The sequence below is a fragment of the Atractosteus spatula genome, chromosome 22 (genome assembly GCF_055471065.1).
Source record: "Atractosteus spatula isolate fAtrSpa1 chromosome 22, fAtrSpa1.hap1, whole genome shotgun sequence".
In the NCBI taxonomy this organism is placed as follows: domain Eukaryota; kingdom Metazoa; phylum Chordata; class Actinopteri; order Semionotiformes; family Lepisosteidae; genus Atractosteus; species Atractosteus spatula.
Genome location: NC_142727.1, coordinates 4396363 through 4526117, shown reverse-complemented (window position 1 = coordinate 4526117; position 129755 = coordinate 4396363). Strand labels below are relative to the sequence as shown.

The 129755-nt window shown below is 52.1% G+C and overlaps 10 protein-coding genes and 1 long non-coding RNA gene across 15 annotated transcripts; 5 read left to right on the top strand and 6 right to left on the bottom strand.

Moving 5' to 3' along the window:
- Positions 1-4746: 4746 nt before the first annotated feature.
- Positions 4747-6466, top strand: LOC148816673 (uncharacterized). Its single transcript, XR_016094662.1, has 4 exons — positions 4747-4786; positions 5505-5562; positions 6082-6102; positions 6440-6466. It is a non-coding gene; the product is annotated as an uncharacterized LOC148816673 (long non-coding RNA).
- Positions 6467-12666: 6200 nt separating this feature from the next.
- Positions 12667-18903, bottom strand: LOC148816672 (uncharacterized). Of its 2 annotated transcripts, XM_088939755.1 has the most exons (3): positions 18724-18903; positions 16572-16914; positions 12667-16187 (listed from the first exon to the last, which is right to left on the bottom strand). In XM_088939755.1, the coding sequence occupies exons 2-3, from the start codon at positions 16861-16863 to the stop codon at positions 15073-15075; spliced, it is 1407 nt and encodes a 468-aa protein (XP_088795881.1). In that variant the 5' UTR covers positions 16864-16914; positions 18724-18903; the 3' UTR covers positions 12667-15072. The 2 variants fall into 2 exon arrangements, with proteins under 2 accessions (XP_088795881.1, XP_088795882.1); XM_088939756.1 differs by lacking the exon at positions 18724-18903 and having other exon boundaries at positions 16572-16945.
- A 1948-nt stretch (positions 18904-20851) lies between these two features.
- On the top strand, positions 20852-29042 carry LOC148816671 (uncharacterized). Of its 2 annotated transcripts, none has more exons than XM_088940164.1 (4): positions 20852-20929; positions 21517-21968; positions 24375-25064; positions 25974-29042. In XM_088940164.1, the coding sequence occupies exons 2-4, from the start codon at positions 21545-21547 to the stop codon at positions 26978-26980; spliced, it is 2121 nt and encodes a 706-aa protein (XP_088796290.1). In that variant the 5' UTR covers positions 20852-20929; positions 21517-21544; the 3' UTR covers positions 26981-29042. The 2 variants fall into 2 exon arrangements, with proteins under 2 accessions (XP_088796290.1, XP_088796289.1); XM_088940163.1 differs by having other exon boundaries at positions 20857-21000.
- A 1210-nt stretch (positions 29043-30252) lies between these two features.
- On the top strand, positions 30253-40778 carry il4i1 (interleukin 4 induced 1). The gene is made up of 8 exons (XM_088940181.1): positions 30253-30327; positions 30464-30546; positions 33945-34159; positions 34884-34993; positions 35599-35800; positions 36764-36838; positions 38278-38414; positions 38991-40778. The coding sequence occupies exons 2-8, from the start codon at positions 30525-30527 to the stop codon at positions 39751-39753; spliced, it is 1524 nt and encodes a 507-aa protein (XP_088796307.1). The 5' UTR covers positions 30253-30327; positions 30464-30524; the 3' UTR covers positions 39754-40778.
- Positions 40779-42741: 1963 nt separating this feature from the next.
- On the bottom strand, positions 42742-47086 carry gig2o (grass carp reovirus (GCRV)-induced gene 2o). The gene is made up of 2 exons (XM_088939851.1): positions 47052-47086; positions 42742-44336 (listed from the first exon to the last, which is right to left on the bottom strand). Exon 2 carries the CDS (start codon positions 44327-44329, stop codon positions 43682-43684), a length of 648 nt encoding a protein of 215 aa, XP_088795977.1. The 5' UTR covers positions 44330-44336; positions 47052-47086; the 3' UTR covers positions 42742-43681.
- Positions 47087-48009: 923 nt separating this feature from the next.
- On the bottom strand, positions 48010-50527 carry timm8b (translocase of inner mitochondrial membrane 8 homolog B (yeast)). The gene is made up of 2 exons (XM_088939607.1): positions 50307-50527; positions 48010-49441 (listed from the first exon to the last, which is right to left on the bottom strand). Exons 1-2 carry the CDS (start codon positions 50424-50426, stop codon positions 49274-49276), a joined length of 288 nt encoding a protein of 95 aa, XP_088795733.1. The 5' UTR covers positions 50427-50527; the 3' UTR covers positions 48010-49273.
- Positions 50528-51005: 478 nt separating this feature from the next.
- On the top strand, positions 51006-59518 carry LOC148816667 (succinate dehydrogenase [ubiquinone] cytochrome b small subunit B, mitochondrial-like). 2 transcript variants are annotated; one of them, XM_088940180.1, is made up of 4 exons: positions 51006-51081; positions 51788-51898; positions 52814-52958; positions 57993-59518. In XM_088940180.1, exons 1-4 carry the CDS (start codon positions 51033-51035, stop codon positions 58156-58158), a joined length of 471 nt encoding a protein of 156 aa, XP_088796306.1. In that variant the 5' UTR covers positions 51006-51032; the 3' UTR covers positions 58159-59518. The 2 variants fall into 2 exon arrangements, with proteins under 2 accessions (XP_088796306.1, XP_088796305.1); XM_088940179.1 differs by having other exon boundaries at positions 52811-52958.
- A 2355-nt stretch (positions 59519-61873) lies between these two features.
- On the bottom strand, positions 61874-74688 carry LOC148816666 (interleukin-18-like). The gene is made up of 6 exons (XM_088940177.1): positions 74670-74688; positions 73368-73449; positions 71292-71303; positions 68799-68936; positions 63101-63234; positions 61874-62727 (listed from the first exon to the last, which is right to left on the bottom strand). The coding sequence occupies exons 2-6, from the start codon at positions 73438-73440 to the stop codon at positions 62500-62502; spliced, it is 585 nt and encodes a 194-aa protein (XP_088796303.1). The 5' UTR covers positions 73441-73449; positions 74670-74688; the 3' UTR covers positions 61874-62499.
- A 2688-nt stretch (positions 74689-77376) lies between these two features.
- LOC148816665 (interleukin-18-like) lies at positions 77377-89773 on the bottom strand. 2 transcript variants are annotated; one of them, XM_088940175.1, is made up of 7 exons: positions 89691-89773; positions 85510-85659; positions 81120-81220; positions 79674-79685; positions 79076-79207; positions 78274-78413; positions 77377-77875 (listed from the first exon to the last, which is right to left on the bottom strand). In XM_088940175.1, the coding sequence occupies exons 2-7, from the start codon at positions 85518-85520 to the stop codon at positions 77660-77662; spliced, it is 612 nt and encodes a 203-aa protein (XP_088796301.1). In that variant the 5' UTR covers positions 85521-85659; positions 89691-89773; the 3' UTR covers positions 77377-77659. The 2 variants fall into 2 exon arrangements, with proteins under 2 accessions (XP_088796301.1, XP_088796302.1); XM_088940176.1 differs by having other exon boundaries at positions 81120-81217; positions 89691-89769.
- A 7802-nt stretch (positions 89774-97575) lies between these two features.
- On the top strand, positions 97576-115136 carry LOC148816664 (carotenoid-cleaving dioxygenase, mitochondrial-like). Its single transcript, XM_088940174.1, has 12 exons — positions 97576-97768; positions 99676-99883; positions 100928-101139; positions 101881-101996; positions 104143-104245; positions 106068-106196; positions 107274-107434; positions 110277-110444; positions 110753-110890; positions 111367-111549; positions 111900-112010; positions 113843-115136. Exons 1-12 carry the CDS (start codon positions 97750-97752, stop codon positions 113978-113980), a joined length of 1686 nt encoding a protein of 561 aa, XP_088796300.1. The 5' UTR covers positions 97576-97749; the 3' UTR covers positions 113981-115136.
- A 2203-nt stretch (positions 115137-117339) lies between these two features.
- Positions 117340-122774, bottom strand: LOC148816663 (otoancorin-like). The gene is made up of 6 exons (XM_088939310.1): positions 122631-122774; positions 122186-122331; positions 121089-121225; positions 119883-119980; positions 119088-119226; positions 117340-117492 (listed from the first exon to the last, which is right to left on the bottom strand). Exons 1-6 carry the CDS (start codon positions 122685-122687, stop codon positions 117410-117412), a joined length of 660 nt encoding a protein of 219 aa, XP_088795436.1. The 5' UTR covers positions 122688-122774; the 3' UTR covers positions 117340-117409.
- Between the last annotated feature and the right edge of the window lie 6981 nt (positions 122775-129755).

The window sequence follows — 129755 nt, the reverse complement described above, 5'->3', positions numbered from 1 at the left end:
AAGAGAGACACACCAGAATACAAGCCAGAGCTAAAGAGCTAAATCACCTGTCCATTTGATCCAGACGCTCTAAAGTAAATGGGGAATTTAATCTACAGTACCTGTTCTAAAAAGTGCTTCACTAAACTTTAGTCTGTGGATTCCTCATAAAGAAATCTGCTTCCTGAAGTAACAGAACAGCCATTTCTCTCAAACAAGGTCCCGATATGAAGTCCTAGGTTGATTTGAACAATTTCCTCGCATCTGGCACATTTCTATTCTTCTCTCTGTCTTTCTCCGTTCTTTTTTTCCTTTCCTTCTTTCTATCCTCCATGTCTGCCTACCTGTCTTTTATCCTGTGTTTCTGGGCTGTTGATGGCTCTTTAGTGATTGACCAAGGAGTGAGCCAGAAGACTGGTTTTGATCATTGCCCCTCAGACCACCTACAGCTCTCTCAGTAACAGCTCAGCTCCTACTCGTTGCCTTGCAGGCCCAAGAACTGCAAATGTTGACGCTTCAATAGCTGTAACTTTATTATAGGTAAACTAATCCACCGGTTATTCTCGGTTACATTTTAAATGAAGTTCCAGCAGTGTCTTGATTTTTTCACGGGGAATCAGTTTGGTCAAAATGCTGAAATACTTTGGATATTATTTGACCTTTTCACACACATTCATTCATTAGAAAATATATTTTGATGGTAGTAATGAAGTATCGCACACCTGGAAAACCTTTTCTCCTGAATAAAATTCACTTTTGATACCAGGAGTCCAAAACCAAACTTCTGCGTCGGCATGCAAATATACTGTAGGTTCTGCTAACCTTGTAAAATAGGGGAGGGTGATGATAAAGGACAGAACAGGATGAGTTCATCTCCCTAGCCAAATGAGGTTTCCACAGTATCATGATGTGTATTTTGAAGGGGCATTGTGAGTTGTGACAGTCCTGTCATTATAGTTTAAATGTTAAAGCGTGGCATCATCATTTTGAGGGTGGCACAGTGGATAACATGGCTGTCTCTCAGTGCTGGGGGCCTCAGCTCAATTCGGACCTGGGGTGCTGTCTGCGTTTGCATGATTTCCCCATATTCCTCTGGGAGCTCTGGTTTCCTCCCAGAGCCCAGAGAAAAACTGGTAAGTTAATGATCATTGGTTTGTGTCTGTATCAACCCTGCAATGGACGGGCATCCCATCTAAGTGGGTATAGATCGTCACCGACCCCTTTCACAATTGGTACCTTTTGTTGTATGTTACTCTGAAATAGAAAAACAAATTAGCCTTGTTCCATTTTTATTTGCACCCAGTAACCCATATTAGCCAAGTGAAAATAAAATTCTGAAACAATCTGAAAATTAATATTACAACAGTAAAATACCTTATTTATTCATTAGATGACCCCCACCCCCCTTACAACTGCACGTGTAAACTTGCTCAGGTATAACCAATCACTTTGCAGATCACACAGCAAACTAATTGGCTCCCATCTGTGATCAATTGTGGTGATTTTGATTAGTTCAGAATAAAAGTAGCTGTTTCTAGAGGATTCCACTGCTTGGAAGTGCATTTCAAATGAAGAAATTCACTATGAGCAGAAAGGTGCTTTCAAAAGAACTTTGAGATGAAGTTGTGGAAAGGCACAAGTCAGGAGATGGGTATAAAAAGACTTCAAAGGCTTTAAGTATCTCATGGAACACAGTCAAGACCGTCATTAAGAAGTGGAAGGCGTGTGGCACCACCCAGACCTTGCCTAGATCAGGCCGTCCCTCCAAACTGGATGACCGAGCAAGAAGGAGACTGATCAGAGGCTACCAAGAGGCCGATGGCAAAGGAGCTACAGGCCTTTATGGCAAAGACTGGTCATTGTGTGCATGTGACAACAATATTCCAAGTGCTCCACAAAACTGGCTGTAGGGGAGGATGGCAAGAAAAAGGCCACTCCTTCAAAAAACAAGTTGCATCTAGTCTTGTTTATGTTTTGCTAAAAAGCACCTTAAAGATTCTGTTGCCAAGTGGCAAAAGGTGCAGTGGTCAGATGAGACCAAAATCGAACCTTTTGGCCAGACTGCAAAACGGTACGTCTGGTAAAAACCCAATACATCTTACCATCCAAAGAATGCCATTCCTACAGTAACGCATGGTGGTGGCAGCATCCTGTTGTGGGGCTGTTTCTCTTCAGCTGGGGCTGGGGCACTTGTCAGGATAGAAGGGAAGATGGATGGAGCAAAATACAGGCGAAACCTGCAGCCCTCAGCCAGGAAGTTGAAAATGGGAAGCTGGTTCACCTTTCAACATGATAATGACCCAAAGCAGCCGTACAGCGGCTGAAGGACAGGAAGGTGGATGTCCTTGAGTGGCCTAGTCAGAGCTCCGACCTCAATCCCATCGAAAATCTTTGGCATGACTTGAAGAGGGCAGTCCATCAACGGCCACCACGCAGTTTGACTGAGCTTGAACAATTCTGTATGGAGGGATGGACAAATCTTCCTCCTTCTAAGTGTGCAAAGTTGATAGATAAGTATCCAAACAGACTTAAGGCTGTAATTCAAGAGGTGTTCTCTTATTCAACCCAGTTATTCTACTTTTTTTCAGAAATTTTGCTTTCTTTTTTCACTTGGATATTGCAAGGTACAATTTGTAAATAAACAAAATCAGACTTTTTCCAGTTTTGGCGTCTTTTTGGGCTTTAGGGCAACAAAAGGTGAACATTTTGAAAAGGGGTGGTGACTTTCTATACCCACTATATACTCTGCCTTGTCCATTGCAAGTCAGGATAGGCTCCAGTTCCTCCAGGACCCTAAACTGGATGAAGTGGTTAGAAAACGGATACACCGGTATTCAGCCACCTTATTCAGCAGATGGCAGAAGCTGTTTTGGCAGCAAATACTGCTGTTTATATTTCTGAATAAGTCTCTATCAATGTTATACAGTGGAATGTGATTATGAGCAAAAAAATATGATCCTGACAAAAATTGCTCCAGTTCTGCCAGATCAAGAACATAGAGATTACAAACAAAATATGGCCATCTGGTCCATTTTGTAGTTAAAAATTAACCCAAGGATCTCCTCTAGCTGTTTCTGGAGTAAGCCAGGGTACCGGCTTCAATGACCTGACTGAGTAGCTTGTTCCAGACTCATACACAGCTCTGTGTAAAGGTGGATATCTGGATTAAGAGAACCTGGGTGATGCGATATTCTCAATTTTAAATGCAATTCTACATATTTTCCAGAGTTGAACTGCAATTAAGTCTCAGCAGTTTTCTATAGGATTCAAGTCAAAGATTCAGCTGGGCCCCTCAAGGACATTCTTCTCATCAGATCTCCTCAGTGTGGCTTAGGTCTTGTGCTTCCAATCGTTATCCCTGTAGGAATGTTGGATCTCAAGCTGATTTTCCTCATGGATTCACTTGGACTTTTCTCCTTCATGTCTTCCTGCAATACGGTGCTGACACCACCATGCATGACAGCTGACTTATAATAATAATAATAATAATCTTTATTTTATATAGCGCCTTTAAAGGTGGCTTCTCAAAGTGCTTTACAGAATGACAACAGCAATAAATGAGAATAATACACAAGATAAAACACAATTACAATATAGAGAGGAGACCGTGGATGGTGGTAGTAAGAGAAGCAGAGGGGTGAAGAATGGAACCAGTTCAGTAAAGGCTCTTCTGAAGAAGAGGGTTTTGAGTCTGGATTTGAAGGAGTTTAGAGAAGGTGACTCTCTGATATCCTTGGGGAGAGAGTTCCAGATCTTGGGGGCGCAGCAGGAGAAGGCCCTGTCACCCATACAGTGTAGACGGGCTTGGGGGACAGTAAGGAGACCAGAGTTAGAAGAGTGAAGGTTGCGAGGTGGGGAGTAGGGCGATAATAGTTCAGACAGGTACTGAGGTGTCAAGCCATGCAGAGCCTTGTAGGTGAGCATGAGGATTTTAAAGTCTACACGGAATTTGACAGGAATGAGTCGTGTTGGTCTTGTGCTTGAAGGAACACTTTGCATTTAGACTAAAAAGGTTGATGTTGGGCTTGTCTAGTCATAATGCCTTCAGCCAAAAGTCTGCAGTTCATCTCATCCAAGTTTTAAGATGCGTGTCTCTCAATAAAGGTGTCTTTCCTGTCCCTCACCCTTGCAGGCAGGATATTCTGCACATTCCACTTCTTAATGCTGGACTTCAGAGGGATAAAAACTGTAGCCTGATCTCCACTGTTTAGCCACTTCATCCTCGACTCATTTTCAAAGCTTCTTGGTCTTCGTGGTCAATTTGTTGTATCACTGTGTGAGTTAGGGCTTCATCATCTAACAAGAAACCCCAAGCCTGTAAGCTTAGGCAGCGACAAAATGGGAGAACTTGGCTGGAGGTGACTTTTGCAATCTCTGTATCTGTGCAGCACTCTTTCAATTCCTTAGAATGAAAAATAAGAGGAAAATTTCTTTCACAACCTTGGGAACTCTGGAAAGGTTATTGACGACCATCAGTACAGAAATCGCCTTTTGTTCAGTAAATGAGGTTGGGGCTAGTGCACTTTGTATTTACATTTTGCGCTTTTCCAAATGTCAAAGATCACATTTAAATATAAAAGTGACAATTACTCCTTTCTCTTCACAATTATCTATTGGTGTGAACACGGGTACTACCCATGTGTAATATGAAAATTAACTTGCATGTTGCAGCAAGGAATTTCATTGGCTTTCCTCACTCCTGTCCTGATATGGAGTATTGTATAAAAGGGCCCCACAGATTCAATTTCAGCTCAGAGACTTTCGCACATCTCACAACAACTCACCAGTGACTGCTTTACACTATCAGGTAAGAATTCAGCTTCTTCCTTCCAGGCCTCAAGTTGTACAGCAAGTAAATTTGAAATATACAACATTTGGTGTTGACAACGGGGCTCTCGTTCTTGAAATATAATTCATTTTACATTCTTTACATTGGTCAGATCATCTTGAAACTGCATTTGTTGAGCCTCGTCAATTTTTAGATATTGTACAGTTGAAAATGTTGAAATTGCTTGCCTCTCACTGCATCCACTGTGCAGCATTGCTAGTTTACAGCCATTATTTTTCATTAAGAACCGAATATGGATGCTACTCCATTAACGGAACTATTCACTGTTTCAGTCAGAGCACATATTTGAGTCCTGTGGCTGGGTGTAGTATGAACCCAGGTTGTGCCATGTCTTGTAAATAGGTGTTCCACAACTGAAACAACTACCCCAGTTACTGTTAACTACCCCAGCAACACTCTCCCTAGGCACCATACAGCATGTAAAAAGATGGATAGTTCCAATAGGATATTGTGTTGGACCCTGTTCTCCTGGTGGTTGAACAGAAGATACCTAAGAAAGCAGAGCCTTGAATGATTGGTGATTCCAACATACGTGGATATATACTGTAATATATTTTTAATGTGTTTAATAAAATATCCTCAATTAGAATTCAAAACGGTCCATGAAATCTGTATCGCAGACGAAGGATTGGAAAACGTCCCTTTCTCTTGTTAAGCTGTCTCTTTCTCTTGTTAGCACAAAATGAAGGCTGCCCTTGTTCTCCTGCTGGCGGGGATGGTCATATTTGCTGTTGGTAAGACTGACCACTTCTAGCTACTGTGGGTGATAGTGAGGTAGAGTGAGGTGTAAAACGTCCTTAAGCTGTGGTTCTGAGTTACCGTAGCTAAACTGAAATGTGCTTTAAAGATCATTCTGGAATTATAATCCTCATATAATTATTCCTTACACTTTTCTGGACACTCCACTCAGAGCTCTTTACAGGTCATGGGGATCCCCTCCACCCCCACCAGTGTGCAGCCCCACCTGGATGATGCTCCAGTCCTCTCCCCACACACCAGCTCTCAGTGGGGAGGAGAGCAGAGTGATGAAGCCAGTTCAGAGATGGGGGTTATTAGGAGGCCAGGATTGGGGAAGGCCAGGGGGAAATTCAATATACATACTGTAGCAGCTGGTACAGCACTATCATAATGAATCCATCATGCATTGTAGTATTACAATACATTTCGATATTAAACTGGCAATTTCAACAGATCAAACTATTAATCTAAGATCCAGGATTAATTTAAAAATGTGCCTTTTCTTTTAATTTTAGATCGAGTAGCGCCTCAACCAGGTAACTTTGTTTGTTCTTTATCAAGAGTTTTTTTTGGAAATAGTGACCATTTCATGGAATGTATCCTGTTGTCTCATTAAAAATATCTTTTGCTGTTTTACTTATATAATAAAAATGTGACATTAACCTACTTATATCTAAATGTATAGTACCAATGTTCCTAATCATACTACACAGTAGGGTGTTTTGACAGTAATTTAGACAAGAAATTTCTGTTTTGTGACATGGCCCTTGGGCAATTTCAATCTAGAAAAATCCAAAAGCAACTCCTCTACAGGCTGAAAGTGTGGAAATGGATTTTAACCAGTTGTATCTAATTTTATGTCATTTATTTCAGAGCCTTTTCGAACGAATGCCCAATTAGGTAAATATTTGCTTCATCGCAATTTATCAGAAAAAGGTGTAGGGTTTTTATATGATTTTATGGAAGACACAATTAGTAATTCAGATGTGATTATGTTCCTTTATAGACAAAATTCAATGTAAAAATGATTTTAATGATTTTTAGGTACAATCAGTAAACAAGTTTTGATCAGGTCAAGGAGGTTAACAAGAAGGTGCACATTTATGAAATGATATAATGTTGCTATTTATTTCTTCTTTAAGAGAGCATAAAGAAATACCTGATTAATTCTGACATTAGAAATAACTGCAGCAACGGTTTGATGCTCTTGGGTGACTCCATTTTAGAGAACTTGCATATTTAGGGGTTTTGTGAATTTACTGGGACAATTTATTAATTGTAGCAGCAATCATGAGGTGATTCGCTATGGCCATTAGAAAATCAATCGATTGATCAGCGACACACACACACGGATTCAATAAATGAGATACATTTATTAATACATAAATTGTGCATATAAAACATATAACAGCCTGCCTGGATACAGATGGCAGATCTTACTGTAAGGGTTATCAAAGTGCAAGGTATATAAAGAAGAGATGCAAAACACAAAGAGATACAAACAATGAATATGCTTCAGTAGGCCGTTCGGCTATACTATCGTTACTCAGTCTACATTAGTTCCTCAGAAGTAAATACATTACTCATATGAATAGAATTGATATCAACTAGTGTTGAGGTAACAGCTGAATTCTCCAGATGCAATGTAGAACATTGGGTTTACTTATCCAGATATAGATTCATATTTCCCGGCACGGACACCAAAGACCAGCTAGCAGCTGCATCCAATCGCTGTGGCGTTCAATAGGCATCGTCCCGGTGTCCTCAGGGTCCTGACCAACCAGTCGGGGTGCAGCTCTGAGTCGGACGAATTAGGAGGAGATATTTCTGCTGTGGCAATGCGCCCGACAGTGTCTCTCTCCGGGACCTACTGGTAGTCTGGCTGACTAGTAGAAAGTCTCTACGTACAGAGGGCGACTGCGGGTCAGAGCAAGTCACTCTTTAGGGGGAAGAAACTCGGTTTGCTTCTGGTGTAGCACTGCTGCTGAATAAAAACTTATTCAGGTTGTCGACAACAGTCCAAACATATACTCCGGTGATCAAGCGAAACGTCCACGTTGGCATTGGCTATCCATTATTGTACAGGCATTTCCCGGGCCGACACTTTGCTGAAACAGGGGCCCAGTCCCTGTACAGACAACAGCTGCCGTCACGTGATTGTCTAAGGGTGTGAAAATGGCCAGAGAAGCAAAGGTTCTGTCTTTTAAACCAGAACCAAGACAGGTGATTGGTCGAAAGTTTAGCAGGCAATTCAGACCACCCTGCGGGTTCCTGATTGGTTGGTGAAGGTGACAGATGAGTCACAATGACCTCTGACATCTAGGACAGCAATCCAGATGTTCCCAAGAATCACACAGACAGATTCTGTAGGTGCCAGGACTGGCCTTGGTCATGATAGCCAAGCATGGCTGGGCGCATCCCCATTTGGAAGCTGCTCCTTATCTGAGAGAAAACACTTTCAATCACAACTGCATGAATAGCTTCTCTGTGGCTGCACCACAGAGATGAGAAAGAGAGATGAGGCCTCATTTAGGAAAGCACAGCAACACTTAATTCTGACTTATTAATAAGCATTGCCGCTACACATACAAGACATTTTTCTTTAAATTTAGTTTATTACAGTGTATCCGATTGTCTTATTTTGTAGAAGTTTTAAAAGTTCCTAATACATTTGTTAGGGTCAAAAGTTGGAGCATACCTGCAGGGGTACAGATGTATATGGAAAGCTTATTTTTCAAGTGACAGTATTGAGTCTTGTCTTAGTTAATCAAAGTAGACATGTTTATTGTATAGTTAAAAGGGTCAAGATCTGCCACTTAATTCCAAAACTAAAATTTCCTGGCTTCCTGCACAAGTGTCTCTCCAGCCCATGAAACACCAGGCTGTTTACCCATATAGACTGAAGGGGTGTATATGAAAAGCCTCAAGCTTTGTTTTCAGTGCGTGAAAAGCTTTCTTGTTTTATCATTTTAGTAATTTGACAAAGTGCTAAAACACCTTTGCAGGTGAGCCTGCATCACTAATGTACTACTGTACTTGACTTTTCTTCTCAAATTGTGCCAATTAGTATTTTATATTTTCTTTCTTTCTTTTTTTAGCGGACGGTCGTGGTAAGTATTATAACTTTCTTCAGCATGTATTCCTGTTCACAGTGAAAACTTAATTTCTTTGCAGTTTGTTTGGCCATTTGGTCTTTCATCATGAGAGTATTCTGTTTTAATTAAACTTTCACTGTAATAAAATGTGCATACACTTATAATTCAACACAAGGGGGTGAATAATTGTACAGTGCAGTGTAGGCATATCTCTTGGTTTCAGTATACTACAGACTAAGGTAAACTATAGACTGAGGTACAGTACATTTTTTCAGTACCTTTATGTCCCTAAGACATAGGTACAGAATCCAGTACCGTCTTGTGATCAATATCATTTGCATAATCTTATATTCCTTAAGTTCCAGTTTCTTTCTTGCAGGTGTCTGTTTATCTGTCATTTGTACTTTGTGATTTGCTTCAATATGTTTATTCTTTCCATCCCCCAAACCAATTTATGTAAATTGTGAAGATAGGTTTGTCCGCAGAGAGAAAATTAGTGCTGCCCAGAACGTTTCTCCAGATTTGTTTTATCTTCCTCTGAAAAACAGGCCAGGGCATCATTGTAAGTCACGCAACACAAGTGCCTGCATGACTGAATTTGTACATTTATTTTTACAGTTAAATTTGACTGCACCAAACAACCACATTTTCAATGTGTGAAAGACATAGCAAGCTGTCCAGAAAAATATCTACATGCTCCACTTGGTACAGACTGCCCATCTTCAAGAAAAGTGTAAATGTCAATATTTTTTTACATATTCAAGTTTTATAATTCTGAGAAAACACGGTTTCTTCAAAATTAGAGCTGAATATCTTAAACTCGTAAAAGAATTCCATCTACAACTTTGTGAATAGCACGTCTGTAATTTATTCTCTGAAGTAGTTCGAGTAGGTAGCTGCGTCAGCATGTGTAGACAGCAAAGGAACAACTTTTCGGCTGTGGAGCCTTCTTCAGGTGTTCCTCAAACCCGAAGAAGGCTCCATAGCCAAAACATTGTTTCCTTTCTTCTCTTTTCAGCGCGGAATAAACCTATTACTTCTACCTATGTATCCTCTGAGCACAGTAATATAAATATATACAGAATACTAACATTTGATATGCAAAAAAATAAGGCCAACATTGGAATTGACAAAACGTTACATCTGTATTTCCATTTATAGAGCAGGTTTCTATCAAGACGGGGGTCTGTTTTTGCTCCATTAAACGATTTTCTGTTTTGAGTTAGTCATTGAAAACAATTCAACAATAGTACATTCTAGTATAGCTGACGGTTTAATATTCAGTTTTGAACAAATGTGAATAAAACTGTCAGTGAAATAGATGAGTGTTACATATGATAAACCTTGAATTGTGTTTTTGTTACAGATGCTGTCTGCAAGTAGCAGCAAAGTAAAAAATGGAGGAACTGATGTCTCCTTGACCTGATCTGCTTGCTGTGCCATTTCACAATAATCATTGCTTCTTCACGTCTCTCTGCACTGATCCCTAATTTTCTTTAAGCTTAAATTTTCTTTAAGATGCAATAAAATACAAGCCATTGCAAAGCACATTCTGTTTGAAGATGTTTCTTTCTCACTTTATTTCTAAACAAATTTCAGTGAACTGCAAATATAACCAAAAGTCCTAAGATACGATTTCTTTTTAAAAGCCTACCTGCTCTCAGGACGGTTGTATAGAGATGATCCCACTGGCAGATTGAGTTTTAAGACCATTAATGGAGGCATCTATTCATTGGAAAAAGACCACCCCAACCCTAGTATGCCTGCAGACAATAGCTCTTCATTATAATGTGTTACACTATCAAAGCAAGAATGATAGAAAAAATAACTGTTGTTAGGAACATTGAACTAAATCTTTGCCACTTTACATCAGTTTGTTTCGTGGGTTTCCAATTTATTTAAAAGCAAAAGTGCATTTTCTGTAAACTCCTTGAAAGCAAAAAAAATGGACTATTTTGTTTCAGAGATCTCATGAACTTTTGTACACTTTTGTGCATCCTGCAGCATATAAGGAAGCGAGACAGCGCTCGCCCTCATATTTATTTAACCTGCAGCCCAAAGAAGGTGTTCAATACTTTATTCTCTTTTTTCGAAAATGAGAACTTTTGAAAGCAACGGCAAAAACGTTAAGTGTGCAAGAGAAACATGCTTTCTCTCAAGAAGACGCAGAACTCAGGAAGGAAGCACAGAGCAGGGCAAAGGAACAGTGCAGGGAGAAATGCTCTGGGAGATTCTAGGTCAGTAAGGTAGGGTATTAAATCCATGGCCAGCACACACACAAGAGTAAGAGTAGTACTGTTCCATTGTTAAATGGCATGGATGGACAACAGCTGGTAAATTATTTAAATGTGTGTTTCACCTGTTTAAAAGGAAACCCACAATCACCCCAACTTTTAGCACTGACCTCCCAGTATCTGGTAAGACTATTCAAGTTGATTCAGCAGAGGTGGCTAAGCAGTTTAACAAAACTAAAGTGAGAAAGAGCTCAAGGCAAGATAGTGTCAATAATAATAAGATAATTGCCAGCAGCCTTATCACCCTGCAGCTCCCAGCTGGCAGCCCCACTGGAGCTCAGCAGGTGTGAGCCTGGCCAGTACCTGGATGGGAGACTCCTGGGAAAGCTGAGGCTGCTGCTGGGAGAGGTGTTAGTGGGGCCAGTAGGGGGCGCTCACCCTGCAGTCTGTGTGGGTCCTAATGCCACAGTACAGTGACAGGGACACTAGACTGTAAAAAGGTGCTGTCCTTCAGACGTAAAACCAAGGTCCTGACCGAAAAGAGTAGGGGTGTTTTACACTGAGAACATTTTTAAGGCAGCAAGTCAGAAGCTGTTTTGAATCCAAAGACTCAGGAACTTTAATGTTAGTCAAAATGTCCTAGAGATGGCATATAAAAGCCTTGTTGAGAGCATCTTGACATTTAACATAATAATAATAATAATAATAATAATAATTCCTCACACTTACATAGCACTTTTCTGGACACTCCACTCAAAGCACTTTACAGGTCATGGGGATCCCCTCCACCACCACCAGTGTGCAGCCCCACCCAGATGATGCTCCAGTACTCTCCCCACACACCAGCTCTCGGTGGGGAGGAGAGCAGAGTGATGAAGCCAGTTCAGAGATGAGGATTATTAGGAGGCCATGACTGGTAAAGGCCAGGGGGAAATTTGGCCAGGACACTGGGGTAACACCCCCACTCTTTTCGAGAAACACCCTGGGGTTTTTAATGACCACAGAGAGTCAGGACCTGGGTTTTACGTCTCATCCAAAGAACGGCACCTTTTACAGTGTAGTGTCCCCGTCACTATACTGGGGCATTAAGACCCACACAGACCGCAGGGTGAGCGCCCTCTACTGGCCCCACTAACACCTCTTCCAGCAGCAGCCTCAGCTTTCCCAGGAGTCTCCCATCCAGGTACTGGCCAGGCTCACACCTGCTGAGCTCCAGAGGGGCTGCCAGCTGGGAGCTGCAGGGTGACATGGCTGCTGGCCATAGACCCCCATCTATTGCTAACCTGGCACAGACCCTCACACCACCACCCTTGTGGTGAGAACACCTCCACCCAGACAGACGGACCCCGGGCAGGTCTGACCCCACTGACGTCACCGCAGGACCTTCCCTCCTGCAGCCAGATCCAGCCGAACCGTCAATCCTCTCCAGCTGGAGTGAGAGAAAACCTCGCTAAGACATTTGGGTAGGTAGCTGCAGCAGCAGCACACCTCAAGAGGGCTCCAAAGCCAAACCGTTGTGTTTCTTTCTTCTCTTTTCAGCATGGAGTAAACCTTTACTTGTTCCTCTTTAAGACACGGAGAAGATGTGATACATCTGGATTTGCACAGTGGGACTCATTGTGAAAACGAGGCACAAATGTGTCTTAACACCATTTCACAATACTTCAGGTCAGCCCAGTGAGTACAGTAGTAATGACAACATATGGATGATGACTCTTTAAAACCCCAAATAATTTAAAGCTCACAGCCCTGTGCAATAACACACATCCAATACGACAGCAATGTTTTATTTGGTGATTTAAAAACACAGTATTAAACATATTGGAAAGGGAAACACAGCAGCTCACACATCCACAATAACGGGCTTTAAAGCAACCACTTCAAATATTCCTTTCCAATTTTTCTATTTAAATAGTAAGGCCTTGTAATATAAAATACCTTCACCCACAATTGTCTCTCTTTATTGATGGATTACAAGTGAAATGAAGAGTCTAACTGAATCTGAACTGATACTGTATTATTGATTTGGTACTTTGTGCTACAAGGAGAGCAGTCTGGGTTCAAACCCCTGTAACTTTATCTGCAGTCCACTGGGGTCCAGCTATGCTGAGTCTCTATCTCTTATTGCTGTGATTACGCTATTATTGGTGGTCAAATGCGGACCTGCCCAGAGCTGATTAGTTGCAGCTGTTTTCAGTTTTGTCCGTGTATGAACAGGTAGAGAGCAAACACACAGCTGTGCTTCGTTTGAGACTCTTCTCCTGCAGGTGTGTGAGAGCTGAGCTGCTGCTGTGGGAAACCATGAAGATTCAATCGAGGCATTTAAGAGCAACAGAAGAGCAAGAAGAAGATGATGAAGGGTAGAGCTGTAGCCTGGAGGTCCAATGATAAAACTGCTGCTCAGCGGCTGGGCTTTCAGTTCTTTAACACGGGCCTGGGGAGGGTCAGCCCACTGGCTGTTCACACAGGACCAGCAGGGTGAGTCTTTTTTAGGACAGTGAGAGTCAGCTGTTCCTGTTTTCTTTTCCAGTTTCTGGAACTGGTTCAGGAACTGTAGTGTAGAACTGTGGGTAAATAAACACGAGTCTCGGCTCACGACTCCAACATGAGCAAACCAAAGTTCTTTCTCAATGAGCCAACCAGGCAATAGCACACTTTGTGTGTTTTCTGCTACTTGAATCCCTTCACTCAAATGCTGTAGTGTAAGTGTAGTGCTGGAAATCTGACCTCACAGCTGCTGGAAGTGACTTGTCCTCTACAGCTGTGAATTGATGAAGTCAACCCTGGTTTGACCTTCAGTGACTGGCCTCTCCAAAAGCTCTGTAACACTGCCTGCAGCCACAAGAGCACCTTCTATAGCTCTAAGGAGGGTTGTCATGTGTCTGTTTTAATGCCCAACTCTGTTCTACTGTGATTTCATTTGAATCTGGGTGTGACAGTCCTTTTTTCTATCCGCAGTGTTAATTGAACTGGCTGTTCACCCAGGACCGGCAGGGTGAGTCTTTTTTAGGACAGTGAGAGTTAGATGTTCCTGTTTTCTTTTCCAGTTTCTGGAAATGGTTCAGGAACTGTAGTGTAGAACTGTGGGTAAATAAACAGGAGTGTCGGCTCACGACTCCAACGTGAGCAAACCAAAGCTCTTTCTCAACTAGCCAACCAGGCAATACCAGGCTCTGTGTGATTTATGCTACTTGAATCCATTTACTTTAAATGCTGTAGTGTATTTTCCAGCCGTGTGTGGATGCAGCAGGGGGAATCATCCTGCAGCTGTGCAATTTCAGTCTTTCAAAGCTGTGGAACTGCACACAAGAGTCTATGAAGTTAGCCCTGGTTTGACCTCAATGGCTAGTCTCTCCAAAAGCCCTCCGTGTAACACAGGCTGGATGGCTTCCCTGGCTGGTACATCCTCTCACCGAACGACATGTTTAAACCCACGTCTCTGCCCTGTGGTGGAAACCAGCTGCTGGATGGATAAAGTCTTTGATAAGCATGACAGGTGATGGACCAGGCCATTCTCTGGTTATATGACCCAATAAACAGGACTGTGTGCCATCTGAGCAATGGGCTGTGGGTGACTGTTGATCTAGTTTTTTTTTCAAGCCTTGTTCACGTTAGTGTTAGAGCTATGCAAATGCAAAGTGACAAATGTGATCTTAAAGTTAGAGCATGTCTTGGTATATAACTAAGTAGCACATTGTGTGTAAAAAGGATCTGTTCACCTGAAAGGGGGCTTCTACAGGAAGAGAGCCCTTCCCAAGCTAGGAAAGTCTCCACATTCACACATGCATTTGAAATAACGCAGGATAAGAGTCATACGCTGAGAGCAATATACAGATATCTGATCTTGTGGAGCATCAGTTTATAAAGGAATTGTCAGTCTCATACAATCATCTCCTATCTGTAAATTCATCTATAGATGTTCTTGAAGTCCTTCTGACGGGGAATAATGGCTTATTGAAAATCTTTATCTGAATTGACTTTGCAGAGACCAGGGGAGGGTGATTTGGCACAGAGAGCAGGACCTCGGTTTGAAGCTTCCTCAGGATGGAGCGCGGGAGGGGGCTAAATGCCTGCTCGCTGTGACGGAGTGAATCCGTGGCACAGCCTGAGGATTCGAACCAGCAACCCCCTCGTCTCGCAAGTCGCTGCTTTTCCACAGCCACCGGCCTGGCCGCCATCAGCTGTCGCCCTTGTGGGTGCGCTGGTGCGTCTTCAGGTTGCCCATCTGGCTGAAGCTCTTCCCGCAGTCGGGGCAGGGGTAGGGCGTCTCCCCCGTGTGGACCAGCTGGTGGCGCTTCAGCTTCCCCGAGTCCTTGAAGCCCCTCCCGCAGTGGGCGCAGACGTAGGGCGCCTCGCCCGTGTGCGTGCGCTGGTGCGTCTTCAGGTTGCCCGACTGGCTGAAGCTGCGGCCGCACTCCCCGCAGACGTAGGGCGCCTCGCCCGTGTGGGTGCGCAGGTGGGCCTTCAGGTTGCCCGACTGGTTGAAGCTCTTGCCGCAGTGCGGGCAGGCGAACGGGCTCTGCCCTGAGTGCACCTGCTGGTGCTTCTTCAGGTTCTGCACCTGGTTGAAGCTCCGGCCGCACTGGGCGCAGCTGTAGGGGCTCTCGCCCGTGTGGATGCGCTGGTGCTTCTTCAGGTTGCCCAGCAGGCTGAAGCTGCGGCCGCACTGGCCGCAGGCGAAGGGCGTCTCCCCGCTGTGGCTCCGCCCGTGCTGCTTCAGCGACTCCAGGTAGCGGAAGCTCTTGGGGCACTGCGCGCAGCGGTAGGGCCGCTCGCCCGTGTGGATGCGCCCGTGGATCTTCAGGTTCCCCAGCTGGCTGAAGCCCTTGCCGCAGTCCGCGCAGCGGTAGGGCGTCTCCCCCGAGTGGGTCCGCCGGTGCGTCTCCAGCTTCTCCGAGTCCCGGAATGATTTCCCGCACTGGCCGCAGCTGTGCGGCCCCGCCCCCAGTCCTGCTATTTCCCCTGGCCCCGCCCCTTGCCCAGTTCCTGGCCCCGCCCCTGACTCCGCCCCTGGCCCCGCCCCCGCCGTGTGTCCCCGCTCGTGCCGCCTCAGGCTGTCCAGCCGGTCGAAGCTCTGCCAGCACACGCCGCAGTGGTGCGAGACCGCCGCCGCGGGGGCGCCCAGGGGGGCTCGGGGAGGCGGCGGTGGCGCTCGCGCTTGCGAGGACGCGTTCTTCATGGCGGAGGAGCGCAGGGCCTTCAGGTACTCCTCCCTGTGCTTGTTCTTCACGTGGCCCTGCAGGTACTGCTCCCCGGTGAAGGAGACCTCGCAGTACGGACAGGGGAAGGACACTTTAGGGGGGGAGAGAGAGAGAGAGAGAGAGAGAGAGAGAGAGAGAGAGAGAGAGAGAGAGAGAGAGAGAGAGAGAGAGAGAGAGAGAGAGATGGGTCACTGAGGTTGAGAACATCCTAAACTACCCACCACAACCTGCAAGGAACAGTGCTGCCCTGCTGATGCTGACCAATCTATTGTTAAAAGACTTTCAGAAGTAGCTGGTAAAAACTGACATTGCTGACTGCTGAAAACGGACTGCTTTCAGGGTGAAAGGTCACCACGCGAGGATCTAGACAGAAGTTTGTACACCTTTAGAAAATCAGATGTAAAAGCATCAGTGCATGGTTGTTTTGCAAACCACTGCTAACTTTTTTTTTTGGCACACCAAGATCGGTACTCACAAGTCCTGCCTGCAGCCGGGGTGGTCTTGGCAGCGAGGGGGCTGCGCTGCCAGTCAGGTCCATCCTCGATGATCTGGACCGAGCCCAGTTCCGAGATGCTGCTTGCGATGCTGTCGAGCTCTGGGTGAAGGGGTTCCTCTTTCACGGGGATGGGCCCACCTGGAGGGGTGTTCTGCGCCTGCAGACTTGGGCTCTGCTCTGATACACCTGCAGACGGGAGCTTGGTTTCCCCTGCTGCCGTGATGGAACATTCCAATTCCGTGGCCTCCTCTTTGATGTGAACGGTTTCCATCCTCAGCGCCTCAGCAGGAGCATCTGGGCATTCTGCAACACCTGCACAATACTGACCAGTACAGCACAGACTGAACCACCTGTACAGCACAGACTCAGCCACCTGCACAACACTGACCAGTACAGCACAGACTGAGCCACCTGTACAGCACATTGTGTGTAAAAAGGATCTGTTCACCTGAAAGGGGGCTTCTACAGGAAGAGAGCCCTTCCCAAGCTAGGAAAGTCTCCACATTCACACATGCATTTGAAATAACGCAGGATAAGAGTCATACGCTGAGAGCAATATACAGATATCTGATCTTGTGGAGCATCAGTTTATAAAGGAATTGTCAGTCTCATACAATCATCTCCTATCTGTAAATTCATCTATAGATGTTCTTGAAGTCCTTCTGACGGGGAATAATGGCTTATTGAAAATCTTTATCTGAATTGACTTTGCAGAGACCAGGGGAGGGTGATTTGGCACAGAGAGCAGGACCTCGGTTTGAAGCTTCCTCAGGATGGAGCGCGGGAGGGGGCTCAATGCCTGCTCGCTGTGACGGAGTGAATCCGTGGCACAGCCTGAGGATTTGAACCAGCAACCCCCTCGTCTTGCAAGTCGCTGCTTTTCCACAGCCACCGGCCTTGACTCAGCCACCTGCACAACACTGACCAGTACAGCACAGACTCAGCCACCTGCACAACACTGACCAGTACAGCACAGACTGAGCCACCTGTACAGCACAGACTCAGCCACCTGCACAACACTGACCAGTACAGCACAGACTGAGCCACCTTACAACACTGACCAATACAGCACAAACTGAGCCACCTGTACAGCACAGACTCAGCCACCTGCACAACACTGACCAGTACAGCACAGACTGAGCCACCTGTACAGCACAGACTCAGCCACCTGCACAACACTGACCAGTACAGCACAGACTGAGCCACCTTACAACACTGACCAATACAGCACAAACTGAGCCACCTGTACAGCACAGACTCAGCCACCTGCACAACACTGACCAGTACAGCACAGACTCAGCCACCTGCACAACACTGACCAGTACAGCACAGACTGAGCCACCTGTACAGCACAGACTCAGCCACCTGCACAACACTGACCAGTACAGCACAGACTGAGCCACCTGCACAACTGACCAGTACAGCACAGGTTCAGGCAGCTGCACAACACTGACCAGTACAGTGCAAATTGAGCCACCTCGACCAGTATACATGCTTTTGAAACGACCTTCTGCAATATAACGTGCACTCTAACTCCTGGGGTTATAGCAGTTTAATCTTGCTGAAATAAACGCATGTATCAATATTTCTGCAACAGACACGGGCAAGCATCTTACCCGAGTACTGTTAATATATCCCTGTAGTGATGCGACGGACAATGGGCTTCAGAAGAGCACACGGGTTCAGAAGTAACCCCTAGGTTTCTAAGTTCCGTCGAGAATTTAATTATTAATCTTTTCATACTGCACCGTTGTTCTTCCACATTTTCCCGTCACTGCTCCTGGTGAACATTTTGCAATGACTAACCATAGCAGTTGTTTTCGACAATGCATTTTATCAGCGATAAACGCTCATTTTAAAACCAAGCCCTTTCAGGAAAAAAAAAGGTTTCGTTCCTACTGCACGTCAGAGCTGCAGAATAAATACTTTTCCACAGCTCTTCGTATCTGTGTTCTGGCTAAGCGTCTGTTGTGTTACTGTTGCCAGATGCTCGGAGTAGTGTTTGCTTCACGTTGCTTTCACGCCATTTGTTTTACATGTGTGCAAGTTAGGATGCATGTAAACGATTACTGTAACTGTACACTACATTCCCAACGTTTACGGTCTTGGTTTCCGGCGGAACTCCTGTTACCTTCAGCTCCTCAACCTCCTACATTCACGCAGGTTGAACCACGCATTGGCCCCATACTGGTTCAAAAAATGAAAAAAAAACCCACAAACTATAAGGTAGGAGATATACAGTACCCGTGGCACGGTCGAGCTGTTTACGAGCTAATTTTCTATAGGTATTTTCTTGACAAAACAGATGTGCAGGCTCACGACTGCCCCCAGCCTCGTTAGAGCCAATCAGAACCCAGACCTTCGTCACGTGTACTAGGCCCCGTGAAGACCGTGAGAGACGCTGAGCCAATAGCGTCACGACAACCCAGCTTTCGCCTCCTGCGATTGGCCGCCCGCCACACCTCGCCGGGCAATCCGACCAATCGGAGCCGCGCTTGATTGAAGGCGTTGCGGTGACGGAGGAGGTTGTGTGAGGGACCGCTCTGGCTGTGCGGTGTGAAGTTGTTGTGGAGATGCTGCCTTCAATCAACACTGAATCGCATTCGACAGCAGCACTGGCACCTGGCCGGATCTCGGAAGATACGCAACGTTGGTCCTGGTCTGGGTCGGATCCGGGGGCTGGCGTGTTCACAGGTTTTCATTACAGTTCGGCTCTTAATCTAAACGAGCCCGTTCCTGTCTTAACTGGACTGATTGAACTACGTCAATTGCTGGAACTTGACTTGAAAACCTGCAGACAAGACTGACCCTCCAGGACCAGGGCTGGTCACCCGTGGTCCTGTCAATACTGGGAGACCTGTAAAGAGAACCAGCTTGCTGCAAGTAGTTAGTATAGACCAGTGGGGGGCGCTCTATCCTCTGCATTGCAGTTTTGTAATTCAGCGCACCAGCATTGATCCCACGTCAGTTTGTAAGAGCTGGGGGGTTTTAACCCCGGTGTCCTGGCTAAATTCCACACTGGGCTTGGATGGCCTGATGTTGAGGGGGGCTAAAGGTCCTCTTTGATCCAAATGGCCAGTGAGTTTCCCTCCCCTCCTAAAACACTTACACGTGTGTAGCTGTAACTCCTAATCCCGCTGCAGCTCTCAAAAGAGTTAGATCCGAGTCCAGCTGAAGTGACCAGTCCAGAAACCGAAAGGGCACGAAGTTAAACGCGGTTCAAAAACATCCCCATCAGGTGAAGTTCTCTCTTTTGCTTTAATGTTGCTGAAACGGCAACTTTTCTGGTGAAAGTACGACATCGGAGACAAATTTAATTTTACCGCCCACTCAAACACACAGAAAATCTTAGTATTAAATGCACAAGCTCCCGAGACGAGCAGAGAAACGAAACTGTAAACATCGTTATCCCAGATTCCAGTAATTCGGTGCCTGAACTTCCCAGTGCGTCGTACATGATCACGTGATTTCGCCCCAAAAATAAGGATCTGTATCTTGGCAACGAAAGCAGCTCCGGAGCTCCTTTCAAACGGCACAAAGCGACACGAACGCAGCACTAACAGTTCAGACCGGTTTGGGTCTCCAGCGTCGTTGTAGGGGGGGCATCACACCCCCGGGAAACTAAGGCGCTATATCTCGGGAATGAAAGCGGCACAAACGCTATTTTCAACAGCACACACGATGAAGCCCACCGCATTCGTTAGTGCTGTTTGTGGGAGGTCAACTTCACGGGGCTAGGAGACTCCGTAGGGAAAAAGGGGGGTAGTATCCTCTCTTTTAGACAACCAGACGCTAAATGTTATTATTTGAACATTTCCTGTCTGGTATTAGTTTTCACTAGCCTGTAGTAAGTAAAAGACATGTTTACTCATTCTGGCTTGGGCCTCTGTCCTCTCTTTCAAAACCCAGAGAAGAGAAATTGACCTTTTATCGTATAAAGGTAAAAAAAATGCAATTTCAGCCCCCAAAATGTATTTAGCGTTCTTTAAAAGGCTAGACTGAGAAAATCTGAGCTCACTTCACCAGCCCTGCAGGATCGGGGCTGGACAGCTCGGGTCAACTACTACAATGGTGTAGTAAGAGAGAGGAGGTTGGTCACCATGTGTGTGCCTTGCTAGAAGATAATCGTATCCGTATCACTGTACCGCATACTGGGGCTGCATCGGAGTGGAGAACATTGGTCGCTTTGAAAAAAATCACCATGCAATAAGACCTCCACTTCCACTAGGGGCCGCTGTAGAAGAGATGACGAGCGACGGTGAGCCTCTTCTTTGAAACTCCAGCGTGTTGCGCTGGGGGCAGCGAGGAAAAATGTCCAGTTTTATCCTGTGGTGGAGGTAACGGCGGCGAGTGGGTCCGAGTTTGCGATATTTGGACTCTGGGTTAAAAACGGGCTGTCAAGCAACCGGTGGGTATTGGGTGGAAGATGACCTACGTAGCTGCGGGTGTGTGGCGTTAAACCGTTGTTCTGGCATTTCAGCAGGAGGGTCATCGGCGAACCGTGGGCTCATAACGCAGCCTGCGAGCACGCATGAGTTTTTTTTTTTTTAAAGTTTCAGGGTTAACCGAGTCGTGCCAGCCGAGCATGCTGGCAATGCTTTCGTTTCCCTGGCGTGCGGAGAAGCTCTTCGGCAGCCGTGTGGGTTGGGGGGAGAGACGGAGCTTTTGTCTGCACGCCGGAAACCCGACGGTCTTTACTCTGTAACACATGAGCTGGCTGCTGCGGTGCCAGGGCTCTGTATGCAACTCGCCCGGCTCGGCTGGAATCGGTCTTAGTCGCGGGAATAAACCGATTAAAGGCCGAGTTAGGACGTGAGCTTAAACGGACCCGGGTAGTTCCAGCCTTTTCTGTTTTAGTAAGCATGCGATAAGGGCCCGTCCGTCTCTGAAAGCGCCGTTTCTGCCCCCCCCCCCCCCCCGGCAGCCGGACGGGCTGACCCTTCGACCCGAAGATGGACACCGGGGGCCCCGAGGCGACCCTGGAGGACGAGCTGGCCCTGGCCGTGCAGCGCGCCTTGAGGTCCGCCGTCGACGCCCTGGTGGCCGACATCTCCCGCCTGGTGCGCCGCCGGCTGTCCGAGCGAGAGCGTGAGATCGAGCAGCTGCGGGAGCAGCTGGACGCCTCGGCCGGCCGGCTCAAGGCCCTCGAGGGGGCGGCCCTGCGGAGGGGCCCCGGGGCCTCTCCCCGCGGCGCGGCCGGCCGGCCCACGGGAGACCCGATGCAGGAAATCCACAAGAAGTTCCAGTGCCCGCTGGTCCTGGTGCCCGAGGAGGTGGCCCGCGACCACGAAGAGCTGTTCTTCCGCCTGAGCGACAGCGTGAGCAGCGACACCTCCTGCATCTGCGGCCTGGAGAGGATGGACGCCGTGGTGGAGGGTGAGGAGTTTGGTGTTCGTGTCCTGCTGGGTTGAAACCGATGCAGTCGGAATAATAGATAAAAGATAATCCTGGTGCCCTAGGATTAAGGAGGGCATTCTTCTGTTTTTTTTTATATATACAGTTTCTTTAAAGAAGGAGAGAGAAAGGGGACATGGTCTTTTTTTTTGGAAAAGTGTCTTTTTAAAACGAGTCTTGTCAAAGGCAATAAGGAGATCAGTCAAAGGCTTTCTACTTTGACGTTTCAGTGTGAAAGATGCTGAAAAGGAACAAGGAGAGGTTTATTCCATGGTGAAAAGAGACAACGTTTCGGCTGTGGAGCCTTCTTCAGCAGGGAATAAACCTTTACTTGTTCCTTTGCAGGCTGTACAGCCCCCTGCTGTGTTAGAGCGATACTGCACCTGCTGTATTAATGGCTGGGTGGCTCGGGCGTGATGTCCCCGTTTCCCAAGGCGAGATCTCCAGCTGTCGGGGGTCGGCGTGGTCTGGAGATTCCCGCCGGGTGCGGCTCTTCTGACACTAAGCTGGTGCCGGGTTGTCTCGCCTCTAGCGGTAGCCCAGGCTGTATCTGGTTTGCCTCACGCGGTGGAGCTTGGTGTGATGTCACCAGCGTCCCGCCAGCTTGAAGGGGCACGCGTGCCAGGTTACCCCCCCCCCCCACCCCTCTGGCGCATGCTATAAAAGATCCCCTTGACGTAATCCCACCGAAAAAGGGGAAGAAAAACTTCCTGTCAGTGCTGCTTCTTTTAATGGAATCTGTCACTTGCTCGGATTCTGTTTACAGACGTTCCGGCTTTGTATCTAAAGCACAAGCTTCTTGACTGTCAAGCACGTTCTTGACGGTTCGCTCGTTGAAAGGCATTTAAGCCCCTGCGATGGCCGGATTTTAATGCCAGATCAGTCAGTTTCTATTTATTGCATATCCACACGTATAGCAGTTTTGGGCTCCCCAGCTGTCTGCCTTTGAACCGATTTCTGGCTTTCTCGGGACAAGGCATTCGAGAGAGAGCAAAATAAATGTGCTCTCCTGTGGCATAAGGAAGCTTTAGGTATTTAATTCTGCGCTGTGCCTGGGGTTTCCAGTGCTTCTGTAAGGTCTCTCTTAAGAGCTCGGTTTGGTCTCCATACCAGGGAAGGGAAATTCTCTCTCGCACAGAGCTCAGAGCAGAGCGAGTAAGTTTACTGGGAGGGGCTGTTGTGCACTGGCAGGTTAAAGGAACCTGGTCTGGACCAGAGGCAGTGCACGAGGAGCGTGCTGAAGGTCATCCCAGGGGACTTTTGCACTCGGTAGTGAAACGAGGATATGGGATCCGATTCAGGAGCTCAGAGGGAAATTCGTGTAGGACTGAGAATAGGGAACCCTTCGTCGAGCAATGCTACGGGGATCAAGCAGGTCTCCCAAGCAGGTGGCTGGGGCTCTGAATCTGGGCTCCTTCAAGAAGCTGTAGATCCGTTGACCTGCTGCCCTGCTGAGTGAGAACGCCGAGTCAAGCAGGCTCCCCTATTTTTGTTGCCCTTCCTGTTCTGCGAGGCTGGATCTTGTGAGTCTCTCGTGTTTCATCTTTTCTGGGGACGGGAAGGTATTGCAATGCAAGGCTACAGGAAATGATGCAGTTCAGGTGGGGGGGCTGCGTCAGCAGGCGTAGGCTGCAAAGGAACAAGTAAGAGGTTTATTCCAGGCTGAAGAGAGAAAACGCAACGTTTCGGCTGTGGAGCCTTCTTCAGGCGCGAGAGAGACAGGGCAGGCAGCGAAGATTGAAGAGAGGCAGAGAGGCCGCTCAGGGAGTGCAAAGGGGAGAGGGGTGTTGAATTTTAGGCGAAATCCTTTAGGAATGATATTATAACGACGGGATCTGTGAAGGAGTGGGAGGTGGTGAGAGAGCCTGGTGTTTGGGCAGATCGGAGTGAAGAGACGGAATGCTGGTTTAGTGAGAGAGGGGGGGCAAGTGGCCCAGGGAGGAGGAGGAGGAGGAGGAACGACGAAGAGATCTAGAAAAAGATTTAGAGGAAGGGACAGTGGGTCGCAGCAGAAGTAGGTAGAAGTAGTTCAGGTGGGGAGCTGCATCGGCATGCGTAGTCTGCAAAGGAACCTCTCCACTTCGCGCTTCCTGAGTGGCCTCCCCCCCCTCTCCCAGCTTCTGTTCTTCTGTGCTGTTTAATCTTCGCTGCCTGCCCTGTCTGTCTCACACTTGAAGAAGGCTCCACAGCCGAAACGTTGTGTTTTCTCTCTTCTCTTGCCAGCACGGAATAAAACCTATTGCTTGTCCTATTGAAAAGTACGATGCTGACGCTGAGCTCTCGTGTCGGACGTGGGGGGCAGGGTGTAGGAGGGCAGTGCGGCTCGAGTGCTATGCGCACGTGAATGAGACTGAATGGTGACTTTCTGCCTTTCTCGCTGTACCCCAGGCGCAGAAAAGGCGAGGCCTGATCATCTTCACGACCGTGCCCAGGTGGCGATCTCGCCGGCGCTGCAGGACCCCCCTGGGGCGTCCTCGTCGAGGGGTGCGGCCGACCACACGGCTGTTCGCCCGGAGCCTGCGCTGCCGGGAGAAGGCTGTCGCCAGGCTAAGGGGGCGCGCGCCGATTCCGATCCGGCCCGCGTCAAGCAGGAGGATCCGGAGCTGGCCGTGACGCTCTTCCTGCAGGGTCCGGACGGAGCCGGGCAAGACGGGCTCAAGCTGGAGAGCCTGGACGTGGACATCACCGAGCTCCATTCGGTCAGCTTCGTCAGGGTGCTCCCCCAGCAGGCGGGCGCTGTGCAGGTCAAAGAGGAGGAGCCCGCGGGGCCCGGGCAGGAGAAGGGCGACGGCAGGCCCGCGGGGGGGGCGCGGCACCCGCCCCCAGGCGGCGCAGGCGGGCAGGATGGGACCGCGGCGCAGGAGCCGCCTGGACAGCCGGACGGAGGTCTCCCGCCTGAAGGCCAGGCGCAGGAGGGGACGGCGGAGGCTGGGGACCTGCAGGAGCAGGGAGGGGGCGCCCCGGGCGAGCAGCAGCAGGACGCGCCGGAGGCCTCCCGCCGTGGGACGGCGGCGAAGGGCAGGCGGCGGAGGAAGAGGCAGGAGAGGAAGCAACCAAGACAGAACGCGAGGAGAAGCTGTAAGTCCGCGGAGCTCCCTGCTGGGAATCCGACACTCGCCGGGTTTTCTATGTGCGGAAGGCTGGCCAATAATAATAATAATAATAATTGCTTACACTTATATAGCGCTTTTCTGGACACTCCACTCAAAGCGCTTTACAGGTAATGGGGATCCCCTCCACCCCCACCAGTGTGCAGCCCCACCTGGATGATGCTCCAGTCCTCTCCCCACACACCAGCTCTCAGTGGGGAGGAGAGCAGAGTGATGAAGCCAGTTCAGAGAGGGGGGTTATTAGGAGGCCATGATTGGTAAGGGCCAATCATGGCCAGGACACTGGGGTAACACCCCTACTCTTTTCGAGAAACGCCCTGGGATTTTTAATGACCACAGAGAGTCAGGACCTCAGTTTTACGTCTCATCCGAAGGACGGCGCCTTTTTACAGTGTAGTGTCCCCGTCACTATACTGGGGCATTAGGACCCACACAGGGTGAGCGCCCCCTGCTGGCCCCACTAACACCTCTTCCAGCAGCAGCCTCAGCTTTCCCAGGAGTCTCCCATCCAGGTACTGGCCAGGCTCACACCTGCTGAGCTCCAGTGGGGCTGCCAGCTGGGAGCTGCAGGGTGACATGGCTGCTGGCCATACCAGTAAGGCACTGGTAACGCACTAGACGAGTGAGATGGCTTAGTTTCGTGGGTAGCTATTCCTGACTGCTCAGCTATTGGCTTGATAGAGTTTCAAACGAGGCGTGTTTTCAACTAGCGAGTCAAATTCCAGCCCCACACAGGTGTAGTCCCTCCGGTCAATGGCACTGCATTGCACGCGCATCTGAAACATCCCACCAGGGGATAACCACACAGGCGAAATGATCCGGTCGCGTCTTGGTCTAGGGGCTTCGGAGGTAAATCTTGGCTTGTTTCTCCCGGCAGCGACAGCGACAGCGGCGGCGGCGAGGAAGAAGGGGGGCGGCCCGCGCGCCGGCGGCGGCGGGGGGGCGCCCGCGGGCGGTCCGAGCGGCGACAGGAGGGGGAGGCAGGAGCAGAGGCCCGAGAGCCGCGAGGCTGCCGCGCGTCCGGCTGCCTCCCCGCCGGCGGCCGCCGGGGCCGCGTCCTCCTCCTCCCCCCCCCCCGCCCCGCCGCCGCCGCCCGCGGCCGGCGGCCAGGCCGGGCCCGGGCCCCCCCCGGCCAGCTTCAGCTGCGAGGTCTGCGGGAAGAGCTTCGCCCGGAAGCAGTACCTCACCTGCCACCGGCAGGCCCACTCCGAGGAGACCCCCTTCGAGTGTCGGCGCTGCCGCAAGCGCTTCAAGCAGCTGTCCCACCTGCGCACCCACCAGCGCATGCACAGGTCCCAGGGCACCTTCAGCTGCCTGGAGTGCGGGAGCGCGTTCGGCGTCGCGGCCGACCTGCGGGCCCACATGGCCCAGCACGAGGCGAAGAACTACACCTGCAGGCACTGCGGCAAGTCCTTCGCCCTGCAGCACTTCCTCAAGGTGCACAAGTGCACCCGCCAGGAGCAGAAGGCCTTCCTGTGCACCCAGTGCGGCAAGAGCTTCACACGCCGGGGCAGCCTGATCGTGCACCAGCGCCTGCACACCGGCGAGCGGCCCTTCCAGTGCGGCGAGTGCGGGAAGACCTTCATGGCCCGGGGGGCGCTGCGCACGCACGCGCAGGTGCACACGGGGGAGACCCCCTACAGCTGCAGCGAGTGCGGGCGGCGCTTCGGGCACGTCAACTCCCTGAAGGTCCACCAGCGCATCCACACGGGCATCAAGCCCTACCACTGCAACGAGTGCGGCAAGGACTTCAAGGAGTGCGGGGGGCTGCAGATCCACATGCGCCTGCACACGGGGGTCACCCCTTTCGTCTGCACCGTCTGCGGGAAGAAGTTCACCCAGGGCTGGGGCCTGCGCAAGCACATGCACTGCCACAGCGCTTAGCGCCTCCGCAAGGCTGTGTGTCTGTGTGTCTGTGTGTCTGTGTGTCTGTGTGTCTGTGTGTCTGTGTGTCTGTGTGTCTGTGTGTCTGTGTGTGTCTGTGTGTCTGCAATGCACTTTGCATAAATTCCTCGAGCTCAACAAGAATTCACACCGAGGATTTGCTTTAGCTACAGTAGTTCAGCTCTGGAGCTGAGATCTCTCCATACCACAAGTCTTGGGGTCCGGGTTCAACTAAAAACCCCTTCAGGTACCCCCTTTCAACCTCTCCCCGGGTCTCGCCATACCGGGGGTTCAACCGGACGTAGGGTGTCACGTCGGGAATTTCACCAGACTTGGGAAATAACGTGGTTTATATCCGGCGCAACTGTTTTTAACCTCCCAAAGGCCCCGTATTGAAATTATCAATCCTAAAAAGTTTCTGTTCAGCACACAACGAACATGTACTGAACCCTCCGTCTCACTTTCTCGCAACAATCCGTGTCTTTTAATTACTGAGCAGCACATTCATTCATTTTCTAAAGGTAACTCTCTGTGCAACGTTTCGTTTACTGGACCGTGTGTTTTTAGTGCAGCGTCTGGCGGTCATTCGGAGGGGAGAACGGCCCTTCGGGAGATGAGTAAATGAAAACGTCCGACTGAACGAGAAAGTGTTAAAACCGTCTCGTTGCGTTCACGCCATGGCTGCGAAGACGTCGCTTCAGACCTGGTGGGGGAATCGGGATTCTGTAAAGACTTGCGGACGTTGGGGATTGGTTCGGGCTTTGAGAACGGATGGGATTTCGGCCCCTTCCCCCGCCCCCCGCGGAGGGTCGCGGATCGGGACAGTCCAACGGCAGGTTTCGGTACCTCTCAGATCACGATGGACGCCTGCTGTCACTGCCCGTCTTCCCCGGGTCACCTCTCCCTATGTCCCTGGGGAAATAGGGAACGATCTGAGACCAGTGTACCGTTCCTGGGGCTTCTGCTGCACTTCCAAAGAGCAGAGCGGTTTTTCTTGGATTTCATTTTAAAGAATAAATAGAAATGTGAAAGCGCGTTTTTATTTATGTCAAGCGTGACTGATCTGTGCACTGATTTTACGGTGACCTATAATGTTTTGAGATTTTTCTTTTTAAGACGTGTGCATTGTTCAATCTATATTCGGCGCTTTTCCGTGTTTTTTTGTTCAGATTTCAATGGACGTGGAAGGCAAGGGTATATAAGCATTGTTTACAAACGTGATGGTACAAGTTAGCTAGCTCTAGCTAGCGTCATAATTTTTAGTGTTAATTTGCTAATGCATGAATTTTTTTTTTTTCTAAGTGATGATTTAGTGCTTCAACTTCATCAGCTTCCCCCTTCATATTTGAAAACATGTAGGTGATGAAACCTGTCGTGTTAATGCAGGACAGCATTGCTCTGATTCTCGCATAGGAATGCTGTGCTTGGAAAAGGGCTCATTCTGTTTGTCTTACGTGTAGGAAAGGAAGTACAGGTATGTTTGGAATTCGTGGCGACAAAGACGCAGAATGACTTCTTTTGCGATAGGAGAATACTGATAAATGTTTTTTTAGGCAGGGTGTCCCATTCTTAGGCTCGACACCTGCGTGCTTTTAAGATGGCAGGGCCTGAGGGGGTATGTAACTCGTGAGAGCTGCCGGACCAGTCAGGCAGCCCATTCCTGGGTTCTGATCCACCTTCTCGGAAACTCTGGAATTGCCCTTCCTGTCGGGCCTGTGGTTCTCTCGGGCCTGTGATTCTGCTCGACGTGAGGCCAGGACAGCAGCGTCCAGGCGGGTGAAATGGAGTGGGTGGACTTGGGTGGCAGTTTCAAGGAAATGCGTGTGTCTGCTAGGAATGCTATTCCTGTGTGCAGCTTTCGCGTTAAAAGCAGTATCCCTTCTGTAAACTGTTGAGTGTGCTCCTGACACTTTTACTCCTTGAATTTAGAGCTGAAAGTGAGTGAAGGTTTAGGATGGTGAGTTTCCTGGGAATGAAGGACACTGCTGTTTTTTGTTTGGCATAGGACCTTGTTTTTAAATAGAAGAACAACTGAAATCAATAAAATTATAATGTAACTCAACTGTTGTCAGTGTTTATTTTTTTCCCTTTGTTTCTGATAAGTCTGCAAATAGACGCTAGAAATCCGACGACGGCCGAGCATCTGAAGTGTTCTTTTTTTTTTTTTATGTCACGCAGCGGGTTTTAAAATCACTCCGTTTTTAAAAGCCCCCTTTGTTGCTCAGGCCGTGACCCCGAGATGACGAAGCTGTTCGGCGCTGGCCCCGAAGGACCGTCTCAAGCAAAGGAGCTCTGCGTTCTCAGGCTTGACCATACCGACCCACCAAGCGACGTGACGCGGTCTTTTTCTGGTTTGTGAAACTTTGGAAGTCGATTTTTGCTCTCCCAGGACCGCGCTGACGGACGTGTTGCCCACAGTGGAATTCGGTGGGGTGTTACAAGGCGCCCAATCTGTTCCTGCCAATAGTTTGGGGGTTTTTGCAGGGGGGGGGGGGGGGGAAAGGTGCTGCTTGTTCTTGCCTAGCTTGTGTACAGTGAGGAATGGCAGCAGCCTGGATGGGACTTCCAAAAAGCCGAAAAGAGGATCTGGGGATTTTCCTCGTCCTTTTGTTTTTTTTCTGGCCGGTGAGTCACCTTCACGTGAACGCCAGGAGGGAGGTTCTCTCCCCTCCAGCTGTGGACTCAGGCGCTGTGCTGTGGTTACGTGCGCTATGTGCAGGGTAGGAGCGAGCTCAGCCGTTCTCCTCTTACAAACTTGTCATTCAGACGCCTTTCAGATTAAAACGCCAATTTCCTCTTGGAGCTTGAATATGGAGAAACCGAAGACAAATGAGTGATTTGTCCAGGTGGGGCTGCACATTGGTGGTGACAGTGGGATTCCCCATGACCTGTAAAGAGCTCTGAGTGGAGTGTCCAGAAAAGCGCTATATAAGTGCAAGCAATTATTATTATTATTGTTTATACAAGAAGAAAATACTGAGCCATTCACCATTGAGTACTTGAAAATGTGTTGTGTGATCTACAGGGGCTATTAAAGTAGTGCACATGATTTATAGTACTTTACAACGTGTAATAAATGCTAGGCTTGCAAACAAGACGTATACTATAGACTCATAGATAAACACGCAAGCACGTACTGTACGACGGTTCTCTTCTAGCCTAGAAGGCTCCACACCCGAAACGTTGTCTTTCCTTTGTTCTTTGACTTGTTTTTCTCCTACAGTACATCCTATTTCTTTCGGAAAGCCCAAGTGGGAACATTTCTCCAGCACAAAGAACTCGAGCCTCTCTTCCGTGTGATGAATCCCGTGACGATCCGATTACACTATCCACGCAGCGCGGTGCAGGTTTGGGGGAATACCGTGGTCTTACTAGAAGCCCTAAACCAATCCCTTTTATAAAATTCCACTTGCTTGTCTGCTACACCAGCCTTGGTTTCGAGATGGCTGTCGTAACTTTCGGTTTCCTTTCCACCCTCTCCAGGCTATAAATGATCAGCTTCTGAGACGCGCAGTACCACAACCGTCTCAAGAGCTGGGAGGAGATGCTCGGGAGCAGAACGATCTGTGAGTGAAAGATGTCTTGATCCGTAGATATCGCCTCTATCTTCCTGTTTCGGATACTGGACTAAGTGAAGTGGGGCTGAATGACGTTTGTATGAAGGGGGTTGTCGTAGAAGACTTTTGTCTGAAAATATTTGTAACGTTAAGAATGCCGGAATGAATCCACGTGAATCTGTGATAAAAATCCGTCTTTCCGTTTGAGTCACTCTGATCTCAGACAGCACCGGCCAATTGCATTGAACTATAAACTAAAAAAAAAAACACTTTAATATAAACTTTAATGACGTTTTGATAAATGTTCTTTTTTCCATGCTGCGTTCCAGTCCTCCTGGCTGTAGATGCACCGTTTCTAAAGCAGCGCAACTAAGTCTAAGACGTCTAACCCGGCGCCTCTACGGACATTGAGCAGCCGTTGGGCGGGTGTATTCGGGCTAATACTTGATTCATCGATACAATCAGGGCTGAACTCTCGGGAGTTTTTTACGTGGGAAAACAAAATGACGGGTAATTGTTTTGCTCTGGAAGCCACACAGCGGCTTTTTACGGCCAAACCGCCCGGTGACTGACCGGTGACTGGCCGGGGTGGACAGCGAGCCCCTGCTGGCCAACAGGTCTCAGCTCATGGTGGTGGTGGTGGTGGTGGTGGGGGGGGGGGTGGCAGCAGGAGCGCCCGGAGCCAGGTGCGCTCAGGTGCGCCGGGAGCCCGTCGAGCTGTTTCCCGCTCAGGCGGCCGAATGCTTTTTTTTATATATATATATAGAAGAACAACTTTTTAAAAGCGGTAGCCAGTGTTAGTAACTCGACAGGCTGAGACAATCCTTTAATTGGAACCAGGCTTGTAAGATGTCTCAGACAGGTCTGTGTTACTCCAGGAAAGGACTGGGGATTTTTTTTTTTATTGATGCCCGTGCGTGTGAACCAGAATACCTACTGTACGTTGTCGGGTTTGACGAGCTGTCAAAGAAAAGAGATAGAGGCCCGTCAGAATTTCTCTGACGAAAATCACTAGTTACCGGGTTTGTGCGTTTAATTCAATTAACAAGATAGGGTTTCTCCGAACTGGCTCTTTGTGGCACGGGGGATGTATGTAATCAGATTCTATTTATAATAATCAGAGGCCGATCGCGTTTCAAATCAGATTGAGGGTTGTTTTTTTTAAGTTTGAATAATATACTTCGCCTTTTTAAAGCACTTTCCTACGTCATTTCACGGCGTGGGTAAAGAGCTTCAAACGGTCCGTGTTCTCCGGGGACTGTTTGAAATAGTTTTTTTCTAGTTAAGGCGGATGCCGTTTATGTACCCAATCCCCGAAACCGTTCCGTTTAAAAGAAGGAAAATATTAATCACGCGGTGGAACAGATTCGGGTTTGTGATTTTAGTTTTTACAAAGCAGCGGACCCTTAACCTGCTGTTCGGAGGCGAACGGAGCCCTTTTCCTGTTTGAGAGAAGGGGAACCGACGACGTCCGACGATGTAGAAGACGCTCTCTTGTGTCTTTCCCCTTCTGTCTTTGTTTTCCTTTGAGAGTGTCATTTGTGCCTTTCATTAAGAGAGTGTGTCTATGTGTGTGGGGGGGCGTTCGGCCCGTGTAGCCCGTCTGGCTGGTAGAGGCTAGTTGATCCCAGGGTCTCCTCCAGTCCTTTCCCGAAGGAAACCCGCTTCAGCCGCACAGCTGGGTGTAGCTTGCTTGTTCCTCCCGTTCTCGCTTTTAAACGCGCTTCCGCCTGTGTCCCCTGGTTTCTGTTTCGCTGTTCATTCAGAAGACGTCCGCTGGGCTGACTGGCAGTGTTGTGAGCCCTCTGTCTACCCCTTCGATCTCCGTTCGAGACTCAAGAGGGTCAGTTCTTTCAGCCCATAATGAGTCGGGGATTCCTTAAACCCTGGAATCGATCTGCTTCCTCTTCTCTGGACTCGTTCCAGAGCAGCGCTGTATAGAGCAGGACAGAGGCCACTGTCCTGAGCAGGTTAGAGGTCAGAATACCGACCAGGACAGAGGCCACTGTCCTGAGCGGGTTAGAGGTCAGAATACCGACCGGGACAGAGGCCACTGTCCTGAGCGGGTTAGAGGTCAGAATACCGACCGGGACAGAGGCCACTGTCCTGAGCGGGTTAGAGGTCAGAATACCGACCGGGACAGAGGCCACTGTCCTGAGCGGGTTAGAGGTCAGAATACCGACCGGGACAGAGGCCACTGTCCTGAGCGGGTTAGAGGTCAGAATACCGACCGGGACAGAGGCCACTGTCCTGAGCGGGTTAGAGGTCAGAATACCGACCGGGACAGAGGCCACTGTCCTGAGCGGGTTAGAGGTCAGAATACCGACCGGGACAGAGGCCACTGTCCTGAGCGGGTTAGAGGTCAGAATACCGACCGGGACAGAGGCCACTGTCCTGAGCGGGTTAGAGGTCAGAATACCGACCGGGACAGAGGCCACTGTCCTGAGCGGGTTAGAGGTCAGAATACCGACCGGGACAGAGGCCACTGTCCTGAGCGGGTTAGAGGTCAGAATACCGACCGGGACAGAGGCCACTGTCCTGAGCAGGTTAGAGGTCAGAATACCGACCGGGACAGAGGCCACTGTCCTGAGCGGGTTAGAGGTCAGAATACCGACCGGGACAGAGGCCACTGTCCTGAGCAGGTTAGAGGTCAGAATACCGACCGGGACAGAGGCCACTGTCCTGAGCAGGTTAGAGGTCAGAATACCGACCGGGACAGAGGCCACTGTCCTGAGCAGGTTAGAGGTCAGAATACTGACCGGGACAGAGTGAGATATTTTCTATCATACAATAAAATTTGTACTCCGGATGAGACTTTACTAGACTTACTACACAATTTTGACATAACCTCCCTTGATTTAAATACCACCCCTTTAACTGCAATATATATCCTGGCCTTTTATTTCTTTTTAGTTGATTCCCCACGTTTTCTCGAAGAAACGACAGGTCGACGTCAAGTCGTTTTCATAAGTAGCCTCTCCTAGCTCAGCCTTTCCCATTTTGGATTTAGAATTTCCATTTTTATGACCTGCGTGCAATGGCTCACCCGGGTCTACATTCAGACATCATCTGCCGGGAGTTTGCCCAGCAGGGGATGTGACCCACGCCTTGCTGCTGAATTTCACGTGCTGCTCCTAGAGTGTTTGCTCACTGATCTGAACTTGCTGTCATCTGCAGAACGGACTGGTTTCCAAGCTGTTCTGGAGTCCAGATCAGTGATGTAAATTAGGAAGAGTAGTGGTCCTAGTACAGATCCCTGGGGTACTCCACTACTCGCATTACCCCAGAGCGAGCCTTCACTCCTTTCCTGTGGCCCCTGCTTCCTGACGGAGGAACATGAGCTCTTTGTCCAGTTCCTGGACTGGACGTGCGGTGACCGCCTGCTCCGTGTGTCCTCGTGTCCGCAGGGCTGCTAGCCGCCTGCGCGGCCCTGACTGGCGCGCTCCAGCACAACGATGGCGACCCGCTCGTCAAGTGCCTGCAGGACAGCGACTACGAGGAGCTGCTGGACATCGTCCACAGGGGGCTGCCCCGGGCACGCACCCCGCGCCACATCGCCGTCGTCGGCGCAGGCATGGCCGGACTGACCGCCGCCAAGTTTCTGGAAGACGCAGGACACAAGGTGAGGTGGCCGCCACCCTTCGGCGTGGGCGTGAGTCTCTGACGACCGGATAGCCATGTATATAGGAGTCGTGTGTAATAATAAAAAAACTTTATTTTATTTATTAAAAGGCGGCTTCTCAAAGCGCTTTGCAGAACGACAACAATAACAATAAAAAATGCACAATACATGCACGGTAAAAATACACAGTGAAAGGAGACAGTAGTTGGAGGTACCGAATACAGTAGGAGCAGAGGGGTATAAACAGAACCAGTTCAGTAAAGGCTCTTCTAAAGAAGAAGGTTTTGAGTCTGGATTTGAAGGAGTTTAGAGAAGGTGACTCTGAAATCCTTAGGGAGAGAGTTCCAGAGCTTTGGGGTGCAGCAGGAGAAGGCCCTGTCACCCACAGAGTGTAGACTGGCTTGGGGGACAGACAGGAGACCAGAGTTAGAAGAGCGAAGGCTGCGAGGAGGGGAGGATTTTGAAGTCGACACAAAACCTGATAGGAAGCCAGTGCAGGGACTCCAGGACAGGAGTAATGTGATCACTTGCACAAGACCTGGGCAGGATTCTAGCTGCCGAATTTTGGACATACTGGAGTTTGTTCAAGGCGGGTAGAGCGCGTACTAGTGACCTCAGCATGCACACACGGAGCCATGGCTCTGTCCTTCCTGATCCATCGCCCTTGCTCAAAGCTCGTCTAGCACCGCTGCCTGGGTATTAACCCTTTGTCTGCCGCCAACAGGTGACAATAATCGAAGCAAGCAACCGCATCGGGGGCAGAGTGGAGACGTACAGGGACAAGAGTGGGTGGTATGCTGAACTGGGGGCCATGAGGATACCCAGCTTTCACAGGTAGGGCCCCACATCACTGTACTGTCCAGGGCAGAGGTCACTGTCCTGACCAGGTTAGAGGTCAGAATACTGACCAGGACAGAGGTCACTGTCCTGACCAGGTTAGAGGTCAGAATACTGACCGGGACAGAGGCCACTGTCCTGAGCAGGTTAGAGGTCAGAATACTGACCAGGACAGAGGCCACTGTCCTGAGCAGGTTAGAGGTCAGAATACTGACCGGGACAGAGGCCACTGTCCTGAGCAGGTTAGAGGTCAGAATACTGACCAGAGACCACTGAGCTGGGCAGGGCAGAAGTCCTAGAGTGTTTTACTCCACAGTACTAAAATGTATGTTTCTGCGTCAGCAGTATAATCTGTGCAGGAGCTGAAAATGGAAAATAGAACTTTATTTCATCCTCAGGTTCTGCCACGCCTGTAGGATTCTGGTGCCAGTTCTGATCGTGTGGTTCTTTAAAGCAGCAGGAGCTAGCTTTTTATAAAGTCAGAAATGAGCAGATAGCCACGAGAGCACAACAGTGATTCAACGTCAAATAATTCAGAAGACATTGTTCTTCAAAACATTGAGAATGGCAGCTAAGCTGCAGAGATCTCCGTCTTCCGGCAGGATTCTCCTGGCGATAATTGAGAAACTGGGCGTGCAAGTCAACAAGTTCTTCCAGGACGACATCAACACCTACTACTATGTCAACGGGGTGAAGAGCAAGACGTACACAGTGGAGAACGACCCCGATGTGCTGAGGTACCCCGTGAGTGCGCGGGAGAGGGGCAGGAGCGCCGCCCAGCTGTTCGACATGGCCCTCTGGAAGGTGAGGGGGGGGGGGTCAGCACCGAGGGGCACCCCGTTCTTCCCCTGGGTAATAAACGGGATTCATCCAGCCCTCGCAGGAGACCAGGCCGGAACCTACCGGCTCATCTGTTACTTCATCGATTAGAGCATTAACTTAATGCACGAATCTTAGTACTTATTAATACCAATTACGATTAGTGCACAATCGTATTACCTATTCATGCCGATTACGATTAGTGCCCAATCGTATTACCTATTAATGCCGATTACAATTAGTGCACAATCTTATTACTTATTAATACCGATTACGATTAGTGCACAATCTTATTGCTTATTAATGCCGATTACGATTAGTGCACAATCTTATTACTTATTAATACTGATTACGATTAGTGCACAATCGTATTACCTATTAATGCCGATTACGATTAGTGCACAATCTTATTGCTTATTAATGCCGATTACGATTAGTGCACAATCTTAGTACTTATTAATGCCGATTACGATTAGTTCCCAATCTTATTACTTATTAATACCGATTACGATTAGTGCACAATCTTATTACTTATTAATACTGATTACAATTAGTGCACAATCTTATTACTTATTAATACTGATTACGATTAGTGCCCAATCTTATTACTTATTAATACCGATTACGATTAGTGCACAATCTTATTGCTTATTAATGCTGATTATGATTAGTGCACAATCTTATTGCTTATTAATGCTGATTACGATTAGTGCACAACAGACTTAACTTAAGTAGTTCAGGAAGAAGGCTCCACAGCCGAAACGTTGTGTTTTCTTTCTTCTCTTTTCAGCCTGGAATAAACCTATTACTTGTTCCTTTGCACACTTAACTTAATGCTCATCGTATTGTATCAGACTTACGTCTCACATCCTCACTGCTTTTCTTAATCATCGCTTTGACGCGGGCTGTTATCTTCGCCTGCAAACTCTCTTTTTGTTGTTGTTGCAGATCAGGGATGACTTGAAGAAGAGCCACTATGACTGTAAGAAGATTATGGAGAAGTACGACGCCTATTCTGTGAAAGTAAGAGCTGATTCAGTTCAGCAGCAGCAGTGTCGTGTATGAAAGTCGTAGACTCTCACTCCTGCCGTGACTGAGGCATTCTGGAAACTATTCTGTTTTGCTTTCTTATATTTTCCAAACTCTTGCCAGGATTGGGCAAGGGTTGGTATTCAGAGCTGCTCACAGTTCTTTAAAAAAAAAGATATATATTTTAGAGAAACAGACAACACAATTTTAAATACAGATGACATTACACATCAATCCTTTTATAATACAAATCTACCACTGTACATCACACAGGAAAATTTAGTCTACTCTTATCTGTTCTCTTAATATTTTACAATTATTTGACTTCTAAACAGGACTATATACATTCACAATATGGAAGATATATACATGTTTTATGACTTATGAAGAGGGGAAAATTATGTTGATATACATTCTTAATTCTAGTTTCAGGTATTCTGTATCTCTGCAAATTCAGACCTCAGAGGCTTAATGTACTTAATCCAACTTGCCAAAATATAGAACCTCGAATATAAAGGGTACATTTCTTTCACTATGTTTTCCAACGCCCCATGTACAGTAAATCCATCCAGAAAGGCCTTATTTTAGGACACTCCCAGAACATACGCCAAAGATTATCTTCCTGGGTTCCACACTGTCTCCAACATTTAGAATTTTCCCCAATATGATGTGCCTTCTGCTACAGAGTAATAAAGAATCTAATAATATTTTTTCCAGCAAAACTCTCTCTCCATAAATGGGAATTAGTACCTCTCCATTGAAATTCGCAGATTTTACACCACGCTTCACGTGAAATCCTATCTTTATTTTCTTGCTCGCAGTTTTTAATGCAGGTTCCTGCTTTGTTTTCTGTGCTACTTCCAGCGACCAGGAATGCATGAAGCAAGTAAATAAGGTTCTGTGATTATGAACCAGAGATAGGTTCAAATTCTTCAAATTCTCCGCTCTTCAAATTCTGCCCTCCTTACTGTCCCCCAAGCCCGTCTACATTGTATGGGCGACAGGGCCTTCTCCTGCTGTGCCCCCAAGCTCTGGAACTCTTTGCCCAAGGATATTAGAGAGTCACCTTCTCTAAACTCCTTCAAATCCAGACTCAAAACCTTCTTCTTCAGAAAAGCCTTTACTTAACTGGTTCCATTCTTCACCCCTCTGCTCTTCTTAATACCACCTTCCACGGTCTCCTCTATTATTATTGTTGTATTGTTGTAATTATAATTGTCTCCTATCTTGTGAAATCTTCTTATTTATTGTTGTAGTCTTCTTATTTATTGTTATTGTCATCCTGTAAAGCGCTTTGAGAAGCCACCTTTAAAGGCGCTATATAAAATAAAGTTTATTATTATTATTATTATAGGCTGCTTCCTCTGGGTTTTTCTGCAATGGATAACCGGGGTAGTAAACAGGGCTGATTGAACTCTCCTCGTTTCCTGCAGGAATATCTGGAGCGGGAGGGAAACCTGAGTCAGGGAGCACTGCAGATGATTGGGGACATTCTGAATGTGGAGAGCTTCTTCTACATGGCGCTGATCGAGACGCTGAGGATACAGGCCGACATTAACGACAACAGCACGTGCGTCCCCCTGCCATCACAACAGTGGAGGGATGAGGGATGGGGGGGGGGGTTCACCGGCAGAGCGACCGGCGCGACGTGCTGGACGCCCGCGGGCCTGCCGCGATCTCGCCGGCAGAGCGACCGGTGCGACGTGCTGGACGCCCGCGGGCCTGCCACGATCTCGCCGGCAGAGCGACCGGTGCGACGTGCTGGACGCCCGCGGGCCTGCCGCGATCTCGCCGGCAGAGCGACCGGTGCGACGTGCTGGACGCCTGCGGGCCTGCTGTGATCTCTTTTTAAATTTTAATTCAGATCTTGAATTTTAGCTGCATCAAGCAGGGTGTGATCTGGGCTTGCTAATCGATCAAACGTGAGCTCTGCTAACAGAAGCTTGTGGGTAGCTTCCAGGACTGGCCTGTTGCAGCTTTCCACACCGACTTCGCAGAAGCAGCGATGCTATCACACTTAAACGCCTACTCTCTGCCTGTCAGTGTCTTTCTCCAAACAGAGGTGTACCGAGATCCGATGAGCAGCTGAACGCACTGTCCTTCTTGACCGCGGCTGAGATCTGGTCTCCTCTCCCTCGTGTTCTAGGTATTCCGAGATCAGCGGCGGCTTTGACCACCTGCCGAACGCCTTCTACCGAGTCCTCAACTGCACCATCCTCCTGCAGTCCAAGGTGACGCGCGTCCGGCAGAACCGGCGCGGCGTGACGGTCTTCTTCGAGGACAGGAGGAACCCCGCGGTCCAGACGAACATCACCGCCGACTACGTCCTGATGACCGCCACGGCCAAGGCCACCCTGTTCGTGGACTTCCAGCCGCCGCTGTCGGCCCCGAAGATGGCAGCCCTGCGCCAGGTGCACTACTCCGGCTCCACCAAGGTCATCCTGGCCTTCAGCAAGAGGTTCTGGGAGGACGACCACATCCGGGGAGGGAAGACCATCACGGACCTCCCCTCTCGGTTCATCTACTACCCCAGCCACGGCTTCAACGGCACCTCGGGCGGCGCGATCCTGGCGTCCTACACCTGCTCGGACGAGGCGGCGCGCTTCGAGGGGATGAGCGAGAAGGACCTGCTGGCCATGGCCCTCGGCGACTTGGCGGAAATCCACGGCGACTTCATCCGGCCCCTCTGCACCGGCGGGAAGGTGAAGAAGTGGGCCTCGGACCCCTACAGCCTGGGGGCGTTCGCCATCTTCACCCCCTACCAGCAGACGGACTTCGCCTCCCTGCTGTTCCAGAGCGAGAGGAGGGTGCACTTCGCCGGAGAGCACACCGCCACCCCGCACGCCTGGATCGAGACCGCCATGAAGTCGGCCCTCAGAGCCGCCAGGAACATCAACAGCCAGCAGTAACGGGAGCCGCCCCCCTGGAGTCTTTGCACTTGAACCCGGACTTTGTCAACGTGCGCGCTGGCCGAATCTTCACGCAAGAACTTCAGTAATTCCTCGGGCCCTGTTGCTGTCGGCCGCAAGGGCTTAGCTCTTCGGTACCCCTCTGTGGCGGAGTCGGCGCGCCACAGCTCTTGGGTGGCTGTATCCACCGTGATGGTTTGACAAGGACCAGTGGCGAAGGGCTGCACACTGGTGGGGGTGGAGGGGATCCCCATTACCTGTAGAGAGCTTTGAGTGGAGTGTCCAGAAAGGTGCTAAAGAAGTATAAGGAATTATTATTAAGATCCTTTGCTGCAGAATCTGCTGATCTGAGATCTGACCTGCAGAGGTCAGGAGTTCCTCTTCTCGTCTGTATATTTTTCACATTGACATAATGTCCCATCGGTGTTTGAGAGCACATGTGTCTGAGGACCAGGGCTGTCCTGGAAGCTGAGACTGGGCGGGAGTTTTTTTTTCACACAGCACAGTGACCACGTGCATTTTGACAACCTTAGACCAGCATTTATAGTTTTAAAAACATAAAATGAGCCGGAACTGCCTCAAACAACAACGACAATGCACTATATTCAATGTTGTTTTTTTTTAAACTTGAAAGAAATTCCAGGGTTTATGATGAACATAATTATGAATTTTGACATCCGATCAAACACAACACACCCCTGTTCGCAGTGACACACTGAACCGGGTTGTGGGCAAATAATTGCTATTTGTCCAGCTAACACCATAATCCATAATCGCCGTAATCCATGATCACCATAATCCAAGTTCAAACAGTCAGTCCCTGCACAAATCTCGGGTACCATTAGAAATGCACCCAAATGGGGCGCAGGTTTCATGGTCTTTGATGGAGGAACAGAAACGGTGCTTAATGTGGACAGGAAATTAAGTAATCCAATAGCAAAAAACACTACCAGGATGTTTGTTTCAGTCGCCCCTGTGTTCATGATTTTTTTTATTCTTGTTTGTAAATAAAATACATCCAAACTAAACAACTGTTTGTGTTCATCGTGTGAGTGATTCATTACTGCATACCAGCAGTCCAAAGGGCAGAGGGACACAGAGAAACAAGCTCTGAGGATGTTTTCTGTTTCCCAGGTATAGTGTGTTTATTAAACAATTGCAGAGCCCGTCTAGCAGGTAGTGATTGCTGGCGGCACAGTGGTTAGCATTGCAGCCTCAAGGTGCTGCCAGCCTGGGCTCGATTCTGAATCTGGGGTGCTCTCTGCGTGGAGTTTGTGCTCCCTGTTCTCCCCATCTTCGCCTGGAGGACGATCCCCGAGGAGAGGGCGGACAGGGTTTGAATACCCTCAGAGCAGCTGCTCCAGAGGAAGAGCTCACTATTATGCCGGGTGCTCCGCGTCACTGTCTCCACGGCGATCAGGCCACAGCGAAGGTGTGGCTGCCGCCTGCTGAACGGACCCCCCCGAGGAGAACAGCGAGGGCGGGCACAGCCACACCCTGCTGTGGAGCTGCAGGACAAGCGCAACACTTCTGGGACAATCAGCCCTGGTGTGGGGCCCTGCGATGGACTGGCGTCCCATCCATGGTGTGCCCTGCCTTGCGCCCACCGCTTGCTGCGATAGGCTCCTGACTTGAATGAAGTGGTCAGAAAATGGATGGATGAATTCCCACCCTGCCAGCGAACAGTGCAACAGTGCTCTCCGCGTTTCCAGAAAACTAACAGACGAGGGTAAGGCGCTTCCAAATTTAGCCCATTTTTTTTTCCTTCACCTGATCGCACCTCGTGTCCTGCGCCTGCATGCAAACTGTGACCTTGCACTTGAGTCGGCGATTTCATGAATGACCAATAGCTTCTGACCGCCCCCGCCCGCTCCCCCACTGTTTGCTGAAAAAGTGGGGTTTTCCGGGGTTAGAAAGAATCAGCATTGATGAGTGCATTTCAAACCACAATAAAAGTCAAATGAGCACAGTAACTTGTAAAACCAATTTACAGCCCAAAATAGATTGTATTCCATTTATGTGCAGCTCCTTGTTCTGAGATCCCGGTGACATTAATCGTTGTAAACAAGCAGGATTGTGAATACATCCCTTTTAATCCAGTAGAAAGATTGCTCTTAATTTCAAGATGGTTTTGCTGATAAAAGGAACTTACTTGTTAACTCTGCATGCAGATCACGTTGGGAACATTTCTGCTGTGAAATGTCTGCTGCACAACCTCTACTTATTCGCCCGTTCCATCACAGTACGTCATTCATTACAGTGACTAGTGAGCAGGAAGGGCCGCCTCACGTCGCAATTCTCGCAAACTCTCGCTCTCGTCTGTGGTGAGACCGGGGCTTCGCGAGAACATGGCGACTCGCAGTACTTTCACGAAGTGCACGGTTTTGTGCTCAATTTGAAATTTGTCAGCTTTTTCTACACCGACAATGAATTTATTTTGTTAGCAAGATTTAGTAACCGGTTTGAGAAATTGGGACTGCAATTCCCCTTCCATAAAGAGAGCCAAACAGTGGGTTGTGAGCTAATCACAAATCATTGTGCGCCACCCTACAGCCTAACCCACGCAAGATTTTAATTCATTAGAGCAGCATTTATAGTTCCCATCATGGGGCACAATGCCCATGCTCTGTGCAGACCAGCTCCTAGGTGATCTAGTGAGACAATCTGGAATGCAACAGATTGTTATACCAGAGTACAGAATAAATTCTCAGAGAAAGCAGTTGAATTTCCTGTTCAAGAGAGCTGGAAATTTCAAATTGGCATGTGGCAGGTGATCATCTCCCCAGAGAAAATCTGGGTTTATTCTGAAGTGCTTCAGTACGAATTGTGATCAGTTACGCTGTCCGAGGCTCAGGTGGTGATGGGAAATATGGAAGACCTGGTTTTAGGGTAGCAAGTCAAACCCAGTTAAAAAGAAAACTATACAAGTGCCAATATGTATGTGCTCTTATTCTCACAGGTAGGATGAAATGAGACTGGCTGCAAACGTTTTAAGAACAAGTTAAATTCAATTTTATTTAAAAATTCCTTAATTCGTCCATCGAGTCAAGAATTTACAAGGTGTCTTGAAAGGGTTTTTGCTCTGAGGCAGTATTTATTTCACCGTGTCTTAGTGCCAGATAATCTCCAGCCCTGTGTTGAAAAAAACATGTGATTTTTAAAAATAAAATAAAAGTAATATATTTTTTAAAGAACATTCCCTCTTTACTCCCGTGCCCCCCTCCTGCCACACCACAGCACCAAGAAAAGAAAAATTCAAAACCAAAATCCAAACGTGACATTGTAGTCTCCTGACTGCAACTGTCCATGCATTTTAATTACTTATTTTATTATTAATATGATTGTAGAATGACCTTAATGACCTTAAGGATAAAATATCCTTGACCGAGGTGACCCAAAACACAGGGCAAAATGACTCAATTCGTTTCCCTGGAGCTCTCAGATTCTACAATGTCCAGTTCTGCAGCTCAGCAGATCCTGATGAACGTGGTATGGAGACGAAATGGGTGAGAGGCTGTTTGGTGGAACTGGCCCAGCTGAGAGAACAGCAGCCTGACCTTAAGGATGAGGCTGACCGACCCCCCCCCTCCACTTTCATAAGGAATGAGCCAGGGAGCAGCTCCAGGGGTGAAGATGGGGCAGCAGGAGGGGTGGCGAGAGAGATGTATTGTAAACACACAGGAGGTGACGTTATGATGTGATGTGGCCTTCCCCCTGAACGCCTGTTAGAAACTCCAGAAAGGCTTTGTAAAGGGATCAGATGAGTGAAGAGTCACCGGCAGCCCACAGAGCGCCTCCCGGAGGCTCAGGCCCCGGCCGATCGAGATCAGCGCTCTCAAACACTTTACTTGCTCCGACCCTGCTGGTCATTTCTACCCCAGGAGAGCGTGCAGAGCGTCTCCTCTGCGGCGACGCAGAGCGCAGTACTTCACTCTGCCTGCAGGTGGCGCCGCTTCTCGCAGGCGTGCTTGCTCTGGAAGGGGCAGACGGCCCGGCCGCAGGCCCAGCAGCTCTCGACGGGATGGCGCCCGGACGCGTCCCTGTGGCACAGCCGGCAACCGCCCCCCGGGGAGCCCCCCCGGCGCCCCCGGATCAGCCGGCGGAGCTCGCGGCGGGCGGCGGCGTCCGCGCAGCAGGCCACGTCCACCAGGGCGATCCGCCGGGGGTCCCAGACGCAGTCCTCCTCCCGGCCGGACTTGATGCTGCTGATGCGGCTGTGGGGGGGCACCCAGGCGGAGTCGTAGCCCCGCTGGTGCCAGGTCTTCTGCAGCGGGTGGTCGTCGCGGTCGATCTTCTTCACCTTGCCCACGCGCACCTTCAGCTTGAACACCACCTTGTCCTGCCGGCCCGCGCCCAGCGGGTAGCACTTGGCCTTCTCGATGTTGCGGCTGACGTAGACGCCGGCGCCCAGCAGCCCGTCCCCGGAGCGCCGGAAACCACCCCGGACGATGGCCTTGGCGTGCGCCAGGTGGGTGCCGTGGTACATGGTGTAAGCGCGGCCGCTCTGGGGCTCCTCCTCGGCCCGCAGGCGTCTCCTGTCCTCCAGGACCTGCCACCCCGAGAAGGACAGCGCCATGCTGGGCCTGCGGGAGACAGCAGCAGTCAGGCACTGCTCACAAGATCCACACAGACAGCGCCACCCCTGAATCAGGAAGAGTTCTTTCCAGACCCTATGCAGACGACACAATCCAGGGTAGATCGAGAAAACACGAGGTAAAAAGGCATGCAGGATAAGGGGATGAGAATGGGGGGGGGGGGGGGGTGTCCGTGGAGTGCTGGTGGTCGGGGGAGGTGTGGCCGAGGCGAACGATCCAGGGAGGAGACAAATGGGAAATCCGAAACGGCCCAAAAAGTCCAAGGCCAGGCGATCCATCCGAGACAGACGATTAAAATCCAGAACCGGGTCGGGACCGGCAGGGGGAACGGACACTAAAACCATAACAGGACCAGGCGCATCCAGGTCCCGGGCCCGCATGATGTGGGAACCGATGCAGAGCCCGGATTGGCTTCAGCGTCCGGCTTTTAAGGGGGAACCGAAAAGGGGGCTGGAACAGGGAGCAGGCGCCGGGGGGATGAAACCGCCGAGGAAGGGCTGGAGCGCCCTCAAGAGGAGGGGTTTGCGATCGGGACACGCACGTGCCGCCACAGGAGCGTCAGAGCACGGCCTGGCCTCAGAGGGGTTCTCTTGCGGCCGGGTGCCCACTCTGATTTCAAGCCCGCGTTGGGGTACCGTTCCTCTTCCTCCAAGGGCTCTCGCCCTCTCCAGTTTGAGGGCACTTGGGCGCGGAGACAAGGCTGCCCTGCCTCTTCTCTTCGTCGTTGGCGCAGGTTCCTGGGCGAGAAAGGTCCAGGGCACAGCAAGGAAGAGAAGAGGGTCTCTCTAGATTGAAGCCTAGGGGGCCCTGAATTGATCAGGGGCCCCTGATTGGCCGGGGTATTTTTTTTTTAAACGGACCTGTGGGCCCCCATTGGTCCATAAAAACGTTGAATCATTTGTGAACCAATGATTGGTGAGATGCAATGGGTTGGCAGTTCAAATGTATTTTGGCGGATTCATCGGGTGATCTCGGGTCCACGTTTTACGGTAGCCAGCCTCGAAATGTGCGCTAGAAACAAGAACGAAAAGCACGGCGATTGAAAGAGCAGGATCGACTTAAAAAGATCCCCAGGCTGACTGGTTATTTCAGGTTTGCTGAGCCGGACCCCGCTCCTGGGTTTACGGCTAACGGTGCGGCCAGTGCTACAGCAACCGCGGTTGAACAGTGAGCTGCAGCTACAGTAGCTCTGGCCTGGGCGCGGTCTACAGCCACGCCGGTCATGAGGACGAGCCGGCTCCCGCAACGAGGTCAGAGGGACACGAGTCAGAGGCAGAGCCATCTCCACATGTTGGGGGGGTCAAATAGATGAACAGAGGCGGCCATACTGGGCTAAATTGGGTCCGAAATCGTGTCAAAACGAAACGCCGATGTTGCAGCATCGGGAAAGACAACATAAACACCAACAGGGGTATTTCTCTAAAACCCTCTTCAAAAGAGAACTCGGAAGTGGCGAGTGTGCGTCAAGAGAGTGGCTGCTGTCTTCCCCCTTCGAAAGGTGGTGTTTTGTTCCGCGTGTGAATTATTTGGGGACGGCGATGATCGGTCCGGACTGACCGCAGGCTATAGCGACCGGGAAAGTGCCGCCGCCCGCTTGGCTGAACACGAAGTGTCGGGAGAGCCACAGAAAGGCTATGGTTGCATACGTTATGCGCTAATAGATTCAGAACTAAACCGTCTGACAATGAATATGAGTATTGGACTAACGTCTTGAAAAGGGTGGGTGCAGTGTTGACGTTTTGAGCAGAGCGAGGGCTGCCTTTTTTGGGGGACGCAGCGAAAAGTTCGGGCGCCCCGACAACGGGAACTTCGCGGGTGTTCAGCGAGTTTGATCCCTTCTTGAAAGCCCATATAGAAAAATAGTGGAAAAGACCGAGTTGAGTCTGTTGACTGCAATGGACTTGCACGAGTGGGGAGTGTCCTGCTGTTCTTGAAATAATGCGCTCAAACAGGGCGGCCATGGGTCTCTCTGCTGTGCTGATCTTGTTGGTGTGTTGCGTCGGTTTTAAAGTAAGCGCATGATTTCTGTTGTCAGCTCGCAGGGTTGGCTGTGAATCTGATTTATTGGTTGTATTGCTGTACTTGCATTACAGGCTGTTGTAGTGTGTGTGTATCTGGGCTCCCTGTGTGTGTTCCCTGCGAGTGCCGCCTCATTCCGTTTGAACCGGCGGTAGCAGGCTCAGATTCCGAACGCGTCGCTGAACTATTACAGTATTTTCTCTCGCTTTTTTTTGGTGGGGGTGGGATGGGTGGGGTGCTACACAACGTGTAGCCTAGGGGTCTCTGATCACCTTAGTCCGCCACGGGCGATAGGTCACTAGTGTTTCAGTCCCTGCGTTCAACACGACGCGGGACGAAACAGCCCGTCGCCATCGGAGGAAACCTTGTACGCGCACCGGAGGAATCTCCGCCGCCCCTCCGGGAGAGCACTGCCTAGACGCGGTGACCGTTCGCAGTTCAGTCTTTCCAGCCGCGCACAGTCTGAAATGTTCACCTTTTCGTTGCGGACAGACGGCTCGGGTGGTTTTCAGGAACGCGAAGCAGCTCCCGGCGCTGGAAACCTGACCCTGTCCGCGTCGGACGCCGGCGAAGACGTCGGTGTGGACAGTTCGAATGACCCGGTCAACGAGGAATAAAAATCTAGCAGAAAAGTCGCGCGTTTTAAAATAAGAAAGTCGCATTAACGAGAGCAAAGTCACTCACCTAAACTTCAACGCTGCCCGTCTGGCTTCTATTACGAGACGTAGTTTCGGTTTCGGGTTCTCGGGTCTGACGTCGCCTCTCGGATGAGCCACGCTTGCCTGTGCACATCTGGCACAAGTCTGGCATTCCAGAGGTTACAGACAGCCCTCGCCCACGCAGCCACTCCCGGCGTTATGCCTTTTAATCGCAACTATGATTAAAACATCACAGAGCCTCAAGACGTTTTAAGTTAAATTAAATGCCTGGAATGTCGATACAGAAATTTCCACCTGGGTTGTAATCCTGAAGTTTTCCGGCAGGAGGTGAACAAGACGCGCGTCTTTACACAAAGAGTGGTGGGAGTGTGGAACAAGCTGCCCTGTCATACCGTTGCCATTATATAGAGGCTGGAGATACATAGACAGCTCGTTTGGGAGCTGAGGGAAGTAAAAGGAGCACCTGGAGAAAAACCTATGCTGAAAGCTGTTCAAATCCACACAGAAGGCACCCTGGAACATGATCAAAACAAGGAGCCAAGAGCACCAACTGCTCCCCAGTGTTCCTCTTCATTTCTGTTAATTTCTTAGCAGATAATTAATGTTTATTAGCTTTGCTGCATCACAACACTGTGGCCAGGAGTTAGATTGGTGGGGTGCTGTCTGTGTGGAGTTTGCATGTTCTGCGTGGAGTTTTGCAAAGTCCTACTGAAAGATTAATTGGTTTCTGAGAAAACTGGCCCTGCTGAGTGTGTGTGTGTGTGTGTGTGTGTGTGTGTGTGTGTGTCCCCTCCGGTATCCTGCCTCGTGCCCATTGCTTGATGGGAGGGGCTCCAGCTCCCAGATAACCCCACAGTGGAAAAACCGGATAGCAGATGGATGGATGGGATGACTACTGATTACAGCTTTATTCTGCAAGACTGAAGCACCTAAAAAAAAAGATCAATTTCAGGCAGAAAAGCGCTAGAAATCTGTCAAAGGTATTACATTTGATGGTCTTTATTGAATTTTGAGTCAAAATGGGAAAAAATCCTTTTATCCTTTTTAATTTATGCAGGACGGTGAAAGACAGGGAAACCAGTCCCCTCACCTTCTGTCTGCTGGAGAGGTTTCTGCTGCAATTAACGTTCATCTGAGAAATAATCTGTGGTGGAGAGCCTGTCCAAGGGCAATGACTGTATTTGTGAAATAAAGAGGAAAAAGCAGGAGTCCTGAAAGGCATTTTTAATCTTCTGAAAACTGACTTGACATCAATTCCTCCCGCTTACTGACAAGGTACAACAGCTGTGTTTCAAATTCCCACAGTGACTCGACGCACGGTGAGCGGGCTCCGACTGCCTGATCAGAATCTGTCCTCGTGCGATCAATGATGCCATCAAAAGGAAGATTGCCAGGCAGAAGCACCTCAGGAACGCGGCCCTTTATCCGGGAGATGAATTTTTTTTTCCCCAGGAAGAGAGAGGATCCTGTGGCCACCCACATGGCGAGAGAGAGGTCTGTGACGGCTCTGCTCGAGGTTACAGCAGCACCGCCGGGACACCTCCACCAGCCTGCTCCACGCGCCGAGCCCTGAGGTCACACTCCTGTCACACGCTGGGGGCCAGAGAGGAGATCCGAGACCGGCCCGGTTCAAACAGGGGGGACAAGAGTGGAGATCCGAGACCGGCCCGGTTCAAACAGGGGGGTCCAGAGTGGAGATCTGAGACCGGCCCGGTTCAAACAGGGGGGTCCAGAGTGGAGATCCGAGACCGGCCCGGTTCAAACAGGGGGCCCAGAGTGGAGATCCGAGACCGGCCCGGTTCAAACAGGGGGGACAAGAGTGGAGATCTGAGACCGGCCCAGTTCAGACAGGGGGATCCAGAGTGGAGATTCAAGACCGGCCCAGTTCAAACCAGGGGGTCCAGAAAGGAGATCCGAGACCGGCCCAGTTCATACCAGGGGGCCCAGAGTGGAGATCTGAGACTGGTCCGGTTCAAACCGGGGGTTCAGAGTGGAGCTCTGAGACTGGCCCGGTTCAAACAGGGGGGTCCAGAGTGGAGATCCGAGACTGGCCCAGTTCAAACCAGGGGGTCCAGAGTGGAGATCCGAGACTGGCCCAGTTCAAACCGGATCCAAAGTGGGGACCCGAGACCTCTAGGTGTGACGGCAGTATGGGCGTCACAGGTGGTGCAGGATGGCGAGTCAGGGGTGTGCCGGCTGCCCTCGTCCCGCCAGACCCCGCTGGGCATGGGGTCGGGGGGGGGTGCCTCAGTGTGCCCCTTTCTGCACCATCTGCGAGAAGCGGCCGGTGATGGCGAGGGTGGTGTCGATGAAGCGCTCCACACAGCTCACCAGGCACGTCTCCGTCCTGGAGTCCAGCTTGGAGCCCGGCCTGTCCACGCACTTGTCCCAGCACACGTCCGTGAAGTTGTGCACCTTGGTTTCGAGAAAGGAAGAACACAATCACAGAAAACCTGCTTGCACACTGCTTCACTAGCACAGCGCTGGTGGCCCTGCGTCACTGATTCACTGATTGAGAGCAACACACACCAGCAGCCACGTCACCCTGCAGCTCCCAGCTGGCAGCCCCCCTGGAGCTCAGCAGGTGTGGGCCTGGCCAGTACCTGGATGGGAGACTCCTGGGAAAGCTGAGGCTGCTGCTGGAGGAGGTGTTAGTGGGGCCAGTAGGGGGCGCTCACCCTGCGGTCTGTGTGGGTCCTAATGCCCCAGTATAGTGACAGGGACACTACACTGTAAAAAGTCTCCGTCCTTCAGATGAGAAGTAAAACTGAGGTCCTGACTCTCTGTGATCATTAAAAACCCCAGGGCATTTCTCAAAAAGAGTAGGGGTGTACCCCAGGATACCCTGGCATCCTGGCCAAATTTCCCCCTGGCCTTTCCCAGTCATGGCCTCCTAATAACCCCCATCTCTGAACTGGCTTCATCACTCTGCTCTCCTCCCCACAGAGAGCTGGTGTGTGGGGAGAGGACTGGAGCATCATCCAGGTGGGGCTGCACACTGGTGGGGGTGGAGGGGATCCCCATGACCTGTAAAGCGCTTTGAGTGGAGTGTCCAGAAAAGAGCTCTATAAGTTGAGGAATTATTATTAATTATTAAAGTCGCCCTTTACTCCACTGACTCGTTTCTCACTCCTCCCCCTGTCCTGCAAGGCGCTGTATAAGTCTAGAAAATTGTTATGACTCCAGAAATTCCTCAATCGCCACCCCAGCTGTGGCTGTGCTCGCTTCTCCGTGGTGACGCCCGGCCTCCCACCCACCGGCCCGCCGGCAGCACACTAACCTGGGCCTGAAACTGCGCCTTCTGCTGCTCCACGGCCAGCAGCCGCTGCAGCTCGGCGGCCTCCGCCTTCTCCAAGCCGCTGGCCGAAGCGAAATCCACGCCCGAGTTCAGATCGTCCATTCCTATCCCGTAACCTTGGAGGACAAGACCGCAAGGGTGAGCGACGACCTTCCCCCGGCGCTGCACAGCGAAGCGGAGAACCACGTGTCTCCCCAACAGGAAGTGGGGCGAGAGCTCGAGTTCATATTCATGAGTGTGTGTCTGAGCTCATTAATACAGAAACAGAGAACTTCAATAAGTGCATTATTGCTTTCTCTAGCGAGGATAGGCTGGTTATTTTGTATTTTATTTAGGTTATCATTATCGTGAATTGATTTGCAAGAAAACATCCTCATTCAAGACGACTCGCTAACATTATACGTGTCATTTATCATTTATATTTATAAAATTATGCTTTGCTATCAATAAAAGGAAACATTCGTATTTCCTATTCTTTATAGCGGCTGTAGCCTTTTTGTTTAAAAATAACGCACGTTGTAATTAAATTCCTAGACTATAATTTAGGGAATAAAGCCATTCGCGGCGTGGGGGTCACGTCATGCTTCATTCATGGATTTTATTCATGAAAAGCGGAAGGACAGGCCCCTTGCCCTCCCCTGCTGAATTATTAATCAGGTAGAGGGAGTGTTTCCGGGTCAGCTCTGTGACCTTGATGAGGTGTTCATCATGGCGGCTCTTGTGAGGCTGAGTTCTGTTTGCAACAGAGGCGCAAGATGTAAGTTTTCATAAAGATAATCTCCTTGCGGAAGAAAAACTGTGCTAGTGTTTGCCGGTTTTAAACGCTTTTCCTGCCTCGTTGCAGAAAAGGGAAGGTGTCGTTGTTGGTTGTATTTCCTTGAGCTGTCTTGTGTTTCAAGTTCAAAGTGACAGACCCGTTAAATCTTTCTTGTACTGGTTGCTACGTCGATGCCCTTCTCTCGTCTGCGATATTTTCCGTGTTTAGGGGAATGTTCTTTAAAAAAAAATAAAATCTATAAAAGCTCATTAAAATGTTAGCCACCTCTTATGAGATGCAGCTTTTAAGTAAATCACATGAAACAACGCAAACTGGGGAAGGTCTCGTTTTTGGCTTTGACGGTTTGTAAAAGTTAAATAACCCAGGTCACGTTTCCTTGCTCTTCGTCAAAAGAGCAGACACCGTCGTTTTAAGTGTGCGACGGCAATCTAGTGTGGCCTCCGTCTATGGCAGGGGTTCGCAAAATCTCCATACGTCGTTTCTCGTTGTTTGAGATCTTGACCAGACCCACCGATGTAAAGATTGGCCTATTCTGAAGTAACCCCACCTTAAAACCTAAAGTTTAAAACGACACCAGAGGAACGAGCTGTCAGTAACTGGTGGCTCAGCTGTTATACTACAGTAATTGCTCCTTAGTGAAAGTAGTAGAGTACTCGGGGAGTAACGCGAGTGCTTTGTTTTCCAGCTCTGCTTTTCTCGAATTCCCTCCTCGCCCGCCCGCTGGTTTCCACAAGGAAGAGCCGCGACCCCCCCACCCTGCTGGCCGCCCAGATACACCTCTCCCCGGCACACCATGGTGAGTCCAGAGTCTGCCGGAACTGGGGTGCCACTCGTTCCCGAAATCCCAGCAGCAGGGCTTGTTAAAATCTTTTGGGGTTCAGTGGTGAAGGAAATCAGGATCTTTGAGAACTGTATAAACCTAAGAAAGTGGCACACGTGGTCAAAGATGCTCGTCTGACACCAGTTGTGGTACGTTAACTCACGAGTCACTGTGTGTGCGTGTACATCGTCATCATCATCGGCAAGCTCCATGTCGATGATGCGTCGCCAGTCGCATACATCATCATCATGCGTCATACATCGCCAGCGTACAACATGGGGGGACTTTTAATACCAAATTCTGCTTTACTGTTAAAGTTCTGTAATCAGACTTCACATATATGCCCACAACACTGCCAGAGGTGTCGGATTGCCGTCAGGCAATCTCATTGAAAAAGAGCAGATTCTTTCGAGTAGTAGTTATGTTTTTTTTGTGTCCACTAGAGGGCATACTCGTGACGTTCAAAAAAACTACTGCCTGGCTTTTTCCCCCCCAGAAGTGTTTATCTTTGATTGCTGCAGAAACCAGTCTTCTCACTGAGATTGGTTTCACAATATCATGAATGCTGTATTTTTTCCTCCCATTCAGACGCTCTTTGGCTCGGTGACTTCATTAAGCACAAGGTATTACATAAGAGCCAGAGTGTAAACCCACAAATTGATTGGGCGCCAGTTTTGCGTCTTTCCCTCTGTAAGTCCCGTGGTGTGTGACGGTGTCATTGATGCCTGAGTCAGCCCCTGATGTCTTCAGGTTGCTAGAATGCCAGCGAGCAGTTTGATGTATCTGTCTGGCGTGTGTGCGGACTGTGGGTAGGCCGAGCTGCATGGCAGAGGTGGAGGGGTGTCTGTACCAGCCCTCTGAGCCCAGACTGCTTTCCTGTGCCCCTAGCAGCCGGCTCGAAGGCGGCGTCTCTGCACTGGACGGGCGAGCGAGCCCTGAGTGTGGTCCTGCTGGGCCTGCTGCCCGCGGCCTATCTGTACCCGGGTCCGGCCATGGACTACTCCCTGGCAGCGGCTCTCACCCTCCACGGGCACTGGTAAGACCGCGATCTGCACTCTGCACCCCGTGATCTGCACCCCACGCCCCGCGATCTGCACCCTGCGCCTTGCGCCCTGTGCCCTTTGATCTGCACTCTGCATCCCTGCGATCTGCACTCTGCGCCCCACGATCTGTGCTCCACGCCCCATGATCTGCACCCTGCACCCCGCAATCTGTACCCCGGGATCTGCGCCCCACGCCCCGCGATCTGCACCCTGCGCCTTGCACCCTGTGCCCTTTGATCTGCACTCTGCATCCCTGCGATCTGGGCCCTGCGATCTGCACCCTGCACCCCGCGATCTGTGCCCCGGGATCTGCATCCTGCACCCCACTCCCCGCGCCCCGCGATCTGTGCCCTTTGATCTGCACTCTGCAACCTGCACCCCTCAGCCCGTGCCCTGTGATCCCCGTGTCCCGTGATGTGCACTCCTCTCCCCGCACCCCACGCCACTGCCACACTCGTCCTGTTCCCCTCTTCCTCCGCCCGCTGAGCTGGGAATCCTAGGTGTCTGCTGTGGTTCTCTTGACTCCTTATCGTGACACGGCTCTGGAGCTTGGGTTGATGGTGGGTTTGCTCGCTCTGTGGTGCCCGGGTGCCTGGGGGATGTAGAGCACACGAGGACAGTGGACGCCCCTGCTCTGCCTGGAGAGCCCTTGTCATTAGTCACAATCCAGCACAGGAAGGGCAAGCAGACACACTCCCAGGATTAAAGGGATATCCCACACTCCCAGGCTCGAGGAGCTCAATCTCAGGAGTCCTGAGCAGTGATGAGGTACAAGGATTCCTGATCCCAGTCTTCAGAATCCACAGAGACGTTGGCAATAGTGGACCCAATGGACTTCTTGCGGATCAACAGTAAAGCACCAACCACAAGACCCAAATGGCCGCTATTGGGAAGTGTTTAGTAAACCTGGAGGCACGTGTTGTGAAAGCTGCTATATAAAAACAAATTGAATTGAACTTGTTTACACAAAGGGTTGTGGGAGTGTGGAACCAGCCAAAGATGGAGACGGTAGTAGTCAGGTGTGTTTTTTCAGGGAACTTTCCCAATCTGGGCTGAAAGTATGAATGTCTGCTTCTGAGCTTAACGGCTGAGGGCCTCCGGGCTTTCAGGGGCTCCTGAACTCTGCTGTGTGTGAAGTCTAGTCCACCTGGTTCAGCCGATTGTTGCTTCAGTAGGACTTGTCTTAAACAGGCGGGTTGAAAGTTAACCCCTGTGGACAGGTGCGCCAGGGGACGAGCATGGCAGCAGAAAGCAGAGAGAGCTGGGTTGCTCATGGCAGGCAGGAGGAAGATCAGGTGAAGACCAGCAGGGAAGGGAATCGGCGATACTCAGGCTTCGCTACAGAACGCTTGGGTCCTGCTGAAAGGGGGAGAGAGCAACAGCTGCCTTTCCACATCTTGCTTCCTAAAACCTGGCTTTGAAGCCGAGTTTGAAGCCGAGTTTGTTCTTTTTCGGGGCTGGGCGAGTCTGTGTGGCAGATAAGCAGTGAGCATGAGAAGCTGACAGGGTGGGGAGCAAGGTGTTTCGTGATACTGATACCTGTTTTACAGATTCTTTCTCTTGGTCTAACCGGATGGAACCGGTGTTTTGACTTGTCAGAGGTGAAATGTGTAGTCAGCAGTTCGGCACCAGTTCCACCCTAGAGGCTTGGAGAGCCTGCAGCAGCTCATTCCTAGGTGCACCGGTGTTAGTCTCACTGGTTTCCAGTTGCTCGTGCAGAGTCTTGGGTTGCCGTTAATAGATGAGGAATAGGGAAGTTACAGAAAATACCACACAGGTGCAGGTCAATATTATTAATACACTTGTGTATGTGTGGTGTGCTGTGTATATATATATATTCATATTCTGTGTGTAACGGCATGCACGCAAGGCTATCTTGCAAGGCTTAGATAGAAATTAGGTAGTTACACCTGTGGCTTTAATTTCATGTCTATATTTTAGAAAAATTCCAGTAGCTGTATTTTCAGAAATGCTATTTTTTTTCTTTTTAGAATTTTTTTTTTTCCCCATTAGAGCAGGAAATCAGCAGGGTGCTTGCGGTTGGACGCCTCATACCTCTGCATCGCGGGCTGGTTCTGTTTTCTGTTTTGGTTCTGGTTCTGTGTGGGTTTTTCTCTCGGGGCCCCGTGACTGGTCTTGTGGGGCCGGGCGGGTCAGTGCCGAGGCTGGCGCTGACCCGATCGTGCCCAAGACCGTGAGTGGGTGCTGACCAGCCATCGGTGTAGCCAAATGAGTCGGTTCATGCCAGTTTCCTGCCCGGTATCCGTGACAAGAATGCTGGGGCCGCTGTGTGGCGTTAAACTCAGTTGCCTTTCATTTCCTTCAGTAGAGCACCTATCGTAAAGCCCGAAGTGGATCACCTCGCTCCGCGGTTGGAGTCTCAGTCCTGCCAGGAGTGTTAAGTTCAGCCTGCTGCCTCGGGGGTACCGCGCTGTGAGGACGTGCTCCAGAATATCAATACCGCGTATCAATATCAGAATATCAATATCGGTATCGACAGGGAGGTTCAATACAGCAGCAGAAGCAAACCTGTTTGTGGGGGGGGGGGAATAATAAGTAAGACGCAGTGTTGTTATATTTGTAAATATTTTATATAAAAAGAACTCTTAGTTGCCTAGCTAAAAATATGAAAGTTTGTAAAACTCCGGGCAGGAAGCCAGTGAGGTCCAGCAGTGAGCAGAAGGGGACTTGTCGCAGGAGCTAGGCCACCTGAGCGGGCCACGCAGGCCATGCTTCCTGGTCGGCGTCCGAGTTGAATGCCTGGAGATCGGCAGCGTGCTGGGAAACTGGGACTGCCCTTCCTGCAGAATCCGAATCGAGAGCCGGGAGAGATGTCTGGACCTGCTGCCTGCTGTTTCCCCTTTCACACAGTGAGAGTCACACAGTCGCATAAGAGGAAGCCAGAACAATTGCAGATACTCCAGCAGAGAAACATCAATATGATAGTTTCTTAGTTTCAGTTGTTTGCGTACCAAGACAACAGGATGTCTGTTACCTGGTGAAAGAGAGATGTCAGCGATTGCAGCGATCAGCCAGGGCTCAGGATGATTGTGAGAACAGGGCCCGTTGTTCTCTTCTCAGAGCACAAATTTCGTAATCCTTCGGATTTCTTTACTGCCCTCGCCTTCAGACAACGTTTGCAGCTGAGCTGCGTTGCCGAGCTGACGGCGGGGAGCTCACGGAGCACCTAAGTGCCGTTGTGGTTTGCCTCTGGATCCAATCGGGATCTGCAGATGTCTCACGGCCAGACCCCTGGGTCCACAGCTCCGACCGAAGGCCGCCGTCTCTGGGGGACCCAGCGCCGTTACATTTCTGATCCATGCTGGCAGCCCCAGCCTGGCACCCTTGGGGTGCGGAACTGGTTCAGCCGGGAGCAGCCAGCCGCGATCCTCGAGCATCCCTGTGGTCTTTCCAGGATGCGCTGGTGCGTTCCTCACCTCCTTCCCTCCCTCGAACAAGTCCGTGCAGAAGTGCTGATTTGCACGGAGCAGCTCCCCGACGCCCATCACCCACGTGCTGCGCGTTCAAGCCTGTGCAGCACTGATGGAGGTCCCCACCCAGGAGGAGGAGGGCGTTTGGAGGTGCCCGAACTCAGAGCCCATGGCGGCCGATCCTTGGTTTTACCGCAACCTGGATCCAGGTCTTTTGACCCCAGTGCATCTTTGGACTTTGGGGATGTTGATGCACCTGCTGTTTTTCCAGGCATGGAAAAGGACTTTCCCCAGACTCTGGGATTGGGATTTAAGCAAATGCATAGTAGCAGGTAAAATGCCACTGTCATTGAAAGTGTAGCTACCTGGCCCTACAGCAGGAGGGGCTGGCTGGACCAACCTGTTAAGCGACTGTCATGAGGTTTCCTAGCTGCACAGTAGCAGCCTGGAATGGTCTGTTGGTCTGGAATGGCAGCTGCGTATCATCCTTTTAACACGCTCTAGAAAGAAGAGTTGCCGTCCTTCGGATGAGACGTAAAACCGAGGTCCTGGCCTTCTGTGGTCAGGAAAAATCCCAGGGTGTTTCTCGAAAAGAGTCGGGGTGTTACCCCGGTGTCCTGGCCGAATTTCCCCCTGGCCTTTACCAGTCATGGCCTCCTAATAATCCCCCTCTGTGAACTGGCTTCATCCCTCTGCTCTCCTCCCCACTGAGAGCTGGTGTGTGGGGAGAGGACTGGAGCATCATCCAGGTGGGGCTGCACACTGGTGGGGGTGGAGGGGATCCCCACGACCTGTAAAGAGCTTTGAGTGGAGAGTCCAGAAAAGCCCTCTAGAAGTGTGAGGATTATTATTAGCATTATTAAAAGTGTCGGGGCAAGTGCATTCCTAGGGGGTTAAGTCTTGCTCCTTTTATTTTTATTATTATTAATAATTTCTTATATAGCATTTTTTTTCTGGACACTCCACTCAAAGGACTTGACAGGTAATGGGGATGCCCTCCACCAGACTTTTATTCCAAACTGCCCCACCTATGCTGATATCGGACTTGGCATCTTAGCGCGTCGTGCTGCCTCTGCCTCTGCCCGTCTCCCACCGCGCACGGGTCATCCTCGTCTCCCGCGCGAGGCCGTTCCTGACGGGCGGCTGGGAGTTCCTCAGCGAGAGACGGTAACGGATCTGTGCTCAGGCCTCCTAGCAAAGCCCCATCATCCCTTTCCCCCCCCCCCCGACCCGTGTTGGTGACATTTTAGAGACCCAATACTGTATACTGCACACCGGGCAGGTGACAGACGTCTTTAGCTTGTAGGTTAGAACGCAGCATGCCGTCCCTCTCTCACTGCATGCAAGCTAGTGTTTAACAGATGACTTATTTTATTGCTAAATGTTGGCAAGGAGGGAAAGGGGGGGCGGTTGTTTTGTTTCCTCTTCTAAGATTGCTTGGCTCGCTCTGGGCTCATGCTCGCCTGAGCCGGGCACAGTGCAGCTGACTCTAATGAGGGGGGGCCTGTCCTGGCCTGCCCTGTGAATGCCGTCTGAAATGCACTGCGCTTTCTCGGTCCAACCCAACCGCCATCACCAGTTCTGTCTCGTTCGCAGGGGTTTGGGCCAGGTGGTGACGGACTACGTCCACGGAAGCACCTCCATAAAGGTGGCCAACGGCGGCCTCCTCGCCCTCTCGGCGGTCACCTTCGCCGGCCTCTGCTACTTCAACTACCACGACGTGGGCATCTGCAGGGCCGTGGCCATGCTGTGGAGCCTGTAGCAGCAGGGGGGGCCCGGGCGATCAGGACGCGTGACCCGGCTCCAGCCGATGGCACGCTCTTCCTGGGCCTTGCCCTCATCACGTTATCTTTGGACAACCTGCACAGCGCTTCGGACGCGATTCGTCTTTCTTTGTTAATGTTTATCCGAGATTGCTTTGTTTAAACGTGAAGGAAGTTTGCCAATCGGGTCCGTCTCGGGGGTCCGTTTGGAAATTGTCTTGCGTTTCTGCTGATCAGAAGTGTGTGGTGGGGGGGGGGGGGGGGGGAGATTTAAGAATTGAAAAATGCTTTAATCAGAAGCAGCAGCACCAGCGAGAGGCAGGAAGTAGCTGAGCAGACAGGAAACGCAGAGTAGTCGTTCTTTGTTGAAACACACTCCTGCGAAGGGAAATCAGTGGCACATGGTCATATGTGGTCATATTTCATGAAGAGGCAGCACCTCTTCATGAAAACATGTACAGCAGATCTAAACATTATTTGCTTTTTGTAAATCATTTTTAACGGAGCTCAGTTTAGGACCGACATCCTCTGACGTTTATTTTTCTTAATTTCTGATCCGGATACGGCGTGGGGGAGGGTATCGTGTGGCCGTGGTGTCTAAGCGAGTGACAGCCGCACGTGGCGTGAGCTTACCTCTGGCTGTTCAGCTCGCTGCCGTCCCTGATCGCCGCGTTGATGTTTTCAGCAGCTGGCCAGCAGTCTCCTCCTCCTGTGGTTCCTCATGGCCTCCGCCAAGTGCTGGACTGCAGCTTGGTTGTTTGCCCGAGGTGTTTTCGGGATATCGGTTTGCAAGCTGATGAGCGGTATCGGGGAAAGTTGGGGAAGTAGACTGCATTTGCACTGCACTACGTTAGTCATCGGCTCTTTGTAACGCACCTCATTTTGCAAAAGCAGAGCCCCTTCGGCAGGCGCTCCCGCCTCGCTCCAGAACCGTTCGGGTTCCGAGGGCTCGCTCTGTCATCCCGTGGAGCGGGTCTTGGGCAGGATCACGGCGTTTTTCCAGAGCGCGGAGGTTTCGCTGGATCTGCGAGCTCTTCCTGGCCACTGAGCTCCATCCATCCGTTTTCAGTGGCAGTTTCGTCCTTGGAGGGTGTATGTGTGCGAGAGAGAGAGAGCCCACATGGACATGGGGAACACGCAGACTCCACCCATTCGGACCCAGGACCCTAGAACTGCAAAGCACTTAATGTCTCACCGCCGTGCATGCTGGACACCACAGTATACGCTGAAAAGCTGCAGCGTGCCCACTGGAGGAGGAAAGCAGCAAAGAGCTAGCAGTAGGAGTGTCGGTTTTCATGTATTATGATTGTTCGCAGGAACCTGCGTCTTCGTTTTTTTTCCATTAAAACGTTTCAGAAAGTCGGCCTCGTCTGTGTGCAGTGGCTTTCGTCCCACGAAGACAGGACCCGTCTGGTCACGGCAGGAAGGGTTTGGTTCGAGTTTCCACGGTTGTTCAGTTCCAGGCAGGCGGTTCCCCCTCCCCACCATTGGCCTGGTCCCAGAGAGAGCAGGGAGGAGCGGTCTGGAGGCCGGGAAGCGGGCCCAGGTGCGCCAGTTCTGCTCCCGTCTCGGGAGTGTCTCCGGGCCTCCTCGCAGGAAAAAACGCCCGGGCCCCGCCCGCGCCCAACGTGGCTCCTCCGCGGTGGGCACCGCTAGTTGTTTCCTCTGCCTTTGCCCGTCTGTGAATCTCTGTTGCACGCCTCCTGCGTGCGGCTCCAGCGAGGCGACTTGATCTTTCACGTCACTCCGGGTTAGAACGGATTTTGCCGGGGCCTGGTCTCGCACACCGGCGCATAAATCAAGCGTGCTTACACCCGGCGGGGAGCGCACCGTGCCAGCGCCCTTGCGGCCCTGTCTGGTCTTGAACCACAGCGCCGCCAGAAGCAGAGGGAGGAGGGAACGAGGGCCGAGTGCTGCTCTGTGACACCACCTCAGACCTTAATGCATTTTGTAGCACTTGTGCATGTGACCAGTAAACTGACCTGAAATAATGGGAAGCAAGTCATTTCCATAGTGGGGAGCTGCTGGTTTAACAGAGCGGTGGCATTGTGGCTCAGGATCTGCGCCTGTGGCCGGAAGGTTGCCGGTTCAAATCCCGCGGCCGGCAGAGGAATCCTACTCCGCTGGGCCCCTGAGCAAGGCCCTTAACCCCAGCTGCTCCAGGGGTGCCGTATAAATGGCTGACCCTGTGCCCTGGCCCCCAGCTTCTCTCTCCCTGTCTGTGTGTCTCATGGAGAGCAAGCTGGGGTCTGCGAATAGACAAATTATTAATGCAAGAAATTGTATAGGACTAATAAAGCGATCTGATCTCTCTTATCTTAAGAGGCACAGTAGAACTCGGCAGAAGGCTAAATACACCTTAGTTCAGGCAGGGAGCTGCGTCAGCCTGCGTAGGCTGCAAAGGAACAGGTAAAGGTTAATTCCATGGGGAAAGGAAAAGAAAACAGACATAACTTCTCTTTCCTTTTCCTTTCAGTATGAAATCAACCTTTATCCGTTCCTTTAAATACACCCGAGTTTACTTTGATGCGTCAGTTCTGAGCCTCGGCTTGTTTGTTTGTTTTGTACCGTGGCAAGCCTCCATCCACACTTCTCAAGGCAGGAGAGGGAAGTTAAAGCCACTCACAGGACGAGCACGCCTCTTCAGGAGCTTCCTCTTAACTCCGAGCTGTGACGGGAAAGTGGCATCTGTCCCAGTCAGAGCGGATGGGACAGGGATTTGGAGTGCAGGGGCCTGTGAGCTGTTAAGAGGTGTTAGTGGGGTCAGCAGGGGGCGCTCACCCTGTGGTCCATGTGGGTCCTAATGCCCCAGTATAGTGACGGGGACACTACACTGTAAACAGGCGCCATCCTTAGGACCTCGGTTTTATGTCTCATCCGGACTCTCTGTGGTCATTAAAAATCCCAGGGTGTTTCTCGAAAAGAGTAGGGGTGTTACCCCAGTGTCCTGGCCAAATTTCCCCCTGGCCTTTACCAGTCATGGCCTCCTAATAATCCCCATCTCTGAACTGGCCTCATCACTCTGCTCTCCTCCCCACTGAGAGCTGGTGTGTGGGGAGAGGACTGGAGCATCATCCATGTGGGGCTGCACACTGGTGGGGGTGGAGGGGATCCCCATGACCTGTAAAGCGCTTTGAGTGGAGTGTCCAGAAAAGCGCTCTAGAAGTGTAAGCAATTATTATTAATTAAGGTTTCCTATCATGAAAGAAAACCAAAGGCTTCTCTTCAGCTCCCTTAGCCCGTTCTGTTTCCTGAGACTTGACACGGCCTCCGCCCTGCTGAGTTCCTGAACGAGGGCATGGCGCCCCTCTGTTTCTACTGTAGCCCCCCCAGAAACGAGGGCAGTATGGGCTGGAGGTGGCGGGCGCATCACCAGTGTGACACCTGCGCCCTTTCGAAAACACCTGTTTGATTTGACTTGACTCCGGATTATGGCTCCTCCCTGAGAGGTTCAGGCAAAAATGAATCCGGATTATCCGGAATGCCGAGTCATTTTCCCAGAAATCTAGCGGCAGTCATCCCATTTGACTCATGACTGATTATGCCACTACCGCATTCTTGCATTCTGTCTGCTTTGTTACTTATCTGTGTGGCCATCTGGGAGCACAGTTAGGAAGTCGGCATTCCCATAGCGACTGAGATTTCAAGTGGGTGAGCTTTGATTTGGAGGAATGCTATTTGTGGCAGCGTTACAAAAGGCACAGACACTGGCTGAGTCAAATATTTATTTAATCACGCTGAACGGCCAAAAAAAAAATGCGTCAGTCGCATGCTGTGCAGTGTACGGCATGGATCACACATCGTGGAAAGAATGTTTTAAAAAAAAAAGCAGTTTTTAGACTGTATAACGCCTCGCATACAGCATGTTGCACTTTAACGGACTGCTAGAACTGTGAAAAGACTTCATTCCAAAGAGGGAACCACAAGCCTGTTCTGACAGAAAAGAGTAAGCTCTTTTTTCTGAGCACAAACTATGCAACATTTTCCGTAGAAATTCTACAATCGGGAGCCAAAAGTGTGACTCACACTACTTAAACACCATTTATTTCTTCTTTATTCCTTATTACTTTTGGGCTCATGTTACTGGAGCACATACTTATTTCCCAACTGCCTAGAGGAATCTTCCATGAGGAGCTGAAATCTATACTTCTTTCTAGACTTTCATTTGAACTTGTGCAGGGCAGTTCATCGCTAAATTAATCCCTTAATTTCACTCTGTTCATTTATTTAATTGTTGCCCTTATGCAAAAGCAACTAAAAATTCATTTCGAACCAGACACGTGTAATAACTTGGGGGCAATAGCGGGGGTACTGTTTCCGCACGGAGAGGGATTTCTGCCTCACGGTTCCTCATCCGAGCACGATTTTATTGTAACGTGTAGGCCTTCGTCTACCTCATCCGTCATCTTCTTCAAAACGAGTTTGTAGCAGGGGCCATCTTGGTAGCAGTACAGGTAGCTGCCCTTGTATTTTGACGACTCCAGCGTGAACGTGTTGTCCTGGATCTCCCTGAGGTAAAAGATACTCTCGTGAGAGTCTTCGGGGATGGTGTCGGCCACGGCCGTCTCCTGCAACAGCGAACGCAGCGGTTAGTGGAGGAAACTGGGAGCTCCTGCAGCATTCAGACCTGCGGAGACTTCCCCCGCAGAGGGCCGCGGTGGAGCCATCTTGACCCGACCCGGGGCTCTGACTCAGACGTGACTGTGACGTGCATTGTACAGTACGTCCCGGTCCCTTTTGCGGTACATATTTTTAGGGAGGAGCGGGGGAACGAGCTGTCTGACTGTGCTGGTGAAGCAAACAGCATCGCTTCGGTCAGGAAGGGAGTCCTGGGCTCAGTTCGCACCGTGAACCGCAGGAGGCTGGCGGGCCGATCAGCCCCCGCTGGCTTGCAGTCAAGCTCTTACCGAGAGCTCACGGGAGGCTCCCGGCTCCTCTCACCTTGTAGGCGACGGTGCTCTCCTCCTTGCAGTAGAGCACTCGTGTGCTCCCCTTGCTGTGCACCTCCAGCGCCACGGCATCGCCCCTGCCTTCCTCCGTGTTGTCGAATACCTTCAGCAGGAACCTCATGTCGTCTGCGAAACAGAACACAGTGGGCTTTTGCAACAGGGATCCCCAGTCCTGGCCACGAGGGGTCAAGTGTGTCCACAGGTATCGGACTGGGCTCCTCGCAGCCTGAATCAGTGCCTCTGTGACCGTCGCAGATTATGTTATTATTGTTAACATGTTGTTGTTTCATTGGAACTAAAGAACTAGAAATAACACTCAACAGTGTAACAGAACAATTTAACAGCATGCAGATTTTTGTCAGGCATTAAATGATTACGTTTTTTTCCCCCACAAGGTATAAGAGGTTACTTTGGTTTAGCAAGATAACAACGTAAAATTCAAAATATGACAGGGGCTTGTAAGTCGTGACATTTTTTTTCCGCTTTACAATGAGTAAAGTTGACGTTCACAACTTTAGGAAACACGTTCAGCATGCTCGATTGCCCTCGGCTATTTCAGCAAAAACGTCAAAGAATCCTCAACACGTGTTTTAAAACAGTGCTGGGACACGCCATTCTGTATTGACTTAAACAGCTCAAGACAATCTTGCTTGCACAAAAGAAAAAAAAAAACTCTAAGCTTGCCTAATGGTAGTAATGGAATTAATAACATGATCAAGACTAGACTGCCTTCCCGACTAGAGCTACAAGTAGAATCTGAAAAACCAGGAAGAACAGCGCATGTTCAATGGGTCATTGGGAACGGCCGTATCGGTTCAAGTCAAGGTCGTTCTGAACCAATCAGCTGCGATTATTTCTGCGTGATTTCCGTAATACGTCATATTTCTAAACGTACTACACTAGCCAATGATATGCGGGAAATACTTTGAGTATGACTTTTTTTTTACTCCCCCTTTTAAAGTTAACGACATTTAATCGCAGTAATTTTGTTTTTTTTTGGCTCAAACTTGATTTTATGAATGTAAACAGAGGAAAAGCTTTGTTAAAATCGAAAAAATAAATCCGCTGACGGACATTGCCGGAAATTACCGAGCGCACCGGTACGGTGTAAAACGTACCACGAGACTAAAGAACCGCGGTTCACCGGTATACCGGTTTTACCGCGCAGCTCTATGTGCCCCGAATATGTGAACCGTCTGTGGTACTTGGTGCTTTCCTACGACAGCGTGCACAGCTCGGGCCACCAAGTCCCCCGGTCTGCATCTCGGAGTCAGGAAGTCAGTCTCGAACACCTTGTTTGTGAATGGAGTCCCGGGTTGCTAGGCGGTGTTTGGCTGGTAGGTTATAGGTGAAGGCGATTATAGAGGCATGTGATACTGATCCGCCCATCTTGTGCATTACTTCCCTGTGCCCTTTGCATTGTCACACTGTGCATTGCTACACAGTGCATTGCTACAGTGTCTTGTGCATTGCTACACTGTGCACTGTGCTGTGTTACACTGTGCATTGGTACACAATGCATTGCTACAGTGTCTTGTGCATTGGTACACAGTGCATTGCTACCGTGTCTTGTGCATTGCTACACTGTGCCCTGTGCTGTGTTACACTGTGCATTGGTACACAGTGCATTGCTACAGTGTCTTGTGCATTGCTACACTGTGCCCTGTGCTTTGTTACACTGTGCATTGGTACACAGTGCATTGCTACAGTGTCTTGTGCATTGCTACACTGTGCCCTGTGCATTGCTACAGTGTCTTGTGCATTGCTACACTGTGCCCTGTGCTTTGTTACACTGTGCATTGCTACACTGTGCCCTGTGCATTGCTACAGTGTCTTGTGCATTGCTACAGTGTCTTGTGCATTGCTACACTGTGCATTGGTACACAGTGCATTGCTACAGTGTCTTGTGCATTGCTACACTGTGCCCTGTGCTTTGTTATACTGTGCATTGCTACACTGTTAATTGTTATATGTTGCATTGTCACACTCTGCATTGTCACACTGTCCCCTGTGCATTGTTACCTGTTGAATTGCTACACTGTTAATTGCTACATGTTGCATTGCTACACTGTGCCCTGTGCATTGTTACATGTTGCATTGCTACACTGTGCATTGTCACATGTTGCATTGCTACACTGTGCCCTGTGCGTCATTACAGTGTGCGTTGCTGATGGTGCAGGCCAAGGCTTTGACCAGGGCCTCCTCTGGGAGTGAAAACTGGACACGCCTAGCTTGATAGCCTGATCGGGATCCTGTGGGACTGGAACGCCACTGGAGGAAAAGGAACTGATCTGTTTGGCCCAGGTGATCACACATTCCACAGGATTCATTTTTTGACTGACAGAAGGATCTGATTCGTCACGAGGGTAGAGTTCTGAACATTGGGAAGCTCCCGAGTCTCTAAGGGCAAGTTGATTTGTGTAGTTTTGTTTGAATCTGGACGTAAGAGAGCTAAGCCAGGTGATTCGCACCAGAAGATCAGTGTGTTGTGCATATTGTATTATGTATTGCTTTGTAATTTGCACTATCTGCACTTTGCACCTTGCACTATGTGTATCCTGCCTACAATGTGTATCCTGCCTACAATGTCTGTCAGTGGTCTGTCTGTCCTGTCTGTATCTGCACTTTGGACCAGGAGGAACGCTATTTCATTCCACAGAATGCCTGGCTGGAATGACAAATCAACATAAACTTGAACTTGAGATCTCTGAGGAGACCTTTGACGTGTATCTCGCAGAGAAGGGAAGCCAGACAGAGGGCAGAGCCAGGGTCTGGGTGTCAGGCTGTTCCAAGACAGGATACTGAAATGTTTGTTTTTTGTAATGGAGAGTTTTTTCTTGGAGCCTTAAAGGGGAATACTCCCATTCTGTCCCTCCTCTGGGACCGACTGGTCTTGGGACTGTGCGGGCTTCTCCACAGCGGAGCCACTGGCACCTCAAAGAAGCCTGGAGGGGCTCTGAAAGCCAATAACCATGACAGACCACCGAAATGTGCACTGTTGAACTGGAGGCATCCTGCCTCCCTCATATGTTGTGGACTGGGGGTGGGAATTCATCACACACTGCAATACTGCGCCTTGTTCATTGTGACTCTGTGCCCTGTGCATTGCTACACAGCGCCTTGTTCATTGTGACTCTGTGCCCTGTGCATTGCTACACTGCGCCTTGTTCATTGTGACTCTGTGCCTTGTGCATTGCTTAGCTGCATTTTGTTCATTGTGACTCTGTGCCCTGTGCATTGCTACACTGCGCCTTGTTCATTGTGACTCTGTGCCCTGTGCATTGCTTCGCTGCGCCTTGTTCATTGTTTCTCTGTGCCCTGTGGATTGCTACAGTTGGTCTTGTTTGTTGTTACTCTGCATCTTGTTCATTGTGACTCTGTGCCCTGTGCATTGCTACACAGCGCCTTGTTCATTGTGACTCTGTGCCCTGTGCATTGCTACACTGCGCCTTGTTCATTGTGACTCTGTGCCTTGTGCATTGCTTAGCTGCATTTTGTTCATTGTGACTCTGTGCCCTGTGCATTGCTACAATGTGTCTTGCGACTCTGTGTCCTGTGCATTGCTTCGCTGCGTTTTGTTCGATGTGACTCTGTGCCTTGTGCATTGCTTAGCTGCATTTTGTTCATTGTGACTCTGTGCCCTGTGCATTGCTACAATGTGTCTTGCGACTCTGTGTCCTGTGCATTGCTTCGCTGCATCTTGTTCATTGTGACTCTGTGCCCTGTGCATTGCTACACTGCGCCTTGTTCATTGCTACTCTGTGCCCTTTGCATTGCTACACTGTGCCTTGTTCATTGTGACTCTGTGCCCTGTGCATTGCTTCCCTGCGTTTTGTTCATTGTGACTCTGTGCCCTGTGTATTGCTTAGCTGCATTTTGTTCATTGTGACTCTGTGCCCTGTGCATTGCTACACTGCATCTTATGACTCTGTGCCCTGTGCATTGCTTCGCTGCGTTTTGTTCATTATGACTCTGTTTGCTGTGCATTGCTACACTGCGCCTTGTTCATTGTTACTCTGTGCCCTGTGGATTGCTACAGTTTTCCTTGTTTGTTGTTACTCTGCATCTTGTTCATTGTGACTATGTGCCTGTGCATTGCTACACTGTGCCCTTTTCATTATTGCTCTATGCCCTGTGCATTGCTACACTGCGTCTTATTAATTGTGACTGTGTCTGTGCATTGCTACACTGCAGCTTGTGTATTGTGCATTCCTACACTGTGTTTTGTGACTCTTTGCCATGTGCATTGCTACACAGCGTCTTGGTCTTTGTGACTCTGTGCCCTGTGCAATGCTACACTGCGCCCTGTGACTCTGTGCCCTGTGAATTGCTACACTGCATCTTATGAGTCTGTGCCCTGTGCATTGCTACACTGCGCCTTGTTCATTGTTACTCTGTGCCCTGTGGATTGCTACAGTTTTCCTTGTTTGTTGTTACTCTGCATCTTGTTCATGTGCACTATGTGCCTGTGCATTGCTACACTGTGCCCTTTTCATTATTGCTCTATGCCCTGTGCATTGCTACACTGCGTCTTATTAATTGTGACTATGTGCCTGTGCATTGCTACACTGCGGCTTGTGCATTGTGACTCTGTGCCTGTGCATTGCTACACTGCGGCTTGTGCATTGTGACTCTGTGCCCTGTGCATTCCTACACTGTGTTTTGTGACTCTTTGCCCTGTGCATTGCTACACAGCGTCTTATTGATTGTGACTATAGATAGATAATACTTTATTAATCCCGTAGGGAAATTGATGAATTGACTATGTACCTGTGCATTGCTACAGTTTGCCCTGTTCACTGTGACTCTGTGCCCTGTGCATAGCTGCATTGCGCCCTGTTCATTATGACTCTGTGCCCTGTGCATTGCTAGTTTGCCCTCTTCATTGTTGCTTTATGCCCTGTGCATTGCTACACTGCATCTTGTGCATTGTGACTCTGTGCCACGTGCATTGCTACACTGTGTCTTGTTCATTGTGACTCTGTGCCCTGTGCATTGCTGCACTGCGCCCTGTTCATTGTGACTCTGTGCCCTGTGCATTGCTAGTTTGCCCTGTTCATTGTTGCTTTATGCCCTGTGCATTGCGACTCTGTGCCATGTGCATTGCTACACTGCGTCTTGTTCATTGTGACTCTGTGCCCTGTGCATTGCTACACTGCATCTTGTTCATTGTGACTCTGTGCCCTGTGCATTCCTAACACTGTGTTTTGTGACTCTTTGCCCTGTGCATTGCTAGTTTGCCCTGTTCATTGTTGCTCTGTGCCCTGTGCATTGCTACAGTTTGCCCTGTTCATTGTGACTCTGTTCCCTGCGCATTGCTACACTGCGTCTTGTGTATTGTGAATGTGTGCCCTGTGCTTTGCTACACTGCATCTTGTGCATTGTTACTCTGTGCCCTGTGCATTGCTACAGTTTGCCTTGTTCATTGTGACTCTGTGCCCTGTGCATTACTACACTGCGTCTCGATCACTGTCACTCTGTGCCCTGTGTCTTGTTACTCTACGCCTTGTGTGTTGTTACACTGTACTGTTTTCATAACGTTTACAGAAAAAAATTAAGATTCAGTTCTCTCTGACTTTGTGTTTGCTTTCTGGTGGCAGTCAGTACATCACTGCAAAGTACTGAGCTTTTACTTGGCAGTTAAATAAAAGCAGATCAAAAGTTACTAAAATAAGTGAATCCAGACTTACCAGAATTCCACTGCTTTGTGGTCCTTTTTTCAAAGTGCAGGCACTCAGACGTGACCACCAGAAACATGTGTTTGGAGTTGCAGATGAAGTAGTAGTCTGCTTTGTCTGAACACTTGAAGCTGTCGCTTTCCAGAGTCCCTGAGGGCAAAAACATGGGGCATCTTCATGAGACTGTCTGTGCACCATGTCCAAGCCTTCGAATACACCTCTGTCTCAGCCCCTGACAAAGGCCCTGTCACTGAGGGCTGCCCTGTCCCACAGAGGAAACAGTTCCAAGGCCAACCTATGGCCTAAACTGTAGGAAAGGCTGGGCGTGTCTTTACACCAAGGGGTTGTGGGGGTGTGGAACAAGCTGTCAAGCCATTCTGTCAGTAGTCACAGTCATGTTGGTGCAAATGTCAGCACTACATTCAAAAGACTACAACTCTACTGCGGTACTATGATCCATCCGATCAATCCGTATTTTTTGAAACTGTTAACCTCTCTTTTTTCATAACGACGGACACAGAAAATACACACTGAGAAAAAGAGAAGGCCCTGTCACTGAGGGCTGCCCTGTCCCACAGAGGAAACAGTTCCAAGGCCAACCTATGGCCTAAACTGTAGGAAAGGCTGGGCGTGTCTTTACACCAAGGGGTTGTGGGGGTGTGGAACAAGCTGTCCAGCCATTCTGTCAGTAGTCACAGTCATGTTGGTGCAAATGTCAGCACTACATTCAAAAGACTACAACTCTACTGCGGTACTATGATCCATCCGATCAATCCGTATTTTTTGAAACTGTTAGCCTCTCTTTTTTCATAACGACGGACACAGAAAATACACACTGAGAAAAAGAGAAGGCCCTGTCACTGAGGGCTGCCCTGTCCCACAGAGGAAACAGTTCCAAGGCCAACCTATGGCCTAAACTGTAGGAAAGGCTGGGCGTGTCTTTACACCAAGGGGTTGTGGGGGTGTGGAACAAGCTGTCCAGCCATTCTGTCAGTAGTCACAGTCATGTTGGTGCAAATGTCAGCACTACATTCAAAAGACTACAACTCTACTGCGGTACTATGATCCATCTGATCAATCCGTATTTTTTGAAACTGTTAACCTCTCTTTTTTCATAACGACGGACACAGAAAATACACACTGAGAAAAAGAGAAGGCCCTGTCACTGAGGGCTGCCCTGTCCCACAGAGGAAACAGTTCCAAGGCCAACCTATGGCCTAAACTGTAGGAAAGGCTGGGCGTGTCTTTACACCAAGGGGTTGTGGGGGTGTGGAACAAGCTGTCCAGCCATTCTGTCAGTAGTCACAGTCATGTTGGTGCAAATGTCAGCACTACATTCAAAAGACTACAACTCTACTGCGGTACTATGATCCATCTGATCAATCCGTATTTTTTGAAACTGTTAGCCTCTCTTTTTTCATAACGACGGACACAGAAAATACACACTGAGAAAAAGAGAAATAAAGATGGCTCTGCTCAGGTACACACGGGTTTCCTAACACCCGTCATAAACACAGGCAAGTTTAATACACCATGTGAATGTCAAAGTCTGAACCGACTGGCCAAGAAAGGTTCCCAAACGTTATAAAAGTATAAGAGTGTAATCAGGTGGGGGGCTGCGTCAGCAGGCGTAGGCTGCAAAGGAACAAGCAATAGGTTTATTCCCTGCTGAAAAGAGAAGACAGAAAACGCAACGTTTCGGCTGCGGAGCCTTCTTCGGCCGTGAGAAAGACAGGGCGGACAGCGAAGATTGAAGAGCACAGGAGAACAGAAGCTGGGAGAGGGGAAGGAGGCAGAGAGGCCACTCAGGAAGTGCGAAGTGGAGAGGGGTGTGAAGTCAAACCTGGCAGGAGAATAGAGAAGATGACACGAAAACAAGTCGGTCCTTGAGAGAAGAGAGGGCAATCGGCGAGTTAAGTGGCCCGAAGGGACGTGCTGCAGTGTGATCCTATGCCAACTTACTATACTACAGTACTATTATTATTTTAGTAAGCATCTTCTCCCAGATCCACAGCAAAAGGCTATTCTTCCAGGCACAGAATGTGAGCATATTGTAGAGCTTTTCTCAGTGCTCTAATTGATATGGCTACTTGGCAGGCCAAGTAAGAAAGACACCAGGTCCATCCTCTGTATTTTTAACAGTCAACAGTATTTTATTGTTAAAATATTAATCAATATGATCCTGAGTATTATTACCACTGTTGTTTGTGGTTGTGCATTGTTTGACAGTGCAGGCCTCTTGATTGCAAGTGGTTCATGCAGAGTATTTGAATCTCAGTTCCTGTTGGACCCAAGGCAGCGATCATACAAAGCTTTCCGGACGAAAAGAAGAGGGCTAACGGAGCCGAGCGTCTCGCCCAGCCATTTCTTAAACCTGACACTCGGGCCTCTGTCAGCTTCAAGGCCAGCTGGCTTGTTCCACACCCCGGCCACCCTTTGTGTAAAACAGACTACCTGTGCCATCATCTTTTCAGTCACCATGGCCCCTTTTTTTTCTGTCCTTACCATTGTCTTCCCCTTGTGTAGCAGGCAGGGAACGGGGCATACCGGCAAAAAAGAAAGAGAGAGTTAGTGCAGTGTGTCAGGACTGCTATAAGAGGTCAGCGCATTGTCAGTAGATCTGACCAATCCTGGTCTGTGCACACTGAGCCAGCGGCCTGATTGGTAGGAATTAAGGCTACAACAGTGCAGGCGGCTACACCCTTGATGCATTTGAACTACATGAACAGAGGCCTTCTTAAATACTCAAGAGGTAATAATAATAATTGCTTACACTTATATAGCGCTTTTCTGGACACTTCTGGAACTCAAAGCGCTTTACAGGTAATGGGGACTCCCCTCCACCACCACCAAGGTGCAGCATCCACCTGGATGATGCGACGGCAGCCATAGTGCGCCAGAACGCTCCCCACACACCAGCTCTCAGTGGGGAGGAGAGCAGAGTGATGAAGCCAGTTCAGAGAGGGGGGTTATTAGGAGGCCATGATTCGTAAGGGCCAATGGGAAATTTGGCCAGGACACCGGGGTAACACCCCTACTCTTTTCGAGAAATGCCCTGGGATTTTTAATGACCACAGAGAGTCAGGACCTCGGTTTTACGTCTCATCCGAAGGACGGCGCCTGTTTACAGTATAGTGTCCCCGTCACTATACTGGGGCATTAGGACCCACACAGACCGCAGGGTGAGCGTCCACTACTGGTCCCACCAACACCTCTTCCAGCAGCAACCTTAGTTTTTCCCAGGAGGTCTCCCATCCAGGTACTGACCAGGCTCACAGCTGCTGAGCTCCAGTGGGTTGTCAATTGTGAGTTGCAGGGTGATATGGCTGCTGGCTAAAGGTCTTAAGACCTGCTGCCTGGAGTTGTAAGTTGTGCATTTTTTTTTTTACTTAGCTGGGGATTTACGGATTTCTTAAAGAGCAGCACTGACAAAAACTAGGCTCTTGTTACCGTTCTGCCCTGGTGACACTTGCTGCGGACAGGGTGAGGAGCCAGACTGGATTGGGGTCAGGCAGCCAACAAGCAGCCCAGTAGAATTCAATAGTTTCTTTATCGCAGCTCTCCAGGGGAATTCTTCTGGCCTAGTGACAGGCAGCTGCAGGGCACTGCTCCAGCCTCCCTGTGCATGCTGGGATTGCTGCCCATGCCTCCAACCCAAGTGCACCATCAGTCATTGAAGACTGAGGACACTGGGAAGCGAATAACCACTTAGGCCAGTACTCTGTTCAGCTAAGAGAGCTTTGGTCCTTAAGTGCTTCACATTACTGTTCAGTTCACTTGTCACTGTGCACTTAAGTGGTGTTGTTCCAAGTGTTTAGATTCTGAGGGTGTAGGGGATTCTGGGTTCACTACCGCAAAAAAACCTCAAAGACATATCACAAAAAATGTAATCTCCTTTGTGTGTCTGTGTGTGTGTGGATCTGTGTGGGCCTGAGTGTCTGAGTCTGAGTGCGTGTGTGTCTGTGTGTGTCTGTGTGTGTCTGGTGTGTGCGTGTGTCTCCGAGTGTGTCGGCGGCTGTCTGGTGTTGGCGCGTGTCTGTGAGTGTGTCGGCGCGTGTCTGTGTATGTGTCTGGTGCCTGTCTGTGTGTGTGTCTGGTGTGTGTCGGCGCGTGTCTGCGAGTGTGTCTGGTATGTGTGTCTGTGAGTGTGCCTGGTGTGTGTGTGTGTGTGTGTGTGTGTGTGTGTGTGTCTTATGTGTTTGCATGTGTCTGTGTGTTTGCGTGTTTCTGCTGTGTGCGTTCTGGTGTGCCGGTGTGCAGGTGCTTGCGTGTGTCTGGTGTGTGCGTGTCTGTGCTTATTTTCTTCTCCGAATTCTGCATCTAAAAATAACAAACCATTAATAATGAATAAAAGAAGAAAAATACTTGTTGCTGTTAACTGTAACAACTCTGAACTTGAACTGAACTGAACTTGAACTTTATTGCCATATGTAACCGGTGCTGGTACAATGGAATTCTTACTGACAGAAAGTCTCTCGATTGTAAAACAAGTGTAAAAACACAAAGTGCAAACAGTGCATCAAGACAATGTACAAACAAACAATAGACTCCGGACTCCATGCACTTCTGAGACCTCCTCACCTTCAAAAAAAACCCCTTGATCGTTGCAGAGAGCAAACTTGATTTTCTCGCCTGTGACTGGAAAACAGCTCATCTTCGGAACCTGAATCGACGGGAACGGACGTACTATTAGGGCACGTTGACAACATGGGGCGAACGCGTGGGCAAATCACGATACTGGAGGGGAGGATATTCTTGCAAGTCACAAAGCCTCCGATTTTTGTATGGGTTTTGGAAAGCCTGGTCTGCTGTTGCTTTCCAGTCATGGGACACACTGCTTGTTGGGCTCTGTCCCAGGATGGAATATGCCATTTTCTGACTGAAACTCCAGGAGAGGGTCTACAGAAAGCATATAATGTGGCAGGACAGCATGGCACCCATCTGGCAAGTCTTTATTATTCTAGCTGGTATTTTCATACTGAGGAAACTGTAACCCTGAACCAGATTTTGAAAAACACTAGACTGTTTTGTTCTTTAGGCACATTTTAGACAGACCAGTCCCCTCCATTACGGACCTGCGCTAGAGCTGGCTCTTCATCTACCACATTCAACCGCAATGACAGACCACGTGGCTTGAAAAGGAGTCTCTGAAGTTTGGCTTCTTTGTCAGAATTGGTCGCCGCTGTCATTTCTAGCCGTGCTGTCCGAGGCCAAGACCGGGAGCTTGACTAGAATGACCCCCAAGCTCGGTCAGCGTGTGAACATCGGTGCTTCACTTTCGACTACACACGCAACAGTTGAGTAAAACTGCAGGGGGCGTCTTCTGTATACTTTTACTAAAAAGGCAATCGAGTTGTTTTTTTTTATTATGAGGTAACGTTTCGGTACAGGTATCTAAGTTTGACGAAACACCATTGTTATTTATCTAACGCCAGCATCGACCTTGAACATCTGTGGTGTATGGTGTAAAATACACGTAGTCGAGCTCCGAAAATTTACTTTTGGGTTCAGTTAATATACAGTGTGTTTGTCCAAGTTTATGTCTATGGTTAGAAGACGCCGTGTTCCCATACCAAAAAAAAAAAAAAAGACGGGAGGACTCCTTCATCAATATTCGGATGTGCTCTTTTTTGTAAAAACCTCCACTTGTTCTCGGTATGAGCAGCGTCTCTCTGAGCTGAGCTGAGCTCGCTCCTGCTTCAAAGCTGCTCATATTTACCAGGGTTATCGGTAACTAACGTGCTGCAAGTACGCGATAATGCATTTTCACAGTCCCACAAACCCGAGGTCCACATCAGAAAGTCCCACTTCCCCGCTATGAATTAGTTCGTGTTGGAAAGCCACGTCGAGTGCCCGACTATGAAGATGGTGATGTTAACTCACCCCAAGGTAGAGCCCTTCGCGCCGATATTAAAAGATTGCGCCGTCTTCGGGAGAGTGTTTTTTCACGTATTAAGGACAATTTCCCCTCTTCCCTCCGCTGCCCTTTGGCAGCATCCTAACGGCGCCTGAACCTGGGCGGAAAATGTCTCCCGCTTCTGTCAGGCTCCTCTCATTTCTGTTTTCTGTCTTGCATATCCCCTAAGCAAAGGGGGAACCGCGCGTCTTCCCCTTACCCGTTGAAGATCTCGAAGGAAGATTTATCCGAGAAGCGCCGGCGAGGTCAGGCGGAGGTTGCGCGCCCGTCGCGCCCAGGTGTGTCGCAGGCGAAGCGGAACCGCGGCCGCAGGAGGGACCCGGCCGCCGTCTCTGCCCGGGCGGTGCGGCGGTTTAACGCGGAGACAGCGCTCGTATCGCTGCGCTCGACGAGCGGAACGGAGGTGTCGCTGCAGGAGCCGTGTCACCATGAACAGCAGGGGCACCTCCTGTCCCCTGTGTTCTGGTCGTGTGTAGCGAGGGGGGGAGAGGGGGAGTCTGAATTAGGACGGAGCTTCGGTGCGGAGGAGGAGCTGGAGAGCTGAGATGGTTGCGATCTAGCAGTGCGCCTTGGTTCCCCAACTGCGCACCGCAAAGAATTGGTTAGACGTTCAACAACCACAGCGCAAGTATAAACGAGTGGTGGGACCCCAGCTAACACCTCCCCAAGTCCTAGAATAATTCACGCCGGCGAACTTTCGCAGGGATCTAGTCCAGCGCCTCCGTGTCCCTGGTTCCGATGATGATAAAGCTTTTGTGTCCGAGAGTCTTATTAACTCCACCTGAGTTCTCGGATACTTAACGACTACTGTGGACGCCACAGTTGTATTCATCTGCTGAGCCCCCAGAGGCTACATCTTCTAAACCGCAGAAACCATCTGATTTGTAAGAGGGAGACGACTGATAGGCCAAGAACCCTCTGTAACCTGAACGCAATGGGGAAAAAATACCGCGCCAATCGAATAGTGACCTTTTCCTACCCGCAGATGGCGCCGATACCAAGCGTCTGTGTGACGGAAGAATGTGTGTGTGTGGTGGGTGCGTTGGCGATGTTACCTGCATGTCAGTATTGGCGATTCTAAAGGCCCTCGTCTTGCCTGGAGGAATAACTCTCTTCGGGCTTGAGGTGAGCCGATCAGGCAGAGCACGGCCTTGTGTACTTCACGTGCGGTGGGGGAGTATTACCGCGAAGCTCTCCACGCACACACACACACACACACCCCCCCCCGTCCGAGGGCCTGCTTTCGGGTGAGCTGCCCGTCCGCTCTGAGGAATGACCTCGCAACGCACGGGGCACCAGGCACGGGGGTCGGGTCCGTCAGTTTAAGGGAGGAGGAGACCCCAGCCAAACTGTTGAAGCGCAGAGAGACAGTTAACCCTCTCCTGTCTGGTGCATGCCACTCGTCAAACCACTGTCTGGCCATATACAATATACAGGAACGAGTCTTTTCGCAGACCCCAGCATGCTCTCCATGAGACACACAGACAAGGCGCTTCACTGTAACACGGGCTGGTCTGCCGGCTCTTAGCTTTCTAAACCTAGCCCCCCGGCTCCCTTCGCAAAAGCCTTTTGAGTGGAAAGCGACAATATTTCCCCATATTGTCAGAAGGCGGGGGGCTGCAGTCGCTGCTCAGACCCCTACTCGGTGACTCCAGCATCATCCCGTTGTGCAGATGACGGCCTTTTAAACGGGTTTTGTAAAACACAGAAAGCACGCACCTGCTTGAAGCTCTTTGGAGCTCTTTACAGGTCATGGGGGATCCCCTCCACCCCCACCAGTGTGCAGCCCCACCTGGATGATGCTCCAGTCCTCTCCCCACACACCAGCTCTCAGTGGGGAGGAGAGCAGAGTGATGAAGCCAGTTCAGAGAGGGGGATTATTAGGAGGCCATGACTGGTAAAGGCCAGGTGACCAACTCTTGAGCGATCTAATCAGCACCAGCAGCGGGTTATTATTAACAAGCACGCCGCGCTATTTAGACCATCCTTACCTGTGTCCCGCTGCTCGGTACTGAGTCTACTCCTGGCGGAGTCTACTCCGCAGGCAGCGCGACCGAGGGGCCCAGGCAGCCTGGGGGCTACCGCCCGCCGGACCGCCGCTCCCAGCCGCTTCCCAGGCCGGGGAATGCCGGCTTCTCCCAACCTGCTGAGGTCGGAGCCAGCGCCATCCGTTTGGCCCCCGCTTCTAATCTGCCCCCCACCCCCCGTGCCCCTCTTTTCGGACGGAGCTCTGCAAGCTTGGCCAGCTGCCCTGGCGCCCCTTATCCACCTCGCAGTGGGGGGGGGGGGGCAGAGGTCCAGCAGAGCCTCACTGTGGACACTGGAGCCACGCAGGGTTGCCCAGGCCCGGTTCTGGAGGGGCACTGGGGCCCGCAGGCCTGCGTAGGTCCGATTAGGAGCACCAGGAGCTCACGAGCCCCATCAGGCTCGTGACGTGGAGGCAGGAAGGAGCCGGATCTCGGACCGAGAGAGTCCGAGCTGGATGGACGAGTCTAGAGATCTCCAGGAGCCGATCCGGGCACCCCTGCACGAGCTGTAGCTGTAGGATTCCTCTGGGAATGAGCCGTGTGTGGCTAGAGCTCCGGAGCGTCACCGGACGGGCGGAACGGGCTGGATTTTTAAACACTGGGGCTGGGCGCACCACCAATCACACACACCGGCAGGCAGGAGGCAGGGCTAGCTCGTAGCATATTTAATGGGCGCCGCAAGCTCGATGTGCAGCACGGTAAATGAAAAGCAACAGTAAAAATAAACCAGTACAAACTCTCTTCATAACAAGAAAGTATAATAATAATTTAAAAGTCACAAGCTCACAAAGGGCCCCCCCCGCGGGATGTGGGCCGGGGCCCGATGGGAGAGCCGTGTCTCTGGCAGCCTGGGCAGGACCCGTGGGAGTATCGGGCAGTCCGAGGAGGAGGAGGGTGGGGTGCCCGCGCCGAAAAGGTCCGCCCACGCCCTACTTCTCCAGGGTGAAGAGCTGGCACTCGTCCACCTCGTCCGCCCGCGGCTGCAGGACGAGCTTGTAGAAGCCCCCCTCGCTGGAGAAGGCCAGGAACCAGCGGCGCCACCTGGAGGACTCGAACATGAACTTGTTGCTCTGCCCCTCCACCGCCTGCAGGAAGAACACGGCGTCGTTGCAGGAGTCGGGCACGTAGTCGGGCACCTGCTCGGGCTGCGGAGGGGGGGAGACGCAGCGGTCAGTGGGACGGCAGGGAGACTCGGATCGCCGGACCGGAAGCTCCCGCCCCCCCCCCCGGGACAAACCTGGGCTGGATTGCCGGCCCCCCTGGCTTCTCCGCGGCCCCCCCCCTGCCCCTCTTGGCCTTTCACCCGGCCCCCCATCCCAACCCGCGCCAGGCAGCTTCTCCAGGCGCGTGCCCACCCCACCTCTGCCGGATCGGCTCCGGATCGGCTCCGGATCGACGGCGGAAAAGCCGAAAATCGCAAGGGAGGAGGGCTCGGACGGGGGCGGGCGTCTTCACCACAGGTCTGCCGGGCTTGGCCACGCCTCTCGGTGTCGTTTCCCCCCCCCCCCCCCCCCATGCCCGGGGCCCCCCGGGGCCCACTCACCGAGGCCTCCACCTTCTTCCTGCTGCCCTCCTGCGTGCAGCGCACCACGTGCCAGCAGCCCTCGCTGAAGAAGCGGATGACCACGGCCACGCCCCGGGCGCACTCCGTGGTGCCGTACATCTCGATGGAGAAGCGCCGGCCTGCGGGGGAGAGACAACACAGGCCGCTGGAGACGCGGGACTCCGAAACAGAGAAGATTCGTTCAGCGTGTCCCCTGCAGGGATTGGAGCTGCGTGGGCTCTGGTTTCTGTATCCTGCAGCAGCAGGACAGAGGGGTGCAGGAATCGGAGCCACACAGGGATCGGAGCTGCGTGGGCTCTGGTCTCTGTATCCAACGCTCCTCTTTCCTGCTGCTGCACACAGGGATCGGAGCTGCGTGGGCTCTGCTCTCTGTATCCAGCGCTCCTCTGTCCTGCTGCTGCACACAGGGATCGGAGCTGCGTGGGCTCTGCTCTCTGTATCCAGCGCTCCTCTGTCCTGCTGCTGCACACAGGGATCAGAGCTGCGTGGGCTCTGGTTTCTGTATCCCGCAGCAGCAGGACAGAGGGGTGCAGGAATCAGAGCACGCACAGGGATCGGAGCTGCGTGGGCTCTGGTCTCTGTATCCAGCGCTCCTCTGTCCCGCTGCTGCACACAGGGATCGGAGCTGCGTGGGCTCTGGTCTCTGTATCCAGCGCTCCTCTGTCCTGCTGCTGCACAAAGGGATCGGAGCTGCGTGGGCTCTGGTCTCTGTATCCCGCAGCAGCCGGACAGAGGGGTGCAGGAATCGGAGCCACACAGGGATCGGGCGACGGGCCGTTACCGAAAGGGACCTGCTCCACGGGCCCGTTCTCGAAGACCAGGCCCTGGTCGGCCACCAGGAACTGGTGGTTCTTGTTCCGGATCATGCGGGACAGGCACTTGTTCATTCTCCTGAAGGAGTCCTCCTCGATGTCTGCGGGCGAGCGGAGAAACAGAGCCGCGTCTCAGTTCGAGCCTGACCGCGGCGTGGCGTGGGACAGCTAGCCGCCCTGCTCCCGACTGCTGACCGATGGCCTCGAGTCCCGCGCGCGCTAAAGGAAGATCTCCGTGTCTTTTTTTAATCTGGAGAGGCTCCGAGGAGCCCATGGGAATCTGTTTCTAAAAAAAGGGGGACCTGCAGTCACCTACTGCAGAAAGATTTACAATCCTTCAGCGCACGTGGCCGGGATGGGAATGTGTAGGCAGGCGGCTTTCCCCCTCGCTCAGATCATTAATCACTGCTGATCTACCAAACCTGCAGTTCTCGGAAGAAACGGCCTTTCTCTTTGAGTTACAGAGGCTCGAGTTGAATCTCATCAATAGTAATTAATGGAACAGTCAGGGCTGGTGTGGCCGAGCTGTGGATGGAGTGGCTGGGGAGGGGAGAGTTCATACGTTACCTTGGTCCTCAGCTTGCGAGGCCGGCGGAGAGAGCAGCAAGCACCGGCAGGAAGAAGGGAAAAAAAAAAAAGAGAAAGTGAGTAAGGCTTCCTGCGCCGGATCTGAAAAGGCTGGGAGGGCTTCCCATAAAACGCGCTCTCTCTCCCGGGAATGTGGTTTGTCCGTGTCCATCTGCAGATTCTTGGTTACTATGAGGCTAATGACCCCCTCTTCCTCCTGTCCCACACACACACACACACTCTCCTACTGGTGAAGATAAGATCACTTTGTTGGCCATATACAATTTCTTGTATTAGGAATTGTCTTTCTGCATACCTCAACCTCAACACAGACAGGGAGAGAGAAGCTTGGGGTCAGAGTACAGGGTCAGCCATTTATACGGCGCCCCTGGAGCAGTTGGGGTTGAGGGCCTTGCTCAGGGGCCTAATGGAGTAGGATTCCTCTGCCGGCCGCGGGATACGAACCTCACAGGCGCAGATCCTCAGACACAGAGCCACCACACCAACACCTGAAGCACTGACACGCGCGTGCGCAGATCGGAGCCGTGTCTCAGCCGCTCGGCTGCAGCTCTCCTGTGTGCATTCTCTTCCCCCTCAATGCTTGACTGACCATGATAGGAACTCCTCACACTTCTAGAGCTCTTTTCTGGACACTCCACTCAAAGCTCTTGACAGGTCATGGGGATCCCCTCCACCCCCACCAGTGTGCAGCCCCACCTGGATGATGCTCCAGTCCTCTCCCCACACACCAGCTCTCAGTGGGGAGGAGAGCAGAGTGATGAAGCCAGTTCAGAGATGGGGATTATTAGGAGGCCATGACTGGTAAAGACCAGGGGGAAATTTGGCCAGGACACCGGGGTAACACCCCTACTTGTTTCGGGAAACAACCTGGGGTTTTTAATGACCACAGAAGGTCAGGACCTCAGTTTTACGTCTCATCCTAAAGGACGGCGCCTTTTTACAGTGCAGTGTCCCCGTCACTATACTGGGGCATCAGGACCCTCACAGACTGCCGGGTGAGCGCCCCCTACTGGCCCCACTAACACCTCTTCCAGCAGCAGCCTTAGCTTTCCCAGGAGTCTCCCATCCAGCTGTGAGCTGCAGGGTGCTATAGTTACTGGCAGACTAGTGATGAGTGTCAATTCGAAAAGTGCCTGAAAATGCCCCCACGATGATTTTAAGCTGTTCTTAACAGTTACGAGGAGGGGACCGTCCCCGCCCCCCTGCAATTCATTCCTCCACCAAGTGGAAGTTACGTGGAAGTGCATTTAGATCTGAGAACATGCGGCATCACTTTACACAAAGGGTTGTGGGAGTGTGCGACAAGCTACCGGGCCATGTGGCTGGTTTGTTTCAAGAAATGAGAACCTGGGATCAATGAACTACCAGCTATCAAACAGGCCAGATGGGTAATTCAGCCCTTGTGTTCTGAGAACGTCCGCCTACCTGCGAAAAAGATCTCGTTCTCCAACACGGCAGCAAACTCCATGCACTGAAATTCAGACATGTCCACGGGTTCCAGGTGAGGCTCCGTCACCTGGCTGCTGCTGGGGAGAGAAAGATATTTATTGGCCAAATACAATTTCTTGCATTAGGGATTTGTCTTTTCACAGACCCCAGCTTGCTCTCCGTGAGACACACAGACAGGGAGAGAGAAGCTTGGGGTCAGAGCACAGGGTCAGCCATTGTACAGCGCCCCTGGAGCAGCTGGGGTTCAGGGCCTTGCTCAGGGGCCCAACGGAGTAGGATTCCTCTGCCGGCTGCGGGATTTGAACTGGCAACCTCCCAGCCACAGGCGCAGATCCTGAGCCACAGAGCCCCCGCTCAGCCCAATGCCATGTGCCTCGCCCCAGATGATCTGAGAGAGATCAGAACAGCACAGGGGGGGTCCCCCTAGCACCCCTAGCAAAGAGGGGGGAGTGAGGACCCGTTCTGGGGGTCGGAGATCATTCGAGTAGGCGTGGACCTACTGGACTGCCAAACAATGAGGAGGAGGGTGCCGAGAGGGAGGGCACAGACCCAGCTGGCAAGGCCTGTACTGCGACTTTTGGGGGGGGGGGGCATTCTGATGCAGTGGTCAGTCACAATCCTTAACCCCACAGATGGCTGCTCTTTCGGACCGCCAGCTCCTCAGCCCAGCCACAGACGCCAAGTGAGCCGCTGTCCCCCACCTGCGGGCATCCAGGTGAAACAGCCAGAGTGGGAGATCGAATCTCGGCAATGGGAAACTGGAATCCGGCAGCCTGAGATGAAGAGGGACAGAGGACAGAGGACAGAGGGTCCCCCCCAAGGACCAGGGCAGGTCACCCCCTGGAAACCAGTCCGAAGGGCTCCCAGCGGCGCTGTAATTGCAGTCTTGAGGAATCGCTGATGAAGCAGTCACGCCGATGTTATCTTCACGTGAGCTTCAACTTTGCTTTGAACCCGTGAGCCTGACAATCCGTTTCAAACGGACATTTCGTCTGGCAGAGGTGAATGACTGCTTTTCCGGAGCTCTGCTGCTTGTTTTCCCACTGATCCCTGAAACTTGCTTCCCTAAAACCCCGAGCGCCTGGAAGACCGGGGACCGTGCGCCGGGTGCCGATAACCACACCTGCGGTTTCGTGCCCTTCGTGCGAGGGTGCCCGCCTGGCCCCTGCGAGGCTCCGGGGTGTCCCCATTTGTAATTTTAAGCTTCACAAGGGGTTGGTGCTCACGAGCGCCCCTGGGGTGCCCTTTCATGGGGACTGCGCTGAAGGGAAACACCCCTGGTTCCTGGCAGAAAGATGACGTTTCATCTTCGGGCCTTAGTAAAACTTATATTTTATGCAGAAACAAAATTTCATTCGGCGACTTTGGAGTCCCATGTATTCCAGGTATGTTGATATAAAGCTTTTACTTTGTTAATCCATTTGGCTGGTGAATATCCGTTTAGGTAAGCGTATTTTGTGCATGCAAAGATGAAGCATTGAATCGCTCAAAGCTCTGAGGTATTGCCAAGTTGACTTCAGGTTAACATGAATGAACACGTCATACAGTCATTTATCCACACGGACAGTTGGGATGAAATGTATTTGATAAGAATAATAATAATTGCTTACACTTATATAGCGCTTTTCTGGACTCTCCACTCAAAGCTCTTTACAGGTCATGGGGATCCCCTCCACCCCCACCAGTGTGCAGCCCCACCTGGATGATGCTCCAGTCCTCTCCCCACACACCAGCTCTCAGTGGGGAGGAGAGCAGAGTGATGAAGCCAGTTCAGAGAGGGGGGTTATTAGGAGGGCATGATGGGTAACGGCCAATGGGAAATGTGGCCAGGACAGGCCAAGATCTCGGTTTTACGTCTCATCCGAAGGACGGCGCCTTTTTATAGTGCAGTGTCCCCGTCACTATACTGGGGCATTAGGACCCACATGGACCGCAGGGTGAGCGCCCCCTGCTGGCCCCACTAACACCTCTTCCAGCAGCATCCTTAGTTTTTCCCAGGAGTCTCCCATCCAGGTACTGGCCAGGCTCACACCTGCTGAGCTTCAGAGGGTTGCCAGTTGCGAGTGGCAGAGTGATATGGCTGCTGGCGATATACTTCGATGGTACAAAGTACTCTTTGAATGTACAGAGAGCGGTACTCTCACGTTGTCCTCATTTAGTTTAGTTTAAACACGCGGTCCGCCCCTACTTTTGTGCGGGGACCGACGAGACCACGGGCGATCTCCTCACGCTGCGAAGAAAAATTCATCTGCAGAAACTCTCTGCCGTCGGGCACTTAGCCACTGGAGAAGCAGCCCTGCGCACAGGCAGCGTTTGAGCCGTAATCGACGCACGATGGCGTGGGGTGGGGTCCCCTCCCAGACTTTTATAACGGCGCACTTCGAAAATGCTTGCGCGCTTTTGCTCTCAAGCAGAGAGCTTGGAGGAAGGGCTAAGTGTGGCATTCGGGACACAGAACTAGTGAGAACCGAGGCCTGTATTACACTCATAAACACCCCCCCCCCCCCCCCCCTCTGCTTTCCTGTTGAGAAGCCCAGGCCCGCCCCACAAAGACCGAGAGCCGCAGACCAAGGAAAGGAAGCGATCGGCCGTCGGTCTTTACAGGAAGGTCAGCCCTGTGCCCTTTTTACATTTTGAAACAGATCGCACTTCCTTTTCTTTCTGTTTGAGAAATCAGAAGCAGGAATGAGGCACTCTCCCAGTTCTGGCGTCTTCAGCGGGGAACTGGCTGAGCTCTTCTCTGCGGCTGCTCAGCGAAGCCGGACTATAAATACGAGGGAGGAAGCTGAGGTCTCGGCGTCCTGTGTGAAAGGAGGTAGCGATCTTTATGGAGGGCTCACCGGGTTCAGTTCCACACACAGGGAGGAGGAAACGGCACAGGATCTTACCCGCGCTCAGCCAACGGAGGAAGTTAACAGTGGTGGGTTGGGGGGGGGGTTGTCTGGCGTTTTTTAAAAAGGTATCAGCAATGGAAAAACTCAAGGAAAAAAGAAAATCACGCTTTGCAGAGTTACCGCGGCATGTTTTGTAGATCAGGAACAACACGACTTGTTTGCACCACGAGTAAGATCTGATGGGACCGGTTCGGATGTTCAGCTCAGGTGGTGAAACGCTCTCTTCATAGTGCAGTTTTTTTTTTACGAGAAGAATTATCAGCCGTTGATCTGTCCGCGCCTCTGGGCCCGAACCACACTGCCCACTCGCACCTGGCGCCCGCGGCGCCCCGCCAGGCAGGGGGGGCGTCAGTGAGGGGGCAGAGGCTGCGGCCGGCGTGTGGCTGCGACTTCCTCTCCCCCCCGAGCCAGAGCGGACGGTCAGGGCAGGACAGGGCGAAGACCCACTTCCTCTTTCTGGCTTTCGGGGGGTCCGCGCCTGGCAGGAATTCCAGTGCGTGTCGCCGAGCGAGGGGCGGGCCAGGCGCGATTCTGCTCGGGCCCGCGGGGAAGGCGTCAAGTTTTCCGCTCCTCGACGGGCCACGAGAGTCGTCGTGTCTCCTCCTCCCGTGCTCGGCTGGCAGGAGTGCAGCTACCTTGCAGGGCAGAGAAAGCCGAAGGTAGCCTGTCCAGGCTGGGTCCGGTCCGGTCCGGTCCACCAGAACTCCAGGCTCGGGCTCGGTCAGCTGCACCCTGCCCCTTTGGTACCGCCCCACAAAGTGAAGTACTGTACGTGTAAAAACGCACTGTGTGTGTGTGTGTGCACACCTGCACACTGAGCATTTAAAAAGGATCCCCCGTCAGTGATCCTAACCCAGCGGAAACGACCGCTCTTCAGGAGCGCAGATCCTGTGCTGTCGGATACGAATTGCCTCCCGATGACATGATCCCTCCTCTGGGGCTCGCTGTGACTTCTTGTACTGCCCTCATCCAGCGGGGCCGGGGAGTGAGTATTTCTGAACATGGCTCCTTGTGCTGCCAGCAGGTCCACTGGACAGTCAGGCTCCGGCCCCAGGTGCGAATCAGGACCCCTGACCAGCGCAGGGTGGGCTCTCCCACTGCTGGCTGCGACCCAGCCCGGCTACAGCCCAGCTGCTGAGAAGCTGCCTTTTACACTGGTGTAAAAGCAGAGAGACGTGCAACAAGCCCAGTGAGGCTGAGGCACAGTGGAGGAAAATGCTAACAAACAGCACAGGAGCGCCGTGAGTAAACAGGGCAGGAGGGCAGCTACCTTGCAGAGCACAGAAAGCCGAAGGCAGCCTGCTTAGTCCGGTCCGGTCCACCAGATCTCGGCTCTGCTCGGTCAGCTGCACCCTGCCCCTCTGGAAAGTGGGGGTGGGGCGGGCAGTTACGGGGGGGGACCACTCTGCACCCCAGGAGCGGACAGGCTCAGGTTCTCCCTTGAAGCAGTCTTACCTGAGGCCTCTACTCACCTGGGAAACATCCTGAGGCACTGAGAGATGGGGAGCCGATTCTCCCCCCCCCCCCCCAGTCCGGAGGGTGCGATGCTCCAGAGAGCGGATTCGGGATCCGGCAGGTCCTGTTCCCTTGGGAGCGTCCTGACACTTCCACCCAGGCCAGAACTGCGGAGAGAGCAACAGAGGTGGGAAACGTCACGAACGAGAGGCAGTGAGGAGCCCGGTTCTGGTTCCGGTTCCGTCGGCAGCGAGGGATCGAAGGGAGGGGCAGGGCGGCCCCCCCCCCATCCTGAGGAAAAGGCCAGCGGTCCCCGAGCGCCTCTGCAGGCGAGAGAGGTTCGACTCCTCTCCCCGAAAGCGCAGGGACTTCCCCCTCTTGCTGCGTGCTCGGCTCTGAAAACGGTGACCTAATTCGTACTTCTCGTAACCCGCCGCCGCCGCGATTCCTGAGGTCACTCGGGGGGGGGGAGGCGGGGCCGCGAGCTCTGTGTGGGGCAGCTGCAGACACAAAGGGTGAAAAACTCCTCTCACTTCTGCTTCATGTGCGGGGCTGCCGGCGGTTTTATTGTTATGGAATGAGGGGGAAAAAAAACGAAAACACCTTTTTTCGCACGCGCACACGCACGTGCACACTCGCACACGCACACGCGCACGCTCGCTTAAGTCTTAACGATCCAGAGCCACCTCGTGCACGGGTGAAAAGCGTCGGCGATCTCCTCAAACCCCCGCCCGCTGGCGCTTTCGAATACTCTGCAGGCGCCTGAGCTCGCTCTGCTCTGCTCAGAGTGCAGGCCTGGCGTTGGCGCACTGGGCAGAGTGTGGTTTCACTGTGGGGGGGGCCGAGGGCGTCGCGGACTGCAGATCGCCGTCTGTTACCCGTCTCCCACGGCTGTGGGGCCGATTTCACCAGCGAAGGGAGTCGGGCTTGGAAGAGTCATCCATCCATCCATCCATGCTCGGAGGGCTGTGCACTCCCAGCGAGGGTCCCGGCAATTCCAGAGCCTCTCCGGGAAGCAGAGGGACGCAGGGAGGGAAAACTCCCCGGACAGGACTGCAGTCCGTCTCGGGACACGAGCGATGGGAGCAAGCGAGCGCACGGGGGGCCACTGCAGCCAATCCGCCTGGCTCAGACACGGGGAGAACGTGCAGGCTCCACACGCAAGGCTGGTGAGGTTCCTCAGGCTCCCTGAGCCACCCCACAAAGTGAAGTGCTGTGTGTGTGTGTGTGTGTGTGTGTGTACCTGCACACCGAGCATTTTAAAAGGATCCCCCGTCAGTGATCCTAACCCAGCGGAAACGACCGCTCTTCAGGAGCGCGGTTCCTGTGCTGTCGGATACGAATTGCCTCCCGATGACATGATCCCTCCTCCGGGTCTGGGGCCCGCTGTGACTTCTTGTACTGCCCTCAGCCAGTGGGATCAGGCCAGCGGGTGCCGGGGAGTGAGTATTTCTGAACACGGTTCCTTGTGCCCAGTGAAACTGAGGCACAGTGGAGGAAAACAGCACAGGCTCTGATGACCTGAATTCTGCACAGGACGTCGGGCAGGAAGCTAGGTAAGTGGTTTCCGAGCTTCCGTTGTTGTTGTTATTATTATTATTATTATTCTTCTTCCTGTCGGCCGTCCGTCTCTCGGCTCACTGAGGTGGTCTCGCCACGCGCTGAGCGACAGCCAGGAGGCTCTGTCGGCGCCCGGAACAGTCCGTGCAGCGCGCGCTGGGAGCACAGGCCGGGGTGGGGGTCTGTGACTGAGTCCCCCCCCCCCGCACGAGAGGGGATTTCCCCCACGCTGCTCCGCTCCGAAACCTCTGCGCTTTGTGACGGAGGCGGGCAGCGTACCTTCATGCGGTCCTCTCCCGTCGGACGTCTCTGTGCTGTGGCCGGACGGGCGGTACTGAACGACAGATCAACAACAACAACAACAACAACAACACAAAAGGACCGGAGTGCCCCCCTCATTCTAAGCCGGTGTGGAAAGAGGAACGGGGCTGCCCGCAATACTGCAAGAGCAGTGACGCCAACGGCTTTTCTCTCACGCTGCAAACGTGCGGATTATTTAGCTTCCTTAAAAAAAGGCCAAAACCAAAGCGCATTCCAGCTCCCCAGCGGGCCCCTTTGCTCAGTAACTCCTACCGGCAGTCTTTGACTTTTGACATGACACTGAGTAGAAAGAGGCTTTCTTAGCCTGGCAGTTTTCCTCAATGCAAACTCTCAAGTAAAAAGCGAGGATTGGGGAAAAAAACAACAACGTTCATGCACACAAACGCTGATGATGACTGCCGAAGCAGAGACGTTCCCGGAACTCCACGTCTCCAATTAAGGACGAATTCGCCGCGTTCCCGAGGGCGGGTGCGAGACGGGGCGAGCTCGGGACAGTACGGGCGAATAGTTTTTCGACCGCACCACTTTTCTAGCCCTTTAGCGCAGGAGGACGCGCCCGCCCCCCCCCCCAGCACAGCCCCCGAGCTGTGAAAATCACAGCGCCTCGTCCACGCACGCCGTGGGGCGCTGAAACCGCACGCAAACCACAGGGCGGCGCAGGAAACGTTTTTGTCCCGAGAAAGCCACTTGAACGACTCTAGAGCTGGAGCACCAAACACTGATCCCGCTCTCGGCGGCTTGTAAAAACCTGCAGTGTTTTCCGTCCGACATTTCTGCTACTAAGCGCACCGACTCTATCACGAAGAAGGCTCAGCAGTGCCTTTATTTCTTGAGGTGCCTCAAGTGATGGGGGATGCCAGTGCCTGTGCTGGTGAGCTTCTACCGCTGCACCATCGAGAGCGTCCTCACCAACGGGATCGCCGTGTGGTACGGCAACACCTCTTCTCGAGAGAGGAAGGCACTGCAGAGAATGGTCAACGTGGCCCAGGAGATCATCGGCTGCGGTCTCACCGAGATTAAACAGCTCTATGAGGACCGCTGCCGTGGTCGAATTCTGGCCATCACAGAGGACAGTCACCACCCCGGGCATGAGCTCTTCACCCCACTGCCCTCAGGCAAGAGATACAAGAGCATACGGACACTGACCACCAGATTCCTCAGTAGCTTCTACCCACAAGCAGTGAGATTGGCAAACACATTTAGCCATGCCCCTCGGACCACACCTACACCATCTACCTCATTATGATTTCTTATCTACTGCACATCTCCAGTCATTGTTTACACGTCTGTATTGTTTACATTCAAACTGTTTACTTGTTTACTTGTACATGGTCTACTGTTTGTTTGTATATTGTCTTGATGCACTGTCTGCACTTTGTTTTGTTTTTTACACTTGTTTTACAATCGAGAGACTTTCTGTCAGTAAGAATTCCATTGTACCAGCACCGGTTACATATGGCAATAAAGTTCAAGTTCATCATCATCAGTGCTGGTCTGCAAATCAGTTCCTGGCAATTCTTTTCACACCCTTTCTATAGAAGAAAAGTCAAGTGAAACATCTGTCCTGTTGGCAGAAATACTGACATTTCTATCTCGGTTGTACGTTTTGTTTTGTTTCTTATTTTCGTCCACCCCGCTTCTGTAAACGGTGAGAATGACGTCACGTGGGCGACGTCACACCTTCCTCGTAACGGGAGCACGTTGCTCTTCAGCCGCGGGGACTTGCAACGTCCTCGCCCGCCCCCCCCCCGCCGACTGCACCCCCTTTGCGCCCACGCGTGGAAACGGACACACAGTCTCCCCCCCCCCCCCAGACTTGCTCTGACGTAGTTCAAATGGAACTCGCTTCGGAGAAAAAACAGAATGGTTATTATTGTCCTCGTCATCATTACCAACAGCGGCAGGTGCGACACGATACGTGCACGCCTGCTTCTAGATGAAGCGGCTGAGGTCGGCACACGAGTCGCTAGAGCCGGTTGCAGGTTCTCTGACATCACGGGCTAGGCTTATTTCGACACGTGCAATCTGTTCAGTAAGTGGTCGGTGTACATAAAGGGCAGAGCCTGCTCTTTGGAAAGTTACACAGAACTCGCCGTGCGGTTTAAACCCATCACTTCCAAGAAACCCAGCCCCCCCTCCCCCGGCGCTGCCAGTAAGATCTCTCCGCATTCTCAGGCTGTACTGCCTGTATTGTATTGTTGTATCATTGTATCATGTCGTTACACTGTGCTAAGCTGCTGTTGCACTGCACTGTCCCCTCCCGGGATCGATCTTATCAACAGTATCTATTCGCGGCCGGCGAGCTGCCCGGACTCACCCCTCCGTGTAAACACGCCCGTTCCCTCGAGCCGGGGAGCCAGCCAGCCAGCGTGCGCCGTCCTCTGCCGTCACTGGGCTTCTCCTCGCCGCGAGTCGGCGTTGGCGCTTTTATGGGGCTGGCGCTGTGACGTCAGCCCCGGCGTGGCGTTTTGCGAGGGTGGGCGCGAGGCGTTTTCGCCCGCTCACCTAGGCTACGCCGCCGGTCTCAAATCCCAAACCGAGTTCCGACTGTGTGAACACCTGTTAAACACCAGACGCCCTTATGGTTTATTAACACTCCCGGTGAAACGGGAACAAAAAAACACACAGCACGAAGACGTACGGATTGGATAACGTCTCTCAGCCAAACAATCCTAATGACCTTTTATTGTTTTTATCATCGCAGTGCACAGACATTTATGACCGGACGCTATTCACATTATCGTATAACATTTTTATAGATGTTCTGTCTCGAATTAGGAAACCTCCACTCATACAAGTTGATCCTGGCAGGAGTCTCCCAGGCTGAGACTCCGAGCTCTCTTGCGAAAGTTCCCGTCACCACCGCTGTCTGTACCAGGAGGTTGTTTCCTCAATTATCAGGATCCTGTGCCGTTGTGAGAGAAGCGGAAATCCTGTCCTTACTGCGCCGATCCGGACAGGCAGCGCTCGGGTTTCTGAAGGCGGCCAGCAGCCCCGGCTGTCTGATTTCATCTTTTCCGACGCAGACGGGCTTTTCCAAAGAGAAATATTTTGACAAATGTGGCTTTTGAAAGGGCAGCACAGTGGCTATCGATAATAATAATAACAACAACAACTCTTTACATTTCTAGAGCTCTTTTCTGGACACTCCACTCAAAGCTCTTTACAGGTCATGGGGATCCCCTCCACCCCCACCAGTGTGCAGCCCCACCTGGATGATGCTCCAGTCCTCTCCCCACACACCAGCTCTCAGTGGGGAGGAGAGCAGAGTGATGAAGCCAGTTCAGAGATGGGGGTTATTAGGAGGCCATGACTGGTAAAGGCCAGGGGGAAATTTGGGTTACAACCCCTACTCTTTTCGAGAAACACTCTGGGTTTTTAATGACCACAGAGAGTGAGGACCTCGGTTTTATGTCTCATCCGAAGGACGGCGCCTTTTTACAGTGTAGTGTCCCCGTCCCTATACTGGAGCATTAGGACCCACACAGACTGCAGGGTGAGCGCCCCCTACTGGTCCCACTAACACCTCTTCCAGCAGCAGCTTTAGCTTTCCCAGCAGTCTCCCATCCAGGTACTGGCCAGGCTCACACCTGCTGAGCTCCAGTGGGGCTGCCTCCCCACAGCCCAGATCGTCCTGCTAGTTTCCAGTTTCCACCCTGAAGCCTGGGTTGGGAGCTTGAACAGGTGGTGCACCTGAACACAGCAGCACCACAGCTCCCAGCAGGATAGCCTCCAGGAGCTGGGAGCACATCGCTCGAAGTCTCTACAGCCTGCAGCCACTCGCTTGAAATCTCTTGCTGTTCAAGAGCCGCAGGCGAAAAACGTTGTTCCAGTCCGCCGTCTTCTTAGCTCAAGAAAGGGCTCAAGAAGCAGATGAGAGCTCAGCCAGATTCGAAAGCAGCGGACACTAGGGTTACTTGGACCAGTGCTGGGAGAGCCCTGAGTTAAAGTCTTTGCCCTGTGAGTGCTGGGATTGCTGGGTTCCCGTTTCTCCTCTGGCGGTGCTCACCTGACCACAGCAGGAAGTGCGATTCTGCCCCCCGGCCTCCTGTGTTTCTGTGCTTGGCATTGGGCGAGGTCGCCAGAGCTGAGCCCTGCCTCCTCGTGTCTGGGCTCCCACCTCGGACGTCTCGATCGGATAATGCGCTGGGGAAATCGGTTCTTTACGCTTTCCTCCTGCAAACAGCCGGGACGAATGCTGCACTGGCTGGTATGTGGTTTTCTAACCAGATAATGTTCGTGACTTCTGGGGGCCCCTGCTGTTGAGACCGGCTTGGATACAGTCAGTGGCTGCATTTCACTTTCCCACTCTGGGCTGATAGAAATGTTGGAAACAGGAAGGAAAACAGCTTGAGCAGCTGGACTGCGTGAAAGAAGCAGTGAGGTTATTTAGTTCATTAACCAGGGATATGAATAGCGTCTGGACCCTTAGACTCTCTGAGGGTGGTTGTTTTATAAATAGACTGTTTATTATCACATTGACGGGCACACCAGTACGCCTAGTTTATAAATCTAAATAATAAATAATTAATAAATAGTTTATAATATAAATAATAAATAATTTGATGATCTCCCTACAGGATCTGAAAGTCCAAGGTGAAGTAGCAGCTTGGCCCCTGCTGAAGCTGTGCTGAGTCACTGCATGAGAGACGTTGTGCTGAGTCACCATGTGAGTCTGTGTCAGCCTGAGCTGTGATGAGTGTTTTAATGAGCACAGTCACATTGTGCAAAAGTGGCTTTTGCGTTGCGAAAAGTGCAGAATCTGGTGACGCAGACCCCTCTGACACAAAACCTCTCCGTTTCTGTCAGCAGATTGTGTATCTGAGCAGAGGCTTGTGAAAACAGTACTGAGACTCGTCCTTTTGTGCTCTGCTCCTCTTGAGGCTCCTGGAGGCTCCTGTGTGGAGACTCCTTGAAACTGGGGCAGGTGGTGTGCAGCCTTCCTCCACCTGTGACCTTCCTCAGTAACGCTGAGGAACACTTTGCAGAGTAAGATCTGGGTGCTCCCAAACTGTAGACAAATGTCCTGCTCCATTGTGACTGACGCAGATGGGCAAAGTGCCCAGTCTGAAAGTTTGCCACGGGGAGAGGTGGGAGACAGCGGGAGGTAGCGGGAGACAGCGGGAGACAGCAGGAGAGAGCGGGAGAGAGCGGGAGACAGCGGGAGACAGTGGGAGAGAGCAGGAGAGAGTGGGAGTAAGTGGGAGGAAGTGGGAGACAGTGGGAGATAGCGGGAGACAGCGGGAGAGAGTGGGAGGTAGTGGGAGGGAGTGGGAGACAGCGGGAGACAGCGGGGGACAGCGGGAGACAGCGGGGGACAGCGGGAGAGAGTGGGAGGCAGCGGGAGAGAGCGGGAGAGAGTGGGAGGAAGTGGGAGACAGTGGGAGATAGCAGGAGGCAGTGGGAGACAGGAGGAGACATGTGGTATATGTGTGTATTTGTGTGTATGTGTCTCTGTATATGTGGTATCAGTGGTATATGTGTGTATTTGTGTGTACCTATGTACATCAGGGGTGTATCCGGTGTGTATATGTGTGTATCTGTGTGTGTCTCTGTATATGTGGTATCAGTGGTATATGTGTGTATTTGTGTGTACCTATGTACATCAGGGGTGTATCCGGTGTGTATATGTGTGTATCTGTGTGTGTCTCTGTATATGTGGTATCAGTGGTATATGTGTGTATTTGTGTGTACCTATGTACATCAGGGGTGTATCCGGTGTGTATATGTGTGTATCTGTGTGTGTCTCTGTATATGTGGTATCAGTGGTATATGTGTGTATTTGTGTGTACCTGTGTATATCAGGGGTGTTTCCGGTGTGTATATGTGGTCTCTGTGGTATATGTGTGTATTGGTGTGTGTCTCTGTATATGTGGTATCAGTGGTATATGTGGTATATGTGTGTACCTGTATATATCAGGGGTGTATCTGTGGTATCTGTGTGTATATATCTGGTATGTATCTGTGGTATCTGGTGTGTATATCTGGTGTGTGTATCTGAGCTCAGGAATGAAGCCCACACAAAGAGCCTCCAGGGCAGGATCAGATTTTCTTTCTCTAAACGCCAACTGGCCGATGCCCCCTCACGCCGAGAGGAGACTTTTATTTTGACATCTATTCCATAAGCCGCACGTGAGGCTGGGATCAGACACATACTGTATGAGTCCCAGCCGCTGCGCCACTGTAACGCTCCCCATCCATCGGACGAGTCTCGCTGCTCCAGAGCGCCGCGCACGCAGACCACGCCATGTCTCTCTTCTCGGCAGTACTGCAGGGTGCCCCAGGTAAGCTGGGCTTCACGGCAGGGCCCTGTGTGTTGTGTGTCTGGCAGACGTGAGCTCGTTCCTCCTGACAGGTGGCAGACGTCACAGAGATGCAGCTCGAGCCGCTGACTGGTCTCTGCATTATTCGTATCCAGCTGGTGCACCTCTAGGGGCTGAGATGCGTTTGGCACTTTCGGGGAGACACTGATCAGTCTGGGGGGGGCACAGCTCTTGCTGCTGGACACCCCAGCGTGGGGAGAGTAGGGCCAGATGCTTCGCAAGATCTGACAAACAGCTCGTGGGTCTTATCCATCCATCCGATTACTAAATGCTTCCCCAGTTCAGGGTTGCAGGGGAGTCTGTCTGGACAGATCGCCAGTCCGTCACCAGCCGCACAAACACACACACTCACACACACCAGGGCTGATTGTTCCCAGAAGCCAGTTAACCTACCTGTATGTCTTCGGACTGTGGGAAGAAGCCCACACAAACACGAGGAGAACATGCAAACTCCACACAGACAGCACCCCAGGTCTGGAACTGAACCCAGGGCCCCAGCAGTGCCAGGCAGACACTAAGCCACCTCACAGCTCTTGTGTTTGTTGGCAAGCCACATGCTAGGGACAGCAGTGACTTTGTACCGCTCTTTAGGATCCATTGAGTATAAAGTGAAGCCAATTGCTAACACAAACTGTTTGACCGGTTATGTTGTCCAAATAAAGCTGTGCAGTTCTCTTGCACAGTTCTCTCCATTGCTGTGCTGGGTCGTTCCCCGAGATGATTCCTTTATGTGCTTTTTATATGTTTTATCGGGGACCTTGCCAAACGTGCTGCACGCATGCCGAGATCGGAGTGAGTGTGTGAGTTATTCAGCGTTGTGTCCTCCCCACTAAAGAGATTCAGTTCCTTTATCCACCCCCCCCCACAGTGATCACAGCTCCAGCTTCATGGGCTGTCTGAGAAACCCGGGTGCGGAAGAAAGTGAGATCTTTCATGATTGTTCTGTGTGCCTGACTTTGGGGTTAAGCCCTCAGATTCCCCCCCCACTGCAGCCAGCAGCCATGCCACCCTGCAGCTCCCAGCTGGCAGCCCCCCCCTGGAGCTCAGCAGGTGTGAGCCTGGCCAGTACCTGGATGGGAGACTGCTGGGAAAGCCGAGGCTGCTGCTGGAAGAGGTGTTAGTGGGACCAGTAGGGGGCGCTCACCCTGCAGTCAGTGTGGGTCCTAATGCCCCAGTATAGTGACGGGGACACTGTACTGTAAAAAGGTGCCGTCCTTCGGATGAGATGCAAAACCGAGGTCCTGACTCTCTGTGGTCATTAAAAATCCCAGGGCGTTTCTTGAAAAGAGTAGGGGTGTTACCCCAGTGTCCTGGCCAAATTTCCCATTGGCCCTTACCAATCATGGCCTCCTAATAACCCCCATCTCTGAACTGGCTTCATCACTCTGATTGTAGCTTTGAGTGGAGTGTCCAGAAAATATAACACTATATAAGTGTGAGCAATTATTATTATTAACTGTTACAGGTACTACTCTTACAGATACAAAGACCCATTGCTAGATTGAGATATGCTGCTAGACACGAGATATCGTGATAGCATACTTGTAGAATTTATTTAGGGATTTCATCATTCCAGAGCTGCAAAATAAAGGAGTGGCTTTTTTCAGTGCCTTGGCTGAGGTAGTTCAAGCTTTCCGTAAATACCCCCGACTTTCTTCCAGGGAACCCCAATGGCCTGGGCTCTGAAAAGGGCTCCAGGCACCCCTAGAGCTGTGTCTGATTTATTTTCTCACATCCTCTGGAAGTCAAAAGCCTGGTGTTCTGAATACCGAATATCTGTGAAGGAGAATGGAGGGCTGTCGAACCTGTGTTCGACATGTGACATCTGTCGAGCCCCAGATTTCCTGCTTGGCCTGTCCTGCATGTGTTTCCTCAGTCGTTGTGGCTCAATGGCACCCTGGCGCTGTGCTAATACAGGGGGACCATAGTTTAGTTTTCAAAAAAGAGAATGGGGGAGCCGGTGGGGGATAATCGACACTCGACACATGCCCTCAAAGTAATGCGTCTTTATTACTTTTTCTCATCAAAAAAAATAAAAACTCTAGTTTTTATTAAACTTCTTAGTAAACCTTTAAACAGTTGCAGGGCTGCTATTTCTCCCCCATAATGGCAAACAAGGAAAAAACAAAACAAAAAATCTAGCCCTATTTTAAACATCAAGTTGTTGTTTTTTTTTCCCCTTTTAACACAACACGAGTCTTGACGTCTGAGGAAAAAAAAATGAAGACATTGTAGCTTTGGTGGCGAAAATGATACATTTTCACAAAACATTTTTGGAAATATAACGAAACAAGTTACACATTGTTATTTCTCATGGCCATGAAAACAGCTACACGCGCAAAAACCCCTTTCAAGCTGCGCTGCGTGCGAGTTCAAAACGTCTACCGGTAACGCGTGGACCAAACGGAAATATGGCTGCTTGTTTACACAGTCTGAGTAACGAGCAAAAACACGGTTTCTGTTTGTGACAATTTTAAGAATTTTCTAAAGCCCGGTCGGACCGATGTTTTAGGTCTCAAAAAGAGGACGTCTGGTCACCCTGGCTAATCTTCCCTCTTCACCCCACGGCTCCAGAACTTTCTCTCCTCTCCCCCGATCTGCTGCGCCTAACATTTTACCAACCAGCCTAGTGTTTTCTGCTGGTTAACTCTCAGTCTGGAAAACGAGTACAAATCATTCAGAACTTTCAGAAAAGCCAATCTTTTACCGCTAGTTCCTGCACACATGAAGCGGCGGTGCTTCACTGAGACGGCGGGTGTCGAACCCTGAACCTGCTGCATGCGGTGTTGCACTAAGGAAGGATTAAGGGAGGCGGGTGAGATGGCTCATTCTTACTTCCATTATCGATAGCCTGGATATCTAAACAAGCAGAACATTGATAAATCCACACGTCCAAGTGTCCTTGACTTTCTTGAGGTGTGGTTTCTTAAGACTGGTTCAGAAATCGGCCTCCCCCAACACTACCGAAGAATAAATTTCATAATGCGGAACAGGATTTTCAAATTGGGTGTTTAAATGGGAAACTTAAGAAAGCTTGCAAAAGAGAGAGAGCATCCGTTCAGCCCACGGCTTAGTCATTAGTAGCTAATTGGTCCCAGAAGCTCATCCAGCTGCTGCTTGAAAGAAACCAGGGTGTCAGTTTTGGTCAACACTCCCACCACTCTTTGTGTAAAGAAGTGCCTCTGGTTCTTGGTTGTAAACTTTACTTCCATACGGTTTTCACTTGTGTCCTGCAGCTTCCGTTTCACAGACAAATGAAACAAACCCCCTACGGGCATTCCTCTGTTCCAAGCAGACTTTACAGCACTCAGGGCCCTGGAATACTGTCTGTGTGGAGTCTGCATGTTCCCCGTGGGTTTTCTCCAGGTGCCCCGGTTTCCTCCCGCAGTCGGAAAACACTGTTTTTTTTTTACAAAATAAACTTCCCCCCCCCCCACAATGTATACCAATCTTACAACAAGTACAACTCTGACATAACATAGATCTCCGGTAAATTCTAGAAGTTCTTCAGCAGGTGATTGTCCCTTCTCAGTCGGTTCACTTTCCTGAGTGGCTGTTGGCGCTGGGTTTGCACAATACGAGACTCCCTCCGTGCTTCCCCACTTGGCTGTAGACCACGTCTCCTTTGCCAGCCCTGGCTCTGAACCTGCGGTCGTCCCGTACAGGAGCCACGGTCCTTTCCTGCGCTCCTCCGCCGTCGAGAAACCCCACTTGGCCTCAGACAACGGGAAATGAAAGCAGAAACTAGAAGCTTTATTTTTTTTTATCCTTTTTTGAAAACCCTAACCCGTCCATCTCGTAACCGCAGTGGCCATGTCGCGTCCAAATTCGTGGGGTCGCCGGAGCCGATCAACAGGCGCGGGGCAGGACCCGCCTTCCACTTACAGTACAGTAACAAGAAGATAACAAGACATGTGAGCCAGGGTGGGATTTTCCTGAGGTCCTCCCCCCCGGGATCACCCTGAAGGAGCTCTATAAAATCAGTCCCCGTCTTGCTGGCTTCCAGGACAGCCGGCTGAAACCCCAGTGTCCGAACTCGACGCGCCCGAGAGCATGTTAAAACTAGGGAGAAGTAAGTGCGGGGTGTTTTTTATTTCTGATTTCTGCTGAGATCAGCACAAAGGAAGATCGCTGAAGTCACTTCGTTCTTGGATGCAGTCGAAAATGGAAAGATCTGCATTTAAAAGCCTCGGCTTCAGACCTTAACGATCAAATACGTGAAGCGCGAGCAATCGGATCTCGTGTAGATCTCGGTTCTCGGAGGGACTCTGGATGACAAACTCGATAGCACCGTGACTAAAGATTCTGTTTCTTAGTTATTTAAGAGGGCTCAGCATTTTGCATCAGCGTGCAGCAGTTTGTCCTAAGACACAGCTTTTGTGCACAAGTCTGTTTGAGAATAAGTTGTCATTTTAAAGTCAAATGCATTGAACCTGCGCCACTAGGTGTAGTTTCTATATAAAGTGCATTGCTTGTGTGTCTCAGAATGAAGCATAGTTGTCAAGTGAAGTGCATAAGAACCGTCTTGAGCTTCCTGGTCTGAAAGCAGGGATATCTCTGTTCTGAATTGCTCCATAACTGTGAAACAGTCCAAAGTGCTGTTAAGGTTAATGACAAGCTGTGCGTTTCCTGGTTTAGCAGTAAACAGAAAGAGCTGTAAAGCAATGAGTACCTGAAAAGATCATCTCAGTTAGACCACACCCGTCAGGTTAAATGACTTTTCTTAAAGGTTCAGCTTGCCTGTGATCGTTCTAAATGTGTCAGGGTGTTGGAGTGTATGTCTGGGACACGGCTGTTTTTTTCGCATGGTGCCAGCACGTCTCACTCCCAGCATGCTGAGGGCAGGGTCTCTGATGGCCTGGTGCCAGCACACCTGGCACTCCCAGCATGCTGAGGGCAGGGTCTCTGATCACATGGTGCCAGCACGCCTCACTCCCAGCATGCTGAGGGCAGGGTCTCTGATCACATGGTGCCAGCACGCCTCACTCCCAGCATGCTGAGGGCAGGGTCTCTGATCACATGGTGCCAGCACACCTCACTCCCAGCATGCTGAGGGCAGGGTCTCTGATCAAATGGTGCCAGCACACCTCAAACTCCCAGCATGCTGAGGGCAGGGTCTCTGATCACATGGTGCCAGCACACCTCACTCCCAGCATGCTGAGGGCAGGGTCTCTGATCAAATGGTGCCAGCACACCTCAAACTCCCAGCATGCTGAGGGCAGGGTCTCTGATCACATGGTGCCAGCACACCTCACTCCCAGCATGCTGAGGGCAGGGTCTCTGATGGCCTGGTGCCAGCACACCTCACTCCCAGCATGCTGAGGGCAGGGTCTCTGATGGCCTGGTGCCAGCACGCCTCACTCCCAGCATGCTGAGGGCAGGGTCTCTGATGGCCTGGTGCCAGCACGCCTCACTCCCAGCATGCTGAGGGCAGGGTCTCTGATGGCCTGGTGCCAGCACACCTGGCACTCCCAGCATGCTGAGGGCAGGGTCTCTGATCACATGGTGCCAGCACGCCTCACTCCCAGCATGCTGAGGGCAGGGTCTCTGATCACATGGTGCCAGCACACCTCACTCCCAGCATGCTGAGGGCAGGGTCTCTGATCAAATGGTGCCAGCACACCTCAAACTCCCAGCATGCTGAGGGCAGGGTCTCTGATCACATGGTGCCAGCACACCTCACTCCCAGCATGCTGAGGGCAGGGTCTCTGATCAAATGGTGCCAGCACACCTCAAACTCCCAGCATGCTGAGGGCAGGGTCTCTGATCACATGGTGCCAGCACACCTCACTCCCAGCATGCTGAGGGCAGGGTCTCTGATGGCCTGGTGCCAGCACACCTCACTCCCAGCATGCTGAGGGCAGGGTCTCTGATGGCCTGGTGCCAGCACGCCTCACTCCCAGCATGCTGAGGGCAGGGTCTCTGATGGCCTGGTGCCAGCACAGCTCGCTCACCTGAGCCCCTCCCCTCTCTCCGCAGGTCTCAGCAGGCTCTGGCCTGCCCCCCCCCGGCAGGAGGCCCGGTGCTTCAGCTCGGTGCGCGGCCTGGAGTACATCGCGCCGCTGGTGCGTACGGTGGAGGAGATGCCGGAGCCCATCGGCGCGCGAGTGCAGGGCCAGATCCCGGCCTGGGTCCGCGGCAACTTCCTCCGCAACGGGCCGGGCAAGTTCGAGTTCGGCAACCACGAGTGAGTGGGGCGGGCGAGCCGGCTGGGACAGGGCAGGGCGTACACTACTGACTGGGGTGTGCCGTTCGCTGCTGGGACAGAGGAACAGGTACTGAATGGTTCATTCTGTGCTGAAAGGTCAGGAAAGACAACGTTTCAGCTGTGGGACCATCTTCAGGTGTGCGGGAAACTGTTCCTTTCCTTAACTTCCAGCAGGGAATAAACCTTTCCCTGTTCCTTCACAGCCCACGCCTGCTGACGCAGCTCCCTGCTTGAACATCCACGGGGTCAGGCTGCCTGTTCTTCACAGAGTCTGACTGGGAGACGCATTGCCACAGGGTTAGGGTGCATGTCACTGGGTTGGCTTTTTACCAGGGCACCCACCCTCACTGCCTCCTGGAATAATTAATGATAATTACACTTATATAGCGCTTTTCTGGACACCCCACTCAAAGCTCTTTACAGGTCATGGGGATCCCCTCCACCCCCACCAGTGTGCAGCCCCACCTGGATGATGCTCCAGTCCTCTCCCCACACACCAGCTCTCAGTGGGGAGGAGAGCAGAGTGATGAAGCCAGTTCAGAGATGGGGATTATTAGGAGGCCATGACTGGGAAAGGCCAGGGGGAATTTTGGCCAGGACACTGCGGTAACACCCCTACTCTTTTCAAGAAACACCCTGGGATTTTTAATGACCACAGAGAGTCAGGACCCCGGTTTTACGTCTCATCCGAAAGGACGGCGCCTTTTTACAGTGTAGTGTCCCCGTTACTATACTGGGGCATTAGGACCCACACAGACCGCAGGGTGAGCGCCCCCTACTGGCCCCACTAACACCTCTTCCAGCAGCAACCTCAGCTTTCCCAGGAGTCTCCCATCCAGGTACTGGCCAGGCTCACACCTGCTGAGCTCCAGGGGGGCTGCCAGCTGGGAGCTGCAGGGTGATATGGCTGCTGGCCTTATCGGCTGGGAATGGAGATCCAGGGAAGACAGAGCCTGTGAGGGGGGCGTGTGACAGACGGACGGGGAGGTGGCTCTGCTGTACAGGTGCTTCGTTCTTCCCCAGGTACAACCACTGGTTTGACGGGATGGCGCTGATGCACCAGTTTAAGATCGAGGGCGGCACGGCGACGTACAGGAGCAGGTTCCTGCGCAGCGACTCGTACTGCGCCAACAGCGAGCACAACCGCATCGTGGTGTCCGAGTTCGGGACCCTGGCCATGCCTGACCCCTGCAAGAGCATCTTCCAGCGCTTCCTGTCCCGTTTCGAAATGCCAGGTGAGCAGCCGGCCTCCGTGGTCGGGCAGTGACGCTGGACACTGGCATCACAGCGACTTAAACGTAGTCGGGGGGTTGGCGAGTCTTCTGGGCGCTGGCAGCAGGTGAGACAGAGTTGATAAGATAAGATCACTTTATTCGCCATATACAATTTCTTGTATTAGGAATTTATCTTTTCGCAGACCCCAGCTCGCTCTCCATGAGACACACAGACAGGGAGAGAAGCCTGGGGTCAGAGCGCAGGGTCAGCCATTTATACGGCGCCCCTGGAGCAGTTGGGGTTCAGGGCCTTGCTCAGGGGCCCAACAGAGTAGGATTCCTCTGCCGGCCGCGGGATTCGAACCGGCAACCTCCCAGCCACAGGCGCAGATCCTGAGCCACAGAGACACCGCTCCGCCCCGTAAAATGACCTGCTTTTCTAGTGGGACTCGGCTTGTGCCTGCGCACTGAGCTTAGCTGTGCTTTGCAGGCCTGCAGCGTGATCTGTCAAACCCCAGCGTTGCTCCTCCTGAGAACCTGGGAGCTTTTCTTCTGAAGCCCGGGTGTGCTGGCCCGGAGCCAGCCTCGCAGGAAAGCACGTGTGCCGAGCGCATGTCGTTCCAGAAGGGGCCGCGGAGGCAGAATTTCAGGTTCTGCCTGTAGGCCCTGCCCCGCGGAGATGGGGGGGGGGAGGGAGGGGGGTAAAAAGGGGGTGACGATGGCGCTGCCCTGCCTGCCACCCTCTCTCTGGTCCGCCCTCAGCGCCCACGGACAACGCCAGCGTGAACTTCGTCCGGTACAAGGGCGATTACTACGTCAGCACCGAGACCAACTTCATGCGCAGGGTGGATCCAGAGAGCTTGGAGACGAAGGAGAAGGTAATAATAATAATAATAATAATTAATAATTGCTTACACTTATATAGCGCTTTTCTGGACACTCCACTCAAGGCGCTTTACAGGTCATGGGGATCCCCTCCACCCCCACCAGTGTGCAGCCCCACCTGGATGATGCTCCAGTCCTCTCCCCACACACCAGCTCTCAGTGGGGAGGAGAGCAGAGTGATGAAGCCAGTTCAGAGATGGGGATTATTAGGAGGCCATGATTGGTAAAGGCCAGGGGGAAATTTGGCCAGGACGCAGGGGTTACACCCCTACTCTTTTCGAGAAACGCCCTGGGATTTTTAATGACCACAGAGAGTCAGGACCTCTGTTTTACGTCTCGTCCAAAGGACGGTACTGACCCGACTCGGCCCCCCTGCCGTACAGGAAGAGCGAGGTGCAGCAGGTGGGCACAGGCTGACCTGCTCATGCCCAGCAACCAGCTGGCTTTGCTGTTACAGCCGCCTGGCTTAGTTATCCAAACAGTGTTTTCCATCACGTCACTCTGCTTTTATCATGGCATCCCACACTGCACCACCTGCAATCGCTCCTTTCCGCCAGGATATATCCAGTTCAGTTCAATTTATTTTTATATAGCGCCTTTCACAACAAGGTTGCCCCAAGGCGCTTAACAAAGCTGTGTGACAGTACAGGACGTTACAATCCAGAAAGCGAAAAAGCCAGGAGACCACGGAGGAGAGGAGCCAAAAACCCCTCTGTAAGGAGAAAAGAAACCTCTGGGGGTCCAAGGTCCTCTGGCTGCCCAACCCCTCTGGGATATACTGTCCAATGGAAACGTTTTGGCCATCAGGAGTATCTTTTAATGAATGAATTCTTTTTGAAACTTTGACCCGATCATCTGCAGAGCACTTTCACATCCAGATCGCTTGAGGAAAGATGAAGGTCAGTTCACTGAGAGCTGCGTCCGCCAGAAACCCAAGTCCTTTCTCTCTGTAAGACCGCGACTGGGAACGGTGACACCTCAGGCGCGTTATTGTGTCACGACTATAGTCCCCCCTCCTTAAGGGTGCTCCAGCCCTTTCACTAAGACTTTATTCTCTGCACCTGTTCCCTATTCCCAGCCCACCTTAAAAGCCAGGCGCTGACGCTCATCCGGGCTCTGCATCTGATTTCCATATCGTGCGAGTCCGGGACCTGGAAGCGCCTGGTCCCGTTAAGGTTTTAACCTCTGTTCCCGTTCCTGTTCCCCGTCCGCCGGTTCCGACCCGGCCTTCGTGGTTTTTAATTCCTTCCTCTGATGGATCTCCTGGTTTTGGACTTACCTTCATGTTTTGGATACTCTATGGATTACTCTTTGGGATTGTTCGCCTCGGCCACGCCACGCCTCCCCCTTGCACCAGCGCACCTTGGACACGCCCCCTTGTCTTCAGCCCCGTTTTCCTGCATGACGTTTTCCCCAGTGTTTCCCCACTCCGTCGGACTGTGTCGTCCGCATAGGGTCCGGAAAGAACTGTTCGTTACAGAATGCAGAGCCAACACCTGGACCCCGCGGACGGCACCCTGGCAGCCTGGATTCCATCAGTTTTTTTTTTTCTCCCCTTTTTTTTTCTTAGGGCTTCGGAGCCGCCCTGAAAAGGAGGGGCGTACTGTCACGACTATAGTCCCCCCTCCTTAAGGGTGCTCCAGCCCTTTCACTAAGACTTTATTCTCTGCACCTGTTCCCTATTCCCAGCCCACCTTAAAAGCCAGGCGCTGACGCTCATCCGGGCTCTGCATCTGATTTCCATATCGTGCGAGTCCGGGACCTGGAAGCTCCTGGTCCCGTTAAGGTTTTAACCTCTGTTCCCGTTCCTGTTCCCCGTCCGCCGGTTCCGACCCGGCCTTCGTGGTTTTTATCTTGTTCTGATGGATCTCCTGGTTTTGGACTTACCCTTGCGTTTTGGATTATCCCTAAGGACTACTCTCTCGGATTGTTCGCCTCGGCCACACCTTCCCCGTGCACCAGCGCACCTTGGACACGCCCCCCTGTCTTCAGCCCCGTATTCCTGCATGACGTTTCCCTAGTGTTCCCCCACTTCTTCAGATTGTGTCGTCCGCATAGGGTCCGGAAAGAACTGTTCGTTACATATTGCACCTGTCGGGGGTCAAGGTGGAGTCTGACAGCTTGTGTGTGTGTGTCCAGGTGGACTGGAGCAAGTTCATCGCTGTCAATGGGGCCACAGCCCACCCCCACTACGACCCTGATGGCACAGCCTACAACATGGGCAACTCCTACAGCAAGCAAGGTGAGTCACAGCCGGCGTCGTACTGTGTCTTGATAATTTAACTGAGGGGCTTTATGTTAAAAGCATGCCCTTGTTGAGAGCACTGTGTTCAGTTTTGGTCATGTTGCTAAAAAAAAGAGGTATTGCCGTTCTGGCAACAGTCTGGTTCCTGGGACCAAACGGATGCATTACTCTTCTCTGCTCTAGGGTTTAAGAACTGAAGGGCTGTACTTTTGAACAGAACTCCCGCAGAACACAGTCCACCCCACTGCTTCAAAATCCTAGTAGGCAGTGTCCTGCACAAACCACATACTGTACACGTGCACAGTTATGCTTAATAATAGCCTGCCAATAGTAATAAACATTCATAACGTGAAGTGACCTTGGAGGAAACGTTTAATTTACATTCATTTTCCTGTGGATTGGAATTGAAGCCCTAGCAATTCTCTTGATGGTAAACAGCCGGTTCAGGACAGTTAATAGAGTGATAATGCATTATGTTTCCAATATTCAATTGATGGAGTTCATTTTGTTTTGGGGTTAGGTTTATTTTTATCTAGGTAATCATTTCCAAAGTTTTATAGTTTGCTTCCTCGACAGCGGTGCGCTCCAGTGACCGCGCTGGCTTGTGATAATAAGGCCCCCTTTAACGCAGTGCCACAGATGGTTAAGCCGCACCCTGATACATATGAAAGATTTGCGTCCTTGACCTGATGATAGCAGGGGTGGGCTCAGACATGGGATTGCTGGACATCTCTCTAAGCGGCGAGGCCATTTAGCCACGCAAGGAACGCCAACCAAGGAGACCAAACCGTAGCTGGCACTAAAATTGCATTCTTTTCGGAGTTAAGTAGCAGATTTGCGATGTAATCCTCACTGCACCCTCTGCCAGAACAATGCAACTCTTTTATTAAGGTGTCAGGACAGAAGGGCGCAGTGAGGAATGCCCGAGGAATGCTGGTTGCAGAACGTGGGGGTCAGGACACATAATCTGTTTCTGATACCAGCGGTATGCCGCTGTCTGTCGCGCCACTGAGGCCGTGTGAGCAGGGCAGGTTGACGTCGGTTGCCGGATCTCGGCCTCTGGGAAGTTATGGGGCCCACGGAACCGATGAGGCTTTTCTGCCAGTGAGGGGGGCAAGTAGCGACTCTGGCAAGACTCGCACACTGTCCTCAGTCCCTCTTAAAGCTTCCGGCGGCGAGCACGAGCTAGATGAGGGACAGTAGAGTGTGTGGAAACCGCAAAGCCAAAGACGGGACAGGTGAAGCGTGATACAGACTGCGAACCCCAGACACAGCTTGGGAGCGCCTGGGGCTCGTGGAGGTGTTATCGGATCATCCCATTGGAACAGCACGCTGTCTGACGGGGTCCAGCCTGGGGGGAGAAAGCCACCGCTCGGCACAGCGGGATCCGGATCCCTGTTTTCGGGGTCCGGTCTGGAGGAGCTCAGGGAGCTCAAGGCCACAACAAAAGGAGAGCTCAACCCGTCCCGGAAAACGCGGCCTTAACGCCCTCTCCACACACCCCTCCGGGACTGTCGCTGGAAGGTTCTCCCCTTGCGGGGGTCTGCTCGTGCTCAGTGTGTCTGAAGGGTCCTCACAGCTGCGGCTTGTTTCTCATCAGCCAGGGCAGCTGTGGTTGCCACGGCAATGCATCCCGGGCTCCGCCTCCACACTGGACACGCCCCCTCCCCCCCCCCCCCCCCGCCCCGTGCCACACCCATTGTTTCACGCAATTAGAGACTTGGGGGTTTTTTTCTTGATAAAACCTAAAGGGCCGCAGATGTTTGCTCAGGGCCCACACGGTCGGAAACCTTCTCCAGCTGCCCGTGCGTCGTTGCAGGTTCCTTCTACAACATCATCCAGGTGCCCGCGCTGAAGGGCGGGCAGGACGAGGCCCTGGAGGGGGCGCGGGTGCTGTGCTCCATTCCCGCCGCGGACAAGGCGAGGCCCTCCTACTACCACAGCTTCGGTGAGCGGAGAGCAGGGCGGGGCGCTGAGCAGGGGAGCGGGGAGCAGGGGGGGGCACTGAGCAGGGGCCAGGGAGCAGGGGGGGGCACTGAGCGGAGAGCAGGGCGGGGCGCTGAGCAGGGGGGCGGGGAGCAGGGGGGGGCACTGAGCGGAGAGCAGGGCAGGGCGCAGGGCGGGGCACTGACGGGGCGCAGGGCGGGGCACTGACGGGGCGCAGGTTGGGGAGCGGGGCGGGGCACAGGTTGGGGCGCTGAGCGGGGAGCGGGGCAGGGCGCAGGTTGGGGTGCTGACGGGGCGCAGGTTGGGGCACTGACGGGGTGCAGGTTGGGGCGCTGAGCGGGGAGCAGGGCAGGGCGCAGGTTGGGGTGCTGACGGGGCGCAGGGCGGGGCGCAGGTTGAGGAGCGGGGCGGGGCGCAGGTTGGGGTGCTGACGGGGTGCAAGTTGGGGTGCTGAGCAGGGAGCAGGGCGGGGCGCAGGTTGGGGTGCTGACGGGGCGCAGGGCGGGGTGCTGACGGGGCGCAGGTTGGGGCGCTGACGGGGTGCAGGTTGGGGTGCTGAGCAGGGAGCGGGGCGGGGCGCAGGTTGGGGCGCTGACGGGGCGCAGGTTGGGGCGCTGAGCGGGGAGCGGGGCGGGGTGCAGGTTGGGGCACTGATGGGGCGCAAATTGGGGCGCTGAGCGGGGCGCAGGGTGGGGCGCAGGTTGGGGAGCGGGGCGGGGTGCAGGTTGGGGCGCTGACGGGGTGCAGGTTGGGGCGCTGACGGGGCGCAGGTTGGGGTGCTGAGCAGGGAGCGGGGCGGGGCGCAGGTTGGGGCGCTGACGGGGCGCAGGTTGGGGTGCTGAGCAGGGAGCGGGGCGGGGTGCAGGTTGGGGCGCTGACGGGGTGCAGGTTGGGGCGCTGACGGGGTGCAGGTTGGGGTGCTGAGCGGGGAGCAGGGCGGGGCGCAGGTTGGGGCGCTGACGGGGCGCAGGTTGGGGTGCTGAGCGGGGAGCAGGGCGGGGCACAGGTTGGGGCGCTGACGGGGCGCAGGGCGGGGCGCAGGTTGGGGCGCTGACGGGGCCGGCCCTTGTCGTTCCAGCCATGTCGGAGAACTACGTCGTGTTCATCGAGCAGCCCATCAGGCTGGACCTGCTGGCGATCATGACGAGCAGGGTCCGAGGCAGGGTGCTGAGCAAGGGCATCCTCTGGGAGCCCGACCGGGACACGGTGTTCCACGTGTGCAACAAACGCACTGGCGAGGTGAGGGGGGCCGGGCCGGGGATGTCCTCAGGGCAGGACCGTGCAGCTCCTGTCCTGCCACTGAACAGTAATGATAATTGTTTATATAGCGCCTTTCTGGACCCTCCACTCAGAGCTCTTTACAGGTCATGGGGATCCCCTCCACCCCCACCAGTGTGCAGCCCCACCTGGATGATGCTCCAGTCCTCTCCCCACACACCAGCTCTCAGTGGGGAGGAGAGCAGAGTGATGAAGCCAGTTCAGAGATGGGGATTATTAGGAGGCCATGACTGGGAAAGGCCAGGGGGGAATTTGGCCAGGACACCGGGGTAGCACCCCTACTTTTTTTTTGAGAAACACCCTGGGATTTTTAATGACCACAGAGAGTTAAGACCTCTGTTTTATGTCCCATCTGAAGGACGGCGCCTTTTTACAGTGTAGTGTCCCCGTCACTATACTGGGACATTAGGACCCACACAGACCGCAGGGTGAGCGCCCCCTGCTGGCCCCACTAACACCTCTTCCAGCAGCAGCCTCAGCTTTCCCAGGAGTCTCCCACCCAGGTACTGGCCAGGCTCACACTGCTGAGCTCCAGTGGGGCTGCCAGCTGGGGGCTGCAGGGTGATGTAGCTGCTAAGGAAGCAAGGGCTGGTTTGTTTTGCACAGGAGCTAAACGCGGTTCCTGTTGTCCCTGAAAAGTAGATTCAGCACAGAGCCGGGACTCCCACTCAAACGCAACACAGAGTATCTAGCTAACTCATGCCCAGTGAAGTGGGCAGTAATACCTCCTGGAGAATGCCGAACTGCTCTCTTGACTTTCTCGTCTCAGTAATTCCTCTTGTGTACAGCGCAGGGAGTGTCACATTTTGCCCGCTGACAGCACTTGCTGAGTGAGTGAGGCGGAAGGAGAGTTCAGACAGCTGCTATAAATAGCGTGAAAAGGCGTAGCCAGAGGCGTGGGGGAGGATGGGGGAAAAAAGGGCCAAGCGCTGTGCTGTCATCGACCCTCGGATGAGAGAACGAGATTTCGGAAGCGAATTTTCCAAGCTGGTGTTGCAAATGCTGTCCGGGTTCCGAGATATCGAGGACTGTGACGCCTCCGTTTTGGGAACGCCTTGCTTTGGATCAAAAACCAGCTCGACTGGGCTGTTTGGGTGAAAGATCTCCTGTCTTTCAGCTTGTTCTTGATGACGACAACACAGACACTTAGGAAAAAATGATGCGATGCCCATGATTCAATTCAATTTATTTTTATATAGCGCCTTTCGCGACAAGGTTGCTCCTGATGGTTTGGTTGGCATCGCTGCTGACTGGCAGCTCGCGCGGAGTAGCGGATGGATATTCCGTGCTCTTCCCTGGAAGGAGACCAGTGGGAGAGCTCTAATTCCCAGTGGGGATCAACCCGGAGTTAGCAGAGCTGTTGACGTGGACGCGCGGGTGGCGTCGGTCTTGTGGCGGGGAGCTAACGGTGACAGGAGAGTCACGTGACCAGGCCAGCGCTGTGATGCGTGGTCAGGCGGCTCTGCCAGTGCGACTGGAGCCCGGCGCCCGGCGTGGAGAGGGGCAGCGGGTGGCTTTTATTGTGGCGGGGGGTTACTGGAGCGTGCCGCTCTCTCGGCCTGACCCTCCCGGCCGGCCCCCAGCCGGATAAAGGAATCGTGCCCGTGACGAGAGAGGATCTGACAGGCCTGGGGGGGCTGAGCTGGCCTGCTTCTGTGTTTGCGCTGTCGACGGGGGAGGCTGGAATCGTGGCTCACGGGGAAGATGGGTAGGACCCTTCAGAGCCCGGAATGCGTACGACGGATCGGGGGGGGGGGGGGGGGGTTGGCCCGGCTGGAGGAGCAGCTGCTCAACTAACACGCCCAGGAAGGGCTCCCCCCTGCAGGAGAGCAGTGAAAAAGGATCAGAGTCCCGGCTCACAGGGGTGAAGCGAGGAGCGCCCCCTTTGTTTATAGGTCAAGGCACTATACAGCAGCGTGAGAGGAAGAAAACGACTCCCTCTCTTTTTCTTTCCCTCTCTTTATCGCCAGGTAGCAGAAAGGACAATTCAAGAGGCCTCCCTGTTTCCATGCTGCCCTCCCTTGTCCTGCAGCTGCGTAACTTTCCAGTCTTGCCTGACTCTTGTCAACAACTTGTTTCTTCGAGTGATTTGTAGCTTCCTGCCCTCGAGGCGTTATTTGTGTCAGAATCACAGCGACGTGTTGTTAACAAAAGAAGCGTTTTCAAGGCAGACGGCGTTGCGCAGAGGAACGAGTACAGGTTTATTCCCTGCTGAAAGGAGAGGAAAAGAAACACAGTGTTTTGGCCGCGGAGGCTTCTGCAGGTGTGGCCCGCAGGCCCGAAGAATAATAACATCACTTTATTAACCCTTTACAATTTCTTGCATTAGGAATGATCTTTTCGCAGACCCCAGCTTGCTCTCCATGAGACACACAGACAGGGAGAGAGCCTGGGATCAGAGCACAGGGTCTGCCATTGTACAGCACCCCTGGAGCAGTTGGGGTTAAGGGCCTTGCACAGGGGCCCACTGCAGTAGGATTCCTCTGCCAGCTGCGGGATTTGAACTGGCAACCTCCCAGCCGCAGGCCCGAGGCTCCACAGCCGAAATGTTACGTTTCTTTTCTTCTCTTTTCAGCATGGAATAAACCTATACTTGTTCCTTTGCAGCCTACGCATGCTGACGCAGCCCCCTACTCGAACTTTTTACAGATGCCAAGACATTGCGGACTGCGATCGGTGCCTGGGGTCACTGCGGAACGTCCGGGCAGAGATGACAAAGTGCTCTGAGTCCCCTGACGCTGGGATGATCGTGGCGTCGTGTAAAGGGAGCGGGGCGCTAACTCTCCTCTCCTCTGCCCCCCAGCTGAGCGCCGTGCGGTACCACGCCAGGGCCCTGTCCATGTTCCACCAGATCAACGCCTACGAGCAGGACGGCTTCATCGTCCTGGACCTGTGCGTCTCGGACGACGGCGGCACCATCGGGGACTTCCTGATCCAGCACATGCGCAAGTCCGGAGAGGCGCTGGATGAGGTGAGGGCTGGGCTGGGCGAGACGAGGAAGGCGTGAAGGGGGGGGGGTCCCCCCTGCGGTGCCCACATTGCACCTCGCTGCTAACCTCAGGACTTGCGTGTGACTTTGTGTCCTCTTTACTTCTCCAAAGCCGTCGGGTACCGGGGTTGTAGGGAATCTTGTCTGGCGGGCGAGTCGCCGTTTCGATTTCACCCAGACCCCCAGATGGGCTGGGAGCCGGTCCGTGCCACCTGGAGCTCTGACGGCGTGTCCCCTTCCGGGGCTGTCCTGACCTGCTGCGTTCCCCCTCCTCTCTCCCGGGGGGGCAGGTGTACAACGCCGTGAGCCGACCCTTCCCCCGTCGCTTCGTCCTGCCGCTCGCCGTCGCGGCCGACGCGCCCGCCGGCCACGACCTCAACACCCTGCCGGACTCCCGCGCCACGGCCGTGAAGCTCTCCGACGGCAAGGTACCCCGAGAGGGCTGGGGGGTGGCGGGACAGGGCTTGATTTCTTCAGGTCCACGGAGAAGGCTTCCATAATCGCCTGATCCGGCCCACAGCGTGTCCTCTCGGTCCCGGCAGGACAGCCTGTCTGTCTCCCACGCTGGACGAGAACATTGCTTACCAGCAGAGGGCGTGCGTGGGCGTCATCAGGGTTGACTGCTGGGGCTCAGAGGGGCTTTCTGAGGCACAGGCAGAGACAGATGATAATCAGGGTTTGAGGGTCAGTCGGATCCGCCACGCTCCAGGGGGTGTGGAAGAGGGAGGGGCTTCGGATTGGGTGGGCGTGGCTGTCGAGGGCGGGGGTGGAGCTTGGCAGCCAGACCCCGTTTTCACGGTGCTGATTTTATTCATGGGAGAGGGGGTGCGAGGGCGAGTCGAGGGCGCGGAGGGGAAGGGGTGGGGTTAATGGAGCGCCGCCGGCTGCCCTGTGTGCGCCCCAGATCTTCTGCACCCCAGAGGACCTCCACGGCACGGATCTGCTGGACTACGGAGGCCTGGAGTTTCCGCAGATCAACTACGCCCGCTACAACACCAGGAAGTACCGCTACTTCTACGGCTGCGGCTTCAGGCACCTGCTGGGCGACTCCCTGCTGAAGTTGGACATCCAGACAAAACACCTGAAGGTCAGTTGGCGCAACTCCGCCAGCTCCGATACACCCTTAGAAAGCTTTATTTTGATTGCCCAGGGGCGTCCTTTTACTGCCATTTCATAAAGCAGTGCGCCTGGACAGTGGATTGCTGTGGACTGAATACAGGCCTTTCTGCAGCTGAGCTTGTTTAAACCATTTTGAGCTTCAGGTGAGAGTGCGGTTGTGGCCCTTCTTGTGTATCGGGCCTTTGTGTGTAAGCGGTACGGCACAGGGCTCCGCCGGCAGTCCTGAGTGCCCTGTGTGAGAGAACCCAGCCGCAGGGTGTTGAGGGGCCGCAGGGCCCCTCACACCCCGCCTGTGACCACCGTCTTGTGAGTCCGCAGGTGTGGAAAGAGCCTGGCTTCTTCCCCTCCGAGCCCGTCTTCGTCCCGGCCCCGGATGGCACCGAGGAGGACGACGGAGTGGTTTTGTCCGCGGTGATCACCCCCAGGCAGGTGAGGAGGAGCGGCCTGTGAAGCCTGTCACCCAGGGTGGCTCGCTGTGTCCGGGCGCGATGTGGCTGGGCGGAGGGGCCGGAGCCCTCTGCGCCACGCGCCGGGGTGGGACATCTGCTCGAGTCCCGGGGCGACGCACGGTCCCCCACTCCAGATCACGGCTCCTGGGGCTTCGGATCCAGCGCTCGGCCCTGGGTTCGAGCCAGCCGCCTGCTCGTGCTTCAGCTCTGATTTGGCCAGACGGGACTTTGCGTTAACTCCTCTGAAGATCCTGAAGGTGCTGAATGAGCAGAATGTGCTTGTGGACGATCAGAGACGGGCCTGTGTTACCATTCACACGGTGCGCAACGCACTGTGCTCAGGGTAGGAATTTAAGGCCAAAGAGGCACAAAGAAAGCAGATAGGTGTTCAGCGTTTGCTTGTGAGTATTCAGTTTTTTAAGTGTTATATATATAGATTAATGATCAGTCATTATTTATGTACTCAGTGCACTTTTCCAGTGCACTGTGGCTTTCCATAATTTCATTTTTTGATCGCGCTTGTCATGGCCAAACAGAAGGATGGTTCCTGCTGTTTGAGCTCTGAGGGTTAGGGCGAAGTTATGTTTCAGTGGAGCCGTTCAGGAAAGTGGCCCGGCAGCGTTTCCAAGTACAGAATGAAGGCTTTCTCTGTTCTCGGTTCAGCTGCGAAATAGCCTGGCTGTGTATTATGTGGGTTACACAGTCACGAAGCTGGAAAACCACGTTTTAAAGCCTGTTGAAGTGTGAAACTGCGATTTCCAAGCTTATCCGCCGCGTTTGTGTTGTGGCCTGTGAGCTGTGGTGTTCCTGCCCAGGGAAAGCGAGAGGATTCTCAGTGGGAGCTCCTCAGCTGGTTGAAAACCTACGAGTCGAGGTGCACAGCTAGTCGAGGGGGGGGAAGCCCTCCTCTTGGCTGCCTGTGTCCTCTGTTCACTGCCCTGCTCTGCCCATTGTCAGGTGAGGAGCCTGTGCTCTGATTCTCACCTTAATGAAGCAGCTCAGGTCTGGCTCAGTTCTGGCACTGGTCTGACTGGGGTCTGGCTGTGGTAATAATAATCGCTTACACTTCTAGAGCTCTTTTCTGGACACTCCACCCAAAGCTCTTTACAGGTCATGGGGATCCCCTCCACCCCCACCAGTGTGCAGCCCCCACCTGGATGATGCGACGGCAGCCATAGTGCTGTCGTGGGGAGAAGAACAGGGTAATGAAGCCAATTCATAGATGGGGATTTTTAGGAGGCCATGATTGGAAATTTGCCAGGACGCCGGCGTTACACCCCTACTCTTTTAGAGAAACGCCTTGGGATTTTTAATGATCAAGGAGAGTCGAAGCCAAAAGATTTCACATCTCATCCGTAGGACGGCACCTTTTTACAGTGTAGTGTCCCCGTCACTATACTGGGGCATTAGGACCCACACAGACCGCAGGGTGAGCGCCCCCTACTGGCCCCACTAACACCTCTTCCAGCAGCAACCTCAGCTTTCCCAGGAGTCTCCCATCCAGGTACTGACCAGGCTCACACTGCTGAGCTCCAGTGGGGCTGCCAGCTGGGAGCTGCAGGGTGGTCTGGCTCGGGTCTGGATCTGGTCGGGCTTGGGTGTGGCTCTGGTGTGGCTCTGGTCTGTTTTTTTGTCTGGCTCAGGTCTGGCTCAGGTCTGGTTTGGGTCTAATTGAGGTCTGGCTCGGGTCTGGCTCGGGATCAGATCTGGCTCGGGTCTGGATCAAATCTGGCTCGGGTCTGGTTCAGAACTGGCTCGGGTCTGGCTCAGGTCTGGTTTGGGCCTATCTCAGGTCTGGTTCTGCTCTTCCAGGAAAAGGGCACCTTCCTGCTGGTGCTGGATGCCAGGACCTTCACCGAGCTGGGCCGCGCGGAGGTGCCTGTGGACATGCCCTACGGCTTCCACGGGGTCTTCGACGCCAGCGAGGCGACGCCAACCGACCAACACTGACCTCGCCGACCTCGAGAACCCCCCCACCAGCCCCTGCAGCGGGACCCAGGGTATCCAGCAGGTGGGCAGAGAGACCAGCCTGGTTCAGATCGACCCGATACCCCCCCACCAGCTGGCTACAGCACTGCCCAGCTGTTGAACAGTTCTGACCTAGACCCTCTTTCTCCTCTAAAGTATAACAAACCACACCCCTGAGCCTTCAGAACAGTCGTCAGTGCGTTTTACAGCCATTACTCGTCAATGCCATACAGTATGTGAAGCCTGCTGGCCTTTGGTCTCTACTCTGCCGGTAAGTTGAAACCGCAGACCTGCTCGGGGTCTCAGAAGGGCAGTTACACACGAGGAGAGGCCATTCAGCCCGTTTGGTTGCTAGTCGTTAAGTATTGATCCAAGGATCTCGCCCGCCCGTTTCTTAACAGAGACCGCGTGGCTGGGCAGCTTGTTCCACACCCCCACATCTCTTTGGGTATGTACATCTGCACGTTTCCCCTTGTGCCCTCTGGTTCATGCCTGGCTGTTGACCCTGACTCAGGCTGGTGGTTTAGTAAGGCAAGCAGGCCCTCAGGCCTTTAACCCCTTCACGGCGAGGGCCCTGCCCGTCCTCCAAAGTGCCTCCCGTCAGGTGCAGCCCGTGCCCGCACGAGCCTGGCGAGCTCAGGTAGAAATCGCCAACCCGTTTCTTTTGCTGGTGGGGCCAAACTCTCTTTTTTCTTTAGTGGCCTGGCAAATAACCTCTGCATTCGCGACATAAAGTGAAACTCTTTATACAACTGAAAATCGCCCTTAAATTCCTGCCTTGCTTGGCTGTGATTAAAAGACCTGAGACGCCTGAGGGGTGAGGTGTTGACCGTTTTTTGCTGTCGGAAGCAGGCTGGGTGGGTTAGCTCAATTTCACTGTGGTGGTCAGGCCCATGCAGCTGGTACTGGCTTGGTCTGTCCTGCTGCTTGGCTGTTACAGAGGTGCCTGTTCACTGTCACTGTGATTTTTCTACTGCATATGAATGAGGATAACAGTTTCTGAAAAAAAAACCTCACGTAACCTTGTGTACTTTTTAACAAAAAAACTTTTTAGCAACGTTATACTGTTTTACTTCTTTTAAAACGACTTTTAACTTTTACTGTGTTAACTTCTTTTAATAAATCATGACATTAAAGGTCAGCTGTGTTGCTGCTTGTATAATGTGTGTCTTGTGTGTGTGTGTGTGTGTGTGTGTATTCCTAGATTTCTGAGGAAGAAATCTGGGAAGATATCCTCTCGGATCTGTTAACTCCTAAGATAATTGTCAGCACTATTTGTTCTAGGTCAGCTTTCACTGCCTCTGGGGTTTTGTTTAGTGGGCTATGTAGCAGTACTGTCTAAGTGTGCACTTACAGTGTGTATCTGCTGTGTTGGTCTGATGTGTGTGTGTGTGTATCTGGCATGTGGCCGGTGCAGTCTGTACCTACATGTGCCCAGGAAAACACAGATAAGAAACGCTGACCGGTGTCTTTACTGGTGAAGGCTGAACGCTCTCTCTATCCTCGTAAACACCTCTGTTTTCTGTTAAAAAGCAGACTGTGGTGCAAGAGGAGGACAGTGTTTTAAGTGAAAAGTGGTGTTTGCCTGTCTGTCAAAACTGTAAGACAGACTGTGCTGTAAAAACAAAGAGAGTCCAGAAAATGTGTTTTTTTTTATACTTTGCCTTTTCAGGTTTTAATTTTCTTTCAACATATAGACTGTCAAACAGCACTTTCAGGGAGATAAGACTTCAACACACTGTGCTAAACATATAGCATAAGCATATAGCATATAAGACAATAGCAATAAGAAGATTGTTAAAATAAAGGTCTTTATGATAATTAAATATTAGCTCATTTAAAAGTCTTGCATTTAAAGAGGAAATTCTGTCAATAATGGAAAAAGATGATAATTTTCTAAAAGTATAACTGAAAATTCACGAAGACTCTCGTCACTCTCCTGTCACCAATATAACAATGTGAAAGTGCCTTTTTAATCTTAAACGCTGCTTCCATTTTTTTAGAAGAATCCCAACAGCTAAGCTCATGTGCGCGAGGAAGGGTTCAGGGCTGGCCTGGCTCCGACAGTGAGAGCAGGCACTGCTGGCCACACCTGCTGCAGCCTGGTGCTGGTTAAGACAGTCATTTAAAGTGCTGCTGGTGGAGGGGTTCTAAATCTGCCAGAATCGCATTGCTGTGTCTGTTGTCCTGGGTAACATTTCATTGAATCTCTGACGTGTATTTAAGCCCTTCATCTGTTATATTATATTGTGCCTTTTCATGGCAATGTTTCGGGGTCAATGACGGTCCCGTCAGGTGAAAGCAGGGCAGGGCAGGAGGGATTAGTGTGATGAGTGAACCGTGCCAGCCTCCACGTCTCCGGCTGCAGCAGGAAACTACTCAGGTTTCCTTAAGAGTTAAATATTTTACTTTTGTATTTTAGGAGTTTCACAGTTAGAACTTCCTAGAAGAGCTCAGGATTTTATTTCTTAACGTAGGATTTGGATGGTGGCACAGAGGTTAGAATTGCCGCCTCCCAGCGCTGGGGTCCTGGGTTCAATTCCCGACCTGGTGTGCTGTCTGTGTGGAGTTTGCATGTTCTCTTGTGTTTGTGTGGGTTTCCTCCCGGTGCTCTGGGTTCCACCCACAATCCAAAGATATACTAACAGATTAACTGGCCCTGGTGTGTGTGTGTGTGTGTGTGTGTGTGTGTGTGTGTGTGTGTGTGTGCGCGCCCTGCAATGGACTGGTGTCCCTTCCAGGATGTACCCTGCCTTGCGCCAGTTTGCTTAGCTGGGATAGGCTACCAGCTCTCCCGCAAACCTAAATTGGATGAATGGATGTACAGCAGGCTGTTTGATGTTTGGAGAAAGCAATGCGAGAAAGCTCTCCTCTCCCTGAGGGCACTCCCCGTGTGGCCAGACCAGTGTTACTGCAATCTTGCTTACTGGGGAGACTGGACCCCGCATGCCTTCCATCAATGCATCTGTTCTTGCAGTACTGAGCTGCACCACCATGTTCAACTCCGGTCTTCCAATCCCCTTCGCCTTAGTAAAAATCCGGCAGGAGGGGGTGAGCCTGAGGCCGTGCAACCACATCATCAGCAAATCCGAAAAGCAAATCTCGTGATCTTGTCGCCGATTCAGCACGCCCTGCCCGGGCACAGGCTCTGACATAAACTTCTAAATCTGTCCTGAGTGTTTCTGCAGAACGGCGCAGGCCGGCGCGCAGCCACACGCGACGTGGGTGACAGAAGAGAGGAACGGATCTCGATCAGAAGGAAAAGGCTCCCTCAGAGGCTGCAGGTTAGGGAGGAGGGGGTCGGCCCTGGACAGTGGAACAGGGGGAGATTAGGGCTGGTCGTGCTCTAGCTCTGGAACAGTGACCAGGAGAGGAGGCCAGAGGTACCTGAGCCCATCCGTATCAGGTTGTCTAGAAGGACAGGCCCGCCAGGGTCAGCACCAGAACCAGGACAGGAGCCGCTGTGGAGCTGAGGCCGCCGGACGAGCTGGTCTCTGGGGGATACAGACGGAAAAGCTTTAGCCTGCATGCTGACTCAGTAACACTGGGGCGGTAGTTTGTAAGATTGTACTTGGATTTGAGCGCTTGTTCTGCTCTGATTGTGCTCGCGGTGATCTGTTAACCCCTACTTCTGCTTTTAAGCTCTTACTATTTATGTTCAGTTTGTTTGTTTCTTTATGGGGAAAAAAAACAAAGACCAGCACCCGGTTCCATATACTAATAAGGAACACATGCGAACAGTCGTCGTGGCTTGACAGACTTGGAACCTCGACTGACTGTGTGGAGCCAACCATCGCATAAAAAGAGGAAGAAAGAAAAAAGGAAACCAGAGATGTGAAAGAGACAAGCAAAGGAGAAAAAAAGGTAGTGAAAGGACAGAAGAGGGAAGTTACACTTTTCAAGGTTTTTCATATGTCTTATTATTTAAAGGTAGTATTTTTATACTTATGGTAGAATTCATTTTGGTTGTATTTCTAATCCAGGGGGGTCTGTGTTGCAAGGCGTTAATAGGGTCCCCACTATTAAAGGATGAAAACCTGTTACAGAGGGACTGGGATCTGGAGCCCCACATCAGCTGGTACCCCTTCTGGATGAGTCAGATAGCCCACAGCAGCTGGTATTTACCCCCTGTGCTGGAGACAGACAGCCCACAGCAGCTGGTATTTACCCCCTGTGCTGGAGACAGACAGCCCACAGCAGCTGGTACTTACCCCCTGTACTGGAGACAGCTCACAGCAGCTGGTATTTACCCCCTGTGCTGGAGACAGCTCACAGCAGCTGGTATTTACCCCCTGTGCTGGAGACAGACAGCTCACAGCAGCTGGTATTTACCCCCTGTGCTGGAGACAGCTCACAGCAGCTGGTATTTACCCCCCGTGGTGGAGACAGACAGCTCACAGCAGCTGGTATTTACCCCCTGTGCTGGAGTCAGACAGCTCACAGCAGCTGGTATTTACCCCCTGTGCTGGAGACAGACAGCTCACAGCAGCTGGTATTTACCCCCTGTGCTGGAGACAGCTCACAGCAGCTGGTATTTACCCCCTGTGCTGGAGACAGACAGCTCACAGCAGCTGGTATTTACCCCCTGTGCTGGAGACAGACAGCTCACAGCAGCTGGTATTTACCCCCTGTGCTGGAGACACAGCCCACAGCAGCTGGTATTTACCCCCTGTGCTGGAGACAGACAGCTCACAGCAGCTGGTATTTACCCCCTGTGCTGGAGACAGCTCACAGCAGCTGGTATTTACCCCCCTGTGCTGGAGTCAGACAGCCCACAGCAGCTGGTACTTACCCCCCATGGTGGAGACAGACAGCCCACAGCAGCTGGTACTTACCCCCTGTGGTGGAGACAGCTCACAGCAGCTGGTATTTACCCCCCTGTGCTGGAGACAGACAGCCCACAGCAGCTGGTATTTACCCCCTGTGCTGGAGACACAGCCCACAGCAGCTGGTATTTACCCCCCTGTGCTGGAGTCAGACAGCCCACAGCAGCTGGTACTTACCCCCCGTGGTGGAGACAGACAGCCCACAGCAGCTGGTATTTACCCCCTGTGCTGGAGACAGACAGCCCACAGCAGCTGGTACTTACCCCCTGTGGTGGAGATGGACGCCCCAGAGTTGAGGTTGAGCGCGTCTCTCTGGGCGTCATCCAGCACCGCCCACTGCATCTCACTCACTGCCGCGTAGTTCTCGATGCCCAGGCTGCTCAGAAGGTCAGGAGACAGCGCCTGCAACGCACACAACAGCGCCCTCAGCTGTCCGCCCGGGCACCGGTCTCCTCCGCTGCCCGGCGTTCTGACCCGGGCCTGACCCAGACTGGCAGCTCTCGCTCGCTCCAACAGGACACGGCGGCGGATCTTTTTAATTGAGGGCAGAGCGGTGGCTCTGTGGCTAAGGAGCTGTGCCTATGGCTGGAAGGTTGCCAGTTCAAATCCCGCAACCAGCAGAGAAATCCTACTCCATTGGGCCCTTGAGCAAGGCCCTTAACCCCAGCTGCTCCAGGGGCGCTGTACAATAGCTAACCCTGCGCTCTGACCCCAAGCTTCTCTCCCTGTCTGTGTGTCTCATGGAGAGCAAGCTGGAGTCTGCAAAAAGAAATTCCTAATGCAAGAAATTGTATAGGGTTGATAAAGTGATGTTATGTTAAATTGTCCCCTTTTTTGCTGTCATGCACAGCATCAAGACAAGAAGCTGCCTGGATTCTAGGTTTTGCGCTGGAGCCCGGAGCTGTCAATCCTCGGAGACACCCTTCTCCCGACGTGCTGGAAGCTGGTGAGCTCATTTTCTTCCTGCTGCACGTCCCGCTCACCCTCAACTAGGGCCTGCCTGCAGCTGGTCTTCAACAGGGCACGGACCCCCCCAGCAGGGCCAGGCCTGCTCTTACCCTGAACACGCTGGGAGGAATGAGTGAGATCGCCTCAGGGGTGATGTAACTCAGGGCGTCTTCGCTGATGCTGCTGATCTGTGAGCTGTTCAGGGAAGCTGCAGGGCAAAATTCGACAGTGGAGCAAAATGACAGGTTTCCTGAAATTCATTCCACCCCCCCATAGGTCATAGACCAGCAGCATTTACTTGCAAATTTAATGAAAGCATTTGACCTCAGATGTATTGTATATGGCGTGCACTGTCAAAGAAGATAATCTGTTCATGTGAATTTAAGGTACATCCATCCATAATCGGAAAGACAGTCCTGCGTAGGATTGCTAGGACAGGGAGCCCAGAGACAAACCATGCAAACCCAGGTAGAACATGCAAACTCCACACAGGAGGGCCCAGGGACCTAAGAGCAGTGCTGCACCCATTCGAGGTAAAATCAAAGGTAACGTATTAAAGTATTTCAGCATCTTCATAGATGCCGGTTGGTTTTGGAGGGACTGCATTCTTTGTGAGTGGAGTTGAGAGTGGTCAGTGCACGTCTGGGATTGTTGAGGGTGGTCAGTGTGTGGGTGGAGTTATGGAGACTGATCAGCGTGTGAGTGAAGTTATGGAGAGTGGTCAGTGTGTGTGAGGGTATTGAGAGTGGTCAGTGTGTGTGTGAGAGGTTATTGAGAGTGGTCAGTGTGTGTGAGGGTATTGAGAGTGGTCAGTGTGTGTGAGGGTACTGAGAGTGGTCAGTGTGTGTGTGAGGGTACTGAGAGTGGTCAGTGTGTGTGATGATATTGAGAATGCTCAGCGTGTATGCAAGGTTATTGAGAGTGGTCAGTGTGTGTGAGGGTATTGAGAGTGGTCAGTGTGTGTGTGAGGGTATTGAGAGTGGTCAGTGTGTGTGATGATATTGAGAATGCTCAGCGTGGTCAGTGTGTGTCTGGGGTTGAGGAGTGTGGTCAGTGTGTGTGTGTGATGATATTGAGAGTGGTCAGTGTGTGTGAGCGTATTGAGAGTGGTCAGTGTGTGTGTGTGAGGGTATTGAGAGTGGTTAGTGTGTGTGAGGGTATTGAGAGTGGTCAGTGTGTGTGTGATGATATTGAGAATGCTCAGTGTGTATGCAAGGTTACTGAGAGTGGTCAGCACATGCGTGAGATTATTGAGAGTGGTCAGTGTGTGTCTGGGGTTGTGGAGTGTGGTCAGTGCTCATGCATCCCATCCGTACCTGTGACAGTGCCCACAGTGTCCATCTCATCCTTAGTCCACAGGCTGGGGTCTCCGTAGGCCTCCACAGCCTTTTCCTGCAGGGCCAGCAGCACCTCCGCAGGGCACTCCAGCTGGCCAATTTCACGAGCCGCGGCACTGCAAGAGCAGCAGACACACAGGCAGTCAATCCCTGCGGCCGCTGCCTCACTCCTCCAGCTCGCGCCTGGCCTGATCTCCAGCTGTGTGCAGCAAGCCACTTAACGCATGATCAGTGTTAATTAAGAAGGCAGGGTCCGGGCAGCACATGTAGGGCTACAGGTGACTTCCATTATGTTAATAACTGATCGAAGAATCGCATTCCTGTGGAGCTGTTTTTTCTGTGGCTTCACAACAAGGCAAGACAGTTGGTCTCTTCTGAATCCTTGCAGTGACACCCCCTTAAACAGAAATCCACCCCCTCATTAATCCATTTTGTGCTTAGTTACAGAATGGTCACGGTGGTTTTGTCATTCATACAACATTCAGGCAGGGCTGCTTCTCTGTATGTTAGAGTGGTGAAACTGTAGAGGTTGTCTTTGGCTGGACAAGTGATTGACCTGTCCTACTCAGTGGACAGGTGATTGACCTTGTCTTACCTTGTCTCCTTAGTGGGCAGGTGATTGACCTGGTCTCACCGGGTCTCCTCAGTGGACAGGTGATTGACCTGGTCTCACCTGGTCTCCTGTGGACAGGTGATTGACCTGGTCTCACCGGGTCTCCTCAGTGGACAGGTGATTGACCTGGTCTCACCGGGTCTCCTGTGGAAAGGTGATTGACCTGGTCTCACCTGGTCTCCTGTGGAAAGGTGATTGACCTGGTCTCACCTGGTCTCCTCAGAGGACAGGTGATTGACCTGGTCTCACCTGGTCTCCTCAGTGGACAGGTGATTGACCTGGTGTCCTCAGTGGACAGGTGATAGACCTGGTCTCACCTGGTCTCCTCAGTGGACAGGTGATTGACCTGGTGTCCTCAGTGGAGAGGTGATTGACCTGGTCTCACCTGGTCTCCTTAGTAGACAACTGTTTGACCTGATGAGATTTGTACCACCCAGTGAAGAGCTGCCTGACCTGAACTCACCTGTATTCCTCAGCGGACAGCTGTTTGACCTGGTCTGCAGTGAAAGCACACAGGAAGTATTTGAGACCTATCAGTTGTCTGCTGGTTAAGGTGTCGACAGGGTTGTCTCTGAGAAAGATGGCCAAGATCTCTTTTGCCACTCTTAGCTGCAAAGAGAAATAAATGAATCAGGATAAACCAAGGATAAAAGTCAGTTGCATCTACAGGGAACTGATCTCACACATGTGTTTCACTTTGATATATTTTTGTGGGATGATCAGAGTCCCAGGTTTTGTTCCATCACCCATTATCATTAATAATCAGCAGCAGTCTAATTAGATGAAACCTCACTGTGGGGTACCCTATAGGAAATAAAAGCAGGAGTGCGATGAGGTGACACAGTTACATGAACTGTATTACAGGTATAGAAATCTGTGCGCCAGACCAAAAGATCAAGAGCACTTACGTTGTTCAGCCAGTCCCTGTACTGCCCGATGGAGGACAGGGTGTCGATGGAGATCATCGTGATGGACTGGCTGACGTCGCTCGAGGTGAAGGCCAGGGTGATTCTCTTCAGGGCCGCGATGTCCTCGTCAGCCGGCTCGGGGAAGGCCTTGAAACACAGGCAGGAGGTTACAGCAGCAGCGGCAGCTATCCGCAAGGGGACAGAGCGCGCCCCCGGCCCCCGCAGGGCTCTAGAGACGTGGCTGTTTCCTCACGCCTTTCCTGACCGCCCCGCGAGGATGCGCAGGCCTCCTGCAGCACCTGCTGCCGATGTGTGTGTGTGTGTGTGTGTGTGTGTGTGTGAGAGACCATTAATCGGCTGTGAGGTTATACAATTGGAATGGGCCGGGCCGTACCTGCTGCACCTCCCGGGTGATTGAATGGCTCAGCAGGTACCATCCATCAGGTACCACCTGGCCCACCGGCTGTCGATCCGTGTGCAGCAGGTACAGTACCACCTGGCCCACCCGCTGTCAATCCGTGTGCGGCAGGTACGGTACCACCTGGCCCACCGGCTGTCGATCCGTGTGCGGCAGGTACGGTACCACCTGGCCCACCGGCTGTCGATCCGTGTGCGGCAGGTACGGTACCACCTGGCCCACCGGCTGTCGATCCGTGTGCGGCGGGTACGGTACCACCTGGCCCACCGGCTGTCGATCCGTGTGCGGCGGGTACGGTACCACCTGGCCCACCCGCTGTCGATCCGTGTGCGGCGGGTACGGTACCACCTGGCCCACCGGCTGTCGATCCGTGTGTGGCGGGTACGGTACCACCTGGCCCACCGGCTGTCGATCCGTGTGCGGCGGGTGCGGTACCACCTGGCCCACCCGCTGTCAATCCACGTGCAGCATGCACCACCCTCCCCCCATTCCACGGTCTGATCATAAACAGATTGGGTGCAGCGGCTCCCAGCAGGAAACGGCCAAAACAGAGAGCCACTGCTCTCTCGCTCCTGGCCCACCTGCCCCGTGAGTGGCTGGAAAGCAGCACGTACGTCCCAGGCGTTCGGGAGAGAACGGAGCCCAGGGCTCGGGGTCTTACCTTCAGAGCCACGGTCTTCAGGGCAGCCAGCTGCAGGGGGCTGAAGCCGGGCACCGACGCCAGCACCTCCAGGGAGGCCTGGAAGGTGTCGGTGTCCAGGCACTCCAGCTGGGCGGGGGTTAAGATGCTGTTCCCGTTCCCCATCGCCTTGATCTGCAGCGCGGTAGGGACCCTGGAGCAGATATCTGTGCAACACACACTGGCGTGAGAGGTTAGCCTATTTTACCTGCTTTCCCTCCCTTAGGGGCGTAACTGGTACTGCTCTCATTCCACACTGCCTGTGCCGCAGGGAGGTTTGCCTCTGAAGCTTTACAGGGTGGATTAGCGAGCCGTTTTCGCAGTTTTACCACATTCAGATGGCACATTAACCCCTGCACTTGCTGTTGTTTCCTGAAGTTTGCTCTTTCCTTAGCATCCAGCCTGGGAGACGGGCAGACAGAGAGGTAAAAACCCCGACTTTTGAAAAGAGCTGGCTGTAAACAGCATGGCAGCAGCGCCGGTCTTCCCATTGTGCCCACCGTGCCTAGGGCTTACGAAATGTTTAGGGCCCACGAAGGAGGGAACCACTAGCGACGAACGAAGAAACGAGCTGAAACAACAGGCTTGCGGTCGACTCTAGGTGCTCCAAGGCACTAATCACACGCTGTCTAGCGGCTGATCCGGACACCAGAAGGATCGGAGTGATGGTCGCTCGACTCGCTCCAGCAATCACGGGGCTTAGCATCGGCACAGTTTAAAGTGCATCGCGTCAATCGAGGTCACTCAATTGGCGTTTACCCCTCTTGCTGCACATTTCGGAATTAAAGTGCCTAGGGCCTACGGACACCAAAATCTGGCCCTGGATGGCGGGACTACCAGGCAGGAGATTTCATTAAAAAAAAAACGGCCTGGAACAACAGTGCCCGAGCCTTGGGCCAGCTGCCCTGACTGCGCCCGGGGAGGAGGAAATGGCTGTACAGAAACCCTCCTCCTGCGGGCTGTGCTGCCCCCCCCTGCTTGGGCAGCAGTTCTGGCCCCCCCCGAGACGGTACCTCTCTTGAACATGGTGTCCACGGCCGCCAGACGCAGGACCATCTTGGCGTAGAGCTGGCTCACGCTGCTGGAGTCGTACGCGAAGCGGAGCTTCTCCGGCACGAAGCCGCCTGGCGCCCGTCTCGGGGGCAGCAGGAGGGCCAGGCCTTCCTCCAGCTCCACCTGTGGGGGACGGGCAGAGCAGAGCCCAGCGGGCAGCTGGCGGAGGGTGTTCACACGCGCGTGGACTAAAAGTCACTTTTTAACTGTTCACGCCTCTCCCGGTCACGCAGAACGCACAAGGAAGGATTGTCAGGGGTGGACGGGGAGTCACGCGGTCTTTAAAAGACCCAGTGAGTCTTTTAAGCGCCGTTTCACAGCGCGGGATCGGGTCTGCGGGGCGTATGCGGCCTTGAACACTCTGTCAAGCTGCCAGTTTCTGATTGTGCTAACGTGTGTTAAAGTGACAACTAATTTGTTCTAAATCGTTAGCCGGCAGCCACGTCACCCTGCAGCTCCCAGCTAGCAGCCCTGCTGGAGCTCAGCAGGTGTGAGCCTGGCCAGTACCTGGATGGGAGACTCCTGGGAAAGCTGAGGCTGCTGCTGGAAGAGGTGTTAGTGGGGCCAGTAGGGGGTGCTCACCCTGCGGTCTGTGTGGGTCCTAATGCCCCTGTATAGTGACAGGCAGGGCCACATTCAGACTATCACAGGCCCATGGGATATAAATTTTCAGGGGGCCCCTCCCCCTTAAGACACATCATGAATGCCCTACATGTCATTACATTTAAAGTTCAGATCTCTGAACTGGCTTCATCACTCTGCTCTCCTCCCCACTGAGAGCTGGTGTGTGGGGAGAGGACTGGAGCATCATCCAGGTGGGGCTGCACACTGGTGGGGGTGGAGGGGATCCCCATGACCTGTAAAGAGCTCTGAGCGGAGTGTCCAGAAAAGCACTATGTAAGTCTAAGTAATTAATATACAGGTACTGTATATTCTTGAGGCACTCCAAACAAACACAAAATGTACAAATGACGAGTGTGTGAGTTGAGAACTGCCTATACTGCCTACTGACCTGCGGCTGTGTTGTGGGGTGTGTATGACTCACTGATACAGAGTGCGTCTTCTGTGCTCTGGCACTGATCACATGTGCCTAGGCCAATGCTGTGTAGGGCTCAGAGAATCTGACCCACTGTGAGTCATAACGAAGGAAAACAAACTTTTCCCTTTAAGGTATTTGATCACTTGTCAGCACATCAGTTAGGCAGAGAACATAAAAAACCAGGCTGAGCTCTGAAGGGGAGCGGTTTTCTGCGGTGTCTGGTGGGGTTTTCCTGCCCTGCTCTGCTGCACAGCGGCAGCGGCTGGCTCACACTCGGCCCCATCCCGCGCAGAGCTGGGGGGGGCGGCGGAACTCACCGACACGGGGAGCTTGTACAGGAACCTCAGGTCAAAGAGCATGACCAGGGACCGCAGCTGCATCAGCGTGGCCGCGCGCCAGCGGGGAACGTCTCTGCAGAAGGGGCAGAGGGTTAGGCCAAAACACAGGGCAGCAGCAGGGAAATCCCAGACTGCCGTGCAACGCTGCTGTACTGACCTGCCGCAGAAAAGCTTTTAATGAAGCGCATGCTTTTAAAAAGTGGAAACATTAACATTTTTTGTGATTTGTTTTTTTATGATGATCTGATTTCTTTCTTGTTATGCTTCTCGGGAGATGGAGCGGCCATCCCAGAATGCTGTTCTTCAGCAGTGCCCATTGGGAGTGACAGAGCTCACAGGTGGGCGGCATTTCATCATTGTAGTTCGCTGGGTTTATCTGTTCAGAAAAGGGACTGGGGATGGCCTTTTGAAAGCCGGGGCGCCACGATTGTAGTCCCTCCTCCTTAAGGGCGCTCCGGCTCTTCCACTGCGGACCTAATTTTGTGCACCTGCCCCCTGTTCCAGCCTCCTTCCCGTCCCCCTTAAAAGCCAGACACCCACTCAGTTCGGGGCTCTGCATCTGATTCCCATATCGTGCGAGCCCGGGACCTGTATTCGCCCCGCTCCGTCATGTTTTTAAGTTTCCGTTCCCCTCGCCGGTTCCGACCCCGGTTCCTGTCTGTCTCGTATGGATCGCCTGGCTTTTGGACTTTTGCCCTGGATTTTCCGTTCGTCTCCTCCTTGGATTTTTTGCCCCGGACTCACCCCCCCTGGGCACCTGCGCACTTTGGACACGCCCCCCCCGTATTCATTCTCGAATCCTGCATGACTTTTTCCTAGAGTTTCCTCACTCCACCCCGGATTGTGTCGTCTGCATAGGGTCTGGAAAGAACTCTTCCATTACAGTGGGCCCCGGGAGCTCGTACCCGTAGACGGTAGTGATCTTCTCCAGCAGGGCGGTCTTCACGCTGGGCTCAGGCTCGCCGCAGTCGCTCAGCTGGTCCACGGCCTCCCTGAACTGGGCCGCGCTCATGGCGCCGATGTCCTCCTGGCCCAGGAAGCACGCGGCCCCGCCCAGGCTGTTGATCTGCTGCAGGCTCAGCCCGCTCGCGTTCGTGGCGTTCTGAAACAGACAAACCCCTCATGGAGACACCAAGACCAGCCGCGGCCTTCCCTGAAGGATCGCGGAAACGATCCGGCCTCCGCTCCGATCCCGGATTAAAAAACCGAGTCTGCCAGCGCCACGGCTGATAGACTCTGAGTTCTGAACCGGCCGTCGGAGAGGACGCCCGGTCTGGGACTCACGTAGCAGGCCATGATGTAGCTGAGGATCTCTGCCCGTCTGGGGGAGTCCTTGGTGAGGAGGGCAGGGCTGGCTCTGGCCAGCAGGTCAACTACGGACGAGCAGAGCTGTATGGGGATTTTGTTCACTGTGGCCGCAAACGATCTGCAAAAAAACGAAACGAAGCACTGTAGCACTTCCCCGCCAAGAGAAATGCGTCTTGATTTCCATGGCTTTGTCGTTCGTATACATGGGACTGCGGACGTGAACTAGGAAGCTGTCGCGCCGAGCAGCGCGTCTGCGGCACTCACTGCGCGTAGACCAGAAAGCTCGGGGGGGTGTTCTTCAGCTCCGCCTCTGTCATGTTGGCCGGGGTTTTGAGCTTCCTGTAGTAAGAGGCGCTGGCGCAGCGCACCTGCGGGCGAGACGCATATACGGTCAGCCCAGGCTGACGGCACTAGAATCTCCTTGTGCAGACTGGGACAGCGGGCCCGTTACAGAGCCTAAAATTGGGATCTCCTCGTACTTGCAGCTACGGGCTTTGCTAAATGGAAAAAAATCATTTACATTAAGGTTGGCTTCTACGGTGATAACTAATGTATGGGTCTCCTACCTCTGTATCAACGGGGTAAAAACCCACCTGAGTCAGGTGAGTCTTAAATGGGTATCTTCTTTTTTTTTACCGTAACTCCCTTTCTCAGTAGCCCTGTGTGGTTTGAAAAGACAACAGCCGCTGGGCTGAAGTTAAGAAAGCTCCCTTTCACTGTCCAAAAGCAAAATTCTGAATAAATCTTTGCTTGTCCAATGCGTCTTAGCAGACGGGGTTAGTCTGAGTGTGGAGCCTTTGGCTGTACGGGTACTGTGATGCTGTGGCATTCCTCTGTACTCGTTCCCTTGTCGCCCACGTTGGCACACCTGGTCCCGGGACAGGAACGGGCTGGCGGACACAGCCTCCAGCTGCGAGTTGGTCATGCTCTGGATCTGGGCGCAGGTGAGGCCTCTGACACTGTGCAGCAGGGCCCTTTGGGACAGAATGAGTTGTGGTCGGTGTCTTTCTTTAGGCACATATCAGTGGTGATAGTTCACGTTCATTGTCATTATACTCATACGCAGGTATATGCTATAATGAAATGCTATTTAGCTAGCTCTCAGACAAAAACACAACAATACAATTGTATAAGAAAAGAAAGACAGAGGCACTGGGAATGTGCAAAACAACAACAGGCAATGTGCAAAACATTGTGACAGGAGACACAACGTAGTGGTTTCAGCATGGAATATACCTTTACTTGTTCCTTATCGGAACTGATCATCATCATCATCATCATCATCACTACAGAAGAAGAAAGCTCAGTCTTGACAAGTGAGATCTGATTGACAAAAGAAAGATATTCTTGAACTTACCTGAAGTCATTTGTAGTCTTCAGGGAAGGGAAAACTTTCTCCATGACCACAATCGCCTGTATGTGAAAATAACCAGGGAAATGTCTCAAAGCTGTATTTTTTTTCCCCTGTTATTCCACACTTCAATTTAGTATGTTTGCCTTTGAGAAAGCAGAATTTAACGTGGGTACCGTCTGAAAATGGGCAGTGAATTGGATCCTTATTTCATTTGACCTGCAGTGCAGTGCAGCTGATGGCTTTATCCCTGTCGAACCCGATTCCTGCCCCGAAACCGTAGCGAGCAGACTACCTCATGTCTTAACACTTTGCCCTGCCAGGGAGACCTGGGGGCGTCAGTGATGTTCTCGCCCCTACCTGTGCTTTGTTCCAGGGATATGCGTTGGTCCAGTTGGAGCTGAAGTTCCCCAGAGCCCTGAGGTCCGTGCACGGCACTGCGGAGATCAGCGAGGGCGGGATGAAGGACAGAGCTTCACTGAGGTTGGTGCTTTTCAAGATCTGCAAAACAGAGAGCCAGCACACGTCTCTCACACGTCGCCCGCTGCCTGTGCCTAGTGCACTGCTCCACTTCACTCAGGTTCGGGCATTAGGTTTGGGGAGACCAGACATTTGACTTCATGTGAAGTCTGAAGCACTGCTGGAAGATGCCAGACATGAGCAGAATCTGGGGCATTGATGAAGGTAAATGCATTCGCACAGCAGGGAAGTGTGTATCTGAAAAACACGCTTTTTGTCTGTTCCTGGAGAGTAAGGGCTTCAGCCTTACTGATTATAATAATTAATAATTATATCGCGCTTTTCTGGACACTCCACTCAGAGCTGTTTACCGGTCATGGGGATCCCCTCCATCCCCACCAGTGTGCAGCCCCACCTGGATGATGCTCCAGTCCTCTCCCCACACACCAGCTCTCAGTGGGGAGGAGAGCAGAGTGATGA

Excerpts from the sequence above, each read along its gene's own strand:
- LOC148816664 (XM_088940174.1), top strand. Across the intron at positions 99,884-100,927 it reads TTCGAGTTCGGCAACCACGA|GTACAACCACTGGTTTGACG; the intron begins GTGAGTGGGGCG and ends GTTCTTCCCCAG. Across the intron at positions 111,550-111,899 it reads TCCAGACAAAACACCTGAAG|GTGTGGAAAGAGCCTGGCTT; the intron begins GTCAGTTGGCGC and ends GTGAGTCCGCAG.
- LOC148816667 (XM_088940179.1), top strand. The coding sequence starts at position 51,033 with ATGGCGGCTCTTGTGAGGCTGAGTTCTGTTTGCAACAGAGGCGCAAGA. Across the intron at positions 51,082-51,787 it reads TTGCAACAGAGGCGCAAGAT|CTCTGCTTTTCTCGAATTCC; the intron begins GTAAGTTTTCAT and ends TTTGTTTTCCAG. Across the intron at positions 52,959-57,992 it reads CTCACCCTCCACGGGCACTG|GGGTTTGGGCCAGGTGGTGA; the intron begins GTAAGACCGCGA and ends TCTCGTTCGCAG.
- timm8b (XM_088939607.1), bottom strand. The coding sequence starts at position 50,426 with ATGGACGATCTGAACTCGGGCGTGGATTTCGCTTCGGCCAGCGGCTTG. Across the intron at positions 49,442-50,306 it reads AGGCGCAGTTTCAGGCCCAG|GTGCACAACTTCACGGACGT; the intron begins GTTAGTGTGCTG and ends CTCGAAACCAAG.
- LOC148816666 (XM_088940177.1), bottom strand. The coding sequence starts at position 73,440 with ATGAGCTGTTTTCCAGTCACAGGCGAGAAAATCAAGTTTGCTCTCTGC. Across the intron at positions 63,235-68,798 it reads CACAAAGCAGTGGAATTCTG|ACGACATGAGGTTCCTGCTG; the intron begins GTAAGTCTGGAT and ends TCTGTTTCGCAG. Across the intron at positions 62,728-63,100 it reads AGAGCACCGTCGCCTACAAG|GAGACGGCCGTGGCCGACAC; the intron begins GTGAGAGGAGCC and ends TCGCTGTTGCAG.
- LOC148816665 (XM_088940175.1), bottom strand. Across the intron at positions 78,414-79,075 it reads CGTGGAGCAGGTCCCTTTCG|GCCGGCGCTTCTCCATCGAG; the intron begins GTAACGGCCCGT and ends TCTCCCCCGCAG. Across the intron at positions 77,876-78,273 it reads GGAAGAAGGTGGAGGCCTCG|CCCGAGCAGGTGCCCGACTA; the intron begins GTGAGTGGGCCC and ends CCCCCTCCGCAG.
- LOC148816671 (XM_088940164.1), top strand. The coding sequence starts at position 21,545 with ATGGACACCGGGGGCCCCGAGGCGACCCTGGAGGACGAGCTGGCCCTG. Across the intron at positions 21,969-24,374 it reads GATGGACGCCGTGGTGGAGG|GCGCAGAAAAGGCGAGGCCT; the intron begins GTGAGGAGTTTG and ends GCTGTACCCCAG. Across the intron at positions 25,065-25,973 it reads ACAGAACGCGAGGAGAAGCT|CGACAGCGACAGCGGCGGCG; the intron begins GTAAGTCCGCGG and ends TTCTCCCGGCAG.
- LOC148816663 (XM_088939310.1), bottom strand. The coding sequence starts at position 122,687 with ATGATCTCCATCGACACCCTGTCCTCCATCGGGCAGTACAGGGACTGG. Across the intron at positions 121,226-122,185 it reads CTGTCCGCTGAGGAATACAG|TGCCGCGGCTCGTGAAATTG; the intron begins GTGAGTTCAGGT and ends CTGCTCTTGCAG. Across the intron at positions 119,981-121,088 it reads CACTGTGGGCACTGTCACAG|CTTCCCTGAACAGCTCACAG; the intron begins GTACGGATGGGA and ends TTTGCCCTGCAG.
- gig2o (XM_088939851.1), bottom strand. The coding sequence starts at position 44,329 with ATGGCGCTGTCCTTCTCGGGGTGGCAGGTCCTGGAGGACAGGAGACGC.
- LOC148816672 (XM_088939755.1), bottom strand. The coding sequence starts at position 16,863 with ATGGAAACCGTTCACATCAAAGAGGAGGCCACGGAATTGGAATGTTCC. Across the intron at positions 16,188-16,571 it reads CCCGGCTGCAGGCAGGACTT|TGTCCTTCCCCTGTCCGTAC; the intron begins GTGAGTACCGAT and ends CCCCCCCTAAAG.
- il4i1 (XM_088940181.1), top strand. The coding sequence starts at position 30,525 with ATGCTCGGGAGCAGAACGATCT. Across the intron at positions 34,160-34,883 it reads TGGAAGACGCAGGACACAAG|GTGACAATAATCGAAGCAAG; the intron begins GTGAGGTGGCCG and ends TGCCGCCAACAG. Across the intron at positions 35,801-36,763 it reads TCGACATGGCCCTCTGGAAG|ATCAGGGATGACTTGAAGAA; the intron begins GTGAGGGGGGGG and ends TTGTTGTTGCAG.